This window comes from Haemaphysalis longicornis, unplaced genomic scaffold (genome assembly GCF_048455015.1).
Source record: "Haemaphysalis longicornis isolate Haplotype H1 unplaced genomic scaffold, Haemaphysalis longicornis Haplotype H1 scaffold_5, whole genome shotgun sequence".
Taxonomy (NCBI): Eukaryota; Metazoa; Arthropoda; class Arachnida; order Ixodida; family Ixodidae; genus Haemaphysalis; species Haemaphysalis longicornis.
The window spans coordinates 182,278,141-182,404,354 of record NW_027526385.1 but is presented as its reverse complement, the minus strand read 5'-3'; the positions used below and the strand labels follow the sequence as shown (position 1 = coordinate 182,404,354).

Below are 126,214 nucleotides of genomic sequence, written 5' to 3'. Positions count from 1 at the left end.
CCTGGCATCCCATTATGCCAGTCACTTCATCTTTGCTCGTAATAAGTCTACTACTACAAGCCTGCTTGACTGCACATCCTTCAAGCAGAGCACCAACCAGCTCAGTTACAAATCGTTATCACAGACTGTGACCTGGCTGCACCAAACATCTGGTGAACAAAACCAAATCCTGTCGCCAGAACTAAACCTACAACCCACTGTAGTGGTGGACACGTTACAAGGCTATCAAAAGAAGCACTGAAGTCCTTGTTAAGGTGTTGCGCTATCATGCACGACTTTGCAGGTTCAACCCCTGCCTATAGATGCACCATTCCCAAAGCCTTTCACTTTGCCCCCCCCCCCCCCAATCATTATCATTAGCAGTGTCCTCTGCATCACAAGTAGGCCATTGCCTCAAGGATGTGATGCATAGGTATATCCTGATGGATGTAGCCTCACTGACATGGGGAACATCGAAATAGCAACCATTGGAAAGACATTCATGTACAGCCTGAAGTCAGAAAGCTATTCCTCTTTCTTTCTTGATGAAGAATAAAATAAACATTCGACTCGTTGATTGGCTGATAACTGGGGTTTCATGAAGACAGTGAACACACATCCGCAATAGTGCAAGTGTGCCGAGTAACATGAGGACCTGTGCTTCTGTTCTAAAGAAAAGTGTGGGGAGAGCGTAGATAATGTGCACCTGCAGATATTTACGTGCATTTGCATGTGTGTGTGTAAGTGCGTGCCCATTGCAAGCCCCATTCTCAAGTCCAACGTCATCCTGATTAATTGATTGTAGGGTTTAACGCGCCAACGCAACGCAGGCGATGAGGCGCGCCGTAGTGGAGGGCTCCGGATTAATTTTGACCACCTGGGGATTTTTAACGCGTGCCGAAATCTCATACGCATGGGTGGTTTTGCTTTTCGCCTCCATCAGAAAAGCGGCCACCGTGGCTGGGAATCGAACCCGCGTCGTTGCGCTCAGCAGCACAACGCCTTAGCCACTGAGCCACTGCGGCGGGTTCCAACGTCATCCTGTTGCGGCGTTTTTTTTCAGACCACATTTCTACCAATGTGCCTCACTTGGTGACAAGAGGGAGAAAATGACACAAGCCCAAGATGGATGTTGCCCTTCCTAAACAATTTTAGTGCTGCAATTTTGAATGTCTAAAAAATCACAAAAATTGCCACGCCTTGTTAGAAGACCCCTGAAATAAGAACAATGAGACACAGGCAAGAAGTGTATCTAGAAGGATTCTACACAACAGCTTCTCTAACATATGGCATTGCTGCCTTTCTCATTTGCTAGATTTACTCCGCAAAACAAACAAACAAAAAATTATGAAGTTTATTGATTGTGGGGTTCAATGCTCCGAAGCTACTCTTGGGCTATGGGGTGTGCTGTAGTGGAGGGCTCCAGATTTATTTTGACAACCTGGGGATCTTTAACGTGCACCAGAAATCTCAACACACTGGCATTCCCATTTCCATCAGAAGGGCAGCCACCGCAACTGGCATCGAACCTGCATCCTTGCGCTCAGCAGCACAACACCGTAGCCACTGAGCCGCCGTGACGGGTAAATTTTGAAGTCACCTAAGCACTCTTTATGATGCAGTGAATGTGAAGCATTAGTTTTCAACTGACAAACGGTCTCTTAACGGTCTCTTCACTATCATCAACACCCTCTCCCATCCACCTCTTTCTTTCCTCGCACCTAGACACCATTTTATCCCACCTTCCTTCCTTTCACTTTTGTCATGGGTCATTTTCTTTTTCTGTAAGAAGTCAACCCAATTCAATTTTTCCATGCTTACACTGCTTGCATGTTATCTGGAGTGCCACAGCTCTTTTAGTGCTTCATTTTTGCTTGGAGCTGCTCGAGCAGACATCTGTTGTTTTTTGATGCGAAAGCATTAGTCAACTATGCAGGTCAAAAATTAGCACGCAAACTGGCCTCCAGCTCAAAAGAATAAAACATGTCTTAGTGGATGCTCAGAAAGATGCCAATTTTCCAGCGAAGGGACAATCTGAAAACTGGGTAAATTTGGATTCCAAACAGGCACCTCCAGAAATCCGAGACAATCACAGAACCCCTTGATTGCCACAGTTCGATGATTCTAACCGACCAATGCCTATGCTTCACGGCAGCTTTCGAGTGACAGTTGAACACTCGCTTGCAGGTTTGCCTTATGTATTTTTACAATGGGCCACTCGATAGACAATTGATTCTGGTGGCGAATCAATTCGCTGCCAGATGGCCCTTGAAACAGCTGTGTAGCAGAAGCATAAAATGGACATTGTGAATGAGCTATGGCTTTAAACTTAACCCTTTCGGCCCTGGCGTCGTCATTTGACGACACAACACATAATATCCTCTAGCGCCTAACCAACGATACCAAAAGTGCTGGTTTTCAGGCTGAGGGTTGTTCATGTATGCCTCTTGCGATCGACACCACCATTGTTGAGATTTCGCGAGGCTGGACGGTATGAAAAAGACGAAGCTTCAGTGGACACAGGATATGACGACCGTGCGGGTAAGGAAACGGAAATTCCGGTTCGTCAAAATGTTTATAAATCCGCAACTACTTGGATTACCAGCTTGATATTTTTTCTGTAAGATCAGGGTGTCATGGGGTTTCCGTCAAAAAGAAAAAAAACTTTTTTTACAAAAAAGAAAATTTTTAATTGCCTAATGACCTAATTAATTAACGTGCCTGCAAATTAATAAATACTTGCACTATTGGCGTAATTTTTCATTTCTGTGCTTCTGATGTCCAAAGCTGTAAGAAAAAATGCGTAAAAACAATTTGCGCTTGAAATAAAAAATCCAGGGCTGAAAGGGTTAAAAAGGTGTGCTTGGGACACATCTTGGCGTGGTAATTATGACAGTAGGAATGAGGCGACGGTGAAGGCCTGTATTCGCTAATAGTGATAACAAGGGTGACGGGACAAGCCTCTCAGCTGGAGGAACAGAGTGAGGGAGACAAACATTCCGCAGGAAAAGATGGACGAGTGTAATAAGGGGAGGAGTCGCACCACTGCGCATGTGCAATCCAAGCCGCCTAGAAGAAGGCAGTGCAACTTCAGGCACCCCTGTACATAAAATGACCGCGGCATCTTTTATGAGACAGTAGTTCCGATTTCGCTGCAGTACAGTAAAAGCTGGTTAATTAGAACTCGGTTAATTCGAACTTCCCGTTAATTCAAACTTACGCCCTTGTCCCGGCACAGCCCTGTAAATTTCAATGGGGGGAAAACTCCCGATAATTCGAACGCGTCGGTATCGAGAACGGTTAATTCGAACTATGATCCCCTGGTTTCCATCGCTCCTCACAGAAGTCGGCCCAGAGTGATTACAATGTGTTGCAAATCCAAACCAAACCAAGTTTACTAGAGATGCAAAACAACGAAACAAAAAAACATCATCGTGGCACGCACACTACGCTCCTGCAACACCTTATTTCGCTTCTACAGAGGGCGTTCTTGGGCGCATGCCATTGTTATTTACGAAACATTATTTACGAAATCACCTGCTACAAACGTGCAGTAGTGCCTAATTCGCGATAAGGATTTCAGAGGTGGTTTCTTTGTGTTCTGCCCGCGCAGTGGGGCGCATTTCCATTCATTCTAGCACCCGTCTGCTAATTTGAACTCCGCTTAATTCGAACAATTTTATGGCCCTCTTCGAGTTCGAATTAACGAGCTTCTACTGTAATACGGCGACGGACTCGCATCAACTACAGCTACGAAACGTGCCATCCACGGCAATGCGGTTCTGAAGTGAGAGTTGTGAAACGCACATAAAAAGGCCAACCGAGGGGTCAACCCAGGGACAAGGGACAAGAAACCGCCCACTGCAAAAAAAATTTGCAGCGCAGCGAAGAGAAGGAAGAAGGAGGAGGTGCGACAGCAAAGACGCTGAAGTTACTGGGATGAACCACAAGCCGTCTACCTCGACAGTAGCCACGAACTACTGTGATCCTACAGTGGTGCCCCAACAAATGTCACTCAAGCAGTACCGTGTACAAGGCGAATGGAACATGCCTTCATGTCACCACCAATACAACAGACCCGCACACACAATACCAGCACATCCGTTTGACAATTCAACACTAATGCTTTTGCACTCACTACATTACCTGGGCATGCATGGTCATGCCAGCAAGTTTTAGTAATTTGGAACGGTCTCGTCTATAAATATGCTTTGTGTTTAAACATTCTTTCAGCTGCTTTCTATTCTTTGAGCCATTGGCCATTTGTGTGCCAGAGATGCATGATTTTCTGCCTACTAAGATAACCCTGGTGGTGTCAGTTGATGCCATCACGTAAAAGTTCCTCTAGGGCATACAGAACGAAACCAAAACTGCTAGTTTTCTGGGAAATTGTCCTTCGATGATGACTATTGCGACAGATATCACTGTTGCTTCATTCTAGTGGAGAAGGACGCTATCAAGAAGCAGCAGCTCCAATGAAGACAAAATTGCGAAATTGAGGTTGAAAAAAATGGCAATCCCAGTTCTATTTCCAAGCTTGAAAATCTATACATTTGTGGACTACAAAGCTCATTTTGTGTTCGTAGGTTCATGTAGTCATAAGGTTTAGAAAAATATGCAGAATTGATGTCTCCACTCAACATAACATATTTAATTGCTAGGTGTCCTAATTAATTTCCTCATTAATAAATCTGTTAATATTTGCACTTCCAGCTCTTAATTTTCGTTTGTGGGCTTATGGGACCCTAAAATTTAGGAAAACAAACACAAAACATTCTTTTGCTTGAAATATAGAAAAATCAGAGTTGAAAGGGGTTTACGAAAAATTTCCGCATTGAAAAAAAAATTCTGAATGCCGACGGCGATTTGGCCGCCTTCTGTAGTGAGGCAAATGTTGGTGCAGATGTACAAGGTGTTTCTGCACCATAATAAAAGACCAACTTCCTTTTAGTGTTCTCCTAAGAATGCTGTGGTCCAAACTCCACACGCAAGTGGCACGAGGCCAGTACACGCTGCCCAATTACTTGGCGACCTCTACAAAAACATCATTTTAAACGCTGTGCACATACAAAGCAATACATTTCCATTATACCCGGGCTACACGAGTGTTTCGAAGTCATTTGAGTAGAATGTCATTTGACTCAAACGATACCTTAGCGCTGCTACACGATGTTTTCAAAGGCCTTCGGTTGAAATGCCATTTCAGTTAAAGGAGCACCACCTTTGAGGTTCTCAAAGGCCTTTGATACACGAACAGTCGTACCTGATTATAGGGTTTAATGCACAGAAGTGTCTAGCATTCCGTCCAGACGGAACGCTAAAAACTGCTTAAGTTCCATCCAGACTGAACGCCAAATCAAAACCAGCCGATTAGCCGCCATTTCTCGTCCTGGGATTTGGTGTAGCGGTTCCGCCGCTCTCTACGGACGCTGTAGTCCCTGGTTCGATTCTTGGAACTTTTTTTTTTTTGCCGTCGTGGTTAGCGTTTTGTAATAGATATACTTCACGCCCGCTTTGCAATTCACGCGATGAGAGCAGTCGGTCTTGGTTTTTTACTCAAGCGGCCGAACCGTTCCCGCTTACTGGAGCCAAGGCTGACGTAGCTATCGCCAGTTACGCCCGATCTCCTGTAATTATTACCAGTGATTAATAATTAACAGTGACTCTGGCTAGTCAGTGAGCGGAAGCGGTTTGGCCGGTTGGGTAAAAATCAAGACCGACTGCTCTCACTTAATTATTGTGAAGCGGGCGTCTGGTGGCGGCTTTGAGATCCGTCCGGATCTGTATCATCTGTACTTATTAAAAATTATCAGTGATTCTGGCTAGTCAGTGAGCGGTAGCGGTTTGGCCGGTTAGGTAAAAATCAAGAAAGACTGCTCTCAACGCGAGTTGTGTTTCCTCTGGACGGAACTTTAGTCACAGTTGCTGTTCCGTCTGGACGGAACGCTAGACACAGGCTTAATGCACCGACGCAACGCAAGCGATGAGGCACGCCGTAGTGGAAGGCTCCGGATTGATTTTGACCACTTGGGAATCTTTAACGTGCGTTGAAATATTGAATACACGAGCGTTTTCGCTTTTCGCCTCCATCAGAAAAGCGGCCGCCGCAGCCGGGAATCGAACCCGCGTTCTCGTGCTCAGCAGCCCACAACACTGTAGCCACCGCGGCAGGTGCAAACAGTCGTACTCTCTAGCGCAGTTTTTTGCATGCCGTAATTCTAAAACAATTATTTGAGTAAATCTTACCAATTAAGAGGCACAAGCTTCATTATTTTTCACTTGTTATTGTTCTTTACCCCCCTCTACAATTACAAGCTAACTTGGCACTCTCAACACTGGCAGTGCGAAAAAAAAAAAAAAAAACTGGCTGTCTTGTGCACACTTATATATTGTTATCAATTTAATCACTCTCGAACATTTTAACTCTAAAGTTAGATTTCGTCAAGAACGAAACGGGGCAGTCGTGGCGAACGCGGAAACATGGCGGGCGAACATGGCAGGCGAACGCGGAAACTTTCAACTGCCTTTGACAATCATCGTGCAGATCGGAGGAATTCCTTCCAGTTCGAATGGCTTTGAAATTTTGAAGACCATTTGACTGAAATGGCCTTTGAAATGCTCGTGTAAAGTTCCCTTTCGGAGCATACTTTTCAGCGTAAATTATATAGGAGCGCTACCATAAAATCGACGTGGGTTGCTTAGAGAATGGGTGCTTGGTAGTGCAAACCAGTGAACGATTAGAGCCACTCAACTGCGATCTCTGTGAAACCTGCAACCATTGTGCAACACTGTGGCCCCTGTGCAAAACTGAAGAGCCCTTGTCAGCTCAACAATTACGCGGTTTTGCTTAATTACTCAACCCCCCTAGCTCCTAACACAGGCGTGCGGATGTTCCCCATTAAGCAATGCTTGACATCTTCGCGTAGTTAGCGGTATTGCATTGGTTAATGACGACTGAGATCACCCGGCACAAGTACATAGTTCCAAGGCTCTATGACCACTGGGTCAGCTAGTTAAATCTTGTAGCAACCGTAATGTGGTGGCAAGAACCTGTACATAGCCATCACGCGTAGTCTTCAAAGATGTACTTAGACAAGTCTGTGCAGTTCAAGTGGCCTCGACAGCCATTGTTACTGCCTTTTATGAGAAATCTCAACAAATGAACACATCTTAGATGGAGCGACACCAACGTGTGACAAAGGGCGCCGTTGCTGTTTTGAACTTGCCAATAAAACATGAAGTTGACGTAGACTGTTTGAAGCGCTGCAACGTGTCCCTGTGACATCCAGGATACGTCGCCACAGGCTCTATCATTTACACGACGATATCGGACGCCCCCACACACGGATAGCACCAAGTTGACGCTCCAACGCGAGCGAAGCGGCCCCGATGACGACACACTGACCTCGAGAAGTCTAGCCGACCCATTACTGCGACGCAAAACATCTGCACGCGCAAATGGTCTTAAACAGTGTTTTAAGTCGTGACGCTGCTACCGTTCACCGCACGTAGGAGACAAAAAAGTACAGCAAAACTTTGAAGTCAGAACCGGGCACAATTCTCCATCGACGCACCGCTCGCTAAACTTAGGCGCCGACCTGTTCAGTCTGCCTTGTCTCTCTTTCGCTTGTGCTTTTTCTTCGATTTCTTTTTCTTTTTGGACTTCCCCGACGAGTGGTCCTTGTCGCTGAAGTCCCGGGCGCTCGAAGACGGCTCGTCGGACGGCTTTTCGCGGGTCCTGCTCCGGTGCTTGCGCCGCTTCTTGCGCTTAGAGTGCTCCGAGTCCCGACCCCTCTCGGACGACGTCGACGATGACGAACCACTGCTGCTGCTCGACGACGAGGATGAAGACGAGGACGACGAAGAAGAAGACCTGCGACGCCGCTTCTTCGGTTTGCTTACCGCGTCGCCAGAGGAGGACGCGGCCCGCTCGGCCATAACGCGCTCGCGGTTTTTGCGCAGTTGTTCCTGAAACTTGCGGTTCATGTGCTCTTCCCAGGCGGCCAGCGTGCTCGATCCCTCCTTCTTTTTTTCGATGATGCGCTTGACTTCCTCCCAGGTCGGCCTGTCCCGGTTGAGGTAGTCCTTGATCGTGGGCCCGCTGGAACCCACGGGTCCCCGCTGCCGCGCCATCGCGATGGGGTTCATGAAAGCATACCGCGTGTCTCGCTTGCCCATCGTGCAGTCGACCCAGAGCCTGACCCTTCGCGAAGCAACGGCGCAGCTCGGCGCCGAGTCTCCCCAAGTTCACCGGGAGCACAGGCGGGTTAAAAAGTGCAGAAAGAAACAGTGTCAATAGTTACCCGGAACGGACGCCCTCGCAGGCAGCGAGGATAGAATGCGCCGCAGTGCCGCCGCCATCTTGAAGGTCACAGGTACTCAAACGTGAGACAGAAAAACTGATCCGAATAAAACAAGTTGCGAGTTGATGTAAAATATGTAAATAACTATAATTAAAGTAAAAATTGCTTTAAAACTATGTTTTTTATTTTTATATTTTTTGTACTTTTTTAAAAGTTATCGTTTCTCCTTTTCGCCTTCCGTATGGCTGTCCTCGATGGCGGGCTGCTTAGATCGGTAAACATGAATAATTTCTGCCGATGATTGTGAGAAATCGTTGCTGATTGCTTGTAAAATGGCCAGCGCGTGCATTATTCTGGATTCGGACGATGAAGACGAAGTTTCCCGGGCCTCCTCGAAGGTGGCGATGGCTTCTCCACGAAACAGATCGCGATCAAACGACGGCGTGCAGTTCGTGGACCTATGCAGCGACGCCGAAGAGAACGGCGTGTACGATGACCACCTGTTGACCGAGGGTGTACCGCTGCCGGCCACGTCGCTACAGAAATCCTGGGAAGCGTCCGCACCGCTAGCGGCCGACAGTCAGCTGTTAACGTCGACGCCAGACTGTCGGCGACAAACAAGGTGCTTCTACGATCCTTTCGTTTCAGAGCCGCAGGACACGTCCGTAATGGTTATCGTGCAGCGATGCTTGCATGTCGTGGTTTCTGTTTGGTCACGTGTCTCATCTCTGAGCTTTTGCACCGCCGTCTGACGCTAAAATCATTGCAACTTCTATACTTTTTGTTTTCCAGAATTGCATATGTGTGGCATTGCTTGCGACCAATGGGTGTCGGTGTAAAATTATTCGATCCTGAAAATCTACCTTTTTTGCGTCTGTTTGGAAATCATTTTATTTTCATTCGTATGAAACTAAAGAAAACTGGTGTTTCTCCCCCGCTTCATGCATTGCATGTGAAGTATTTGCGTTGTGAATAGGTGAGCAATATACCATCGATTTCCCGGAGGTCATACCAATTTCTTGCTACGATAATTTATCATCGCAGTACCTGCGGAAGTTTCGATGCAAGATGCTTTAAATTTCATCTCCGACATATCAGTACCTCGTAGGACAGGGAATAATGAAACCTGGAACAGAAAACAAGTAAGTCATGCCCTGTGCTGCCAGAAAGAGCGCGTGAATGTGAACTTTTTCTTCAGTAATGAGGCTACCAAGTTTTGCAGCAGCGAAAGTGCAGTATTAAGCCTTGAAAAGTGTTTTTCGGTAGTCGCTTTGGTGAGTTAAGTCCTGATGTATGGTTTTTGTTTTTGTAGGGGTCTCAGGTCCCAAGATAGGCAGCTGCAGACAAACCACTAAGAAATTGCGGGTTTTGCGTATCCAAATTCGTTTGTGAGCCAGGTCCTGCTGCTGAAGTTCCTAAACTTGCAAAAGGCAGGCTTTGTTCTCAAGCAAACTCTGCCTTGCGGAACTGGGAGACAAGGAGCATATTTCTCTTGCTTACCTTTTTCCAGGTAAATAGAAGTTTTCATCGTATTCGTCAGAAAATCGGTCTCATTTTTTGACAGACTGATGTTGTTAAGTGTAGATGTATGGGGAATAGTTTACTTTCGGTGTGTAAGATGTTTGTTAATTTTAGCGAGATTTAAGTTTGTGCAGCATAACGCTACATTGTCCGGAATAGAAGAGGGTAGTTCGTCTTGTGAAATGCAGCACAACTTGTTGAAAAGAGCTGCGGAGGTGCAGAGTTGGGGTTGCTGTTCTTGAGTAGGTTGGGTGTCAAAAAAAAGAGACAGAATAAAGCAAGCATCTTTTTCATTGGCTTGCAAGGCACTGCACTTGGTGGGATGACAAACACACACATGTAGGCGCTAAAAGAATGTTTCTGTTTAGGAACTGGCTCAGCAAAAGGGAAGTGGTTGGAAGTTGCTAAACGGTCGTTGCAGTCAAGCCACAGCCTCAATGGTTCAAATTTTGTGGAACTGGAGTAGACCCAGGCTCTCACTTTTTTATCTTTGGGCTAGTTTTTGTAAGCTTCTTGTCGTAGGTGCAACTGTTTTTAATACGCGCTGTGGTAATTTGATGATAATTGTTTTTTTTTATGGGACAAGACCAACTTCGAGTAAAGAGTGCCGAGAAAAATTATGTAATGACAGTGTGTAAAGGTAAATACTAAAATCTGTCGGTCAGAACAAAAGTGGAATGAATTAAAAGGCAATGAAGACAACTGATGTAAAGTGCTAAATTGTGACTGAGCGTGATAAGAAATAAGGTGCACTATTATGGTCTCAGTTAAAAGCTTAAAAATGTGCTTTAGAGGAGTCGTGGGGTCAGCGGATAAAAAGAATGATGGGTGGAGTGGAATATGTTGTCTGCAGAGTTCTGGGAAGCCTTGTGCCGACACAGGACACAAAACTGAATGCAAAGCACTCAACACAACATGATCATGTTGTGTTGAGTGCTTTGCATTCAGTTAGGATGTGGGTTTTTGGTCTAGGCCTTCCGCACCTGCTACATGGGGATCTTGGAGATTCAGTGAGGATGTGTGAGTGTATACGAGAGCTGTTAGCTTTTCATATTATTATGACTCTTAATGCAACCAGGCTTGCCACCGTTGTCTATGTTGCATAGATGTGGGGGGGAATGTGTGAACGGATGGCGGGCCCACTATGTCAGGAAGGGTGACTGGTGGGGCGGCAAAGGTTGCAGCGATTAAATATGGGCAGCGAAGTACCCAGGGCCAAAGCAGCAGTAAAAGCATTAAAGGGCTGACGCAATCTTTGTTTAGAGGGAACCTGGTTCCACGTTTCGACTTTAAAAAAAAAATAAAGGTGCAAAAAACACAAAGGAATAGAGAAACAAGAATGACAGAGTGTTCCACTTCCTATTGAATTTTATTTTATGAAATGCCTGCATTTATAGCCTAAGGCAGGCTGCTGCTACAATGACAGAAGGCATGAACAGCAAGAGCAATGCTTAGAGGTACACGTTCAAACAAATGCTGTACAATGTTGGAGCAAACCATGTTCTTCACACGGCCAGCAGTAAGTTAAAGAAGGGAAATTCGAGAAGCGGGTTTTATTCCAAAGGCAGGTGACGAGTACATCAGCAAAGTTCCTGTTGCCCTATTAGGCAAAGAAGCTGACGTTCTCGAAAGGAGTCAGAGCCTGACGGTTGGTATAATGTGTTTCTAGGCTATACATAAACACGTTTTTTAAAAGTAAAGGTCAATTGGATCTGTCTGTTCGGTTCGTGTCTCGTTTTGTCTGTGCTTTTTTGTTTTGCACATTTTTCTTTCCATGTACGTCGAACCAACCTGCCCCCCACTAATCTTTTGCCAGTGATGTGACCCTTTGTGGTTCTGTTCGACAGTGGCAGTTGCAACGGCGGCAGCAACAACACCTCTTCCGAGCCCGGTGTTCGTGTCAGTGGCAGCAGCCTGTGGGACAGCGATGAGGAGGAGCTGCCCCCTCTGTCGGCCAGGCTGCAGCTGGCAGTGGGGGGAAGCACCACCAACAGGTGGGTGTAGTAGTGCACAGCATGGGCCTGGGCAGCGTCACTAAGCTACGCTTAAGAGTACCGCCACTTCGTGCAGCTGGAAGCCTCTGGGAGGCCATTTTGTTTCTGGCTTGCAGTGTTGCCATCTCTCCCAACAAAACCGCCGCCGGTTGTGACAGGCACAGTGCGACCGGCCGCTGTGGCGTCCGCGCAACTGAGAGAGAGAGAGAGAGAGAGAGAGAGAGAGAGAGAGAGAGAGAGAGAGAGAGAGAGAGGCACCCAGAAACAAAATGGCTGCGCCCATATGTAAACAACTATCCGGTGGTGCCGACCGACCAATGAAAATCCTGGCGGCACGTAACAATGAGAGAAAAGGGTGCCGATACTCAAAAGGCCTTGATTTAGTGGCGCTAGGCCTATCTGAAAGCCCGGCCCGTTGGGGGGGTTCGAGCCGAGTAGCACGCATTTTCTCAGCGATTGTTTGGGCCGTGCTGGCTCGGGCAGTGCCGGAGGCCCGGAAGTCATGTGCCCTGCAAATTCTAAATTGTTTACAAGAAAAAAGTTTGCTCATTGATCTTTTAACTTTTAAAAAAGCAGCCTGGCTTTCGGGCTTGTTTTATTAAATTCTGTCAGGCTCAGGCCAGGCTCGGGCTCATATTTTAAAAATGTGTCGGGCTCGGGCGTTTGTCTAAATATTTTGTGGTTCTCAGGCTGTCTCTCCTCCACGCTGGGTCAAGCTAGGCCTAGGAATTGCAGCCCGTTCGGGGCTCTAGTGTGTAGGACTGACGAGCATCACCGAAAGGTTCCGCAGACTAGCTGTGTTGGGTAGATTGCGCGTCATAAAAAGTATGGCACTTCAGAGGAAGTGGGAAGGAGCACAGAACGGCTGGTTTGCTGCTTAATAACGCTGGCAGAGTTACTGAGGTACCTGTTGAAGGATTTCAGGCATGTGCATGCAAGTTTGCGGAATGTCTCTCATGTTGATGGAGGAGTCCCTTCCGTCTTTTAGCAGCAGTAAGGGGTTGGTCATGTCAGTCTTCTGGGGGGAATTTCCACTGGGAAATGCCAGATCCTCCAAAAGGTGGTGGAGTTAGGCTAATCTGGGTCACCCAAGGCTGTGAGACACGTTGGCCGGCAGAAGTAAAGGTGGCAACCAGAAGGAATGTGGTTACATCTAGGAGGATGTGCCACACTCCTTTTGTTAGAGATGTTGGTTTAGCGACAATACCTAAGCTGCACCCTGTTGTACGTGCGCAGGGCAAAAAAAATTGTAAAAAATTCAGTGCCCTTCTACTCTGTGAAGAAGGATGACCAGCAAAGCTGTGTTGTTAATTTTAGTGTCATCTTAGCGGATAATTTTCATATACTATGTTTCTGTAACCATACTCTCTTTGTGCATGGCCATGTATGGACAGCAGACAGTGCCGTATTTTCGCACATAGGACCTGCACCAAAACACGAAAATTTCAGTGGCAAAGTAGGGGTGCAGGTAGTACTCGTGGTTTTTTCTTTGGTGCAGCTTCACGGCAATGTGCGTTGTGCCGTGAAGCTCCTACGCAGTAACACTAACTAATACCCCTGTCACATGGCAAATCTAATGTCATTCAAACTGAATGACATTAAGCTGTTAATGACATATGGTCCGGCTGCGCGGGTCTACACGGCGAAACAAATGTCATTTGATTGTGATAGCGGTGACGATTAGCGGGCTCGCAAAACCTCAAAATTTTATTTTAAGCGCATCTAGAATGTTTTCACGCATAATATTGCATAAAAAAATGTAACAAAAGAATATATTTTTAATAAAAATAAGAAAACCACCGGCTTTGGTGACATCAGTAGACATCCCAAGCCGAGACAAGTTGCGCGCACTGGGGACGAGAGTTTCTTTTTTATTAGTACTTGCTTGTCTTTCTTTATTTGAACAACACAAAGAAGAAGATGGTTTATTACTGAATTTTCGTGCCAAGTGACACGCCACTGCTGTCAAGGCTACTCATTTGGCCACTAACTGAGGTCCGGGACTTCAGTTAGCCGCTTAATGTCATTAGCCTCAAATGTTATTCGGTATTCTCATGTAGCGCTGAATTAATGACATTTAGAGCGAATGACATTTGCTCTAAATGTCATTAGATCTGCCGTGTGACAGGGGTATAAGCCTTCCATGGTAGTGATTGTGCAAACACACAAGGACGAGGAAAAAAAAAAAACAAGGATGAGCGCACTCTAACAACTGGATTTTATTAGTGAATTGTGGCTTTCACCTTGCAGTCGGTGTATTCTACTTGCTAAATGTACGCTTTTTCTGTCCGCATAGTATGTGATGTGTTGCTTGAGCAGTAGCCTTGGTGCAGCCTTTCCTGTATCAAACGTGCGGGCAATATGCAAGGATTTTTTTTTCTGTTCCAGCGGTCTGAAAGTGGGGGTGTGGATTATTGCAGAGGTGGGTTATATGCGTGAAAATACGGTAGTCTGGTGACATTTACAACTTCACCATGAACTAACTTATGAAAAGTGAATGAAACTCAGCATAATGGTAAGTGCTTTATACCCCTGTCACACGGGCACTTTCAATCGCGATTGAGTCGATCCGGATTGAGCTCAGTCCGGATCGGGCGCATTTTATACGGCAGTTTCAGTCGCGATCGAGCTCGATCCCGCTCAAACTCAATCCTGGTTTCTCAAGCGCGATCGAGGCTTCCAAGCGCGATCGAACGAAAGCGGCGATACTTTCGTCCCCGCTCAGTAATGACACAGAAGGTGAAAACTTCAACTAATGCCACAAATTGTGTCGAATACCTTGACCCAAACAAGCGTGCGGTAACATTTCCATAGTTACGTATACCTACGACCGCGCGAAGTTACCAGACGCCGGCTGCAAGCACATTGTTAGCGCCATCTGGCGTACACAAGTGCAACCGGTGCAACTTCTCGATCGCGATTGAAACGGGCCGTGTAGCAACGTCAGTACGTCGAGCGCGCTCGAAAACTCGATCGCGATTCACTTCAATCACGATTGAAAGTGCCCGTGTGACAGGGGTATTAGTGGCTAATTGCAGTATAATTGGTTTCAGGATACTTTTGGTAACACAGGAGTTAGAGCCATTTTCGGTAGGAGTGTTCGAATACTCAAATACGAATCGAATAGTGCCCACGTGAATAGTGCAATCTGCGAATTGAATATCCACTATTCGATTTTTCGAATAAACGAGTGGTGTTTCCGATCATTCCCTGGTTTCGCGAGAGCGAGAGATGTCGGCGCACGCTAACGCACTGTTGCTACATCGTCTGCTCGGCGAGTTTTATTCAAATCGCGCTTTCGATGAGCGTGCCTTGCAGGGGCTGTGAATTTTATCTCGCTGCGCGGAGTAATCTGCGATTGCGTCGATAAGATCTTTTTTTCGAGCCGTCGCCATCGACTCTGGCGCCCATTTTTAATTCTGCGACCGGATGTTTACATGTTAAGGCAGCTTCCTGTAAAGACTGCCGCCGTATAGTGCCTACAATAGGCACTATAGCCACCGTTTTGACAGCGCTTCCATTAATTTAACATCAAAAGTGGTTCTGGCTGCTTTTAATGCAGTTGGTGTATGGTTACTTCCGTGTTTACTTTTTTTAAAGGAGCCATGAAGACAAAATACAAGTTGGGTTTATTAGAAAGACTGCTTAGTCCCGATAACAATGATACCAATATCATCACCATCTTCGAACAAATAACGGAGATATGAAAGAAAACATGTGAAGCAGTTGCGACCCCCTAGCCAATTTCCCGCAACTTTTGTATGACGTCACGGAACCTTGTTTGTGCGATTGGCGGCCACCTAACTGACCTGTCACAACGACACATGACTGGACGTCTGTAATGGGGCCTCTGGTGCCATTTTACTGCATCACTTGAATGCTAACGTGCAGTTAACGCACTGAAAATGATGTTTTATTGTTGGCCCGTATGACGTCATTCTTGCTCATAACACGTCACTGTGGCGCAAAATTTGAAAATTTTTAAATACTTCTTGCTTTTTTTTTCGTTAAAAAACATCTTTTGTGGCTGTAATGGAGCTGAGTGAGATACTGAATCCTAGTTCTTTCAAATTAAACGAAGTTGTATTTTCTCTTCATGGCTCCTTTAACCACAGTGCGCAGGCGCACTACAGGCGCAGGCTTGTCCACGGTGCCTGTAGTGCGAGCTTTCCTTCTGCTACGTATTATTCACGCTGCCCATGTGCTTTCAAAGAAGTGCCTCGTCGTGGTCCATGATTGTGTCTGTGCCATGTGTTTGCGTCCTATTGTTCATGCCTGCAAAGTGCTCGCTTCTGAGTTATAGTCATTGCCCGTGATTGCAGTACAGCAACCCCACTGCAAGATTTTGTTTTTTTTATTTCTCTCAAATGCCTATCGTGCCCGCTTCGGATTCCTAAAGTACCACTGATGCAAGTTGAAAAGTTTGTTCATCGGGTTGAAAAAGAACGTCATGTCTCCCGAACTTGTGAAGTAGCTTCCGCTTTTGCACAAGAGCCTATGAAGAATTGAGGCCGGTTAAAAAAATGATATTCGGTATTCGATTCAATATTCAGCTTTTTTTCCGAATTCGATTCGAAAGCTACTATTCGGCATTCGCACACCCCTAATTTTTGGTAATGATTCTCCCTCTGTAAACGGCCATGCTTCACTGCAGAACTGGCATAGTGGGAAAGCCGGCTTACAAAGCCCAAGCTTACACCGACCTCCCTAAGCTCAGCTTAACCTCTGAACAGAAATGCATTGCTGGGAATACATCTTGCCAAGGGCAGTTGAAGCCGTCTTATATCAAAATATGAAAGGCCTGGGACTTTTTTTATTTTTTTATGATTTTATTTGATACTGGGAACCGGATGGTGCATGTGTACGAACCTGCTCTGGAGGCAGCGTGACGCAATACATGCAGTTATCTTTTTTTCTTTTTTTTGTTTCTCTTTGTGAGTTCCTTTTCCTTGTGAGTGAAAATGGTATCAGCTTATTTTTTTCTACCAGTCATGTAAAAGTACCTCTTTGCTAAGAATAAGCGGTACCATACGGATTAGGTCTTATTTCAGCTCATCCCTATTGTTCTGGCTGAAAAACTACCACTTCATTTGTAAACCTTTTTGTCGCGTGAGCTGCACTGGCCAAGGTTGAGCAGTTTCGCGTGGCTCCTGGAGAGCCGTACTGCGCATGCGCGAGGAACAGTGACTTCTCACAGCGCACAGCTGGCGTGCCAGAGCAGCCGCCGCCATGCACTCCGCCGCTGCCGCCGCGCGCACCTCGCCAGTCTGCATGTTCCAGAGGAGTGACAACGTAGTCGCAGCAGACGCACTGGCGCCGGTGCATGCCCATCTGTGCGCCTCCATTGCGCAGTAGCCAAGTCTGACTCTGCGTCGGAGCTGCTCGATAGCGCCTCTCATTTTGTGCGAATGCACAGAAGTATCAGGGGGGTATACATATAGTGGGGCATTTCCTAGACAACCACGGTAGCTGAGAATAACCAGCTAAACCTCAGCTCACGCTACACATATCCTGGCATAGCCGAGGTAAGCCCCTGCTCATTTTTGTGTGAGTGAGCTTACTTTCACTGTTAAAAAAAAACAGTAGAGGAAATACAAGGAAAAACTGCCCTACCAAAGCCAAATTCTTGACCTTTGAAAGAATTCCTTATCTTATCTTAAAGTGGTGTTCGTGATGAGCCTTGATGTCCCTTACCAGCCAGTCAGAGAATTTCTCTTTTTCCCCCTCCTTTTTGTACATAGAGAATTTTTTCGAATTGTCGAAGAGCCCTCTGAGTTGATAGTGGACTGCCAGCTATTCCTCACTAGTTATGTAACTGTCAGCATATTTTTCGCTGGACAGAAGAGCTCAAGATTAGACTCTTCATTGCATAGCCTTGTGACACATCATTTGTAGTGCATACAAGTTAAAAGCACCCCCAAGAAGCTGCTTTTCTCATTGAAGGAAATATGTATCTCAACTCTTTCTACATTTCTGAGATGTGGTGTTTTTAAAAACTCGACATATCTCGGCGTTTTTGTTTCAGAAATGCGCAAGAGCAGCTTGACTACTGTTCCGAGTTATGATGGCTTTGGGTTCAAGCTGCAGAATTGTCCAACATAGAAAAAAAAAAGCAAGAAGAAATGCAGTAACCGCTTCTTAGGCATGCTCTATGAAACGTTACCCAGCACTGCTGATGTTCTTAAAAACGCATGTGTTTCGGGCCGCAAATGTGCTCTGCACCAAATTTTCAAGATACTGAAATGAAGATGAGAAATGATACTATGTAGAGAAGAACCATACTATGGGAAACCAAAGGAGCGAAGCAACCATTGAGATCTGTACGAAGAGTATTATCCCTATGTCACATAACCTTGGGCATCATTTCCGCTTAGATTAGGGATAAAACGGTGATGTCGGTGATGAAAACGAGGAAATTATGGATGGCAGTTGTTTGGAAATTGTGGCGGCGTAGGCGGAGGACCGGACAGCAGAAGTTCTTTCGTTTTTTTTTTAATTCGTGTCGCTTTCTTTGAAATCACACTTGAGTGGATACTGAGCGTTGTCTTTCAACATCTTAGTTTGGGACTTGTCATAAGTATTAGGCATACCGCTATGTCTTGTTACTCCCTTTTGCGTACCATCACATGGTTGTCTTTTTAAACAATAGCAAATCATGCAAGAATCGACTGCCCAGTGACTCCTAAGAGTATAAAAATATCTTGGCCTAAAAACTCTTCCTTTGGTCCGAAGCCTGTGACCTTTAAAAGAGCCACACAGGCAAAATAGAAGTTAAGTTCATTAAAAGACTGCCTCGTCCCAATAACAGTGATAGCAATCTTATCATGAAATTCAATCAAATAATGTAGATATTAAGAAAAACATATGAAGCAGTGGCAACTCCCCAAGCACTTTCTGGCAAGGTCTTTGATATCACAGAATCCTGTTTATGCCATTGGGCACCGCCATTTTAGAAAACACGACTGAATGATTGTACTAGGGCCTCTAGGTTTGTTTGGTCATATCTCTTAAACACTAGCCTGCAGCTAACACATTGTGCTTTTCAGTGCTGGCCCATTATACGTCACTTGTGCCCATACGACTGTAGCATGAAATCTAAATGTTTTTCAATGTTTCTTGCAAATCTTGGTTAAAAAAACATCTTTCGGGACTGCATCAGAGATGAGTGAGTTTCTCTCAAATTGAACTACGTCGTATTTTGTCTTCAAGGCCCCTTTAATGCTTGCATGAAGATGTTGGGGTGGCAGCTTGCTGCTGAGTGCATGTTTTGCAGTTGAAACACATTGAGCCAGCCTTGTGGGAATTATGCAGCAAATTGGCAATGAGCTAGTACGGTACAATAAAAAGAATCCTGATTGCTGAAATTTGCACATGGGTAGCCAGGGACAAGAGTTAAGGAAAGCATAACACCGCAAATGTACAGGTGCCATCAAAAGTAATTGGAACACGGTCTTGTAAATTTACAGGAATTTCTTCTTCCGGAAACTCCCTGGCTGAATTGGTGTGCGTTTAAAGGAGACCTCCCTAATAGAAAAAACTTCCCGTAAACCGATAATGGCTGTCATAAAGCCAGTAAAACAAATATTTTGTGATATTCACCAATCCTTGTTCCAATTACTTATGATGGCACTTGTACCTTACCCCTGCAATGTTACCAGTACTATTAGCAATAGGTGAACTCAGGGGTCACACTTGGTTGGTCTGCGTACCGAAAAAAAAAGAGTTCTGTTGTGTACCAGGAGGGCATAAACCGTATCCACTGTGTGAATTAGGCACCACTTGTTAATAAAGTACCTAATTACCATTTCCAAAGATGGTGACATTCCAGGCTGACATTCATTTTCGATCCACGTGAAAAGTTTGTGCAAAGAAGTGAGCACTTCGAGCAAAATATTTGCACTTTTTTTTTTTAAACAACGACATTCAAGCAGACCTTCCGTGTTCCTGCCAGTTACCAGGCAAAGCTGCATGTCTTGGGCTCATTGGATGAAAGTGCAGTGTTGCATGAGAGTCTACGTTAACATTTTCCTGAGCAGTGACATTTTTTCCTCTCTAGCCTGGAAAAAGGGACAAAGAGGGTCAAGGAAGACGTGCATAAGATCTCGGAGAGCGAAGAAGACAATGACGACGACGACGGCCTTCCAGATGTCATGGGCCTTTCCCAGGTTCTACGCAGGCTCTCCCCTCCACCGCCAAGCTCCAGCATCCAGCCTGTTACGGCATCCCGCACATGCTCTTCGGTAAGTAACTTCTGTACTTACCATTCTGTGTGGTGCGGTGAAAAGCAAACTGTATGGGAACCGGATTCAAAGGGATCATAAAGGTGAACTACTACTGCAGTTGAGAGAGGACACTGGTGTTGAGGACATTCTTGTTATTTGTTAACCTATGTGCTTGAGATTTACACATTTAACCTATGTGCTTGAGATTTACAAATTGAGTTTATTTTAACATCCTGAGCACAAATGTGCAGTCAGTTTCCGTCTATGCGGTGTAATTTCAGAGTTGTGCAAAATGTTATGTCATTCAGTTTTGGGCAATTTTTTCATTGTCTACCTATGAAATACTGGAATACTTTTTATCCTTTTGTGCTCTAGAAGGACCAGGGAGTGCAACTATACCACAGCAGCAATTTTATCAGTGTTTCTACAATTGCTGTAAGCTTATTAAATGCCAAGTCATCAATTACCAAAGTTTTCATAAAACAAACTATAAAAATTGTCCTAGCAAAAAAGATATTCTATATTTTTGTGGTTTCATTGCACTGCTCAGTTCATAAGCTTTTGGCTTTTGAATGCAGCAAAAATGATGCAAATCTGACCAGTACAGCCCAAGATACTGTACCCGACAGTCGACCTCGTGGGAAAAAGGTTGGTCCTGAAAAAACAAGGCACGAAGTGTGCAAACATGGGCAAAAAAATGGTCATTTCGGCGACTTCAAAGGGCGACAGCTTTGTGAATACTTATGGTACAGCTATGATATTTTGCAGGTTCATTTTTTTGGACCTGTAGACTGCGAATAAAATTGATGCAGAAAATGGATTTTTTGGCAAATTTTCGGTCGTCAAGGCTAGATGCCCCCTTTAACAGAAAAGCTGAGGACTGAGGGACACTGGGAGCTTCTGAAAGAGCTCCCATGCCTCCGTTTAGGATCTGTGGTTCAAGTGGTGGGAAGCAAGTCATTGGTTGGCAACTTGCTATTTGATGAGTGGTGTCTCCTCCTAAATGCAGGGAGCAGAGGAGCACGAAGAGGTCTTTCCAGTGGCAATGGAAGAGGAGGCAGCGGAGGAGGCCCCGTTCACCCATGTGAAGCCAAAGCGGGCACGCCTCACCCCCGAGGAGCGGGAGGCTCGGCGACTGGCCAAGGAGCAGGAAAAGCAGCGCAAGGCAGCCGCCACAGAGCTGGGCCGGGCCACCAAGCCGGCTCACTGCCTCAAGGTGAGCCTGGGAGGCAGGGGAGGCTACTGGTGCAGTGTGTATAGGTTAGATATGCAGCAAAGCTTTGGTACAACAAAAAGCCCACCGGATAAGACACTGACTTCATTAATAAGTAGTGATGATTGGCGCTCACTGCACTGAAGTTGACACCGTAAAATACTCTAAACAAAGCGAGGCTTCCTGTGAAGTAAAGTTATTATTCTAACGAGCTTTACTGTGTGTGTGTGTGCGTGTGTGTGTGCACATGTTCAGTTCAGGCCACTTGTAAGGAACACGGTATTTACATGCACAGTTGTTTGTCCACAGGCTTAGCTGGGCCAACGTTTCACCTACTTCCCATCTCCTCCTGCTCTGGTGTAAGGCGATTAAGTTACAACTGCTGCATTTCTTTCATATTTAAGGGATCTTCTAAGTTTTCTGCATTCATTTGAACAGTTTTTCGTGGGAACTTTTGAGATATTTCACACTAAAGTCAAATGTGATGTTCCAGCTAAGCCTGTGGACAACTGTACATGTTCATTGATTGTAGGGTTTAACGCACCGACGCAACGCAGGCGATGAGGCGTGCCGTAGTGGAGGGCTGCGGATTAATTTTTACCACCTGGGGATCTTTAACATGTGCCGAAATCTCGTACACACGGGCGTTTGCTTTTTGCCTCCTTCAGAAAAGCGACCGTCGCGGCCGGGAATCGAACCCACGTCCTCGTGCTCAGCAGCGCAACGCCTTAGCCACTGAGCCACCGCGGCGGGTGACAACTGTACATGTGTCTCCTGGTTAATGCATGTACCTATGTTTGTACGTGCGTACCTTATTTACTCGAATCTAAGCTAGCCTTGGTTCTAAGCTGAACCCTTACATTTGGAAGGCCAGAAAATAAAAATTGTCTTCAATGCAAGATGGCTGAAATAGGCAGGGACAAGAGCAGCCACAAAACTGGAAGAGCATTTTTAAGGTCATGGAACAACACACGCAATGACTCTGAACAAAACACATAGGGCATGGGGCATGCACGTGCTGTGCCAAATACCCCAGATTGAAACGCTGTTCCAAGGCGGTCCAAGATGGCTGCTAGCTCTCCCACAGGCTAAAATTGTTCTTGTTCTTTTTTATAAATGAATAGGCAAATGCTGTCTCTGTTGTTGGTGTTCAACAAAATAGCCGTCAAAACATCAAAATGTGGTTTTCATGCAAAGTTTGGCCACAGACAGAAAAGTGATTTACTGAAGAGGAAATTTTAAAGATGCCTATTTATCGTCGTAACACCATGTATACTCTAACCTGTTGGGATGAAAACTTGGATGCTCCAAGTTATTGCTCATATTGAACATTCTGAGCATCCACTCGAAATGTTTCTTTTTGTGTACATTTTGTATTTTGTACGTTTACTTATCAATTACAGGGGACTATATTTTTGAGCACCTTGCAGTTCGATGCGCCTTGGTCTAACTCTCATCTGGGCATGGGGTTCATCTCTTGCAAAGTGTAAATATGACGAGGTGTGACAACTTCTTCCTCTCTGGTGCAAACGCTGCAGTACGTGACAGTGGTGCTGGACTTCCGGTTGCTGGAGGACGCGTCATCCATGGAGGTGGTGTCGGACACTCTGCGCCAGGCCGAAATACGCTCGGAGGTGCGGACACTTCCTGTGGAGCGCGCCGTCTCCTGGAACCGCACAGCTCTTTCCCTAGACCAGGTGGGCAAGACCTGGAACTTGTCTTTTCGAGCAGCCTAGTGCTATACTGTGTGAGCCCTGGTTTGGAAAGCAGTGCGGTGCTTCATCTCCTTTTCCATTGCCTCCTAATTTTAAAAGCAACTGATGATTTTTGGCAGTGAGTGGGATTTCAGGTTGTGACTGCAAACCGCGTGCCCCCCCCCCGTCTTACTGAATATTGTGCGTAATGAGGGCTTTGGGGAAACACCTCTTCCTCCTTCCTGGCTTCTATTGAACAGGAACTTTGTACCACATGAAGACGTGAATGAATAAAAAGCAGTTGTGGCTGGCCCATTTGGGTAACTACATAAAATAAGGTTTGAAATCTTGAGCTTTAACGCGTCGAAGTTTCACCTGGGCTTTGAGGCGGGCCCTAGAGGAGGGCTTAGATTAACTTAGAACCCCTGGGGGTCTTTAAGGTGCAGTCCAATCTCAACACATGGGTGCTTTCGCTTTTCCCCTCTATCTAAAGAGCACCCACTGTGGCCAGGATTGAACCCATGTCCTTCGACTCAGCAGCACAACGCCTTAGCCACTGAGCCTCCGCAGCATGCAAATAATTCCTGCTTATAAAGCTTTTGCAAGAGTATTACAAGCACTAGCCCAGAGGACCTATTTTCTCCGCTCTTACAGGTAGCTAGTGATCAGTACAGGGGGGCATAAAAGAAGCTGCATTGCCCCAATTGAAAAGAATCGGAGTCAGCGTGCCTCCTTTGCCTTCGTGCCCCCTGGCAGGAAGACTGCACTCTGGCCAGGGAACAGGTGGAAGAGAGCGACGTGCTGGTGGTGCTGCCCTGGGACCAGTTCCTGTGCCTGGTAGCCTCCCAGAAGCAGGCAGGTCCATTATTAATTGCTGTTTTCTTTATATTTAGGACATTGGCGTTCATAAAGTGCACGATGGGGGCTCTGTGAACGCATTGTGAAGTCGCCTGTGGCCAAGGACAGTACCCAGTCTGCTTCACAGATGGCGCACCTCTTTGACAATGCCATAGGCGCTACATTATTTTTGTGCACACATGGAAGCAAGCACCATCACTTGCTGGAGCTGTGTTCTGGAAGCTTACCACAAAACTGGAGCCAATGTGGACTTTGTGCTGCTTGCTTCAAAGGGAGCATACAGGCAAAATATAAGTTTCTCTGCCAAGGAGGCTGACTTGGACTTTTGATTTTTCACCAATGATATGAGAAACATCTTTAGATGCTCGAGCGGCCAGTCTGCCTGCATACTCCGGCGTCCCAGGCCTTATCGAGCCGGCTGCAAGCATGTAGGGCTGCGGCGAAGCCGCTTTTGAGGCAAGAAGCGCCGTTTCGAATATCAAGTGCAGCGTCCTGGGCTTCCGGCTGGTGCCTTTACATCACCTCTTCTGGCAATGACAGCCATCTCATATCATCTTCTCTTGTGCAGCGCGAACCTAGCGTAAAATAAATCCTCTTCACGGCACCCGTGTCCAGCAGTTGTTGCGAGCGCAGAGCGACGCACTCTTTATGGATTATCAGCGGCAGCTTGAGGGGAATGAGCGAATCGGTCAGCCAACCACTCGCAGTAAGTTCATTTCACTGGCGATTTTCTTCAAACCGGGTGCAGTTTACCAATAGCAACATTTTAAATAAAGTGTTCCTTCTCCACCCACTACTACACCTCCACATGGAGAAAACGATAGATTGGAGGCTGGGGTGGCTCACATAATCACCTGCAGTGCATCCTGTTCCTTTTTTACGATTCTAATCAAGGGACTTTAGCTGCTTTCTACCGGGCATATTGCTTGCAGAAGCTTGAGCGATCACCGTCATAGGTTATTGCCTTCGCTAATTGTGCAACCCCTGCTTTTCGAAAACGAAACTGAATGCATGATGGCTGACCATACATGAATAGCGAGGGAAGCAGCCTGCCTCGCAGTGTATAAAAGCTGGAGTCTGTGTTTTTCAGATACGATGAGCTCACGGAAAGCTTTGATTTACGTTTATTTCCCATGCTCAATCACTTCGGAACTCGCGATTTCAGGAAAACATCTATACAGGCTTGTTCAGTGAGCTTTCGCCAGGAGGCGGACTCTTAGCCTTCAACCCAGCGTCCGGGCTAATTGCGACTCATGCGGCATATTCTCCCCTGGTGAGCCTGGGGAAACATTACTGCGTTGTTGTTGCCCCAGCAACGCCACCGCCATGTTGGCCTTGAAGGCGTTGTAATTGCCATGGCAACAATGCGAGAGCGCGCAGCTTGCGTGGGGGAGAGGTAACGCTCTCCCCTCTCATGCCGGTTGGATTCCTTCCCCCCTCCTCGTGTCCCCCCCATTCCCACCCGGCAACCGCCGCCGCCACCCCGCTGCCTCCAACGGGCAAGCCTCGCTCCGACGGCACGAAGCCACGCTGCTTGAGCAGTAACGACGCCAGCTCGAATATCACTTGAACACTTTATTCGCGTTACGTGCGCGAACGCGACGTGCGGCGAGAAACACTGATGACCAATACAACACAAACAAGGTTGTCTGTCTTCAAGCACAGCACACGCACGACACAAGTCCTATCCTTCAGCTCAGCTTCACGTACGGCATACGAACGACGTTCTCACCTTTTGCTAACAGCACTCAAAGAGTCTTCGCGTTACGATTCATCCTGGTGTTCTTGGCGTCCCTTTTGCAGCACCGTAATGTCCGAGGGAGCACATACGAGAAGTCGCCCACTACATGAGACGCGCGTCGGCCTCGCTGCTCGCCGTGCGGAAGCAGCAACTGCGGTGACCGTTATGCCGTTATCGCGCATGCGCGCCCCCAGTCGCGCCGGAGAGAAGCGGAAAGAAAAATAAATGAGAGGAGGAGTGTTTCCCCAGCGCCACTGCCTCTAGGCGCGCAATAATAGAACCGAAACTAGAAAAAGTAGCATTGGCCTGCTTTCGCCGTTCACCACTTTTGTGACATCACAAATCGTAGTACCCAAAAGTGTACAGGGCGTCGTCGCCTGTTTTCATGTTTCTGGCATTTTCTGTCTTATTAAACAACAGCTAGTTGTGAGAATGGTGTATTTGGATCCTCGGCACTGTAATCCGTCGACACAGGCCAACTTGTTTTCACTGTTTAGTGTTCCTTCAAGTGCTGCCACTGCCACTCACCTGACTTTCACGTTTCTCTTTTTTTTTAAATGTAACCGCCTTCATTCCAACGAGTTCACTTCTTATCAAAAACAACTGCTTGTTTCCGCAAGGTGCCACAGCGAATGGCAAGCCAAAGCTTTCCTCTAACGATTCACCTAACAAGGAGGGCATGACAACCCTTTTGCAGGACCCTGGAGTGCGAACGCAGCCCTCCCTTGGTGAACACCTGCTGAGCATACAGGGCGTCTACCCCGGGAAGCAGCTCTCGTACGTCGTGTACGGCCTGGAGAAGTACTTCAAGTGAGCACGTTGGAATTCCCTCACACGTGGGGTGCCCAATGCCTCCCAGGTGCACTGCGTCATGGTCGCATGCACACTGAGTATTTCGTGCCTTGCAAAAGGCAATTTTTACATTCGCCTGAAATGCATCCGTACAGCTACAAAAAGAAGCTGTAGAGATTTTGCTGTCCCTACTTTTCCCTCACTTCAAGCTGTTGATAGCTCCCTCTTGCACTACAAGTGGCTGGCCTCATGGTTTTAGTAGAGCAACTGCCCTACAGTTGGTAGAGCAACAGTTGGTAGAGCAACTGTTGGTAAAGCAAGTGGTAGAGCAACTGCCCTGGGTAGGTGGTGGTGCAAGTTCAAATCATAAAACCGGAATAAATTTTTCTGAACTTCGAAGTTTCTGAGAGAGCTGTTAGGTTTGCTCTGTAGTCGTAGGTCTGCATTCCAGGTGGATTTCAAATTTTTCCTTCACAGAAACTTACTCCGCCTTGGGGATTTCCCCTAAATTGTTTCTAAAGCCCGTACTACATGGAGCGATTTCGCCTGCGAATTCGCTGATGCGGCGCCGCTCGTGCGGCAAAACCACCTTTTTTTGTTGCTGCGGCAAAGTGCCAAACATTTGAAGCGGTCGAGCAAACGCCGCTCGTGCGGCGTGTGCGGCGTAGAGGGGCCGGACCTGCGGCCAATAGGAGCACAGCTCGGCACCACTTGCACGCTTGGAAACCAGATGGCGTTGCTTGTATGAGCGCGACAAAAGCGCGGGCACACCAAAACGTTTGTCTTCTCTGCTGTGTGTGCGTATATTGATAAAGAATTGGCGATTCTTATATAAAACTGCAAATAAACTTATATTTACCGCAAACCAGGCAGAAACAACTTGCCAAGAAAGTAAAATAAACCACCCTTGATAAAATCACAACAACCTTTGCTGGTGGCAAACTTAATTCAGTCTGCAAACAAGGCGCATCTGAAATGCGAAAATCGCGGCGTTCGCAGGCCCCATGTAGACGACAATTCCAGGCATTGCGAACTTCGCAAGTGCGAATGTTCGTTCCAGCGGATTCGCAGGCGAAATTCGCTCCATGTAGAACGGGCTTAATTGTTGAGCTGTTCAAATTTCTTGTCTCTGTGAGAAACAACCTGCTGTGCACTGAAAGCCTCCCTCCAAGGCAAAAAAAGTTCCATTGCACATTTCTGTTTCCCAGCCTTTTTTGCATGACCTTGCTGCTCTGTAAAGCTGCTTTCATTTTTACGCCATGTGTTGGTTACGTGGCGTTACGTGGCATAAAGGCAGTGTGTAACATTTGCTGCGTTACTTCAGCCCTAGTGTTTTTGTAATTCATAAGCTCAGACCTGGAGCTGATTGAGTTTGGAAGAAAAAAGTGGCTGGGTTTTCCATCAGTCACAAAATTGACTGCCTGACTGCCTGCCTGCAGGTCTTGATAATGAAAGCATCCTAGTTTATAACTAATTTGCTCTTTCTTGACCAGGCGCGGTAAAAATGACAATATAATCAAGGAGCCCTAAAATATTCAGTCCAAAAAAAAGAGGGACACCCATATATGTCTGATAGTCTTAGCAAAAACCTCTGAACTGCTGGGCGATCTGAAATATTGAGGCGTGAAAAATAGGCCTGTGACCGTAACGGTAGAATGCTTTTGCTGCAACAAAATTTTTCTGCTTTTTAGGAGGGATGGTTTTGTATCCTGGAACTAACTGTACACTGGCAGTGTGGGTGGGGGTTCTTTTGCAGCTAGCCAAGCAAGACAGAGCAGAACATTGCCGGAGGCATGGTCAAATAAAATCAGTTTTTTGCTGCGAAGCACTACACCTCTAGCCAGCCAAGGAAATTTTCACATCCGCATCAGCAGAAAACTGCCAGGTACTACTGGCTACACAAGCGAACATTCTGGGCTACTACTGGCTACTGGCTACACTCAGGCTGCACAAACAAACTAGTGGCACCACTAGGGGTTGAACCTGGGCCTGCGTAGAGAAATGCAGCGAGAGCCTGTCGTCTTGCTGACTAAGCTACGCCCACACGTGGAGACGGGGAGACAGACGGTGGTTTGGATTCAGCATCTGCAGATGAGGAGGGCACTTTTTAGAGGTGGCACGTGAAACAAGAGCGAGGGGGAGGCAGTGAGAGAGATGACGCCATAGCCACGAGTGCCACCCTGCTCCTCACCCTTCGTAAGACACTCCTCTCCGTTTTGTTTCTGCCACCGCTGCTGCATTCGGGACACCTCGCCCGCGAATCCCATGTAACGGCTGGCAGAGTCTCTGGTTTCATTCTTTGTAGAGCCACGTGTGTAAATTCAAGTGACGCCGCATGGGCAATTGTTGTGGGTGTTGTTTACAGTTTCGCAGTCCAACCACCTTCCCAGCGTGGATTAGAGCCAGTTCTTTTGGCACAGCAGCAATGAATGACCTGAGGCCATATTTTACTGCAATACAGTAGTTCAGGTCACACCGCCTCTTTGTAGTGATTTGCCTTGTGCGGGAAAAAACTTTCTACAGTGGAACCCCGCTGAAACGTCCCCCGGACTTACGACGACCTGCTTCTTACGACGGATCGGCGCGGTCCCGGCAAATTCCCCATAGAAACAATGCATTAAAAACCCCAAATATACAACACTCGAGCGCATGCTGTCTGCTTCATACGACAGACACTGACGGGGACAAGCCGGTGTTTCTCCCATCTTTTACACTGCTTTGCCCGCCTCGCCTCGACCTTTCTTTATTCTTAACCCCCGTTTGGCACGGCTTCACGTGCAAAGGTCCGAAGGCAGGCCTGACCATTTGCTGAACCGATGCAAGCAAGCAGACAGGCACTGGTGGGCGGGAGTTAACCTTTGATGTCCCCACACGGCAGCAGAATGCCAATGCGCCAACTGCGCAAAGTCAAAGTCCAGGTGTCCGACGGACTGTAAATTTAAAGCTGTAAATTTAAAACACATACGACGCAACCTTACGGCGATGGCGGAACACCCACTTTTTCTCACCCGCTTGATCCAAGTTTCTTCCTTTCACAATGTTCTCCCTCCTCCCATCTCTCTCCTTATCGGTGTCTTTCAAAGCCGCATTGTAGATCCGCCTTTCTTTGCCAATATTTTTCTATCGCCGCCTTGTACTGTCGTTCGTTTCACTTGGCATTGGCAGTTTCACACTCTCACCTTTTCCCCCTTTCAATCTGCTTAACCGCGTTGGCCTTATCTTGCGCGTGCGAGGCACAAGGCTGGCGGGCTAGTGCAGACGTCGTGGAGGGGAGGAGGGGGGCACCAAATAGGCGTTCTAATTTTGGTAACGTTACATTTTAGTGAGGGGTTCGCAAATCGTAATCCTTCGCAAACTGTAATCCTCGCATATTGCCCACACATTTGATACAGGAAAGGCTGCACCAAAGCTACGGCGCAAGCAACACACCACATACTATGTAGACAGAAAAAGAGCATATTGACCAAGTACAGTACACGGACTGCAAGGCGAAAGTCACAATTCACTAATAAGATTCAGTTGCTAGAGTGCGCTCGTCCTTGTTTTTTCTTCCTTGTCCTTGTATGTTTTTCACAATCACTGCCATGGAAGGCTTAGTCAGTGTTACTGTGTAGGAGCTTCACAGCACAACGTGCATTGCCGTGAAGCTGCACTAAAGGGAAAACCATGCGTATTATCCGCACCCCTACTTTGACACTGAAATTTTCGCATTTTTGGTGCGGGTTATACGTGCAAAAATATGGTAGTTCACGGGGCAGTTGTAGATGTTGTTTAATTTTTGCCTTCTATAAATATATGGCCTTTTATGGGCAGCAAACGGACAGCCCCATGTTTTTCCACTAGAATAAAACTCCGTTCCTTCGAAGTTTCACTAAGCTAATTAGTAGCTAGGAAGTTTGCTCAATTGCACTTGACAAACAAACACGTTTTGCTTTATGCACTCCTTGGACTGCACAGTTTTCCTGGTCATCCTTTTCCTCAGAGTGGAAGGGAACTGAATTTTTGTATTGAAAGTCAACCTTTTGTTTTTATGCATAAGTAACGGTTAACCACAGTAAAAATATGCCTAATTTAGCTCCGCAGGTTTCCCAGCGCTAGTCGGCATTACGAGATGAGAACAGAGGATGGCGCAAGGAAAACAGCGCTTTTTAAAAACACTTTTCTTATTAAAAATTATCTGCAAATCTGCAAAAAAAAAGTCATACATGCCTTGCACATTCCAGACTTTAATCTGGTGAGGTAATTAGACAATATTTACGACTCAGTTCATTGTTGCTTTAAAAATATGCATGGAAAAAGGGTATATAAGTGGTCTCCATACTGAGAGTTTGTGTAATTTGTGCGATTTTAGGGATGTGGGAATTTAAAAGGCTGTTTATGTGTTTCGAGGGATACAAGTTCACGCCCAATTGCATTCTTTGCATGCACTTGCATTACCTATATATCTTGAACAGAAAGCGTGCTGCATGCAGGCTCATGTACTGTAAGTGTGTGGCACCTAATCAACTAGCGGTCTGCCTTAAGTGTAACTCCTTCGGCTCATGACTCGAGGATACAATGAAAAAGCTCACCTTTTCAGTCATCAGTACAACTTGGAGAGCATTCCCTGTGATGCCGTGCTGCTTCTTGAAGCCGAGTAGTTGGTGTATGCTGTAGAGAATCGCATCAACATTACTGGCATTCCAGTGGCTTTTCGTTGGAGCATTCGTGCGAAGATTGAAGCCCTTATCACTTAAAACGAACGTAGTTTCTTGGACCCTTTTAGTCTGTTTGATTTAGTCCATTGCCTTTTTTTCGGCAATGCCCCCTTCCATTTCCTCCCACCCTGTTGTGCTGTGCCGTGTGGAAGAAGAAATGTCCATGCAGTTTGTTGGACTTGAGCTTCCTGGCCAATGCCTGTGCTGGGCGTGCAGGAAGGAGAAGTCCAGGGTGAACGCCCAGTACCGTGCCCTCGTGCTGGGCTCGCAGCAGGCCACCGCCCGCAAGACCAAGAAGCCCGGGGGCGCCTACGACGGACCCTCGCTCACCCGCAAGGACATCCAAGAGGTGCGGATGCACTTGGGGTAAATGAGTGAGCAGGAAAGTGAGAGGGAACATGATTGAGGGTGGGGGGTGACTGAGCCCATGGTTGAGTGGGCTGGGTAATGCTTAGCGGCAGGCCTTGTGAACTGATGTTCCAAATGCTCTCGTTACATAGGGAAAAATGCTCTCGTTACATAGGGAAATGAAGGGACTTAATACACCAGCATCCAAATGTCTCTTGTACTGAATGTCATTTGACTCAAATGCGAAGTTGTGCTGCGCCACTGGGTTTTGAACTGCCATTCAGCTCAAATGTCATTTCAGACAAACGAGATGAGCACCCAGAGAGACATTTGGGGCTCTCAAATGCCATTTCTTGCATTCCCGCACGCAGCGTTCCAAGTCAGCATGAACAAATACATTACTGGCATACTTTTAAAACAAACAAAATATTCTTAATGTCGGACTTTGTTTACTTCTGATTTATTTAAATGATGGTATCGGAATGTAATAATTCTATACTTTCAGCACAAGTGTGAGCAAGCGACAAACCAGTGTGGCCAGACAGGACAAAAAAAAAACTTGTTTGTGTTTCAGAAATACACAAAAACCGTGTCAATGCTTACGTTATTTATAATTTGATATGATTTTACTGCCAAAGGCCGGTGCTAAATTTGATTGTTGCATTATTCTGTAAAAATTGACAGCGGCAGCACCACGCAGCACGGCGAGCGATTGTTAAAGCTTTGAAGTGCATCGAAATTGTAGTGGAGCACGGCGGATTCGGAATGGCATTCGAAGCCCCTCATTTGAGCCAAATGACATTTGGTTCGAGTGACATTCAGACGCTAGTGTGGCAGGGGTATTACAGTAACTGCTCATGCAGTTGGAGTTGTAGACACCAGTGGCTCTTGGAAGACAAAACTGAGGTGACAGCCATTGTAAGTTGTTGAAGTGCAAATGAAGATTATTAAAATATCTTGCAAGGCAAAGGTTTGCTCAGTTAAAGAAAGATTTAAGCGCCGATTTCAGGAAATCTCATTCCCCTTTTTCAGTTCAGCAGGTGTGACGGAACACACACCCAAGCAATGCATTTGTCAGGCTTTCATGGGGAGGATAAATATGTTCAAGTAACCGTGCTTTCAATCTCTAAGAATTTCCTATTTGCTGTGCGTTCATGCACACTGATTCATATGTCAATGCCCTACATTAGCGAAAATGTGGGGCAACGAGAAAGAAGAAAATTGTGCGAAATTACCTGGTAAGTTATTATTGAAAATGCAGCGCAGCATTGCATTTTTTTGTAGCTGAGACCTTGCTCGTTCCACTGTACCGATGACAGTGGACCGCTAAAGCGCCCTCATCCACAGTGCTGGGGGTGAAGCAATGGCTGCAGTTCTTGCATTGCGGCAGTGTGTATGTTTCTGAGGGTACTCGAAGGCTGTTGAGAATAATAATGGGGGACTTAAAATAACCACTGTGGTAGCAACTACAGTGGCTTTGAGGGAACCATTGTAGTCTGCATCTAAGAGAGCGAGAGGGACATAATTCTAGTGAAACAAGTAGGGGCTGGGGCTGCATATTAATAAACCCACTGATAGGAAAACACGGGATGGTGCAGGCATTCACGGAGCAACTGTACCAAAGCTGGTGATAGTGCAAGTACATTGTGGTGGGATGCCAATATTCGAGGAAAGGATGGCAGTGTTCAGCTGTTATGTTCACATTGTTGTTGTCTCGTTGCCACTGGCATGTTTTCCCAGCTCGCATAAGCATCCACTCTTTTGAAATTATCGGCTGTGGTGAGCCATCTTGTGGTGTTGGACGATCTGCTTGTAGCTCAATACAGTCTAGCCTACTTATAACCGCCATAGTTGTAACAGATGCAGCACTACCGTCACAGTATGCACTAAGGCAATGGCATCATGTTTAAGATTTAATGAACACACGCAAGGCTGCAACTTGGGCGCAGTGAATGACCAAACATGGCCTGACTGTGCCAGACAGTCTCAGTTGCCAGTGCAATTGGCTTTCGGTGCACATGAAGCATCAGATATGCAGGGGTTCTCCTGTCTTCCCAGCAGAAGTGATAGCAGCGAGCAAAGCAACAACGAAAAAACGACAGGGGAGTTGGGCGGTGCAGGATAGGGGAGTTGAGAGGCGAGGTGCGCCAGAATTGGTGTTCACACTGGGCCAACAAATGCCGAGTGCGCAACTCTCCCCTCCAGACCAAAAGTGTGCGTTGGAAGCCGTAGAATGATTTCAGGAGGGCCATTAAATTACTTACACTTGAGTTTGTGTATTGGAGAAGGGAAAACAAAAGCTGAAACTTGCAGCAGGAAGCTGAGTCTTCATGTCAGAGAGAGAAAAAAAAAAGTATCCGTTTCTCGTTAGCCGTGCGTTCCCGTCGGTTGTCACTAGCTATGCTTTTCAGACATCAGTGTGCCATTTTAACCCTTTGAGGGTCACGGCCGTACATGTACGGCATTGGCAAACACTTTCAAAATGGTCAATGACGTACATGTACGTCATCGCTTGTATGTTTAAAAAGCGCGCCTTTTTCGCCAACTTCTCTTGCTTGGCATGTGCTGCCACACTTTGGAAATACGCCAAATTTTTTTCTTGCACCCATGGCTCTTCTTTTTATTTTTTGATGCTTTACTTCAGCATCGCGCTGGCTGCCGCTTGCGCATCCGCTAACGAGGGGGTGCACTCGGTATCGCCCACCGGGCACCCGGGCGCCTCTCGCTTCTTGAACCTGCCACAGACCAAGGTCGCCTGCGAAACTGATGAGGCTCTTTTCTCCTTTTTTTGTATTTTATAGGCGGTGCGCTGTCTATTGCTCCCGCATCCGGCTGTGTGCGCCCGCGCGCATGCAGCGGCTGGTTTTGGCATCGTCCTTCGGGCGTTTCCCGCTTTTTGCGCCCGGGAAACTGATGTCCATCTGATTTCGATTCACTGAAAAAATGTCGGCTTCTTACTCTCTCGTTTTTATTTGGAATTTATCTTGTCTTACTCATGAATACCCCACATGTATGTAACAACACAAACGATTTTTTTGCCACTTTATGGTCACCCTAAAAAACTTATGATAATTTTTTCTCGAAGTAGATTCATCCGAAGAATTTAAAACAGCAATAAAAAAAATCGACCCTGGGGCGTCACATTTGGCGAAACAATTCGACCCTCAAAGGGTTAAAATTTAGATTTTTCTTCAAACCATCAACCTTTTAGTCACATAAAATTTGAAGTAAGAGAGCTAGAAATACAAGACAACCCTCATAGTCATTACTCTTCATAACAGCTGCATAAAAATTGCACACACCTTGCACACAAAAATTGCACACAAAAAAAAATCGACCCGGGGGGGTTGCATTTGGCGATAAAATTCGACCGTCAAAGGGTTAACAACAGAACTGTTTACGCTTTCCGTTCCGCCGTATAGCATTACCAGAAAACCCAGCTCGGCCGAGCACACATGAGCATGCTGCTCGTGAGGAGGACCCGGCGTTGGCCAGCTCAACCTTCGAGAACACTCAGCCCGTCCTTCCTGGTGTGATCTCTCGCGTGCTGTTCTCCTTGCCAGTTCACATGCATTCGCGCCTCAAGTGCGGAACACAGACAACGCCAAGTTTGCGCTGCAGACGCCAAGTTCGTGAGGCCGGTTGCCGTGGGCTTTAGTGCAGGCTAACGCGGTCCGCTTTGGGAGAGATGTGAAAGGCAGTGGACAGTTTGGTCCGGGCATGCCAGTCATGAAGAACTCTGAGTGGCAAGTTAGGAAATCAATGTGAGGGGCACCAACTGGCTCCCTAACACACATTAATTTCTGAACCTGCCGCTCAGAATTCTTCATGACTGACGCATAATCAAATCTGGCCCTATACACCAGCCATCACCATTATATTTAATTGATTTTACTATGTTTGGTTTACACGTTTTTATACCTACCCTTGTGTGGTAATCACTTCTCCTCATTAAATAACCTCTTCTCTGGCGCTCTTTGCCCTCGTTGGCCTTGCACCATTAAAGGCCAACTGAACTCAAATTTTCGACAACGTAAAAATAATGTCACCTAATAGTACACATAAAAAGGGTGCGAAATTCAAAATACTGCGTTTCAAAGATCAACGCGCGCGACGCAAACGGCTCGCGAAATTGGCATTTTCGGAACCGAAACTGAACAGAAAAGGCGGCCATTACCGGCGCCCGGATGTGACGTACGTGAGGGAACGGAAGCAGCCGCACTAGCACCGGCGGCCGCTCAGAGCCGCCTTCAAATGTGTGTGGTAGCGTCCGGTTGGCACTGTTATCTCCACAGAAGAATTTCTACCAACGTTTGCCCATTATAATGGAGTTATGCTCAATTCCGGCATCGCATCGAGATGAAGTAGACCGTCCGAGAGTAATTTTTTTCCATCAGAATAACTGCGGGAATTGCGATTCTTGGCATTGCGAGTAAAAAAGTGGACCCTGATTTACAAAGCTACTTGCTCCTACAATATCGAAAAGTAGCTTTCGTTAGCCGGCGCCTCGGAAATCACATCGATCATTTTGAAGGGAACAAACTGCAAGCGGGCGGAGATCAATCACTATTTCTACAATACATTAGGTACAAACAGCTTCGTGAATATCGGCCCAGTATTTTTCACCTTGCTGCACATCGAGAATCGAATTAAAAAAGTGGTCTGAAACTATAAGCCAGCTTCCACAGCTAAATGATGCACTAAAACACGAAAAAGTTTCCTATATGTAACGCTGTTTTCTACTTTTACCAGAGGCATGTGCTGTTGAAAACACTTTACTTTCAAGTGAACTAAATCTAACGCTCTTCCACTAGTAAATACTTCACTTGAGAATTGAACAAAAAATCTAGTTTATTGTTGAGGAGAGGAGCAGTTTTGTTACCTTTCGCACTTCGCGAAGACGACGGCCGATATCTGTGCGGATGTAATTGTTACTACGAGAAAGGCTGATTTTGGTTCACTTAGCGAGTGAGGCAAAAGACGCACAAATGTTTATACCTGCGTGTACAGCACCTCTAGTTAGGTCGTGAAACTTTTGGAAAGGTCTAAAAGATGGAGGTGGCGTTGGGCCAGCCCAAATATGGCCAATATTTGACGCGGAAGTGCAAGTGGTCAAGAATTTATAAAATGGGGTTCTTCGATTTACAGTCTCGGACTCACCGCGGACTCCCCGAAAAGCAGTCCGGCATTCGATTTTCCCATGTATCCCTATGGCTTCGGGGAATCCTCAGACTACCCGCGGACTATCCGCGGTGAGTCCGAGACTGTAAATCGAAGAGCCCCAATATCTTTCTGTGGTAGGTGCAATAGAAGTGACAAATGTAGGGTAAGTGCTCGTATCACGCTATTTTTTTCCTTGAGTAAAAATATTTTCAAGTAAAAAAACTTTTGCTAACTCCGAAACGTTCGCAAGCGCGTGAATAGTTTGTAGGCTTCTAATCTCTTTTATTGCATTGAAAAAAAAATCGCGGATATTGCTACCTATGCGGTTAGTTTTAAACATGTGATGATGACGGCGGTACAGCGCGCTGGTGTAGCAGAGAAATCCCGGCCGAACGCATCCCTGCAACCGGCGCAGCGCCATGCAAGTCACCGGAGAAACTCGAGCTTCATGGGACAGGTTCCCCAACCTCCGTCACAGGCCGCTCGGAACTGGTTTCGGCGACTCTCCGCCAGGTGCATACGTCGTCTGCTCGGGGGTGCTTTGAACGAAGGTACCTGGCGTGCTCTGTGATACCGAAGCTAAGGATTTCGCGATGGTGATTTTAAGAGCATAGACTACTTATTTGGATCAAATCTGGACAAGCAAAAATTTGAGTGCAGTTGGCCTTTAAACACTAACCATCATCATCATCATCATCTTCATGACTGGCAGGCCCGGACCGCTTTGTCCACTGCCTTTCAAATCTCTCCCAAAGCGGACCGCGTTAGCCAGCTCTGCTGTTTCTCCAGCTTCGCACCACTAGTGCAAGCTGTGGCAATTTTTCTAGACTTGGGATGGAAAGTGTGCTATTACACGTTTCTGCCAAAGTGAGGCATCAATGCTCTTTTGAAGCTTTGACCTTGTTTAGCTGCTCGCCAAATTCTTCTGTTTTGATGAGCAAAGCAGTCTGTGTGGCAACAAGAATGGTCATTGTCAACGAGCTCAGCCAGGGAGCGAAAAGCTGCGACTTGGTTCCGGTGGCAGTTTGCGTCTCGAGTAGATTATGGTGCACAACAAGCACACTTTGTGAGTGGTTCCTGATTCTGCATGTCGTGTGGGTTCATGGATGGGACCCCGACTGCTTGCTACAGTGGTGGTTTAGAAGCATATGGAGCAGCCAACTCACCAGTGCAGCTGATATTCGATTTTTGCTTTTAGCAGCAGCGTGGATGACAATGACTAACAGATTTTTCACCCACATTATGAGCCATTTTTCTGCACGTGCAACTAGGTATTTTTGGACCAGGAATTTCATTCGGCAGCCAGAGGTAGACTTGCCTGTGCGGCTTAGCTCCTTAGTTTAAGTAGACGATGTGGGAAAGAAGAGGGGAAAAGAATGCCAAACCCTCTCACTCCTTACCTCTTACCTACCGTATTTTTGCGCGTATAACCCGCAACAAAAATGCGAAGATTTCAGTGGCAAAGTAGACGTGCGGATGGATAGTACTAGGTGTTTTTCCTTTATTGCAGCTCCACGGCAATGTGAGTTGTGCCATGAAGCACCTACGCAGTAACACTGACAAAGCCTTCCATGGCAGCGATTGCGAAATGCATACAAGGACAAGGAAGAAAAAACAAGGACGAGCGCACCCTAACAACCGAACTTTATTAGTGGATTGCGACTTTTGCATTGCATTCAGTGTATTCTATTCCCTAAATATACGCTTGTTTTTTCTACGTAGTGTGTGATGTGTTGCTTGGATAGTAGCTTTGGTGCAACCTTTCCCATATCAAATGTGCGGGTAATACGCGAGGATTTTTTCTTCCTTTTCCGGCAGGCTGGAAAGGGGGGTGCGGATTATATGCAGGGGTGGGTTAAACGTGCGAAAGTATGGTACCTGTAGTACGCTTTGTCTCGCCTCGTCCTCCACAAAGCGTCCACCGTACCACAATGTCTGCAGGTGCTCTGTTGTACTGGTGCTTCTATTATTGGGATGGAGGGTGCGGTCACTTTTTGCTGTGCCGACATGTAGTGAAAGAAGTTGTGTGCGCCCTGCTGTCTGTGCAGGCAGTGGTGCCGTTACAGTTGGACCATGGGGTGACCATCGCCACTAAGGAGACACCCCAAGAGCTGGCCGAGTACTTGGTCAAGTTCACCCGCGCTCTGGCTGAACGACCGCACAGGTTTGTTTTTTTCTCTCCTCCTGGAATGGGCTTTTTGGAGGGAACAGCAGCGTGATGCCGTCAACATATCGATACCATAGTTCTTTTTCCACAGCGACGCTGTGCTGCACTAGGTCCTTATCGAAATTGAGCGCATGTATTGGGCCATGTCTCAAAGAATTGCCAGCGCTCTCTGCAGAGCTAGTGTGAAATGCTCTGTGGCTGTCAACCGGATGTAGGCACATTGTAAACAATCACACTAAAATTGACCGCTGAGATGACTCTATCAGAACAACGAGTTTCATTTTCAATTGGTTGTTCCACAGTGAAGTCAAAAGCGTTACAAAATTCCCGTCCGCCGTCTAAGGAGGTAGTATGGCTACAGGAAATGTCTGCAACTCTTGTTTTATTGAAACAAGTGATCCGAAAAGCAAATGAAATGAGAATTGATTTTCAAATAATTCTAAGGGAGTTATGTGTCTTTGTTCGGCCAATACATTGTAAGTCAACTTACACAAGTGATATAGTTATCCATGAATACAGTTTCTCTCGTCTTCCATTGTCAAAGTAGTGAAAGAGTGCTAAATTTTGGGGGGGATTCCAGCAAAAAGAAATTTATCGTCAATTTCTCTCTCGAATGAATCAGTTTCGTTTCAGATTGTGTTTGTATTTGGTGTTCATTTGTGCAGGTGTGTTAGAATGTGTGCTCGTAAGAAACTTGTGTGGCTCGCTGCAGATAAACCGTTGCTCAGCTTTTTTTTAAAGGGGTTCGGGTTATCTTTGTCAGGTTGGATCTCTCAAGGTAATCTCCTATCGCCACATATTTTCAGACGGTTTTTCAGGGTGAGGGCAGTGCTGTGTGCTTGAGAGGCCTTGTTAAAAATATTAGAGGAAGAAGAGGTAGATTGGCAACTGCCTCCTACTATCACCCTCATTGTAAAGTCCCATCCGCCATTAAAACGAATCACCCACGTCCCGCGGTCCTCGCCTCGGTTCTTCAACAGGCCTCATGGGTCTTTGGCAAAATTGTTTTTGCAATAGGGGAACTTTTGTCACGAGAAGTTATATACGTGTGTTGTAGTGTGGTGATTAGGGGAGGGCGAATATTTGGTGTTGTTAGATATTCGATTGAATTGCTGTCTATTCGTTATTCACCTCGATTCGATGGCAGGTATTTGATATTTTCGAATTATTCAGCACTCTTGAATAGGCAGTCGAAAGTCAAGGTTTTCGGCCAAGTCTTCCTAAATGTCATCCTAGGCTTGTCACAAGAGCCCTCCGATGTGGACAATTCTATCAGTGCCAAGTTTTGTACAAAATAAAACGGCGCGTTTAAATAAAAAGCAGACACGGAGTCGAGGAGGTTTGTGGAGCAGGTTTGCCATTTGCCGCCAACTACAGCAGGACGCGGACTTTTTTAAAAACTACTTTTAAAAGTTTCGGCACTGGTGGTTTCTAATAGGAAGAGAAAATTTTTTGTGCTCATAAAAAAAAAGAAACCGATTACCCATGGAGAAGTTATTCCTGCCTGAAGCTGCGTTCCCATCAGCCGCTGGTACTGCTGGTCTACGCCCTAGGAGCCGGCGTTTGCATGGAAGGTGTGGCTGTTCCAAGCAATTCGCAACCGTCGCCAGCTTCGACAATACATTGCTCTGCCGAATGAGCAGCGCCGCAACTCCTAATTCGCAGACAACTTCGCCGCACAGAGCGCCGTCATTTGTGTTTTTGTGCTCGCTGTGCCGGCAATGAATTGATAACCCACCCAATTCGCAACTCTGGTTATAAAACATTCCACTCAGGGCGGCGTCAGTGCGCGCGTGGCATGCAGTTCAAGGAGAAATGTATTTTTGATAGCTTCTTCCAACATAGGCAAATGCGTTCATGTAAATCCAAAGCGAAAATGAAACTGCCTGCAATCCATAGTAACTTCCACAAGCCATCGAGTGCCAATCCAAATCCAGAACTACCCATCACGCCCATTGAGGCCTACGATCGCAGCGCCAAATTCCTCTCTAGTTGTTATTGCACGAAACTCTATGCGCTGCCTAAGGTGGCACAAAAATGTTTTTCAATACTTGCCACGTAGGTGAGGAGTGAGAGGACGTTCTCGACAGCAGAAAATGTCAGCAGTCGGTGGGAGCTGCTTCTCCCAGAGGGAGTGGAACAACTAGTATTTCTTCACTAAAACATGTGAATGCAGTAAAGCATGGTTTCTCAAAGTGGGTTCCACGGAACCTGGGGGTTCTGCAGGCCCCTCCTTGGGGTTCCACAAGCCACTGATAAATTTTCCCTGGTTTCGCATTCGCCAAGTCACTTAAATGGTGGTAATGCGATCGATCTAAGGAACCTCCATTACTCACGTCCGAGTGTCAGTAAGCACATATCAGTGCATAACAGAAACGCGCGAGCTTCACAATAAAACGCGGCAGTAGCTTGTAGCCAGCCAGCCTCCGAAAACGGGCCGCCTGATTAAGCTATTACACTTTAATCTCAGTCTTATATTACCCCCATGCACATTTCTCCTGTTTGAAGATAGGGGCTGCTAGCGTATGCGCTCACATACAGTTGACGGGAAAGAAACGATACCCTTGCTTGCTTATGAGTTTATTGCACAGGAATGTAGTGTGAACCGAATGAAAAATGCGTGAATGAAAGCGCACGGGAGGGTTCCTTGGCACTTAATGGAACTTAGCAGGGTTCCCTCAGACCAGCATGCTTGAGAAACCCTGCAGTAAAGGAAAGCTGTGCATGTAATTTCTGAATAAATATTCAACTGGTAATAGTTTCACAAAATTATGTGCCTACAAAATTATGTGCCTAACTCTTAGTTGGGTCACAATTTCGTCATTTTACTTTGTAATTTGTGATGTGCATTACTCGAACTATCTGATTCGAAATTATTCGACCACCCGCCGTGGTGGCTCACTAGATAAGGCGTTGTGCTGCTGAGCACGAGGACCGTCGCACGTTAAAGATCCCCAGGTGGTCAAGATTAATCGGAGCCCTCCACTATGGTGTGTCTCATCTCCTGCGTTGCGTCGGTTCGTTAAACCCTACAATGAATCAAATTATTCGATCAAAGCACTACTCGCTTCAAAACTGAAATTCACTATTCACCCATCCCTTGTGGTGATCACACATATGAAATAAATTTTGACTTAAGGGGACGTGCTCCTCCAAACAACTTTTTTTTTAATAATGAAGTTAGGAGGCTGAAATTTTCACAGCTTATAGAGATTGAGCTCCTCTGGTCATATATGTAATCAGATTTTGAATAGCTGCTCCGGATAAAATGTTATGCAGCATGACTTTCAGAAAAATGGCTTTTTTGTGCACACTTTTTTTTATAGTAAAAATGTTTTCTGAAACTTTTAAAATGGTAGCCTAGGTGGTTCCTTATGAACTGCAGAGTGCACAAATCTACCTAAAAAAGCCTCATCATCATTTTCCTCACCACGAAAAAAAAATGACTGGTAGTGTGCCTTTTTTTGTTCTGTATATTTTTGTTTTATGACCGCCAGAAATATCTAAGGACACAAATTGCATAATGAACAAGATTTGTGCACTCTACGTGTTATAATGAACATTTGTGCAAAATTTCATCCTGATACGACAACTTTAACTGGGAAAATAAGTGTGCACAAACTCAGAAAACGGACAAAAACAACAAGCTGAGAAAAACGCAATTGAAAGTTTATTTCTTTGGCAGATTCAGAAATCCTTGCTCGAACAACATGAAATTTGGTGGGGATACAGTCTGAAATGTCCACATTGAGGTACTAAAACTAGAATGCTCCTGCTGCATAAGTTGCACCCTCACGGTTTTTGCTGGGGTAGTCCTTGGTGTGGGACCGTTTCACCAGGCTGCGGCAATGGGGCTAGCCTTAGCAGTCAGCTTTGCACACATCTGCCTGACCCTCCGCTGGTCACTTGCATTGCTTAGTCTGACCAGTTCTTCTGAAGGGAAGATTCCCAGTTCTTGGAGAACTTGCTCAAAGCTAGTGTGGCCTCTGTTGAACCACAACCCTGTGAGGGCAGTGGCAGTCTCCACTACAGTGAACTGCAGGTTGTACGATAGCGTCCTGTGCCAGATGCGCAGTGCTGCTTCCGTCTCCATGGCATGGGATGAGCAGTCAACATTTTTTTCACACACAAGAGGCATGAAAGGCTTGCCACACTTCCTCCTCTTGCTCTTCAAGCTTTTGGTGGCGGCTACAAGTACAAGTAGTTTGACAGCACCTCAAAATCCAGGCAGAGACCAGTGTCAAGAGAAATGGCAGTGCTGTTGTGTCTCGTGTCTTTGCTTCTGCCAAGTACCATCAAAAATCACACTGAGGTCAGTCTGACCAGCTTGCAACGCAGTTACTTGCCTTGCTTCAGCAAGGTTGTCAGAGACGCCTTTTGTGGCCGCAACATGAACTTTCTTGGCAGTGTTGTAGAACGTCTTTTGATGCTGTGGTTTTGGTAGACCAAGAATGGCACAAAACCTGCATAGCTGATCGTGTCCGATGCCAACCGCGCGTGCAGCGAGTACCGCTTTCACATTGACGGCGAAACTATCACGGGGAGGCCGCAAACCGGAACTCTGTTCCGGTTTGCGGCCTCCGCGACCGACGGCGACAGCGCGCTGCGACGAGTAAACAGAAGAAATCACTCCCGAAGCCACTCCCGCAGGGCACTTCTCGTTTTTGCAATTCAGTTCCAGTACCGATGCGAGGCCCTTCCGCTTGTTCGCAACCTCGACTACGACGAGTTCGCACTTCCCGCACGTCGCGCACACGGCGGCACTCAAGGTCAGTCAGAGCGCCGACTCCACAGATAACTGCACCGCTCCCGTGGCTGGCTGTCTCCTCACCTTGGAAGGCTGCCGACTTCTCCGATGCGCTTATAAAGTCGATATCTTCGCTGATAAAATCAGCCCCGCCTGGTAGAGCCGCGCTTGCAACGCTTGAAGGCCCGGCGCCGTTAGGCCTCACGGTGCCGGTCTTGCCGGCATTGGCCGTGGTCGTCACAATGCTGCGCCGCTTGCGCTTTCCTTTGTACCGGCATGAAGTACGCTGCTTCCGGCGACAAAAGTCACGCTTCTCCTCACCGTTCACGATTAAAAACACACGATAAGGAAATAGAAAAGATAGCGCGAAGTAGCGAACGGAACGATGCGGGCGATGGCGGCTCACAAGCGACAAGAGCCAATGGCGGTCCCGCTTTCGCGTCACGTGATTTAAAGGCCCAGTGGGAGCTCGCAAAACAAGCGGGAAGAAACATTTTTTTTATTTTTTTTACGCGGAGATACGAAGCTGGCGAGCGGCTCAATCGAGAGAAGAAGGCTTGATCTACCTCTCTCAAGTGACCAAAATGGCGGCGAGCCACGCTGCCGTGCGGAATAAATTCTCAAACCTGGCCGAAATTTGGCTTGATTGCGCGATTTCTTGGGTCACCGCGAGTCATTCAGACACATTTTTCACTAAGTTCTCGTTCGTATTTCGTTTTCATTTTTTTACCCATGAAAGAAGGATAGTCAAAGATGCTAATGCAAGGGAAAACAAAAAATCGGTATATTTCGAAAAAATCGCGTTTTTTCGACCCGCGTGTCCCCTTAAAAGAGACAGTTTAGGATATGTGAAATTTTTTATCATCGTTTCGTCAATAAGAAAATAAAGCTGCACAATTGGTCAGGGGGGGAGGTGTGTGCAATTTTTATGCAGCTGTTATGAAGAGTAATGACTATGAGGGTTGTCTTGTATTTCTAGCTCTCTTACTTCAAATTTTATGTGACTAAAAGGTTGATGGTTTGAAGAAAAATCTAAATTTTAACCCTTTGAGGGTCGAATTGTTTCGCCAAATGTGACGCCCCAGGGTCGATTTTTTTTATTGCTGATTCAAATTCTTCGGATGAATCTACTTCGAGAAAAAATTATCGTAACTTTTTTAGGGTGACCATAAAGTGACAAGAAAATCCTTTGTGCTGTTACATGTGGTTTATTATGGCGTTACACAAGAAAAATTCTAAATAAAAACGAGAGAGTAACAAGCCGGCACCTTTTGAGTGAATCAAAATCAGATAGACATCAGTTTCGCGGGCGCAAAAAGCGGGAAGCGCCCGGAGGACGATACCGAAACCAGCCGCTGCGCGCGCGGCCGGATGCGGGAGCGATAGACGGTACACTGCTCATAAAATACAAAAAAAGGAGAAAAGAGCCTTATCAGTTTCGTAGGCAATCTTGGTCCATGGCAGGCACAAGAAGCGACAGGCGCCCTGGCACCAGGTGGGCGATACCCAGCGTGCCCCCTCGTTAGCGGATGCGCAAACGATAGCCGGCACGCCGCTGAAGTAAATCATAAAAAAATAAAAAGAAGAGCCATGGGAGCAAGAAAAAAATTTGACGTATTTCCGAAGTGTGGCAGCACATGCCAAGCAAGAGAAGTTGGCGAAAAAGGCGCGCTTTTTAGAGATACAAGCAATGCCGTACATGCACGTTATTGACCATTTTGAAAGTGTTTGCCAATGCCGTACATGTACGGCCGTAACCCTCAAAGGGTTAATACCGGTTTTTCAGCAACAAACATGGCTTTGTGTAACCTCTGCAGCAGTGGAGCTAGAAATGGGAAGCTCTTCAGACCGTCGTGATGGAAGTAGACCTCGAAGCAGCTTAAGCTTTCTGGATAGTGCACAACAGAAAAATATTCACCAGAATTTTTTATTTAATGAAAGGCAAAGTCAATGGCCTTGCCTAATCCTCCCTTCCTCTCTTCTCATTATCATTCCCATAAACCAGAATTTTTCTCGGGGGGGGGGGGGGGGAGAGAGAGAGAGAGAGAGAGAGAGAGAGAGAGAGAGAGAGAGAGAGAGAGAGAGAGAGAGAGATGGGGGGGGGTAAGGGGGGAGGGTGGGTGCATGTTATTGCCACAATGTACCAGTTAAACCAAGAGATCATGGTAGATTTTGTTTACCCCCTGTGCTTCTACGGAACAGGTCGCTGATTTTATCCTCTGTAGTGAGCGGTAATGTAATATGTACAATTAGTTGGAAATTGCAGGCGAAAGGGAAGAGAGGTATTTCATTACGTCTTGTTGGAATTGCATAACACTTTTTCAGGGAACTTACCAGTAGCGCAAATTGACCTGTTTGGGGGGAATTCAGCTGCCATTAGAGACTCAGAAGAGCAGAGAATGATTGTAAATGCGCTCCCATGGGGATTGACTAACGAGGCACAGCACCTGGGCTGGGTTTGGGGCTCTCTGTCTCACTGAACCCCTACAGTCTCACTAATTGCAAAACACAAGGGGTGGGGGGTAATGCCACATTCTATTTTGCTGGCTGCAAAAAATTTTTCTAAATTTTGCAACAGCCAGCAGAGTGCTGTCACACATTTTGGCGTTAAACAAATTAGCCCGTGAAAAGCAATGCTTGTGTGATATTCGAGCTTAATTGAAAAGTGAGGCGTTTGCGCAGAAAACATTTTTTTAGTTTCTGCAATACTGTCGCAATACCCTTCATCTAAAACGCATATTCCCTGTGTTGTGTAGGCTCCAATCCTGGGCTTTTACACTCAGTAGCAGTGCTCTGGTTGTGATGCATCCTTGCTGGTGCCTCGCAGGGAAGCCAAGCAAAGCCGCCCCTTTCACCGGCTGGCTCCTGGATCGCTGTCCAAGCACGACAGTCTCCGCCGGACGTGGCAGGCCCAGCTGGAACAGTTTGCCAGTGTCAGCCGAGACATAGCCGAAGCCATCGTGAGCCGCTACCCGGCACCCAGGCTCCTACTGCAGGTGCCTGCTCTTTTCAGTCTTCACAGGGAAAGAGGGGTGGGGGGCAGACTCAGAAGCTAAAGTGTGAAAAGGAAAACTGCACATAAAAAAAAAACTGTTTTCCTTTTCGTAATGTACTACCTAACTAGCCCAAGTTTGTATTCTACTTAAGGGGGGACAGTGGTCTTGAGGACATTTTTATTTTTTAGCCTAGGTGCTTGAGATTTGCACATTGGGTGTATTTCAACATCCCGAGCACAAATATGCAGTCAGTTTTCGTCTATGGGGTATACTAAGTTCAGAGTTGTGCAACACGTTATGTCGTTCCATTTTGGGCAATTTTTTCATTATCTACCTCTGAAATACTGGAATACTTTTTATCCCTTTGTGCTGTAGAAGGACCACGGAGTGCAACTACACCCCTGCAGTAATTTTAGCATGGTTTCTGCAAACGCTGTAAAATTCGTAAATGTCAGGTCATCAATTTACAATGTTTTTGTAAAACTAACTGCATAAAATCTTGTGCCAGGAAAAAGAAATTCTGTACTTCTGTGGTTTTATTGCACTGTTCAGTTCGTAAGCTTTCGAATGCAGCAAGAATGATACAAATCGAACCAGTACATCCCATTGTACCCAACAGCTGACCTCGTGGGAAAAAAATTGGTTCTGAGAAAACAGGGCACGAAGTTTCCAAACATGGGCAAAAATGGTCATTTAGGTGACTTCAAAGGGCAACAGCTTTGGGAATACTTATGATACAGCTATGATATTTTGCAGGTACATTCTTTGGGACCTGTAGACTGCAAATAAAATTAATACAGAAAATTGAGTTTTTGGCAAATTTTCGGTGACCAGTGTCCCCCCTTAAAGCTAATTTGTCAGTGTGTTTATAGTTATGATCCAGTTCCCTCTTCTGTAGAGACTGACTATTGCTGCCAAAGATGCATAGGAGTCAAGACTGTCAATCAAGCTTGGTAGAAGGTCTTTACAGTTCATCCCTACTAGGATATGAAAATGCGGAGGAATGTACAGATGGCAGGAGAATGGAGCTTAAAAACTTTGGAAAGTAGTAGTAGTAGTAGTAGAAAACTTTATAATAAAGTACTCTCAGCCGTTCTAGTTGGCAGTTAGAGGCTGTCTTCTTCCTAAGCTCGTTCCATGCTTTGCCCCTGACATTTCTTACTCTTTCCTTCCACCTAGTTCTTAGCCTTTCCTTACCTTTCTTGTCATGTGCCTGTCACCAGTATACTTTTTTCCTGCCTCACATTGTCAGTGACCCTGTTATTGATTGCATTGTTGGTGTTACATTTTGTCAGTCATCTAAAATGAAGTGGTGCCGGTCACTACTCTATGAGTAGTCTGTGTTTGGAGGCCTTGGTGTGAGCTCTAGTGACACACTTGCTTTGGCTGAAAAGTTGCAAAAAAGTATATTACATGTATATTCATCTTGGTGTAGAACGGGGCAGAATGACGACGGACAAAGGAAAAGTGCACAGGAGAGGTGCTGACCCGCAACTGGTATTTTATTCAAAGGAGCAGAATATATAACACACACGTGCCCTTGGCTGAAATGCATTTCTGCTCTGTCCATTGTCATTCTGCACTGTTCTACACCAAGATGAACGTTAACCAACTCGCCCAACCTTCCGCTTTGTTACACATGTCTCCTACCCAAATTATTTGCTTCAGTCGCACAAATGAGCCTGCTAGCTGAGCAACTTGGCTTGGTTAGCCGGGTATTTTGAAGGGGAAGGTAAGATTCCTGACGATAAAACTTCACCATCCACCCAGACGAATCCCCATAAAAATGAAATTTTCCACTGTGCAAGAGTTTGTCCTTGCCCTGGGTGTGTACTCCGACCACTAGCTGTCTAGGACTTCACTTTACCACCCCATAACATTGATAGAGGAAGGCTGGTGCTAGATTACCTTGGTATTTGCCATGTTAGGCTTAGCTGCCATTGGTTGTGGTATCATTGAACATTTCAGCTGTAGGATTTTCTGTGCCATGTACAGTAATTCTGCGATGTAGATTAACACTGCGGGCACGTTATAAGTGCCTCTGAAAGAAAACATATTTTGCATATACAGATTGTAGTGCAATGTTTGACCCTAGACAAAGTTGTTGAGTCGGAATTGTGGCAGTCACTGGAGCACTGATTGATGTGCACTGACGTAATCGCACTTACCTGAACGCAGTGTGCACTGATTGCAGAGTAGCCAGCTCAGTGGTGTGTGTGACTTCTGGCCTAGCGTGCCCTGTAGAACACTGATGATGATGATGATGATTGTCTTGACACAAATTAGGAATCAGACAGAGATCAGTTGAGGCTCAATGGGGGGAAAATGTATTCGTGCAGAAACAGCCACCTTAATCCGTCGCCCAATGTGATAGCGCACCTGTGTTATCTGGGCAGCCAATGAATGTTTCCGGTTGTTTCTGTGACAGATCGATTGTGCACCGATTTTAGGAGAATAAGAATACAGATGTCAGGCCTGCTGGGTGCTGACAGCTGGCAATTGCACAACAATGTCTTTGAAACATCGCGCTTGTGAACATTACTAAAAATTATTTTTGTTCCTTTGGTGTGTTCGTGAATTAGGATCATTCCCTTGAAGCCTAATAGAAGTGGCTAAATTCATTAACTTCTTCAGCAACAAACACTTCCTTTTAAGGGGTTGTTTTTTTTTTGTTGTTGTTTTCCAAGTTCAAAGAAAAAAAGATTATATTCTCTCTCATGCACTAGAAACAGAAGTGACATGCCATGGCAAACCCCATCGGAGGTTTCAAACATTGTGCCACAGATTTGACTAATGTATACTGTAGATGTGGACTTTGTTTAAATGTGCAGCAATGCGATTTTAACTTTGACCATTTACCCAGCCCTGGGCAAAAAAATTCAAATTTTACTAAATTGCTTACACGTTTCTTTGCAAAATTTTAAATAAAGTGCATAGGTTTAGTTTAACTAATTAACTAATTTTTTTTATATCTCTTGCCTCTCTTCTTTGACATCAGGCTTAAATTTAATTATTTTTTGTGTAACTAATATGCTGACTCACGCTGTAAAACTATAATTTGGCAAGCATGGCATCTAAAAGTACCTATTTTAAAGGAGCCATGATGACAAAACAGAAGTTCGGTTCATTCGAAAGATTGCCTCGATAGAATCATACTCACACCACTGTTAACGCACACTTCGCTCAAATAAGCTACATACTAATTAGGAAAAAACCGAATGGCCATGTGACCCACTAGATCATTTCCCGCAACAGAACCTATGATGTCCTACCAGCCAGCTCTGCGATTGGCTGAGGACGGAAAAAGCAAACGTAAGCTAGGCAGGGCTTACCAGTTTGCATAGTGAGCTATATGTCCGTGAAACGTACTGTACATTCCTTTTATGGCATTAAAGGGGCACTGACACAAAATTTTGAAGGCGAGATAACTTCGGAGATAGATTGGTGGGAACACATATACATCATCTGCAAAATATCAGCGGCGAATACAGCCTAGAACATATTTAAAATCAATTTTAAAGTGTGCAAAACGCAACCGAGCAGCCAGCAGAGGACCACGCGCAATCGACATCCCGAGGTTATTGTGCAAATAAACAACATCCAACACGTCACGAGTTCGTGTTTGCCGCTTCCGCACTGCCGGCGTTTTTCGCCGGCTCGCCCCGGCTCGCCGCTCCAATCGGAGGGCCGGAGGGCGGAGCTTCTGCTCTCGAGAACGAACGACCCGATCGTTGGCTGCGGAGACGCTGTGATTTTGTCAGCTAATCGGGCAGCTGGCCGCGACTAAAGTTCTACAGCGATTCCAGGCGCTCTGTTTCTATTACTGTTTATTACCATTGGATGCGAAAACGCGCCGGAGGCACGAACAGCCCCCACTGAGCTAGCCGCACGGCCGCGAAGTGGCCCAGGCCGGCGCAGGTAGCTCGAGTGATAGCTTGTTACCGCTGCACGAAATTGTCCCCAAGTCCCGACCATGGTGGCTTACATGAGAAAGGAGTTAATGATGCGATGGCGGGTTGCATTAAAAATTGTCATCTGCGCTGCTTACGAGAGCGGCACTCGAATATCCGCCGCAGTGCTAAGCCGAAAACATCTGTAGGCGGACCTGTAGGCAGACCGGCCGGCTGCTCCCAGCGCGCGTCTTGCCACCCACCATCTCGAGCGTCGCGCGTCATTCTTTAGCCGCGGTAGCATTTGCACTCGCAACGCCTGCGTCACATCCACGGTCGCTTTTTAATTAAGCGCCTCACGAGATCAGTACGTGGGGGCATTCGCAGAAACTGCCGTCGGTGCGGATTCGACAATGCTTGGCGGCTCTGCTCTGTGATATCCCTCCGACGGTCACGTGGTCAGCTTTGTTCACACAAAATCCACAAAATCCATCCTTTCGCAGCACTCGCTGAAACCGAAACTGCGACTGGCCGCATTGAAAATGCCTCTAGTTAAACAACCGTCGCACGCTGAAGCAAATGAGGTTTCTACAGGTTATAAGTAGGTCACTAGCTACTTATCGCAACAAAAAAAACTATGCAAAATTTTTGTGTCAGTGCCCCTTTAAAAACGGTGGAATGGTGCGGTAAACAATGGAAGTTACGAGAACGCACGTAAGCATAGAAGTACCGATGCGCACTGCTGTTGGTACTGGGCGCACTACGCTTGTTTTAGCTGCACAGCACTCCGCCGCTTTGAAGTTGTTTTACAGGACACTGGCCAATTGGCGTAAGCGGCGTTGTCGTACGTAACCCTGTTTGTTGAGGATACCCCTAGGTTTCACGAGATGATCACTTTTTACAGTAACAAAAACAAGCTAGGTGCAAATACACTAAAAAACAAAGCAACGGCAGACAACGGTTCGTGGATGACTACAGCAGCACCATCTGGAAGGGCTGACGGACAGCAAGGCCGCAAGCCTGAATGACGCAGTGGAAGTTCACTTGAATACACGCGCTGATGACGTCGTTGCTGACATTACGAAAACCGACGATTTGGCACGAGAATCAAAAGTTTAACCTCAATTTATGAATTTCTCAGTGAATACGGCATCATTTGCGGCCGGGCAAGCGCTGGGGGCACTATAAAAGGCGAAATCTTTTGAATAAAACCAACTTGTATTCTGTCTTCATGGCTCCTTTAAGCACCATTATGGTACAGAATCTTGTATTGCACAGAAAGAATGAATAAATGACCACAGCAGTTTAATGAGGACACGACAAAGTCCCTAAAATAAATGGTCATGTAGTAAACTTTAAAGTTTAACAGCTACTATACTAGTTTGATTTAAATGGGTACCTAACATTTTACAAGGTGGTTTCTCTGTATCTTGCAGAATGCAAAACAAAATGCTCTCCCAAATTAGATTTTATGGTGACTTCCCCATTTTGGTAGCTTTTCTCACTTGGTGGTTGGCCTGACGCGTGCAACTGTGTTCGTCTCAGCAACTCGACTCTGTTGCCAACTTGCGTACTCACGTGACTTGTGTTCTGCTCAGGCTGCAGACATGTCCTAGGCTTGGGTTCGCTTCGACCTTGACTCAAATGTCGTTATGGCTTGTTTCGCAGGTGTTAACTGACGCTCCCGTTTCTCTTTCTCTCTACCAGGCCTATCAGGCGTGCGAGCATAAAGCCGCTGGCGAGGCGTTGCTTGCAGATATCCAGGTAAGCACATGCAAACGAGCCTTTCCAAAATGATTGCAACGTTACCTTTGATGAGTTTTTTTTTCAAGGGTACCACACTGCAGTTTGTGCTAGAATTTTACTTGAGGGCCACATTTCATGATGAGCCTTTTATAAACCCACGTAACAGCTGCACTTTTTTATTTTAATTTGAAGGTTAATTTTCTAGACACGGACCATGCACAAATCAGAAATAAATTATATTTGCAACAAAAAGAAAATGCTGTGTGAAAGTAATGTGGCTGCTTTTCACGGATATTGCAAGTCAGATTCTTCTCATATTAAATGCGGATCTAAGCAACTTTCTGCTCATCTTCTATTGGCCACATGTGACCTTTTTAAACTTCCGTGCCCCTCATTGCTTTTGCTCACTTCAAGCAACACCCACAGCTGCCAAGTCTTGACACGGAAATTATCAAAAAAAAAAAAATGCATGTGAGACGGTTTTTTTTTTTTTTTTTTTTCTTCATGACACACCACTCCCTTAGCTGCTCTTTTGTTTCTGGATTATTGGTGTCCAGTTCAGACGGTGCTGATGCGCTAGAGGGTACTATATGGGAGTATTTTTAAGGTGGAAACTTGAAGTGCTGCATTCTACGGAAAAAAGCTGTTTGTTCGTCCTGTTGAAAAAATGTATGCCACTGTAAAGAGTTAAATAAGAAATACGTGTGGTCTGATGGGATTTGAGTCCAGGTCTCCACAGTAATAAGGGTAGTGTCCTGGGCATGTTGGTATTCCATAACTAAATGAAATAAGTGGGACACTACCAAAGTGAAGACACACTAACAACCCTATGCTGTACCAACTGTGCTACACTCGAGTACAACTTAAAAGAACGACTGCAGAAGTTGCCGCTGCACTGCATCACCGCAACTGGCTGTTCCTCCTCGGTACACAAAGCACGCCTTACTGCGAGTATTTTGAACATGACGCAGGTCGTTTCGGTGATTTTTCAGGCTTATTCTGCTTATAAATCACTGCAGCGACATCAAATGAACCACATGACAAAACGCAGGCAATACAGTAAAGCCTCGTTACAAGAGACACTCGGTTATCAGAGACATTTGAAAATGGTTGGATTGGTCTCGCACCCTGTTAGCAACATCGCATACAAGAGACACGGTTACAAGAGACACTCAATTACTAAAGACAACTTTTTTAGATCCCTAGAGCAAATTATTCACTTTTAAGTGCGAATGCACTTTATAAGCGACCCTGAATTCCGGCGACCGCCGTCCGTCCACATAGCAACAGCTGCGGGTGCGCGCGCTCCTCGTCTTCCTTGGCAACGGGGGGAGATGGGCGCGCGCTGCCTGGCCGCTGACATGGCACATACCCCCGTGGGGGATTGGCCAAGAATCGGGCGTGAGAAGGGCTAATGCACCCGCTTAAAGGAGTACTGACACGAAATTTCAAAGCTGAGATCCGCTCTAGCAATCAAGTACAATGACAACACAAATAGGTGTCTGTGAATAAATGCATCTTTCTTTCTTTGTAGTTGTGTGTGTGTGTGTGTGATCTCTCTTTCGCGAACATTACCGAACCGCGCAAATTCAACTCGTGCATTCGCACTTTCACATTCTTCCCCTCGGGGAAATGCGGGGAAATTTTTTAGGAGAGACACAACGGATAACACTCACGCAACACAGCTGATGTCGTAGTACAAACCATTTGCACTGCAATTTTCATTCCCTGGGCTTGATTCTATTGCGTGCCACAGCCACTGGCGTCGCCTTATTTGGTGATGTAAACCGCAGCACGTCAGGGAAGACTCAGTCCCTCAGAGCTTGGTCTCAGGTTGCCCTTTTAGATGCGACTGCATCTCACTCACTCGCCTTGTCCCTCCATATGGCGTTGTTGTTGTCCGTCCACACCCCTCCCCCATTCTCCTCGCCACGCGAGCTGTGCTCTCCGCCGCTCGCCCCCTCTCCTCTCCAATAGCGAACACTCTCTCGCGAGGGGCATTGGATTGCATTCGATTGGCTTGGCTTGGATTGGATTGGGATTAGATTGTGTTGCGTCATAGCCGCGGCAGGGGGTTCACGGCACGTTTCACGCGATGGGAAAATCAACCTAACGGAAACTAAAACGGAACCCCCTATGCGTCGCATCTACACAGGGGTTCCCACGAGGGGAGGTGGGAGAAATTTTTTGGACACATTCCTGTCTGCGCATGTGTCGTGTCGTCTCATCATCGGCAGGATGACGCAACCTCGGCGACTGTGACAGAGTTCATTGAAAAAACCTGTCTTTTTGCATTTCTGACCTTCAAAATGCCACAAAAGTATTTGAGAGTTCTCAAGTAGTGCCAACCGATTTCAAGCCGATTCAAGCGGTACATTATTCACTTCAGTATTTGAAAGTTTCTAGTATTCGTACACACCTATGGCTTAGTCATAATGGAAATGGAATCATCATGTATGGGCTTTGTTGTAGAGCTAGTTTTGCAAAGTGAGATAATATGGTAGCTTTGACTCGAATGATGAGAGTGCTTCGGTAAAAACATGGCATTACTTGGCAGTTCCACCCTTGTTTTAGAGATGGCCATACTGCAGCAGCACGCTAGATGGGGTGTGCTTCATATTAGTGCGTTTAACTTTGCAACACTATAACAAAGAGCAACACTCAAGGTATGGTGTTTGACAGAACTGCGTCGGATTCAAAATGTGACCTACAACATTGTGTTTGATGTTTTGGGGTTCAAAATATGGTGAAAAAGTTAATTAGTGCATCAACCCACTGTGTATGGTACATTTTGCAGTTTGCAGTGCAACAAAAGAACTCTGCAAGACGTAGCTGCCAGAGAGAGCACTGTATCAGATGTTTGTCACTTGTGGTCTACAATCTTGTAATTTGTTCATTGGGTTTAAAGTGATAACTAAGACATCGGTTAATGAGACTACAGCAGGAGGTGTAATGTTCAAGTCAGCAGTATTGGATGTGCTAAATTGTAGTCGAACAACATGGTTGCTGACATGGTAGTGTTTCAATTGGTTATCGAAATATTTGTCATTGCAGTTACCTTATTAGAATGAAAGAAAAAATACTGTTCGTTACTATGCTGAATGACTGACAGCATCAACATGGCTCTCTTTGAGGAGATTTGCTTACATTTGTTAGCCTAAGCACGCAGAATAACTGCATGATTGTTTGAAGTGCTGTGTCCACAATTGTGTACAAGTTTGTGTATCACATTTTGAACATTCTTGGGCTGTTCTGCGGAGTCCGCAATGTGGGAATGGGTACTACAGTCTGAAAACCCATGTAAACAGGATACCCCCATATTTTCAATTCCTTTTCCCGGGGCTGTTGTGGTTAAGTGTGAGGCGTGAAATTTTGGAAGCCCATGTTCTTTGCTGGGCTTAATGAAATGCTTACTTGTATCTGGTAGAACTTACAAACTTACAATAGAACTTACAAACAAAACGAAGTTAGAAATGTTAGATCATGAAATTAAAGAAAAGAGAAATTTCCCACACACTAAGGGTGCTAAGGGTGTCTTCTTTTATTTCTTAAAGTGTCAGATAATTAAGGGGTCTTAGTTCAAAAAAATACGAAACTAAGGCAGCTGAAACTTCTGCACTATTGGGGCTATATCAGGGGTGGCAGTGCTGTCCCATATGCTAGGCTTGTGCGAACAGTAATATTTTAGGTCAAAGCGAATTCGAAGCGAATAGTCCTTAGGGTCGAATACTTTCGAAGCGAATTCGAATAGCTGTCAGGTGTCACTGAGCTTCCTGTCACCGAGACATTGAGCTTTCGGTCCAGGCGGGACCTTCATAAAAAAGTTCTTCAGTAAAATCTCGATGATACGAATCTCACGTAACCGCGAAAAATATTCATATCATCCGAAATTCGTATGAACCAGCACAGACCAAAAAATTGAGCAGTAGATAAAGTTTTCGTTTATTTTTTTTTTCCTACTTTCACGTGGAGAAATCGGTGACATTTTTCTGCTTCTTTTTAACCTCCACGTCGCCGAGCGGTATTTCTGGACTTTCGTCTCCTCACTCGCGGTGTCCAAGCTCACTACAGGAGCGTTTTTGCACGCGATTCGTGCGCGTTCGCGCTGCGCGCGCGATATTTTCACACCCGCGTCTGTGATTCCGCGCTCGCGGTCGCCTGTGCCTCGCTCAGAAAATGACACGCGACGCGTGTGGTAGTGGGAGGAGCCTGACGATTTGCACCAATGGGAAGGCGTGCGCCTCAGGGCGGCAGTTTTAAAGCGCTCGAGACAGCTGGCTGGATCCGCCGGAAATGTGTAGGCGTAGGACCCCAGCAGATAGTTCATGAGCGCTTTCACTAGCGGCGCGGATGATGTTTTATAGCACCGTTTTCGCCCACATCATTAGCTCATTTATCGCACAAGAAACTTCGTGTGTGCTTTGTGCGGCATTTTAAATAGCGGTTAGAAGCGGTGGCTCGAGCGCCCTGCACCACTTCACGACCGAAGCTGCCGCCTGGTTGCCGCGGCCGGCCGCGCCCCGCGCAGCGTGCGGGTCGTTTCGCGGCAGCGTCAGCGCGCCTGTGGAGTGCGCGGCGCGTTTTCGCGAGCAGAAAACAACAGCCCAGCCGTTCCTGGAGGAAGAGCGACGGCTGGGCAAAGATGGGAGAAGGAGCCCGTACGTCGTCGTGGCTTGCTCGTTCGGCAGTCGGGCGCCTCGCCAGCTCGTTCGTATCATCCGCCATGAGAGCCGAAATTTTCCCATTGCGAACAATGCAATTTCACTGGGACTTATCAGAAATTCGTATCACCCAGAATCGTATAATCGAGATTCCACTATATGTATTGGGTTCGCACCCGTGGACGCATTTGCCATGTCACTTAACTGATTTGAAGCAACTGATGGCCACTGAAGTTCAAGAGCGGAGTGAAATCAGCACCTGCACGCGTGTCACACGGTAACCAAACACATTGTTTCGTTACCGTTTACAGGAGCCTCGACTACCCTGACGTACATTCGCGCGCGTAAGAAGGCTGCGACAACGCTCTGAATGTGGCTTAGCTTGTCTTGGCTCCACATGTAGTCACGATGTAGGACTGATGTCAATGGCACTGCGGCTTGCCTAACGAAACCGAAACTTGAACGAAGTTTTGATATTCGTTCACCCCGAATACTTCGAAATATCGGAAATTTTAAATTCGAGTCGAAGTGAAATCGAATACTGTAATATTCGTTCGAATATTCGCACAAGCCTCCCATTTGCGCTTCGCTGCACCAATCCACTTGTCTTGCTCCATCCTGTTCCAGAAGGCAGTATTGCGCCGAAACTGCTCCAAAGCTCCAAAGCAGCGCCACAAGTCGAGAGGCAACTATAAGGTGATGCTCAATGCCAATAGCATTGAGCATGGAGCAGTAGGGACTCATACGTTCAGCGGTCATTCACAACGTTGCGCACTCCAGCAAAATCTCTAAAAGGCTAACACTTGGAATCACTCATCACAATTTCCTGGTCTCTAAGTAACGGCATGGTTTCACGAGACTTGGGAGTGACCTTGGGGTGTGGGTGATGTGCGAACTTTGCCCCGAACTGCAGGCGCTGCACCATGATGCATGCGTCGTCACTGGCCGTCGTTTCAAATTCTTTCTGCTTAGTGTAAAGTAGCTTTTATTGTTCAGTCGGACCCTCGCCATTTTATCTTGTCGCGAGTGTGCTTGCCGTTCCTATGGGTAGATGCCAGCGTGCCGTGTCAAACAGGATGAGATAACAGGCCATGCCCTGGCTCAAGCGAGAGGAGAGATTCTGTTAAGCTAGCAGCTATCTGGAAGGGATCAGCTCCATAGGTTTGTCTTGCCCAACACCACCTGTTTCTTGCGGGGTTGTGGGGGGGTCGCGCCCCTCTCTTATTCTCCCTCTGGTAAGCCCGCTGCTTACACCCGAAAAAAGTTGATAGACACTGGTACGTTCATTAGTTGGATAAACATGACGCAGTTCAGAGTATTTTTGCTTATATAGAAGAATGTGTAATACATACTTGGTCAATAGTCCTAATAATACGTTAGGATTTTGTGTGTGTGGGGGTGTCTAGTGTAAACGTGAACATTTGATTGTTTATTTTCTTCCCTCTCGATTTCTTCCTCTCGTTTTCTTTTTTTTTCTCTCTCTCTCTTATAGTCCCCTTAGCTGTAGAATGAAAGGAAACCTATCTTAGGTGCAAGACAGACCATTCCGCCTAGCTCTGGTCTTGTCTTGGTTGTTTCTCACGACTGCATTTCACCTGTCTGGAGTAAGCATGGCTAATCTCTAGTTTTTTTTTGGTTATCAGCCATGGTGCATTCTGGGAATGTACAGTCCAACCAACTTATAACGATACCAGTTATAACAATGTATTGGATATAACATTGAACCATCAACTTCGCTATTGTTATATGGTAAAATAAACCACTTATTACAGTGGCCATTCTCCGTATTATTGGTTATAACAATTGAGCCTGACAGTATGAGCCTACGTAAAGTATAGCATTTGAGGGTCTGTGAGAGATCATGTTGCATTGTGTGTGACCGGGTATGACTTTAAGCACAAAAGAAGCTGCGGCATCTTCTACCTTTACAACACTCAGCAAAAGTTGGTGCCTTTTATATACCATGCTATCGCTGAAGGAAGAGACCTCCTGACTGCCCCTCTTATCTTCTGCTGCCATCTGGCCCAGGAAATGAGAGAGGCAATGGGCATCTCTGCAATGCTGTTTAGGTCAAAATAAAGCTACAGAAGGGTAAGGGGTATTGTTGATTGCTAATGCAGGGGTGAGACAGCTGCGCATATTGTGCAGATTTGATACCAATTTGTTTTCCTGCGCTAGGCTGCTCCAAAAGCTTGAAAATTGCAAAAATTGCGCCAAACTGCTCCAAAACAGTCTGAGAGCCAAGGATTTTAACGCTCCCGTCAGTTCCAGTGCGGAAAAATGCTTACTGACGGCATAATTTTCCAGCACCCCCAAGGTGATGCTGGTTGTAAAGGTTTAATTGATTGATCATTCCACAAAAAACCTGCATAAAATTGTCCCCGAGGTAGTTTTTTCGAAAGTCACAATGTCGGGTTGCACATGTTATATTCTGTGCGTTTTGAAAATTCTATCATCAAAAGCCATTGCGAAGTCCTGTAGAAAAAAATGCTTATGTGTGCTGAGGCGTCAAACCGCTTGTGCAAGTTGATGAAAAAACGGCAATTTTTCGAGCGCCGTATCAACGGAACGACACTACTAGGCGCCGCCATTTTGGTGTGGTGAAGATTTGAAAACATGGCCGCCGGGCGAAGCAGTTTCTTGTGGTTCAGGCAGAGCGCTCTTCGCCGATTTCTACCTTGGTTTTAGTTATGGGGGTGGCTGGGTCTACATTTAGTCGTTTGATCGGTTGCGGGAAGGGGCGCGACTCAAAAGACGGGAGCTCCTCAAAAACAACTTGGCACCCGCGAATTCGCCGTGTTTCGGCCTTGAGTGTGAGGCCGGTATGGGCTTGAAGTGAAATTTCGGACTCATTGCGGTGTTATAAAACGCTAAGTTATTGCTGCCTTTCCCAGCGGACTTGCGAGCGACGGGAATGGGACCATCGACGCTGCAGAAGTGGCGGCGCAGGCTACATCGCCGCAAAATGTTCAAGCAGTGTCCGATAGCGGGACGGGCTATTATTGCACGCTGGTAATAATGGTTCATCTATCTGAAGTCAAATTTAATGCCAAAAGGGAGGTGGCTAAACATACCAACGTTACTCAGATTACAATCGTAGTGAACACGCACCTTGGGGATTGAAATGGGAAGGCTGGCGGGGTGCGACGACTGTCACCTCGCTTTGCGCAGCTTTGGCCGCGGCACTACACTTGTGCGTAAAGACGAGTCTGGGATTACAAAAATAATAATTTCAGCATTCATATGATAATAAAAATGCCTTACGATTGCTTAGTTTTTCAATTCGATATTATCAGTGATAGAGCCTAAGAATTTAAAAATGGCTAGTAAAAAGGTAGTGCAGTTCGTACGTACCTTGTGATACTCTGGTAGAAAAACTATTGAAAGGCTGTTTCAGTGTTATGTACGTTCAAAACCGATTAAAAAGTGCACTTTCCCCCCGTGAGTTGCCAAAAATTTGATTTTTTAGGCTCCTAAGGTGACATAATAAATGTCGCTCTTCTGCACCAAATCAAGGTTCTTCTGCTCCAAAATAGATATTTCGCTGCTCCAAAAACTGCTCCCAAATCTGATTCAGCTGTCTCACCCCTGCTAATGTTAAAAAACGCAGAAAACAACTCCGCTTTGGTAACATGCAATCTGCCAATCATTAAAAAAGAAAGAAAAAGTCAAAGATTTGACTTCCTCCTATGTGAAAGACGGTGGTCTTTTTTTAGGGACCCTGTGGGATTGGTTTGCAAATGCATGGCTAAGTCTCGGTGGTCAGCCATGCAGTTACATTTCCGCTTTGTGAATATTGTGTGAAAAACGACTGAATGCTAACAAAAGTAGCTTTTTCTGCCCAAACCTGTTATAACAATTACTGGTTATAACAATGAGTGTTTTGTGGCTCTTCAATATTGTTGCAAGTGGGTTAGACTGTTTTTTTTTTTTGTTGAAAAAGTGGCCTCCCTGCTATTAACGGAATGTTGAGTAAAAGCCATTTTGATTTTTGTTGTGTTTACCAGAAATGAAAAATGGCAAGTGACTTATGCATGACGGTAGAAATCTTTTCCCAAACAGACTTGCACTGCTCCAAAATTCACCTTTTGGGGCTCCAAGGCTGCTCCTAAACTGCTCCAAAACAGCATTATTCCTGCTCCCTGAGCTGCTCCAAAAGGCTCAAGCCTGCTTCCACGCCTGCTACATACGACAAGGCTCCAGAGATATTGAGTTTCCCAACCAAGCAGAAAAGAGTGCCACTTTAAAAAGTCCCGACGTACCCCTTCAATGAATGGGAAAGCGTGGATCACGGTTTGGTGGCCAAAAGTTTGAAGCCGTTTTATTTTCACTCCATTCAGTCAATTGTCATGACTTCTCTACACAGTGTAATCCAACGATGCATGCGCAGGTTCGGCGAGGTGCGGGAGTGCTGGAGTCGACGCGGCGTGTGGGGCCAGCCATATCGGGCCGCATCTACCGCTTCTTCGTCGCCTCTGACCAAGAAGCGTACTTCGATTGACTCATATTCGACATTTCTCTTGTACATTCCGCTTTGAGGCTTGTGTGTTACCGAAAAAACCAGTACCTCGCTCTAGAACCTCAAGCCATCATCCACGATCATTGCAGGCTGGCCTCACGTGAACGCATGCTGTATATTTTTTTCTACTAAGCACCACGTAGTAAGGGAAGGCTTAACTTTTATAGAAATTTTTCTTTGTGGACTGTCTTGGAATGGGCTTTTATCGGGGACATATGACAAAAGTGCGGCTCTGTACGTGCGATTTGATGAACTGTTTTGAAAATTTTATTGCTTGATATTGTTTCGGTGAGTGGCCTTTTACTTTTGAATGTTTCTTTTTTTTTATATTTTTTAGTGCTTTATACAGATGAGTTTGGGTTTTTTAGTGTGCACAAATAAAATTAATTGTTGCAAGAAAGGCAGTTTTGGTTGCTACGTTTTATGTACGGCGATTGATTCTTTTTACTGTTTTATGATTGTTCTATCTTTGTACAGTGCCTTACTGATTTTTATTTCTATTTTTATTGTGAAGAAATAAAAGGTGGAGATTTGCCCTATTTCAACAGAGAATTTTTGAATACAAAACTCATTGTTTAGTATATATGTCAAGTAAATCGAAAGGAAACTAGGGACCACATTTTCTGGGATAGTCACGACAGTTTTATTTAGCTGAGGTGTTAAATTTAATGGCATTTGGATTAAAGATTCTTTACCATAGTTAGCATATTTGATATCCCCAAGTGCTTTTTGCTTTCCCACTGATGTGACTTATGTCTTCCAATGTAAATAAACGGTTTATGACACTTCTGTGGCCGAGTACTTTGTCATCAACAGGCTTTGTTTAGTACATGAAAAAATATAACAAAGTCCTGATATTATACAATCAAATGCTGCCTTACAATTATACGTATATGCAAAGTTGTGGTGCGGTAAGAGGCCCTTTTCTTGTCTTTCTTTTAACAGTTCAACATAACATTGTCACGATGTAACTGCTGATTGAGAGAACAGGACACTGGTTTTATTCAGAAAAACTTATGCCTGGCACCTAAGTGCAGTCCAGAAAAAGGTTTACCCAAAGAACATGCTGTAATGAAGATTGCCGATTATTGCCTTCACAGCTAGATACTATTGATAATACTTGTCATCTTGATGACAATGATGTACTTCCACACGAATGATGCATACCTACTCAGAGTGGTTGCTGCCAAACAGACTATTTGGCATTGGCATTGTTGTCTTTGGGCTCATACACTGATTATATGCGTGACAATGTAATTGTGTATTTGTTGCATTCATTTTGTGTCTTGCATGCCTGGTGTTTCAGAAGAACAAAAAGCGTAATATAACAAACTACTAGTACAATAGAACAATGTTACAGGAGACACTGATACAAGAGATATTCGGGAATAAGAGACATTTCAAAATGGTTTGGTTGGTTTTCCTATGTTCGCCTCATTGGCAACATTGCATACGAAAGGCATGGTTACCAGAAGCACTCTGTTACAAAGGACAACTTTTTCGAGTTCCCTTGAGTAAATTGGTCATGATTTAGAAGAGGCACGATGGAAGAGGGGCCTTATGTGGAAGATCCTGAGAAAAACTGCCCTGAAGATGAAGCTTGGGCTTGCAACCAAAAGACTGCAGACGATAGCTTTTTGACGAGCTTGTGTCTGCAGATGTGGACACAAACTTCTTGATCTCATCTGCCCACCTAACCTTCTGCCACCGCCTGCCACGCTTGCCTTCTCTAGGGATCCACTCTGTTACCCTTAATGACCAACGGTTATCTTGCCTTCGCATTGCGTGCCCTGCCCATGTCCGTTTCTTCTTCTTAATTTCTACTAATATGTCCTTAACGCGCGTTTGTTCCCAGACCCACTCTGCTCTCCTCTTATCCTTTAATGTTACACGTATCATTTTCCGCTCCATTGCCCGCTGAGTCGTCCTCAATTTAAGTTCAACCCTCTTAGTGAGCCTCCAAGTTTATGCCCCGTAGGTGAGTAACGGTAAGATGCAGCTGTCATACACTTTCTTCTTCAGGGACAGTGATCTTCTTTGTAAACGAAGCCAAAACACCCATAAGGCAACCGTTTGGAGTGCTGCTACATATTCAATGCCAACATTTTGACTCTTGGAGAGAAATTCATCACAAATGACGATGCGGATTCCGAGAACCACTATGAGGCGAATGGCAGGTGAAATGATTTTTTTTTAATTTTATTTTTCCGCCTGCCGGGAGAGGAGATCGACACTGCCTGTCTAGTTCGCTCCCTAACACGTTTATGTGAAAAATTCAATGCGAAACCTTGAGTTGTATTAGCAGAAAAGGACATATATAGCATGGTAGCTCACTGCGTCGTTGGAGCCAACAGCAATTTCTTGATCCGTCTTCTTTCCCGAGGGAGTAGGCATAATTTTCGCGCCTGGGCGTAGGAGGTGCACATCCAGAGATGGACGCTCTTGCACCCGGAGAGGCGCTCCAGGACGTGCCTCTGCCAACGCCATCGTAGCATGATTGATGAGCGGTAATGCGATAGAGTTCGCCTCAGAGACGGCCACCAGAGAGCCGAGAGCAACAAAGCGTAACTGATTTACTGCATGGCGAGAAACGACGATACAGGTACAGCAGCCCGTAGGCGTGCTTACAGCATACAGAGTGACAGCATGATTTGATGTGTAAGAAGACCGAATGAGCGGCGCTTGAAGCGAGCAAGCGTTTATAACCGCAGCCTCAACGGTAAGTCATCTTTCACAGCGCTTTGCACGCGGCACAACACAATATACACTCTCTTCCGGTCCCGTGGAAGCAAGCGCGCCGAATCTGAGAGAAAGAGGAAGGGGAGATACGAATCCCTGCAAACCAGATTTAGCCGCTTCAAGAGCGTCAGGGTCTAGGGCCTATGTCCTATGTGCGGAAAGGACATAGGCCAATGACCAGTCCTATGTGCGGAAAGAGTTGGCTTCACCGCACAACAGAGCTGTTCGACGGTGCAGCCATCTTGCGGTCACGCGCGCACAGGGTACACAGTGACGCGCTGAATCGTAACACCGCGGAGACACGGGCACGGCAGTCGTCGCGAGCGTGACCAGGATTCTTCAACTGAAGTACCCTGGTGTGACGTACTAAGCTGGATCACGTGATTCCACCTTGCTCCACGGAGCCTCGCTCTGACGCGTAGAGTTATTACTAGTGACTCTATAGTTCATATCACAAGCTAGCTGCAGCACTGTGGAGGCTACATTGTTGTCCCCCTCAAGGCGCCTAACTCACCGCGAAGGAAGCGACAAAAGGCGCCGGGGCTGTGCGGTGCCACTTGCCGAGAGGGGAGAAGGGAGTGTCCTTTCAGGACCCGATTAGGCGCCCTCAGTGGACGCGCTATTGATAACAATGTAGCCTCCACAGTGCTGCAGCTAGCTTGTGATATGAACTATAGAGGAAAAGCGGGGCGACCAGCCCGCGCATAGGCACCGGGCAGCGCCCAGAGAGCGACACGGAGCGCGCGACACCGAGTGCCACTTCCGGCAGATATATGTGCAACACTCCTCCTTGGTCTCCGCACGCCAGCGCAGAAAGCAGCTGTCTGGGGCGCGCTCCTTTCTAGCAGCACCGGGGGATGCATAGAAGTAAATTGTGCGATTTTACAGTGATTCTGGCACACAGTGCAGGTGAACAACGGCAGGTTTACTCGGTTGAAGTCGGAGTAGGAAGGCGCATCGAGATAACTTCGCATGACGCCCGTGGAAGAGGATATATCTTCCACGGATGTCGCTGGAAGGCCAAGGGGGGCGAGAGCCGCCATTTTTTATACAGGCGATTCCTTCTTTTTTTTCCCCGTTCTTCGGGCGCCGGCACTGTTTCCACCTCGCGTCATCAATCAAAACATTGCCACTGTACGACTGTCGAATGGCACCCACAACCACCGACAGCAATAGGTGAAGAGTTAACGTTCGGTGCGGCATATTTGAAGTAGCGGGCGATCGGCAGTGCGATGTACGTGTATCATTTTCGGTGTGAGCGCAGGTTTCGTCTCATTTTAGCCCCATGTATCTCTCCTGTCTCAGTTTTTTCCTCTGGGGACTGCCGCGCCACTGCCCGCACCGTTCCGGAGCCCGGGCCCTGATGCTATCTCACAAGCAAGTAATGTGTTCGCGACGGCGGTAATCTGCCGCGCAAGGTTTAGTTGCAGACTCCTGCGTGCTGTTTAACGTTGTTATATTGCGTATATTTACTGAATTTTGTTATTTCCGAGAGCTTCGCGCCTGACCATCCACTTAGATCTCTAGGACAATTGGGTACATTTTTTTTTAGGAATGCCAGCGCAGGCGCGCGCGCGCGCCCGGACTAGAGGAAATGCACCGGCGGGTACCCAGACATCGGCACCCAGGGAGCAGTTTACTCCACCTCCTCCTCCTCCCCCCTTTTAGAAATCTTGGGAAAAAAGTTGAGAAAACGCGCGCGCTGGTTGCGGTTCAAATTCCTCTCAACCTTCCCAGTATGCGTGCTATGCTCTACTAATTCATACATGAACGCGTCTCATTTCCTCCTGGAAGGATTTCTCGGCACTCTTGCAAGCGCTTTCTCAGTTATCCGCCACACCTGTGCGGTACCCCTTGCGACGTTGTTGCAGGTATTCCCATGCAGCTTCAACCATTAAAGGTCAGAATTGTCGCCTCAGGCGGAGGGAGACATGGAGACATCCTTTGCAGGGCCCCTCGTCGCCTCGACCGGTTTTCGGAGCCACCGACCGCCGTTCCGATCCCCGCTCCTGCGGCGGAACGGCCGACGTGCTGTAGCTGTCTGGCCGCGATTAGCGGCTCAAAATGCCTGGTTGCTGCGTGCCTCTGTGCACAAACCACTGCAGGAATGGTTGGCGAATGTTTAAGTTTCCAACAGAGCCGAAAAGGAGACTGCAGTGGACCGTAAACGTAAGACGCGACAAGTGGACGCCTACGAAGGCGTCGTGCGTGTGCAGTGTGAGTATTGCGAGCCTCATTTCGCTCTCTTTTACTTCGTTCGCATGCATGTAGTGACAACTATTGCATTGTAGTAACACGTGTTACACGTTTGCGTTGTACAACAATGGACGAGGCTGGGATGTCTCTGTTTGCCCCGGAGTAGTAAACGCATTATACTCGGTTACAACATAAGAACGGTACCACTTCATGTAGTGTATCACTCCGCCAAAGCGCCGGACCCGTGATGTCAATGCGCGCGCGTTTTGAAAGGGGTTTGCTATGAATGCGTAATATCGTCTGCCTTGTCTCACGCAGTTTGTTTGCCGTCACTGGAGTCGTTTATAAGCATATTAAGTCCAAAAAATCATGGGAACGGCTCACACCATTTTCAAAATATTCCCAGTAACGCCCTACTTGCGCCGCTTGGAAGAACATCCGGCTACGGAGATAAGGCACAGCGGCAACTTCTGGTGCCGTTCTTAAGTATGTGATGTGAGCGAGAGAGCCATGGAGGAAAGAAAAGCTTAGGAGAGGCCCTGACGTCACACCCAGCGCAGCCGGAAACGCCATTTCTGTAAGTCGAATGGCGGACCATTGGCCCTCCATGCCATTGGCGGACTCTTTTTGCCTCTCTCTCTCTCGGTGCACCTTCTCCGCCTCCTCCGTCCTGTATCGCCTCTCTTGTCGTCTGCATCTGCCAGCGCCGAGCCGGCGGAAATCAGCTGATAGGCAGGTAGAAGGCCGTTTTGCAGCGTGTGACCGTGAACCTAAACGCGCGGTTACACTGTTACACGTCTTCAGTGTGGCCGCAGCAGGTTTGCGAAGCGGCTCGCTCTAACAATGCCGCAATGCTCGGTGCCAGGCTGCAAGTCGCGATCGGTACCCAAGGAATTGGGCGTCACTTTCCACCGGTTAGTGCATCATTCCGCTGACAAGTATTGCTGTACATTGGTGTGCATTCATCCTTTGTTTGCAATCGCCGCCGTTTATAGGTGCCCAAGCGATGGAGAACGCCGCAAACAGTGGGCGAACGCCATGCGGCTACCGGACTGGAAAGTGCCCAAGTTTGCGTTGCAGTTTCACTGGCAATCCCAGAGATGACTAGTCAATTAAACGGCCGTTCTATATATATAGGTAAGCAGTACTTCATGCAGATTTCACGCTAAAAAATTGTGGAATGTTTTTACCGTTGTTCGCGTGCCTTCGATAGATTTTTTTGCGAAGGAGGAGGAGGAGGAGCAGGAGGAGGAGGCAAAACATTTTATTGAGTAAAAAAAAATGAGAGGGTGGGTGGCGTCAATAAACTTTTTTTCGCCAAGTTTCAACTTGTCTCTGTGACAATAAATTCAAGGTGATATCAGTTGAAAACGTTCATACACTAACCTCGCAGTATGAAGCGTTGAAAATCGAAATCCAGAGCGAGACCACAAAAAGATCCAGATTCCAGATCCAGCACTCTTCCAGTCAACAGACGGACACCTACTAAGGTAATAGGACGATGGAATTATATCAACTGGGAATCTACCTTGTAACAGTTGCAAAAGCACTGCCGCGCATTGCCGGCCTAGCAAACTATATATTGCGGCGGCGATAACCAAAAAATTGAGTTGCGAATCGTTCGGTTGCAAGTCGCCTACGTACTGCTCACGTGTATCACTTCCCGAAAATCTACCAGACGGGTGTCCGCGCGTACGACGGGACGGCGCGTTCACGATATCTGCACTTCAATAGGCGCGTCGTGATCGCGACCGGAGCAATAGCTTGACGCGGTACAAGGTGCACTTGCAAGTAGAAATTAAATGACATATTCCCATCGGCGCAGCTGTCGCAACTCGCAGCATCCTTTTCGAGTTCCGCAAGACCACAGCGCAGCAAAGCGAAGCAGCAATCTTCGCAATCGGACGACAAGGCAGGCGCTGCCTTTCCTCCATGACTGGCGAACGGCGGGCGGGCTGTTGCTAGGACGCCGTTGCTAACGCTACTTACAATGGCCGCCGAAAACACGTGACTTCCTCCACACTTTTGCCAATGCGCGGGGATAGCTGGGGGCCTCTCCTAAGCTTTTTTTTCCTCCATGGAGAGAGCCATGTGCTTGCATTATGGGGCTGTAGAAAGCCATCATTGTGCTTGGGCCATAGCTGAATATTTTAGAATTGAGCTAGGCATGAAAGGAATCATACGTTGAGGTTCGCTTTACGTCTATAGGCTTCACGCATTTTTTTTTTTGTTCTAACATTTCCCACAGGCTCATTTTGAGGAGAATTGTTTCGAACAAAATCGTGCAGACGGCTGGAAGAAGTTAAAGCCAAATGCTGTGCCGACAGTGTTTCCGTTCTGAGGTAAGTCGTTGTAATATTTGACATTATAATTACGCAGCTAAACTTGCTGTCCTCAATTCTTATATTTTGTTTTATTTCATTGACACTAAGGCGTAGGCACTTTCGGTCACCATTCTGTAAAGTATTTCGTACTGCGCACTCACTAAAATCGGTACAAATATAAAAAGTTCCAAAGAGTAAAAACTGTCTGGTAGACCTCGTTAATAACGCAATGAATGACAAAAATTTAGCAAGCACAAGTGGTTTTTTGAACATTAAACAGTGATTACACCATCACAAACATTTAACAATAGCTATCAAAGAAAATTCATTAAATGCATACGAAAAAATATTCAGCAGCAGTGATACAAAGGAAAACGGGATTAAGGGGTTAGTGCAATATTTCGTGTTAAATTCGGGCATATTTTAAATATTTCATGAAGTGAATGAATCGTAGAATTTGACTTCGTTTCACCGGGCATAGAGCTCCACGCTGGCACACCAAGTTATTTTGCAGACAGTTTGCCATTGCTAAAGCTTGCCTTATCCAGAATTACAAAAGTGAAGCAAACAGAGAATTAGGTGTGATTGATTGTTAAGATGCTCCCGTGAAGACTCCTTATAGATAGGTTGTTCTGAACAAATCAACACATGAATACACAGATCTTTACACTGAATAGTTTGTTTTCGTAGAGCACACTTAAATTAAAGTACAGGGGCATAAAATTAGATAGAAAGGAGAAAATGTTATGAGCCAGAGTGCCTCATTTTAAAAAAAAAAGCAGGTTCTCGATGTGTAGCGTATGTATTTACCCATGATGAAACGCAGTAGGCAAGGCGACTCTGAATAGTTGCATAGTAGAATAATAGAATAATGCATAGTTGTTAATAAAGACATGCTTTGAATAGGACTTAAATTCATGAACTTTCAGACAATCGAGAACCTTGAAAACCTTGTTGCTGATTCGTCAGGAATTAGCGATAGTTCCTTACATACGAAGCTTTTTTTACTCGAATGACATAGTCTAGATTCGGTTGTTTTAGTGTATGTGATTGCATGATAATAGTAATTAATAATGCAGAACAATATCACTGCCATATGTTATTTTCTCTATCCTCGGTATCTTTATCTTATTTATTTTGGTTTACATTGTTTTAGCTTCTCCAAAGCCGAGGAAGCCACCTAAGGGAAGAACAAGACCTGTGCAATCTGTCGCCTGTGAAGGAGCCTTGCCGACTCATGACGGAACATCTACAACTGGTGTCTCATCTCTTACGTGCGGGGAAACGTCAGGATCGCTGACAAGAAGCACCGGAATGCCCCCATAACAAGTTTGCAGTCCATCAGCATCGAGCCTAAGCAACACGCTGGGGGACAATTTAAGCCATGCGGAAAGTTCGTCCCCTGCCCCGCTGTGCATTGATGTACGCGACGTACAATCGGCTCACAGCTCATGCGCAGAGCTTTATAAGCAGCTCGCAGACGTGACGAGAAAATACTGCCAGCTTCAGGACGCTCACAGCAAGGCAAATGCAACCAATCAGGGCCTTAAAAAGAAAGTTCAGAAGCTTGAAAGTAACGTAGGGAACATGGGAAAGCGAATGAAGTTTCTGAACGAGGACCAAGTAGAATCACTTTCTCGAAAAGGCAACCAGGGGAACACTTGGTCGCCGCAAAGGATCCAGCAAGCGCTTAAGATTAAGCTGTCGTGTGGAACGACTGGGTATGAAACCCTAAGGAAGCTTGGATACCCCCTTCCATCCAATAGGGCCCTCACAAGGCCGGCGCCTCCCCGGACTGGAGTTTATGCCAGGAATCCTAACTGAACCTGCTGAAGTTAAAAGCTGAAACCATGGAAGATGTGGAGAAGGACTGCGCTTTGTTTTTGGATGAGATGGAGATTACTGAGGGGTACGAGTTAGATCGATCTGCAGACGTTGTGTTTGGCGGGACGACTTCGCCCTTAAGACCAGACGAACCCGCACAACATGCACTGGTGTTGATGGTGGGCGGCCTCACGCAGAGGTGGAAGCAGGTAATTGCGTACCATTTCACTGGGAGCCACGTCGATGGCAACACCCTCAAGAAGTACGTTCTCCAAATTGTTCCTCCTTGTCACGACATTTCACTAAGAATTCGGGTTGTGACCTGTGATATGGGAGCGTCCAACCGCGCGATGTGGCGAGAGTTGGGCTTTTCGAGTCACAGAGACTCTCGCACTGTCTGTTCTATTGCACACCCTTGCCTTGAAGATAAGAAATTTTATTTTAGTGCGGACACTGCACATGTGCTTAAGAACATTAGGGGCCAGCTTCTGAATTCGGAAGTCTTCACTCTGAGTAAATCGGCTGTAAAGGAGCGTAGTTTGCCCCCCAATAAAGTAAAAATTAAGCACGTACGCTCTGTCATAGAACATGACAGCGACAAAAAACTGAAAGTGGCAACGAAGCTGTCAGAAGTTCATGTTAGTAAGGGCCACTTCTCAAAAATGAAAGTGGGAGTAGCTGTACATTTTGTCCGAGACACTCCTGCTGCGATCATATACCTGATAAAGCAGAAAGTTTTGAAACAAAAAGCGGAGACTACGGCATGGTTCTTGGAGCTGGTGTCGAAATGGTACACCATTATGTCCTCACGACATCCGTCTACAGCTCTAAGTCTCCAAAATATGGACAAGTACTACTCGGCTATCGACACTCTGAAACTGTCGATTGAAACCATGCAAGGGATGAAGGCAGGAGGTTCAGCTCAGTGGAAGCCGTCTCAAGCAGGCTTATTGATAGCCACTACAGTCTTCCTTCAGCCTCAGGACATTATTTTGAAGAGTAAAGGCTACGAGTACTTTTTAACGAGTAGAATACTCAAGTACTGCCTCGAAAACCTGTTCTCGGTCATACGCCTAAGGAAACCAGTGCCGAATGCTTATGACATGAAGTGTGCCGTGAAGCTTGTTTGCGTTAGCCAGTTTCTGTACACGCCAACGGCAACAAGCTACGATTTCGACGATGGCCAATTTCTGGTTGACTTGCTCTCAAAGGGTCTGCAAGAGCACGCCGAAGCTGAAGCAGAAGCCATTGACGACAATGAAATCCCTTTCATCGAGGAGCTGTCGTCAGTGGACTGTGGCATCCTGTTTCACATCGGCGGGTTTCTTCTGAAAGACATCATAGAGGCGGTTGCAGCATGCGAACATTGCAAGACTGCAGTGTTGGGGACTTGCATCAGCGAGCATTCCTATCTGACCGCGCTGAAGGAGTACGTTCGCGATGACAACAACCTCCACTATCCAAGCGATGCTGTTATGCGCACGCTGAAGTATTGTGAGGAGCTTTTCAGGGGCATCATCACGTGGACGGACAGCGTGCTCACAGTGAAGTCACCACTGCAGGCCGTGACCACATATCTCAGCAAAATGTCGCGATGCAATCTGCAAACATGTGAACAACACAGAGAAACCGTAGAGAAGATGCTTATAGCAAGCTTTGCAAGGCTCTGGCTGCGCATACACATTCGTCAATTTGCCAAAAGAGTAGTGGATGGCAACGCAAGCAAGACGTGCGCAGGAGTGAACTTGCCCTGAACTTTCTAGGCTTCTAGCTTGATATTGTAAATAGCAAACTGTAAACTGTGTTGTACAGTTGTAAATAGCAAACTGTGTTGTACAGTTTTGCGTATATATATGTTCCCTTTAAGTATTTCACGGTCTCTTTGATTTCTTTTTAATTATTGTGTTGGTGTCTTATTTGCTGCATTGACTGCATTCAACAATTCATGCTACAAACAATGGTTCTGCTATCAGGCTGCGACACAGAGCCCACGCGCTGGTAATAAACGTGTTCACAAGCTCGTTTTGCTTCGTCGGAATGGTTGTTTTGGTTTTGTATCACATGCTGCACTGCCCACAACTGGGCACTGTATACTTGCCGCTGAATTCATTGTTTAACAAACCCCATGTTTCTGTGGTGGTATCTTGTGCAATACTTTTAATTTATCAAGTGAAGGTGCTGAACCACACACCTTTTGGGATTTCATTGCACCATTTTGAGTATTATAGCGAGATGTGGCTGTGTGTAGCAAACTGGGAGACTTAGGGCTGTATTCTGAGTACCTCCTCCGCTCCAGCTGCGCCCTCCACTCGGCTGAGAGGAGAATTCTGCATTGCTTACGCATGGTGAAATCAATTTCAAGGATCTCCTCCACCGGAGGCTCGTGTGGAGGAAGGATTCAGAATACCAGGGTTACTGTCGTAATCAGTTCCCCTTGAATTATATTTCATGACTTCTCGCTTTGTTTGGTTGTGTTTGTTTTGAACTTTTTACCAAATGATCCCCAATTCGTTTACTTTTAATTATGAATCGATTGTGAATCGATTTTCCTTTTTTATGATAGTTTTCTTTCAATTCCCCCTCCATTTTTGGAGGTAGGTCCACCCCCTCACCCAAAATGAACTTCTGCATGCTGCGCATCTATTTACTGTACCTATTAAATGCCTTCGCCGATTAGGCATTTTTGTTCAGTTACAAGGCGTTGCACGTTAATGAGGCTTCTTGGCAGGTTTTTCTTTTTTCTTCTTTATGTGTTAACCGCGGTGCTTTAGATAAGCCTCTGCTATTTCGCTCATTCACTTTTAGCTTTTGTTTTCCCCTTGGAGAGACAACTACATACACTATTACAACAGCTGAGTGTCCTCGCTTCGCCATTTGCGCATTATCTTTAATATAGAAAGTATTACGCTTTTTCAGTCTGTGATTTTCGGCAAAGAACGCTCATGAATAATATCAGTTAACTGCGAAATCAGACAGACTTAGTGGGAAAACAGAGTGATTCATGTAACATGCCTCTCCCGCGAAGTCTTTGCCTGTCGAACGCACTTATAAGACGCAACTTTTTCGCAGATGAGATTTAACACCAAAACTAACGATCAAGAAGCGAGCCTCATTGATGCATTAATATGCGTGTTACATTTAAAAGTGTAGAGACATTTCGCTTACTTAAGTTTACAAAACAAAAAAGTGGGAGACGCACGTACGCGGTAGCGCACGAATGCGCCTCTGTGTGCCGTGTTTCTCCCGCTATTTCGTCTTGTCGACTTAGCTAGCGCAGTGTTTTCGCTGTTAAGACGTACAAGCAAGCCCACTAATAAGTTCTCCTTCACTCTGGAAGGGGTTTGTGGCCACGGAATGCGTGTGCATATAAGAATCCGATAGCACATCCCCGTGCTCGCAGCGCGCTGCCCCAGCGGCGGGACTCAACATGGCGGCTTCCGTAGCAGACGACGCAGTTGTCTCCACCCGTCACCCTACCCGCATTAACTTCCATGCCGCCTGACGGCCGCCGTGAATCCAGCCTAAGTTGCTTTGTGTCACCATTCGGCGCTAAACCAGTGCCACTGCCATCTAAACAATACAAATTCCACGCAGTATCCCCTTCTACAACCACCTGCTGGGCACGACGAACTCGGCTGCATGCCATCCGCCCACTGCACAGCATATTCACTCCTGCATATGGGACGGCTTCTGCACAGACGCAGCTTTCATGCTGGCGGATCCGAATGCCTGCTTGTCATTCCGCGGCACCTGCGCTTGTGATAAGGGGTCATTTCCACAGCGAGGCTCGCTAAGCTTACGCCGGCGTGCTTATAACATGTACAGACGTGTCCGTTACTACTCGTGTGGTATGTACAGCTTCGTTCGTTCGCTATTGTCTTCATTGCACGATATATTATACTGTAAAGAGGCAGGAGAGTCCGCACAAGTAGGCAGCTTGACGGGTCGCTCCGTTTATTCAGGCAGGTGGTGACTCAACAGAACCCCGGGGCTCACGATGATGATGATGATGTTCAGATGATGATTATGATAGATGTGTGCTGGTGAGGAACTTGTCCCACCAATGGATGGTGATTAGCCCACTTCACGAGTACCTTGTGTTGAGCAATCAACCGCGCGTTGCACAAATAGGCGCCCACAATATATTGTATTGGGTGGAAGCAGAAAAGACAGAAGAAGCTTTAGTCCTTATTGTAGCTAACGGAAAATTTTACACATGTACTTAGATATTTTAGAATTGTACCTATAAAGCTGTTTTACGAGCTTAGAAGTCATAGTTCTTAGCGATAGTTAACGCGTTACTCAAGTTACAAAGCTGTATCGAATGCACGGCGTCCAGAAGTTTTCGTTGTCCCCGGATAACAGATGCGGAAGACGTGTGTCAGTGGACGGGAAAAATTTTGGGCTGGGTGACGTGAAGGAACTGTCCTTCGCAGATGCCAAAACAATGGTGATCAGTGTTCACGATAAGGAGCTTGCTTTTGTAATTTTAGTAGTCAATACGTATCCCGCAAAGACTCGTGTCAAACGAAGAAAAACAGCGCCAAAGACTGGACAAAGTAAGGAACCACAAAACACAGGCGTGGTTCCTTTCTTTGTATTGTCTTTTGCGTTGTTTTTCTTCATAGTACAATGCACCAACTGGCCCTTCAACAAACCCATCTGCAACTCATGTCAAAGTTTTTACTAATGAACTTGATATTTGGCGCACTGAAACTTGACAGACATGGTAACGCAATTTCAGTGGGAACCCTAAGTTGATGCAGTTTAACCGGACAAATTTTGCATCCGCCGTCATCTGGGTACGGCTTTGACCACAAAATGTCAAGGGTCTCTCAAGACGAATCTTATGAAACCGGATGTTCGCGTCCTTTTTTATAGCGTTAATGTAGGTATTACAGACACAACTGCGATTTCTTCCATTCACAAGAATGAGAGTCATGGTTGTTGCGGCTCCCTCGAGGTGGCTTACAAGTTCAAAAATGGTAAATTTGGCTATTGCAGCCCACCTTTGGCAATGGACCTTTGCCACGAACTTTATCTGCGCATACGCTTGCAGGCTACTCGTTGTTTTCGTCTTATCGGGCTCAATCCTCTTGCTGCATCATCCCTGCTTGTTCTAACGACTCTACCGTCCTCCTGGCACCGATACGACACGGCAGCAAGCTCAAGGATGACCCCACGGGGTTGTCTCCAAGCTCGGAGCCCTACCCTCGGCCGCTAGGCCTAGCACAGCTGCCACTGAGCTGCCTGCGAGCAAGACAAGGCCCTGCCATGTCTGACGCCCTGCAACAGGAACGACTGACACAAAACATGCAGCTGCCAGGTGCATCTGCTGCCGCTGACGCTACTGCTGGTGCAAGTGACGACTTTCCACCACTGATGGAGGTGACGTCTTCGCTCCCGTTACCATCCACCGTCACGTCACCGAAGCGAACGGCAGACAAGACTACTGGTGTGCCAGAGGCAGCTACCCTACCGCCTGCTGCGAAGCGGGCTTGTGCACCGGGCAACACTCAGCAGCCTGCATCCTTAGTGGAGATAGGTTTTGTCACCACCTCCCGCAAAAACATGTGCGACGACTTCTACCCCACGGAACTCTTTGCCCCAAGCCCAGCACTCATCCAGATACAAAGTTGCCATCAAGCCACGACAGCATTTCAATATTCTGAATCTTTCCACCAAGACCTTGCAGACGTTGCTAGATAGCTGTCTCGGCACCAGTGGATTCACCGGATATGCTTATCATCGGCCAACAAACACGGTATCCGTGTGGGTGCCGACTCTGGACGCCGTGGCAAAGCTTTGCTCACTGCAGCACATAGCTCTCACTGCCGACACGATTCTACAAGTGCAAGCGTACCTGGTTTCAGGCACCGACATCCGCCGCTATGTCGTCGCGGGTGTAGACCCCGGCGAGAATCCGGACTACATTCGTGACAACATCAAATGTGACACACATCAAGTGCTTCTTGTACGGTATATGGGATCCGGACGCACTTGCCTCGTTACGCTACGGGGCCCGCTTGATCCCCCCAACCGCCTTTTCTACAATGGCTGTGTACTTCGACCTCGTCCATATAAAGCAGGGGTAGTGCACTGCTACCGTTGTTTTAGACAAGGTCACATGAGCAAGTCTTTCCCGTTCCCAGCTCCGGATGCCCGTGAGGACGCAACGGCATCGTCTCAAGAGCCAAAATTCAAGTGCGGTCTCTGCCGCTCTGATGATCAAGAGATCACCGATAAAGGCTGTCCCACCAAGTGTAAGGCAACACGTGCTAAGCGTCGTGCATGGCGTGCTCGTTCTCAGCCAAACCAAACCTCGACATTCAACCGATTCGATTGCTTGGTGGAGGGGGATGAGGATGCAATGGAGGAGGAAGCCGCAGAACCTCCCTCGCAGCCAACATATCGAGACGTTGTTCGCCGTTCGCGCCATCGTCGGCAACCTGTTTCTGAGGTTCCTTCGTCCCCTATGGAAGACGAGCTTGTTGCCCTGGACCAAAAGCTGGCTATGCTGCATGGTGAAATTACCAAACTCACCAAGCGCAAGTCTCAATTAACTCGCCGCCAGCAACGCTTACCTCAATCGTCCCAAGACTCTACAAGTCCGCCTCGTCTTTTCTCCAAGCATCAGCAAAGCGCCCCGCTCACGAACTCCATTCCCTCACCGCCAGCCTCCTCTGCATTAACCCACCAAGAACTTCTCCAGTTTGTGGTGCACCAGCTACAGTCATTGGTATCTGTACTTGCTGCGCAACTTCGCTAAACACTCCGTCAATATGCCCGACTCGCAACAGTACATTGTACAGTGGAACTGTCGGGGCCTCTCTACGAAAATTGGAGAGCTCCGTGAAAGGCTCCGTCTGGGCAAGCTCCATGCTTGGGCCTTCTTACTTCAGGAGACGAACTCTCTCCCACGCCTGCTGCAATTTACGGTGTACGCGGAGCCATCAATTCCTGATCGCCGGTGCAGCTCGAGTTCTACTACTCTGGGCAAGGCGGCCATTTATGTCCAATCTCGGTTTTCTCAGAACCCCATCCCTCTGGACACATGGTGTACAGCCTGGCAGGAGGTGGTAGCGGTAAAGGTGCAACTTCCTCGTTGTGCGGTAATCCTGGTTTCCTGTTATGTGCGCCCTTACAGTGGTCGTGCGCCCCGCCTACGATTGGGCTGGCTTACCGCACTTCGGCAAAACAACCCTGGGTGCCCCACACTTGTGGCAGGAGATTTCAATGCTCCGCACTGTGATTGGGGATATCCGTCCTCGAGTGAGCGTGGTCGTGTGGTACTGGAACACTTCAGCGATGCCCGCTTCACGCTTCTGAACGACATCTCTTGCCCGACACGCCGGTGTACGCACGCACGGATGCCACCGTACTCACCTGACTTGTCGTGGTGGCTGGGTGCACAACCCGTATCATGGCAACGTGAAGCTGACTGCTGGGGCAGCGACCATCACCCCATTCGCCTGGGCCTCATGCCAGAGTCGACGGGTCGCCTTCGTCGCCGTTGCACAGTGGTGAACTGGGACACCTTCCGTTCCACACTGAATGCATCCTTCTCGGCGCCCATCCCGGACCCCACCGCTCTTTTTCGGCGTGTCCTCATGGACGCCTCTCAACATACGTGGGTGGAGGAGTCCCGCCCAAAGCCCGATCTTCGGCTCCTGCAGCTTTGGGCGCAGCGCAAGCAAGCTGAAGTAATTTCCGCCCGGGATCCTTCGTCCATACCGGCCAGGCTTCAGTATCAGCGCCTTACCGCTGCTGCCAGACGGCACGAAAAAAGACTGTCGAGGCAGCGCTGGCTTGACTGGTGCGCCTCTCTAGGCCCATCTTCCTCAACGGCGTCTGTCTGGCGCACGTTTCGCGCCATGGAATCGGGCAGTCGCCCTCCGGATGCAGCTGCCAGCGCTTGTATTGCGTCAAACAAGGATCCGGCACAATTCGCCCCCGACGTTGCTCGGGCCTTGTTTCCTGCATTTGATGTTGTCCCAGTGGCCATGCCGTCTCCGTTCCCCCTGCCGAACGATGTTGGATTACGGCCTACTCATGAAGCCGTTTTGGGAATTCAGGCACCGTTCACAGTGGCTGAATTTCTGGCAGCGATCGATCACGCTAAACAGCGGACTGCTCCGGGTCCCGACGGCATAACTTACGAGGTGTACAAGAAGATCGACGACCCAGCCCTCGTGCCGCTTTTGGACTCGGTTAATCAGGTGTGGCTCTCCGGTCAACTACCTGACTCTTGGCTTCAGGCGGATATTGTTCCCATTCCAAAGCCCGGGAAACCACCACATGTACTTCAGAACTTGCGCCCCATCGCCCTGACATCGACGCTGTGCAAGTTGTTAGAGCGAATGCTTGCAACACAGCTTCAGTGGTGGCTTGATACCTTCCAATGGTATCACCCGGCGCAAATTGGATTCAGGCCCTATCTCGGTACTGAGGATGGGTTGGAATACCTCTCATCTATGGTTTTAGTTGGAGGGCGATGCCGCCATGTGAGATCTGTGCTCGCCATGGACATATGCAAGGCGTATGACAACGTTAGTCACGCTGCCATCCTACAAGTTCTCAATGGCCTCCACCTTCCAGACAAAGTCTGCGATTTCGTCCGATACTTCCTTCAACACCGTTATTTTTCCATCCGCATCAACGGTTTCGGTCACTTTACACCAGTCCGAGGCGTACCACAAGGGTCTGTTCTGTCTCCGCTTCTTTTCAACATCGTCATGTTGCCGCTAGCTTGGCACCTTGCTTCAATCCGAGATCTATATTTCCTCATGTATGCGGATGACATTACGGTGTGGTCAGTGCATCCAGACCTGTCACGACAAGCCGAGTGCCTCCAGCAAGCACTAACAGACTGCCAGAGGTGGTGCGAGTATGCGGGCCTCACTCTCTCGCAAGAGAAGACTGCTTTACTTCCCGTGGCCAAAGCTTGGGGCCGCCGCCTCCTTGCTATGTCTCCCATTTCACTGCAACTGAATGGGAACGACATCCCCACGGTTGACCGTCTTCGGGTCCTAGGACTAGAAATATCGTCATCAGGGCCAGCAGCTCAGTGGCTACGATCTGCTAGACAGAAAGCCGGACAGATGCTCCACCTCGTTCGCCGCATCTCGCAGAAGTCTGGCGGGGCCTGCAGAACGATTGCCCGTCTCCTAGTGCGCGCCGTACTACAGCCACGGCTTGTGTATCAGGCACAGTTTCAGCACATGACGCAAGCGGACTGGGCTCGGCTTGAGGCCATCAACAGGGCCGCCATGCGCACCATTACTGGCCTCCCTCGCATAACACCAATTCCACCGCTACAAGCCGAAGCCCAGCTAAACACGCTTGATGAACTCATTCACCAGCGTCGTTCTGCACGCCTGCTGAAACGTGGGCTGGTTCCAGAGGCGGCAGCTCTGGCCGCGTACATGGGCCAGCCGCCGAATACGATGCCAGCCTTTTCCGTCGCAAGGCCGCCCTGGCTCTACCATCAGGTGACGGACAACAAGCCTCTGGCAAGGCTACATGTCCGAACCTCTGGCCTTCATCAACCTCCGGATGCAGCCCTACTTCATGTCGCTCACTGGGCGCCTGCGACGCGGCCACGAGTCATGCAGGCTTTTGTGGACGCCGGGGCACATGACTCCCTCGTAACCACAGCCTTGGCTTGTCCTTCTCACCCAATCTTAAACCAGACCTGCGCCTACGAGACCCTCCGACCTCTACCAAGCCTGTTGGCAGAACTTACTGCTATTCGGGATGGTCTTCAAGCACTTGCATCGACAGTAACTACCGGCATGAAACTGGAAATTTACACGGACTCAACGACAGCGATACGTGATTTACGTCGCGTTGCGCGTAGCACCAGCATGTCGGCACGTATTCACGCGATCCTGGACACATACCCATGCCCTGTGCGTGTTTTGTGGGTTCGCCGGGACATGCTTCCTGCCCACATAGCGGCGGATCGCGCCTGTCGCCGTATAGACCTTTCACGGCCGCTACCACTTCTTCCAGTGTCCACTCTAGAAGAACTGCTGGTGGAGAAGGAGAGCCTCCGCCGCTCCACGCGTGCTTTACTTCCACCGCGTGGAACTAACCTCCCCAGTGGGCTCGCTCGCTCGCTGGGAGGAGGTGCTGCTGCGGAGGCTTCGAGTTGGGGTGGCATTATCCCCAGCAGTGACCCACGCTTGGCCTGCCCGCTATCATTCACCGTTTGCGGACACCTGTCCCTTTTGTATGGTCCCTGCGTCCGAAGCCGACACGAGCTACCTTCTATGGACCTGCCCTGCCCTGCAAACCTCTCGCCTGCAACACCTCCGAGGCACAGGGCTCCATCCTGGGAGACCCCCTGATCTACAGCGGTGGATCTGGGGCCCGCAGTACCGGTCTCTGCTTGCGTTTCTGCGTGACACAAATGTGATGTTGTACATATAACTGTTATGCCGTAAGGCAAACTCTCGCAAAAAAAAAAAAGGCGCCGCCATTACTTTTGGTGGCTCGCTCTTAGCGCTGTTGCCGCATTTTACGGATGCCGTGGGGGCGCCGGGGCGAACTTCAAACACATTCTCGGTGGCATGCGGTGGCCACTGCGAAAGCGCTAAGTCATTGCACGGCCAATCATGGGCATTGCCAAACGTGCTAAACTTCGTCGAGAGCGCGCCCAAAAAGCGACCGACATCTGCGCATGAAGCGCTATGTTCGTGCAAAGAGAGCCTCTTAGCGCCCCGCGATTAGCAATATAGGACAAGAGCGTCACCGGCATTCGTGGCCGAAAGCCACACCACTTGTGATTTCTATATTCGTCGCTACCAGCGCTGTTCTTGGGGTGGAAATGGTCCATTCCTGCAATGAGAGCCGTATTTATCTTCGGCATATCCTCTTGAGCATACTGCCCGCGTACCGAGGCGACGGAAAATTTGTGAAAGAACATTCCGTTTTCGCACGGCTACTAGCAGCTGTATTGATGCCCGACCGAGCAATCCGGTTTCCGAGGCGGCGCGGCAAAATATCTAGCAGGTTGGATGCGCGCGGGAGCGTTGGACGCGGCTGGTCATCCGGCTGCCAAACCGGTGCTTACGTCAAACCGGTGCCAAACCGGTGCTCACGTCAAACCGGTGCCGAACCGGTGCTCACGTGTGCTCACCGGCTGCCAAACCGGTGCTCACGTGTTCGACCCTGGGTCGAAAACGTGAGCGGAAAGGGGCGCGAGGGATCGAGGTCTGATTCCGGCCACGGGAAGCGTTTTTTAGGGTCGAAGCACCAATTATGACCTCGCTTTGTCCAGGGCTTGGCGTCCGTGTTGCGGTTGCGCATGCGCGAGGAGCATTTGATTGGATTTGGATTGGATTGGATAGAACATATGTAAGGACATATTAGTAGAAATTAAGAAGAAGAAATGGACGTGGGCAGGGCACGTAATACGAAGGCAGGATAAGCGCTTGTCATTAAGGGTAACAGAGTGGATCCCTAAAAAAGGCAAGCGTTGCAGGGGACGGCTGAAAGTTAGATGGGCAGATGAGATCAAGATGTTGGCGGGGATAAATTGGTCACAGTTAGCACAGGACCGGGGTAATTGGAGAATAATGCGAGAGGTCTTTGCCCTGCAGTGGGCGTAGATAGGCTGGTGATGATGATGATGATGATGATGGATATGATTGGATTGGATTGTGTTAAATTGAATTGTATAGGATGTGATTGGATTGGAATTGTATATACTGTACACACGCGTTGTCACTCATTTACATGCGGGAGTGGGCAATGCTACGGTTGAATTACTCTAAGAGCGATCCCCAGTGCTTCGCCCACTCGTCATGATTCACTTCGTGGAGATGCGTGAATTTTTTCCTTCACTTCACCCACTATCATCAATCATCATCGTTAGAGAAAGTTGGCTTTCCTGCAGGGCGTATTGGCGTACAACGGCACCAGTAAGGGCACTAAGGCTTCGCCTTAAAAAGTACGAAAAAAAAGCATTTAAGCGCTTCGTGCCCTGTGACGTCGGGGTATTATGTAAAATACGGCTTTCATGCGGGGAAGCCTATATATGCCAAACGAGCAGATGAGTGAATGATAGGGCACGCGAGCACAGTTCGTCACTAAACAATAATACGCGCGCGTATTCACCCGCGCGTTGTACAGTGCAGACCTTTGAGTCCTTCGTTTGCAGACCAAATGCAAACCTTTCTTGGCGAAGATTGAAATTCTCCGAAGAAGCGATAATACAGTGACCGGGAAGGAGCTCTTAGAAGGCTTTTGTATCAAGAAAAAAAGGGAACCAGTGCGTCAGCGACGTATCTGTGCTTGTGCGTGCCAGCGAATTCGACTTTTTGATTGATTGATTGTAGGGTTTAACGCGCCGACGCAACGCAGGCGATGAGGCGCGCCGTAGTGGAGGGCTCTGGATTAATTTCGACCACCTGGGGATCTTTAACGTGCGCCGAAATCTCGTACACACGGGCGTTTTTGCTTTTCGCCTCCATCAGAAAAGCGGCCGCGAATCGAACCCGCGACCTCGTGCTCAATTCGAGTTTCTGGAAGCTTCACCTTGGTTGTAGCTATCGTACAGTTTTTTCTGTATTATTCCTTTTTTCGCGCGCTCCCAGTAATAAGTAATTAGATATGTACTCAGACGAGGCCTCGTTGTCTAAGTCGAGCTTTAATTTTATCACATATTTTACTCCATCGCAAGCCGAGCAACGTCTGCAGGATGGTCTGACGCAGCCTGCCGCTTTAGCCACAGGGACCGCGCAGACAACACAACTTCGGCGCATATGGACCAGCGTCCTCGCTCCCTTCTTCACACCGCGGCTGCACTCGCCCTTTTCCCTTTATTCACGCCGCGGCGACCTGAAGGAGGAACTTGCATAGGCGTAGAGTTTTCAATTTCCCGGGGGGGGGGGGGGGGCAAATACAGATGTGTATATATATATATATATAGATATCAAAGTTGCAGTCCTTATTGTCAGTGCTGTTTGGCGTTTTTAACAGTGTTTTATAGTGCCGAATGAGGTATGATTGCCTTTTTTTTTATGCAGGAATAGATAATTGAAAATTCAAGTCGAGAAAAAATGCGCCGTTTTTTCCGGAAGCGGGAATCGAACCCACAACCTCCGCATAACGCGTGCGGTGCTCTACCATTGAGGTAGTTCCGCGGCGAGTCCTCTCTCGACTATACCGCGGGGTTTTGTATTTACGACTGCTCAGAGCCCGGTCAACTAGCGCCGCCCCTCGACCACCGCGGGAAAGACGTCTTTTCCCAGCGGCCGCACGCAAGACGTGGTCGGAAGTCGGGGATAGCCAAAGGCATTTCAGACTGCTGAAGCCAGAACCCTCGTAATGCATTTTGTAGAACAAAGACGTATATATATATATATATATATATATATATATATATATATATATATATATATATATATATATATATATATATATATATATATATATATATATATATATATATATATATATATATATATATATATATTTTTTTATTTTAGTTATTTTAGTTTCATTTTTAACCTTCTAGCTGTCTACATCCCCTTTTCCCGCGGGCTTTGCTGATCGCGGCTACTGCTGAATTGGCGTAGCACACACTGCATAGGCGTACAATTTTCCATTCTGTCGTGAGAGTGTGACGGGGGTGGAAGGCATCGGTGCCCCGCGTGAGCTCAGAAAGTTTTACATGTTCGCTGAAACGGTAGGACAAAAAATTGAGAAAACTGGTACACGGTGTCATCATTTATTTTTTTGTAAACAAGACATTAGGGGCTATAGTGCAATAAACAAAAAATTGGATATCTACAAAAGCATGAAAAATGAAATATCTACAAAAACCACACCTAAAGCATACATACCCTCCCCCCCAACACACACACACAAAGTATATGGAGACATGCATAAGTGCAAGCACAACAAATAAAATCACGAATCAGAGTTTTTATACACGTATACATCAACACACAAAAAAACTAAAGGACATACACATACATGATATTTTACAAATGCTTCCATGGAATGGTGTCCTGTACGCAGGTTACTCATTCAAAGGCAGAAATGTATTTTTGCGTACAGCCGATCTGCCGATAAATTCGTCAGCAATGAGATCTAAGTTAATCTTTCGGCTAAGCTCTTTGTGCCCATGGAGAAGAGCAACATGATTCAGCCTTGTCTGTCCCATCGTCGACCCCAAATATGTTTTGACTCGGCGGAGGCATGAGAATGATCGCTCTGATGTGCACGACGTGACTGGCACAGTCAGTGAAATTTTGACTAGCATGGCTATTTCAGGAAGCAACCCTCTCAGGTGCTCTCCTTTCTCCCCCCTGAACATCTGAACAACGTCTTCAAGTGTTCTGACCGGCGGTTCATTGCACTGCCTTGCAATGTCAAGCAGCATGCCTCGGTGCAGCTATAGGCGCTCAGTTTGAAAATCTGAGCCGTAAAACTAGGAAACGTATGTGGCGTCGGTCCTTCCAGCGAGGAACTGCTCAATATTGATGATGTGCTGCCACGTATCGGCGGGATAACGGTCGTCTAACGAAGAAAGCACCGTGTCCACTACGTTGTAGTACAACTGGCGGTACAGGTCTTCAGTAGAGTGGAACACATGACCCCCAGATCCATCGTCGTAGCGGCGTGGAGTTTTTTTGAAGCTGGGATCGATCGCTCTTCAATCTCGAGTATAGCTTCGGCCAGGCTCTCAGCCCAAAAGCGGGGAAAGCTGTGACGGAGTTCACTAATGCTCTCCCTAGCAGCCTTAATCATCATTTTAGCTTCGTCAAGCATTAAAGACCGTTTCTGTAGAGCGGAGCTCACCGTTTCTAAGCGTGAGAATACTATAGTTCATATCACAAGCTAGCTGCAGCACTGTGGAGGCTACATTGTTATCAATAGTGCGCCCACTGAAGACGCCTAATCCTGAAAGGACATTCTATTCTCCCCTCTCGGCAAGTGGCACCACAATGCCACGGCGCCTTTTGTCGCTTCCTTCACGGCGAGTTAGGCGCCCTGAGAGGGACAACAATGTAGCCTCCACAGTGCTGCAGCTATAGTTCCATTAACTTGAGCATGAAGTAAGTCTGAAACTTTGAAAGCGCCTTCGCGAGCCCAGAAGCCTTTGCGCTGCTCTCACTGCGTTCCGAGGCTACTTCTTACAAAAATAAGATCAGCGGCCTGTAGTTCTTGAAAACAGAACGTAGGGAAGATGCTTTAAGAGTCCACCTGGTGGGGCAAAACTTAACCAAACTGACGCTTTCTTCCTCTTCCTGAAATGTTTTGAACCAATGAAGGCGCTTTGGGGAGCCCAAGCTGTGACAAAACTTATCAGATCCGTTATCACACTCAGAATGTCACGGCATCTGTCAACTGTTTGCATCACGTCGTTCAAAACAAGGTTTAAAACATGGGCGAGACAGTGCACATATATAGCTCTAGGCTCCTCCGCTCGTATGAGAGCTTGCAGCCCACTGTGCTGCCCTCTCATGTTTGCCGCGCCGTCATAGCCCTGTCCGCGACACTTTTCAATGGGTATGTTAAACCTATGGAGAATGTAAAGGTAAAAGAATGAATTTAAACACGCCTCTGCTTAGAACACAAACGACTACACTAAATAAATTTGTTAAGTGTCCCGACTTGACAAACAATTCTCCACCAACTGCCGGTAGCGAGTAATTCTACGGTTTGAACGAACAGCTGAATATGTATATAGAACTGATGCCACACATACCTTTGCCTTGTTTCTTTGCATGGGTGCCCAGTCCACTCGATCGCGCAGCCCAGTACAACCACTTTCACACGGCACGCTTCCCGCCAAACAAAACGGTTAGACGGATGGTTATATACTCTTGCCAATCACGTGTAGCGACTGCTTCTATCCGGCCCACTACGTTGTTCAGTCGACCGGCCCTCGTCTCCAACTTCAAATTTTTACTTTCCTTGCTCCCAAAACACCAAACACTTCAGTTTTATGGCACAGAAACCACGCCTCCAAATGCGTGTCACAACAGTATACGAAGGCCAACTAACACACACCGGGCCGCTGACTGGCCGGATTGCTTGCAGTGTTTTTTTTTTTCTATTTTCGTAAGGGCTCGGACTGAGTGTCCCGGCCTAGAGGGGCCAAGGGGCGCGACGCGCCACAGATGGAAGTACTTTCTTCGAGTGCATTTTGTTGTGTTTCTCCAGGGGCGGCGGACACCGCTTAGCGCTTAGGCGGCAACTGGGAATCGGTTGGCCCTAATTCTCGGAAGCATGCGAGGGGGCGGGGGCCATGTGGTTTCGAACCGGGCGCGTTGAGTGTTCAGGCTTCGGCGCGGGATTAATAGCGGTAGCGCAGCGGCCGGGTCATAAATCGCTGGGTGGACACGTCCCGAACACGCGAAATGTCAAGGCGGCGGCCGCGGCGTCGACGGCTTTCTTTGAGACTGTAACACGCTCTGGTTTGTTTTGAAGTGAGTAATTCGGGGATGACCGGAAACGGAGCGACAACTGGACATAAATTCTCAGAACCGTTGCCCCCCTCTCCAAAGAGCTCCTCAGCTTCTTATTTCTTGTTTTTTTAAGCTTCCCACTTATGCGAGGACGAAAACGTGTTGCGACCGTCAGAAATACGGGCAGGAGTCAGCCATTGCACCGCCTAAGGGCCGCTAAAAACCACTGTGTCGCCAAGTGATTTGTGGGCAAGCGGGTTACACCGCATACGCGCACACGCCGGCATGGTTATCGCCTCCTCCGCAGAAGTAGCGCAAGGAGGGGAGCGGTTCTTTATCGAGGCTGCAAACCACGTGCACCACATGCACTTGTTTCGAAGAAGTCGCTTCCTTTACTAGTTGCCGACGACTGGGGCGTCCGCAGAACAGCCGGCCGGCCCCATTTTCCGCCTTTGCCGATGCCTACACTGCGTGGAGGCTGGAGCGTTGGGTTACTGCGGCTTCCCTGTGTCCCACTGGATTGAAGGCCGCACGCTTCCCCACCGGCCGCCTCCTTTCCAGCTTCCTCACCGTTTTTACGAACCGTGCGTGTGCGTGCGCGCACGGCTCAGGGCGCATTCCGAGAACAGTGCGCCGGCAGCTTCCGAGGCATCACGAGTGCGTGTTCTTTTGCCATTTGGGTATCGGAGGGTCCTGTCAGCATGCGGCCTTTCGGGACGCATGCGGCATTTCGGGACGTTCCGCGTGCGTCACGACGAATGGTTTTAGGCCATCGACTGATTTGTAGTGGGGGTGCAACCTTTGGCGTGACGTTTATGCGCAGAGCGCAGACTTGGGAACAAGTCAAAGATCCTCAGAGGTGCAATAAAGCCTCTTCGCCCCTAACTGATTTCGGAAAAGGGGACCGCTACACCTGCATGCTGCGGAGCATCGAATAATAACGACGAGTGCCCTGTTATTTCTTTTTTACTGCTTTTTTACTGTTTTACTGTCTTTTTTTTACTGTTTTTCGGTATCGAAATTCGCACCCCCCCCCCCCCAAAAAAAAAAGAGAAAAAAAAAAAACAGTCCCTGGGACCGCTACTGCACCCAGCCAGGGAAGACGTTCAAGCTTTCATTGTTTTTCTGGGAAAACCAAGATGTAGCGAATTTAATTAAGCGCACAACGGGCGGAGAGCCGCACATTCGGTCTTGCCAGCAATGGCCGATAATTTGTATAGGAGTATTGAAAGACGCGTTTTTCTGTGCGACTGCGTAGAAGGGGCCTGAGAGGCGTCGATGTTTCTCTTGTAACGCCGGCGAAATGTCAGTTGTCACGGGTAGTTACCGCTTTAGAGCGTGCAAAGAGCGGGTGCGTACTGGTCGGTATAGTTACACTAGCTGCGAGGTCATTACAGGTTTCACCAACTATCAATAGGATGGCCCCGGCTGGCCGGACGGAGAAAGTTCTACACGAACTTCCCCGGTGGGGGCGTCGCCCCCACCGGGGAAGCTCGGTGGGGGCACGCGCCCCGTTGCCCCCACGTAGTTGACGCCTATGGGAGGAAGGATGGGCTGCACTCACGGCGGCGGCGAGTCACGTGGTATAACTTCAAGGTCAAACTCTCACACACGGCGAAACTCGCTGAACAAGGCCAACTGGGAAATGAGGGTCCAACGAAAACTAATTTTTCGTGAGGTATTTCCGAGCAAGGACAGGTCGATAACGGCGGTCGCGGTTGAATATGACAAGTGAAATAAACAGACACAGACAAAAACAGCGCATGGACGCGGCGCACACGCAGCGCAAAACCAAAACAACTGTTCAACCGATCCCCCACAGCGCCCGACAGTGCGTCCTTTTGGAATGGAATCTCTCCATTTGGAAGCGCTAGACTGACAGGGGCAGGCGCGGCCGGGTTTCGCAATCTCCGCCGTTACGATGAGTCCTCGCGTGGTCCTTTTGGAACTTATTCACAAAACCATGCACTGGCCAAGCAGATAAGAAACGCTGAACCAAATAAAAAGTAAACGACGGGAAAAACAATAAGTAACAACATCAACCCAAGAAAAATAAATAGATGAACGCCACAGTGCGACAGAGTGGATTTCGTGGCACACTTGCTCTGTCTCTGACCTAGAGAGATTTGTCCAGTTCAGACTCTCGTAGGAACTAGAGCAGAACTTTTGTACCTAAGGTATTGCCAGCACTATTGGCCCAGGGCCCAAGAAAATGAAAAAAGTTCGAGACTGCCCCCATGGCGTACACGAGAGAGGGAGCTCGCTGCAGTTTTTCGCGCAGCAGCGAATGGAGCGCAGACGCACAGCAAGTGATTTACAGTCTCGCGCACACCGCAAGTCCGGCACAGGGGGGAATCTTCCCAACCTATCTTAAACTTAAAACTCTGAGTAAACGCCACATTCAGGCGCAGTCGGTGCAGAACTCCTTCACACCGCTTGTTGAGGCCGCGTGGAAAACGGAAGTCACAGTGCGGGTCAATAGCGTGCAGTGGTGAGGGTCCTGCGGTGGTGAGTTTCCTGCCACTCCGACCTTAGTGCAGCCCACCCACTTGCGAGGATAAGGGCGTTGCTGTCCTCTCGGGAGAAAGGAAGCTGGGTCCATTCAAGGAGAGCGATGTGACAGCCAAGGCGCCGGCTAACCAAATCTGCTTTTCAATATCGTAAAAACAACTAGCTTTGTAAATGAGGGCCCACTTTTTTACTCGCAATGCCAATGGTAGCTACAACGGCAGTTATTCTGACGGAAAAATAACTCGTACGGTCTACTTCATCTCGATTGATAGCAACGCGATGTCGGAATTGCGCCTAACTCCATTATCCTGGGAAAACGTTAGTGGGAGTTCTTCTGTGGAAATAACAGTGCGAAACACGACGCTGCCACGCCCATTTGAAAGCGGCTCTGAGCGGCAGCCGCTGGTTCTAGCGCGGCCGCTTCCGTTCCGTCACGTACGTCACGTTCGGCCGCCGGTGATGACCGCCTTTTGTATTCAGTTTCGGTTTCAGAAACGCCACTGTCGTGAGCCGTTTGCGTCGCTCGCGTTCATGTTTGAAGCGTAGTATTTTGCATTTCGCACTCTTTTCATGTGTACTATTTATTAGGTGAGATTATTTTTACGTTGTCGAAAATTTGAGTGCAGCTGGCTTTTAAGTTTTCGCTGCAGAAGAAAACATTCCTTCGCACTGTCGACGTTTACCGGAGTTGAGAGCCCATTTTGCGAAGGTTAAATATCCATACCCAGCTTTTTCGCTCAAAATTACAACCTCTCGGGAACCTAGAAAAACCACTTTAGGAAAATGATATTTGGCGTAAAGCTAGAAGTCAACGTGAAGATTAAAACGCTAAAAGAACACTTTAGGTTTCGGAATATCTTTTTGTGTAATTCCCTGTCAAATCTAACTCCCCATGCATTTCTATGGGATAGTTCCCATGGCTCAGGAACCCAGTCACGCAACGTGCGCGACTTGAAACTGTGCACAAAGCAAGTATTCACCCCAAATATTATACTGTGCAAAAGAACATTTCAGTTCCCTAAAAAATTGCAGAGTAATCACTGTTGAAAGGACTGCCATGAGCGGGAAAGCTGCACATGCGCCACATTTGTCGAAGGGTGTAATCATATGCGACAGCAATCAAGCATTTCAGTGGGTCACGATACCACTGAAGAAGTAACCCCAGTTACACCCAGTGTGAAATCTGCTGAAACATTGGAGCTGTGGTTCTCCTGTGTCAGCTGCAACGACAACGGGTGCTAGCCCAAGAACGGCAGCGCCGCCGCCGCACAAATCGTACGGTTCGCGTCTGGAATCTGCAGCTAAAAGTCAGCGCGGGAGGCGCCTTCCCTACCGCCTCCCCTAGCGGGGACACTGCGCCCTGTATAGGAGAGTCCGGGAACCTGCTCCTACTCCGGCTTGACGCACGACCTTCTGCAGACGAACGAAAAGGGTGGACCTACAACGGCTTCGCTGTTGAGACATTGTACATGGAGCTGCTGCGGGGCATCTTGACATCTCAAAACCTGAAACCTAAACGTGAGGCCTAAGCTACAGCGCATACCCGGCAGTCACTGCTGTCATTCGGGCAAAGAGAATAGTTTGTCTTAGTAGTACATTTCACGCACTTGCGTAATAGACAATGCTTCGTTAGCTGCGGTGAGCATTGTTACAGGCGCTAGCTGTCACCAACGGTGCATGACGGGGAATATGCCATAAGCAATAATTGATTATAAAAGTTTACAAGAAATCTGTACCCTGTCCTGAATCCGTGTTGCATGCCCACAGAGTGGCATTTTGAAAGCAAGATTGAATCTGCTTTCGGAATGCATTCCGTGGTTGTCGCAGCCAAACGATCTGCCATTTCTTTCCGCCTGCTCAGGCTTGAATTTTACCTAAAAATATGCTAGTGTCTGTAATAACAGTTATTAAAACAGACTTTCACAGTTCATTGGCTTTTTTTACTGACTTTAATTTATAGTATACCAGTTTTGTGTTACCTATTAACTTTTGCAACGAAATCACCGGTATCGCCACAATCCGTGGCCAGATAGGGACAAGCTCGGCACGTGACTGACTGAGTGAAGAAACTTTATTGAGAAAAAGGAAGAGTGAAGAAGGGCACATGAGATAGAAAGGAGTGGAATTCATAGTTGGAACACCAGGTCCAGGGCCTCAGTGGCGAGTGCTGCGGTCTTCGCTGTCTCCAGCAGGTTGAGTTGGTCCTGCAGAGGGGCGCTTGCCAGGGCCGCCTCCCACGTATCCGGTATTATAGGATTGTCCGAGGTTGTCCGAGGTCGGCACCTCCTGCAGGAACCCAGCGCCATCTACTGGTTCGCTTGAAACACTCCTTTTATTCTTTTGAGCAACTCTTAACTGCTTTCCCGCCTCAATAGCACAGGGCGAACGGCCCGGATTCGCACTTCGGTAACAAATTTTTGCCCCTAAAGCAACGAGATTTTAACATGAAAGTGCTTTATTCCCGGATACACGAAGATTTCGCTGACGTCATATCCGTCAAGGAAGTGACACCAGTACAGCAAAGCCAGCGGCCTGCAAAGGGTGCACCGCTGCACACAGGGTCTTCTTGCGGAAAAGCAACCTTTAGTACTAAAGAGTACTAAAACAGAGGGTTGCTTGCGAACTAAGAGCTTCGTGGGGAAGTATTCACAAAATGATGCGGTATGCGTGGTCTGCGGAAAAGAAACAGAAACTATGCGTTATATAGTGTTCGAATGCGAGGGTATCCATTCAAATCTACATGAGGGAAATATTGGGCTTCCAGAAGCCCTATGATTTAGGGGTAGCACAGAGGAAGTTAACTTCAAGGCTGTCGAGGCGACGAAAAGAAGATTAGAATGCTGGTGGACGAAAAGCAGAGAGGGGAATACTGCCTAGGACAGTTACCACCTGTAACGAAAAATAAAGTATTTCGTGCCTAATAAGCTTTTTGTGCCTGCCCTAAGAAGCGCTCGTATTAAACCAAGAGTTAAAACATAGGTATATTAGTTCTGTTTAGTAAGATGACACGTCATCACCCGCTACAAAGGCGAAACCAATAGCAGTCATCATCATCATCGTCGTCACTAGTACGTTATACTTAGGGTTGTTCGTTTTCGAGTTTTATATTTTAACACAAAAGTGTTTTATGCCAAGATACCCCAAGATTTCACTGACGTCATATTCGTCACGGAAATGACGCCAGTACTCCTTTGCCGAGGCGACCCGCCGTGTGGACGCCGCTCGCCAAGCACACCCAGAAGACAGCCACCGACCCGCAAGTCATGCTCAGCTGCAGATTTCGCTGCCCATTTCACTTTCGTGTTTTACTGATTCCTGTGATAGAGGACTCAACCACAGTTTTTTTATTGTAATTGTTCTCATCGCTCAATTATGCGCCTTTTTTGTCAGCAAGGCTGGTTTGGTACCGTTTACGTAGGTTTATGGGCGGGCGCTGCTCGTCAACACTTTTATTTAACGTTCTGCGTCGCAGCGAAAGTGCTGAACTTGTAACTATAGTTACTACCGCTCACATCTCTATAGAAATGTGAGTGGTTGAAAAACATACTAACAACATTGGAGAAAGACAGGATTTTGTTTTATTTTCAGCGAGGGTAACATTGAAAAAAAATTTGGCCGCGTATCTTCTCCTTTCGTTGCAAATGTCGACAAAAGACGATAGTCTTTATCGACTTTTGCCAAGTAAATGCCTCCCTTCGCTTCCCCGCTCACCTCTCATGTTGTTCCTCTTGCGTCGCGCTCCTCGCAAGGTAAAGACGCCAAAGTTTTGCTTAAATCATTTTAAATTTACCGCGTTCCACTGCTCCAGGCCGGGTGTCGCGATGCCAACGCTGCCGTACGGCGGAGACGCGATGAATCGATGCGCCCAACTTCAACATTGATAGAACCACGTTGTCCTAGTATACGTGCGTTCCAAGCAGAACGTGGAACCTATCTAGTGGAACCTTTCGTAACTGTTGTCGGTTGATTTCTTAAAATGGCGCCAGAAGCTATAGTGGCGCGGGCGACAGCAGGCGACGGCGGAGTGATTTTTTTCTGCAGTTGATGAAGTATTTAATTTCGCAAAAATCAAACATCTATGATTTTTTTATAAAGGAACACTGCAAATATCACTTCCGTAATAATTTGTTGTTTTATATTTGCGCAATTTCTTGTTGTTCAACAATGTTGACAAGTATGAACGTTACACCGGACTTAGACGGGTAGATTTAGCTGTATATAAGACAATTGCGCAGGCCTTGTTTCACTTTGAATGGGGATTGGCTGAATCGAGTCACAGACAGAGAGACAGACAGACATACAGACAGACCAAAATTTCCGGGTTTAAGTAGCCCAAGAAAGACTATCGTCTTTAACAGAGCTTCTCTTGGGAAATTTGTTGTGATGCGACTAATCTGCAATGAGGGACGGGCTTTATGAAATCAATGCCTCGATGTGAAGTCATGCGCAGCTTTGAGAGGGGAAGCTCTGCTACGACTTTTGTGATGCAATTTTGTAACAATTACAATATTTTCATTGTTACCTGAAGAAAAATTACACCATCTTCCCGGAGGGGAACCATGAGTAGTATGCAAAGCAGCCATGGGGTCGATTCAAGTGCCCATTAGTTTTCAGTTCGTCGTTTCCGTTAGGTTGAGGTACGTAGCTACCGTTATATTTACAGTTTGGTTTCCATGGTAACTACCACGCTTTTCACTTACCGGAACTACGAAATGGGAAATTGCGTTGAGCCCACCGCTGTTTCGCATACTACTCACGGTTCCCCTACGGGAAAATGTTGTAATTTTATTAGATGCGACGGGGCTATGCCCCTCCCTTGTCGTTGTTGCGCCGTCCACACCCCCACTGCGCATGCTCGGCTTGCTGAACGCCCGGTGGTGTCTTACCCTTTAATGGCTCCTGGTGCGACAGTGTTACCGGTGTCTTCCTGGGCCGGCCCAAGATGAGCCGAGCATGCGCAGTGGGGGTGTGGACGACGTCACAACAAGGGAGGGACATAGCCCCGATCATGAGATGCTGGAGCGGCAGTGTTGCCGGTGTCTTCCTGGGCCGGCACGAGACGAGCACGCTTCCCCTTAAAGGGCTCCTGGTGCGGCAGTGTTGCCGGTGTCTTCCTGGGCCGGCGGATGGATGGACGATGGACGACACAGCCGAGAGCAAGATATGCTTTGCATCTAAAATCCATCTGGCGAAAGTCAACGACTGTCGAATACTTCTTCACCGCTGCATCGTGTTTGTGGCTCCGTCACGTTCACCTGTGATGCGGCACGCATCCGGACAATGGACCTTTTAAAGACGATAGTCTTTCTTGGGCTACTTAAACCCAGAAATTTTGGTCTGTCTGTATGTCTGTCTGTGTCTATCCGTCTGTCTCTCTGTGACCCGATTAAGCCACCCGGCCAAAGTAAAATGCTTACTGCGCAGTAGTCTTATATACTCACAGCCAAATGTAAACGTCTAAGCCCGGTTTATATGTTCATACTTGTCAACTTTGTTGAACAAGAACAAGACATTACGCAAATATAAGACAGGAAATTAGTACACAAGCGATATTTACAGTGTTCTTGTATTAAAACATTCCTGGATTCTTGGTTTTCCGATAGCAAATGATATTCTACATCTACTGCAGAACAACGCGTACCGCCTGCTGTTGCCCGCGCCACCTCCTGGCAGCATATGAAAAATCACGCGGCAACAGCAAAGAGAGAGCGAGAGAGAGAAGTAAACTTTATTGAGAATGTCCGGCGGAGGTAGCGGGGAGGACCACGCAGGGTCGCCCGCCACCCGACGTATTTAAGGCGTCTTCGGGGTGTTGCCTCCCCGACTCCCGCTAGGCCGGCCCGCTGTCGACCTGTGGGGTTTATACCCCCGGTCTCCAGCCGGCTCAGCCCCACGCGTTTGTCGGGCAAGAGCCACCTCGAGCCGCTGGACGGCCTGCAATTGTTCTGTCAAGTTCTGCGATAACACTGCACGAGCTATGTCTTCCGGCAGTCGCCCGGGAGAGGCGACCGCTTCTTCCGGATGTAGGTCACAGTCCCAGAGGATGTGGGTCAAAGTTGCTTTAGCCCTTTTGCACACACTGCACAGTTCACTTTCGAACACCTCCGGGCACACGTAACGCGCAAGCGCCGGCGTGAGCACGGATCTAGTTTGAAGTTGTCTGTATAACACCGCCTGTTCGCGTGTCAGTCCCGGGTGGGCCGGGGGCATGGTTCGGCGACCGTACCGGTACCAGCCCAGCACCTCCGCATACCCGAGTAGTGGGTCCGTTTCGTCGTCGTCATCAGTGCACATATCACAGTCTTCACAGTCCGCAGCAGCAAAGAAAGGTTCCAATAGCTAGGTTTCACGTTCTGCTTGGAACGCACTTGGAGAACGGCAACGCGGTTCTGTGAACCTTGAAGTCGGCCGCCTCGATTCATGCGCGTCTCCACCATACTGCAGCGCTGGCATCGAGGTACCCCGCATGTAGCAGTGGAACGCGGCAAATTCAAATCGCCTTGAGCAAACCTTTAGTGTGTTTACCTTGGGATGAGCGCGGCGGAACAGGAACAGCATGAGAGGTGAGCGGGAAAGCGAAGGGGGGCATTTCCTTGGCAAATGTCTACAAAGACTATTGTCTTTTGACGACATTTGCAACGAAAGGAGCAGATACGCGGCCAATTTTTTTCGGGTAGCGCTCTACGCATGCTCTACTATCGCTCCCGGCGACTGATCCGGCATTATTGGGGGGGGGGAGGAGATGATTGATTGATTGAGTCTTTTATTGGAGCAAGGAGGGCGTTTGCCGTACAGTGGGGAAAGGAATGAGAGGAAGGGGATTACTAATCAAGGTTCGTATTCAAAGAGGGGATTCGTGTTATGGGGGCAAGAAAGTCTTCACCGGGGTCGGCTCCAGACTATTCGGGCCAGACCACTCTTGACTGCAGAAGCGGCAACTGTTCTCAATAAAGATGCGTCTAATCCAGTATGTGCTTCATGTTGTATGGTGTCGGAATTAATGTTTGTTAGTCTCTCTGGGCGATGTTTGGCAGTGCGGGCACGTCCACACTAGGTGGTGGAGATGTGATTTGACGTCAGCGTTGCAGTAGGGCCATCGTGGGTGTGTGTTGGGGCATCTTGTCCATTTCCGGGTATTGTGAGGAGTGTAGGCGGCATCTGCGCATAGCTTGTTGATGAAGTCTTCCTCGGATCTGCTGCAGGAGACAATGTTGGCAAGATACCCAGGGGGTGTAACCTGTTGGTAACGTTGTCTTTTACTTTTCTTTAGTCAGAGAAGTAGCAGGTCTGGAGGAGTGTGTGTGGAGGCTGAAAGAAGAGCCAGTGAAGGCGTAAAGTTCAAACACTCCTGTGCCGCCTTGTGGGCGGACTGGTTCCCGGGGCCGGTCTCCTCGTGGCCTAGAATCTAGTCAATTCTGATGTGCACGTTGTGGCTTTTGAGGAGTTCTTTGTGTAAGATTATAGAGTGGCCAAGCGGGTTCAGGGAGAGTGGCTTGCGAAGTTCTTTAATTGCTTCTAACGAGTCCGTTAGAATCCGTATTTTGGCTGGTGTTAGGGTATTGAGGTCGTAGCAAATATGAATAAGGGCACCATTAATGGCATGCAGTCAGGCTTCCAGTGCAGTTGCACCATCGTGTCTGAGGGAGAGTTGACCTCCAAGGGATGGGTTTTCAGGGGAGGTCCATGCTACGCCAATATGCGAAGTTGCCACACTGGCGTCGGTATAGATGTCGATCTCATAGGGAAGTTTGGACTTCTCCAAGTGAAGGCGACGTTTAGATCTTGTTGCCGTTCTAGAGCGGGAGATAAGTTTGGTGAGATTGCTGGTGATGTTTTCTGATATTGTCCAAGGTGCTAAAGGGATGGGAAGGTCGATGACCAGGATAGGCTTCTGCTCGTCCCATGCTGTGAGAAGGAGCCCTTATCGGGTGAGCCCGCGTTTGGTGTCTGCCTGTTCACGAGTTTCTTTCATAATTATGTCTATAGGAGGGAGCGCAACTTCTCGCTCAAGAGCAAGCCATATTGGATTAGCCAGATTGCCAGCGCCGAGCCATCTAAGTGATGCTCCGTTTTCTGAGCTCTGCTATCTTTGTCTTTTTCACCTATATTCATCGATTTTTGCTTAGCGTTTTTACTTTAATGTTGTTCGCTTTTGTCATGGTTCGAGTAGTTTATCGTGTGCTGTTTTTATCTCTGTGTAGCTGTCTAGAGGCAACGCACGCGCGTAGTGTTAAGGGGCGCGCTGCGAGATGTCCCACTTAAAGGGACCCTGCAACACTTACCACCGGCTACTCGGAATGTATTTTGGGGTAAAGTGTATTGTCCCAGCAATCTCCTCCCGCAAGAATTATGAAACTTCACTGTCACCGAAACTACGCGCGATGAGAAATCGCGCATAATTGTTCCCTCTCAACTCGACCGCGGACAACGCGACGAAAGCTGCGCGCTCTCTCCCGGAGAGGGGGGCGGCTCGTGGCATCCTCTTCGGTGGCCTCCGATATATCCAAATGCCGGGTTTTCTCCTTCTCTCCGCGACGTGGAGGGGTCTATTTCCGGGGTGGTGCCACAAAGAAGCAGGCATGGCTTCCTGCTCGCAAGCGCGAGCTCAGGCTGGTAGGGCGTTTTTGAAGCAATAAACGTTTGTTGTCGAGTGGTCTCGTTGAAATGGGAGTATTAAATTCGTCACTCAAACTCCGCGCGCACTCAAAACACAAAACAAACACCAAAATTATGCGTACGGGTTCAGGCATAGAAGAGGTTGGTACACAGCGCCGACAGCGGCGGATCGTCACAGGAAATGAGAGAAATTGGCAGCGAAGTTGACCAGCGACATCCAATAGGACAGCCATGGCCCAAATGACGTCGTTTAGGCCATGCCAGGGGCGCATAATGAGGAGAATTGGAGCGAGCGCGGTTGGTTTTTCTGCGTCTTTCATAGCGATTCGTGAGCTTACCGCTTCACGTGTACGTGTGATATTTGGCTCAGGTATTCTTGGCATTGTAATCTAAACGTCGCGCTGGTTTACTTGCACTGCACAAAGAGTGTTGCAGGGTCCCTTTAAGTGTTGCGGTAGACTGCGCGGACCGCTCGAACGGCGGCTGTGGTTTGAGGTTTTTGAGAGTTTTACCAACGCCGCATCTTTCGTTCGCATGACGAACTAACTTGCGTGGGGTCGTAATGCCCCTCCAACTTAATTGATTGATTGTAGGGTTTAACGCGCCGACGCAGCGCAGGCGATGAGGCGCGCCGTAGTGGAGGGCTCCGGGTTAACTTTGACCACCTGGGGATCTTTAAAGGGGCACTGACACAAAAAAATTTGCATCTTGTTTTTTTTTTGTGTTGCGATAAGCAGCTATACTCGGTTACAACTCAAGAACGGCACCACCTCAAGTAGTGTATCACTCCGCCAAAGCGCCGGACCCGTGAAGTCAGTGCGCGCGGGTTTTGAAAGGGGTTTGCTATGAATGCGTGATATCGTCTGCCTTGTCTCACTCAGTTTGTTTGTCGTTACTGGAGTCGTTTATAAGAATATTAAGTCCAAAAAATCACGGGAACGGCTCACGCCATGTTCAAAATATTCCCAGTAACGCCCTACTTGCGCCGCGCGGAGACGCATCCGGCTACGGTGATAAGGCACAGCGGCAACTTTCGGTGCCGTTCTTAATTATCACCGAGTATAGTGACCTACTTATCACGTGTGGAAACCTCATTTGCTTCAGCGTTCGACGGTTGTTTAATTAGAGGAATTTTCAATACGGCCAGTCGCAGTTTCGGTTTCAGCGGGTGCCGTGAAACGCGTATTTTGTGCAAACAAACCTCGTGACCGTCGGACGATATCACAGAGCAGAGCTGCCGTAGCACTGTGGAATCCGCATCGCCGGCAGTTTCTGCGAATGTCCCCAAGTACTAATCTCGTGAGCCGCTTAATTAAAAAAACTCCGTAGCATGCCCCCGCGCGAGGGACACGAGTAAATGCAGAGCATTGGGGGTTGACGGTCGCGTGGCGTAGGTTGTGGTAGTTGGCGGTGGTAGTTGTAGTTGTTGTTGTCGTAGGGGTTGGGTAGTTGGGTTGCGAGACGAGAGAGAGAGAGAGAGACGAGAGACGTAAGTACGTAACGTGTTATTTATTGCCATCGTTTGCACCCCACCCTCTCTGCGGGGCAATCGGTTGGATCTTTATTATTTTTCTTTTCTTTCTTTTCTTTAAGCAGAACAGAGCGCAGGAGTAGAATGGAGTGACCCGCGCCGATACCCGCTTTATATTCGTAGCGCGCGCAGCAGAGGGAGAGGAGGTAGCACCTGCTGCTGCAACGCCTCTTTCAGCGCCGGAGCACGCGCATGCGCGCCCGCACCTGTTGTTGAGAGCGAGGAGGAGCGGGGGAGGGGCGCACGTGCTGGCTGGCTGCGGACACCGATCGCCAACGGACGGGTGACATTGTGAGTTAAAGGAGCCATGAAGAGAAAACACAAGTTTGGTTCATTCAAAAGATTGTCTCGTTAGAATCATACTGACACCACTTTTAACGTAAACTTCGTTCAAATAAGCTACATAATTAGGAAAAACGGGAATGGTCATGCGACCCACCAGCTCATTTCCCGCAACAGAACCTGTGATGTCACATGGGCTAAGCTCTGCCGGAGGCTGGCAGAAGCAGACGCAAATTAGGTAGAGCTTACAAACTAGACGAACGAGCGATTTGCGCTTAAATTTAGGGCACATTCTTTACAAAGAAATAGGAATGATGGGACAAACAGTGGAAGTTACGAAAGCACATGTAAACATAGAAGTACTGATGCGTTCTGCTGTTCGTACTGCGCACAGCATGCTTTGATTTAGCTGCACAGCACTATGGGGCTTGGGGTTGTCTCAGACGACACTGGCCGCTTGACGCAAGCAACGGTGTCTTACGTGACCCCATTTGTTGAGCGAGCACTGTTTCAGGGAACGAATATTTTCTCCCAGAACAAAAACAAGCCAGGTTTAAATGCGGGCAAAAACAAACCAAACGCTTGCCACGGTATGGTGGCGCCATCTAGGATACGGAACGTAAAGAAACGCGGGAACAAACCAACACCGCTACAGGGTGGAGACAACCTTTGAACGGTCCCGTGCCGCCGCAATTGGGCCAACGGGCTCAACGCGTTATTCTTTTCGTTTCCCACGAGACCTAGCAACGCGAAACAGACAATATGATTCAAACTTCTTCAGTAAACCGCGTTGCGGCGATAATTTTAGCGCCGTTTTGACACAATGACTTGCTTCGGCGGCGAGCGAGCAACCGAACATGGCGGCGCCAGCGTTACGTGTCTCTACCCTGTACGGCGGATGCGTGAATGAAGGTACTCTAGGCTGCAGAGCGGCAGAGCGGTCGGTTCCCGTGATGTCACTTGGGACCACGAAAACGCACGATTGAGCGGGAAAATCAAAATTTTAACCTAAATTGTTTAATTTCGCAGTGAATAAAGCACTGTTTGTATCCGGACAAGCGCTGGGGGCACTATAAAACACGAAATCTTTCGAATAAAACCAACTTGCATTTTCTCTTCATGGCTCCTTTAAAGAAATGCTCTGCATTTAAAAGCGATCGTGGACGTGACACAGGTGCTGCGAGTGCAAATTGCTGCCGCGGCTAGAGAACGACGCGCGACGCTCGAGACAGTGGGTGGGAAGACGCGCGCTAGGAGCAGCCGCCCTGTCTGCCTACAGGTCCGCCTACAGATGTGTTCGGCTCAGCACTGCGGCGGATATTCGATTGCCGCTCTCGTAAGCGGTGCAGATGACTATTTGTAATGCATCATTAACTAATTTCTCATATAAGCTGTTATGTTTCGGACTTGGGTCCAATTTCGTGCAGCGGTGACAAGCTATCGCTCAAGCTACCTGCGCCGGCCTGCTCCACTTCGCGGCCGTGGCCGCCGCCTGCACAGCGACCGTGCGGCTGGCTCGCTCAGTGCGCTTTTCGTGTCCCCGGCGCGCTTTAGCGCCCAGTGGAATAAAAAGCAATAAAAATAGAGTGCCTGGAATCGCTGTAGAACTTAGGTCGCGGCCAGCTGCCCGATGAGCCTACGAAATCACGGCGCCTCCGCCGCCAGCGATCGGGTCGTTCGTTGCTCGAAAGCAGAAGCTCCGACCTCCGATTGGGCGGTGAGCCGGCGGAAAACACCGGCATGCGGAAGCGGCCAACACAGACTCGTGACGTGTTTGGATGTTGTTCATTTACAAATTCAAGGGATGTCGATTGCGCGAGGTTATCGGCTGGCTGCTCGGTTGCGTTTCGCACACTTTAACGTCGATTTTAAATATGTTCTTTTTTTTAATTCGCATTTTTGCCATGAGACATACAAAGCAAAAATAAGACATTAGGTAGAATAAAGAGAACGGGTACAAAAGCCCAGGTAGTCAAGAAATTGATGCCCCTTTACAAGTCTAAAGGTAAGCATGGAGTCCGGTCTCGTGTAAAAAGTTCAGCAGTGACCTACAGTAGCGGTCTTCGTGCACCCACCGGTTGTAGTCCCCCGGTTTATCCCACCGAAGACCAACCACTCTTAGCGCACTGTCCCTAGCTGTTCTGGTTCCTGTGCACGTCCAAAAGAGATGATTGACATCAGCTTCAGCCGCCGAAGCCGGACACTTGGGACATGTTCCTGGGTCTTCTGGTGCGGGTCTCCAAGTCCAGGTGACTGAAGGTGCGAGAGCCACCCCAGCCCGAAGCCTCCTCAGAGAAACTTCCTCCACCCGGGAAAGATTAGGGGGGAGGGAGCAGACACACGGGGGAATTAGGGCACGTGTGTCCCTTCTCAGAAGAGATTTCATGGCTAAAAGGCGGGAGCGTGGATCACTAGGAAGAGGGCTAGGGGCGGATTCAGATTCAGGTGGGGCTGGAGAGTGCGAAAGATTGTCCGCTAATTGGTTAAAAAAATTGTTACCGTGCCCCTGTACCCAATGTACGCGTACCATTAGCTGTGCTGTCATGTGGAGGCTGTGAATGTGCTGGCAAATCAGGGGAGTCTTTTCCACTTGCTTTAGGGGCTTCACAGCACTGAGTGAGTCTGTGTATATATGCGCCTCTTTAGGCTGTATTTGTCGCTGATATTTTGCAGATGATGTATGTGTGTTCACACCAATCTATCTCCGAAGTTATCTCGCCTTCAAAATTATCTGTCAGTACCCCTTTAACGTGCGCCGAAATCTCGTACACACGGGCGTTTTTGTTTTTCGCCTCCATCAGAAAAGTGGCCGCCGCGGCCGGGAATCGAACCCGTGTCCTCGTGCTCAGCTGCACAACGCCTTAGCCACTGAGCCACCGCAGCCGGTAAGCCACTACAACTTCCCAGTGGCAATGACAGGCAGACGTTTTTTTTCGGTTTGCCACTCCACTTCAAGGGACATGCAGACAAAACACAAGTTTCTTTCGTTCGAAACATTTCGCGTTTTATAGTGCCCCCAGCGCTTGTTCGGCAGCAAACGATGCCGTATTCACTGATAAACTAATCAATTTTGGTTAAAATTGTGATTCTGCAACAACAACAACAGCAACAAAAGCAACACACTCCTGAAACCACTATCATACTGCATATGCAGGAAACCGGCCGGTGTAAATAATGACGGCTATCATTGGCGGATCCAGAGGGGGGCTCCGGATGTCCTGACCCCCCCCTTAATTTTTAAATTTATGCTCCCAAGAAGATGTCTAGTTATGAAGGTGTCTAGAAGATCTCTATAAAACGTCTAGTTGATGTTTCTTTCCATTTTTTGTTTTGGCTTTACGAAATTGCGGTGAATAGAAAAGGTTACTATCGTCGTCCCCCTTATCATCATCATCACTGATAGGAGCTGCCCCCCTCCTCAGAAAAAACCTGGATCCGTCCCTGACGGCTATCCGCTATCGCACAAAATATAACGGTTGTTTTTATTCCACTCAGCTGTGGCGTCTGAAACAGGCTAGGTCGGGGCGTACATGCCCGGCATTTTCACGAGTAGCAAGCCTAGTTTTACAAGCCTGGCATTCCGGGATCGCTGCCAATTTTGTATTTTTGTCCAACCTCATCGAGCGCGGGAAATGGCCTCGCTGCAACTTGTGGAATTCTCGTATTTTTTTGCGTGCGATTTTTACGGGACGGCAGCGTTTCGAAACAGGAAAGCATGGTTCATATTACTGTTTATTTTAAACGCATTTTATCTCCGACGCGCCATGAACGCTCACAACCTTTATGTTCCTGGGTCACAGGTGCACCGGAGTAGTTCGCTGGCGTATCTGCCGTGCGGAATATTCAGCAATGAGTGCGGTCCCCTGAGTCCTGCTGGCATCGTTTCGAGACACCTGCGACCATGTCGAGTCCTAACATCTCTACTGGTATGGGTGGTATTCTATATTCTCTAAGTTGGCCATGTGAAATTTTTTCTGCTGCTATTTGGAGAAGATACTTGACGTACTGTATTTTCGCGCGTATCATCATCATCATCATCATCATCATCATCATCATCAGCCTATCTACGCCCACTGCAGGGCAAAGGCCTCTCCCATTATTCTCCAATTACCTCGGTCCTGTGCCAACTGTGACCAATTTATCCCCGCAAACTTCTTGATCTCATCTGCCCATCTAACTTTCTGCCGCCCCCTGCAACGCTTGCCTTCTCTAGGGATCCACTCTGTTACCCTTAATGACCAGCGGTTATCTTGCCTTCGCATTACATGCCCTGCCCACGTCCATTTCTTCTTCTTAATTTCTACTAATATGTCTTTAACACCAGTTTGCTCCCTGACCCACTCCGCTCTCTTCTTGTCCCTTAATGTTACACCTATCATTTTCCGCTCCATTGCCCGCTGAGTCGTCCTCAATTTAAGTTGAACCCTCTTAGTCAGCCTCCAAGTTTCTGCCCCGTAGGTGAGTACCGGTAAGATGCAGCTGTCATACACTTTCTTCTTCAGCGACAGTGGTAGGCTGCTATTAATTATCTGAGAATGTCTGCCATATGCACCCCACCCCATTCTGATCCTTCTAATTATCTCTGCCTCATGGTTGGGATCTGGGGTCACAACTTGGCCTAAGTAGATATATTCGCTTACCACTTCCACTGCCTCGCCACCTATCTCAAACTGCTGTGCTGTCCCGAGGTTATTGATCATTACTTTAGTTTTCTGCATATTAATTTTCAGGCCCACGGTTCTACTCTGTTCGCCCAGTGCTGAAAGCATGCTTTGCAATTCGTCCCCCGAGTTACTTAGCAAGGCAACGTCATCAGCAAATCTGAGGTTACTGAGGTATTCTCCATTAACCCTTACTCCCACCTGTTCCCAATCCAACGTTCTGAATACTTCTTGTAAGCCTGCTGTGAATAACATTGGAGAGATTGTGTCTCCTTGTCTGACACCCTTTCTTATAGGTATTTTACTGCTCTCCCTATGGAGGATGATGGTAGCTGTAGACCCATTGTAGATATCCTCTAGTATTCTTACATAATGCTCTTCTACCCCCTGGTTCCGTAATGCCTGAATGACTGCTAGGGTTTCGACCGAGTCAAATGCTTTCTCATAATCTATGAAGGCTATATATAGGGGTTCAGTATACTCAGCGCACTTCTCTATCAACTGATTGATCGTGTGAATATGGTCCATTGTTGAATAACCTTTACGGAACCCTGCTTGTTCTTTAGGTTTACTGAAATCTAAGGTTGCAGAGATTCGGTTAGCGATAACCTTGGTAAATACCTTGTAGACGACTGACAGTAAGCTGATCGGCCTATAATTTTTCGAGTCCTTCATGTCGCCTTTCTTATGGATTAGGATGATGTTCGCGTTCTTCCAAGATTCCGGTACCATTGCGGTCATTAGGCATTGCGTATACAGGTTTGCCAGTTTTTCAAGTATAGTTTCTCCGCCATCCTTCAAGAGGTCTGCTGTTATCTGATCCTCACTAGGTGCTTTGCCCCCTTTCATTTCTTTCGAGGCCTTCCTTACTTCTTCGGTCGTTACTGGTGGGATGTCTATCTCCTCTGAACTACTGTCTCGTTCGGCATTATCCTGTATGTCCAGGCTACTGTACAGATCCCTATAGAACTCCTCGGCCACTGTGACTATTTTATCCCTATTTGTGATGACATTGCCTTGCTTATCCTTAAGTGCATACATCTGATTTTTCCCCACGCCAAGACGTCTCTTCACTGCTTTCAGGCTACCTCCGTTCTTTACAGCGTATTCGATCCTCTCCATATTATACTTCCGTATGTCAGCTGTCTTACGCTTATTGATTAACTTCGAGAGCTCGGCTAGTTCTATTCTGTCAGCTGCGGTGGAGATTCTCATGGTTTGCCGTTTCCTGATTAGATCTTTCGTCTCCCGTGAAAGTTCACCAGTATCCTGTCTAGCCATAGTGCCCCCGACTTCTATTGCACACTCCGTGATAATGCGTGTAAGGTTGTCGCTGGCTTCCTGTGTCGTAAGCTCGGCTTCCTCGTTAAGGGCGGAATATCGGTTCTGCAGCGCGATCCTGAATTCTTCTACTTTACGTCTTACTGTTAGCTCATTTATCGGCTTCTTTCGTACTAGCTTGTTGCGGTCCCTCCTCAAATCTAGCCTAATTCGAGATCTCACCATACGGTGGTCACTACACCTTACCCTTCCGAGCACTTCCACATCCTGCACGACGCCAGGGTTATCGCATAATATGAAGTCTATTTCATTTTTGTGCTCCCAATTCGGGCTTCTCCAGGTCCACTTCCGACTCTCCCGTTTACAGAAGAAGGTATTCATTATGCGTAGGTTATTACGTTCTGCAAACTCAACTAGTAGGTCCCCCCTGCTATTTCTACAGCCCGGACCATAGTTCCCAACTGCCTTGTCTCCAGCCTGATTCTTGCCTACTTTAGCATTGAAGTCCCCCATAACTACGGTATACTGTGTTTTTATTTTAGCCATTGCCGATTCCACATCTTCATAGAAGCGTTCTACTACTTGGTCGTCGTGGCTGGATGTGGGCGCGTAGCCCTGCACCACCTTGAGCTTGTACCTCTTATTGAGCCTAATTACAAGACCTGCTGCCCTTTCGTTAATGCCAGCTATGCTTTTATTGACTAGAAATCCCACTCCCAGTTCTCTTCTGTCCTCTAGACCACGGTAACATAGGACGTGTCCATTTTTCAGCACCGTAAAGGCTTCGCCTGCCCTCCTAACCTCGCTAAGCCCTATTACATCCCATTGAATGCCCTCTAATTCCTCAAACAACACCTCGAGACTTGCTTCGCTAGATAAGGTTCGCGCGTTAAACGTTGCCAGGTTCAGATTCCATTGGCGGCCTGTCCGCGCGTATAACCCCCACCAAAAAGGAGAAAATTTCAGGGGTGAAGTAGAGGTGTGGATAGTACGCTGGTTTTTTTTTTAGTGCAGCTTCACGGCAATGCGCGTTGTGCCATGAAGCTCCTACATAGTAACACTGACTAAGCCTTCCATGGCAGCGATTGCGCAAAACATACAAAGACAAGGAAGAAAAAACAAGGGCGAGCGCACTCTTACAACTAAATTTTATTAGTGAATTGTGGCTTTCGCCTTGCAGTCGGTCTATTCTGCTTGCTAAATGCACTCTTTTTCTGTCTACATAGTATGTGATGTGTTGCTTGGGCAGTAGCCTTGGTGCAGCCTTTCCTGTACCAAATGTGTGGGCAATACGCGAGGATTTTTTTTTTAATTTTCCTACAGGCTGAAAGGGGGGGGGGTGAAGATTATACGCGCGAAAAAGCGGTATACGTTGTTCCCTGCTTTCTCTGTTCTTTTTCTCTGCCACAGAAAGGCAATTTGTGGGACTTTTAAAGGGTAGAAGTTTATTCTTACGAAACACCGGCTTATTTGGCTGTACGAACGGTGATTATTTTCGCTTTGTATATCGCGGTACTGTCGGAAAAGTGGTAACGGTTTTAAGGACCTACAGCGAAAGTTCTAAAACCGCTAGCGGGACACTTTATAGTCGCAACCTGGCCGTACAGTCTGAATTTTTCTACGCTTAACATGCATGAGTTTCGACGATTTTCTGCACGCTTCTTCCAAGCGTGATGTGCTTTTACGCTTAAAAATCATTCTTTCTAAGCAAGGCTCCCGGGATGCGTAACGCTTTTGAAGCGTGAGTACAAGAATTTTTTTGCACGCCTGTTTTAGGTGTGATGAATGATCACGCTAAGCGTTCACGCTTGCCATCCGTGACTGGCGACCTACTTAACGCTTAGTGAAGGTGAAAAAAAGGACTCTCCTTACCTGCTGCGGCATTCTCCAGCTGTATATAAGACGCCTCTCTGACCGTCAGAAATATATCAGCAAGAATGCTGAAAGAATACAATAGTTGCTGCGCCGTAATTACGGTCTGGGTAGATTGCAACACCCACCAAGCACGTAAATACGACAAAGCAAAGATTATCTTATTTCAGCTCTCCTTTTAAATGATTTCTGATGGTCAGAGAGGCGTCTTATACACAGCTGGAGAATGCCGCAGCAGGTAAGGACAAATCCACTTTTTCACCTTCACTAAGCCTTAAAGGGGCACTGACACAAAATTTTGAAGGCGAGATAACTTCGGAGATAGATTGGTGGGAACACATATACATCATCTGAAAAATATCAGCGGCGAATACAGCATAGAACATATTTAAAATCAATTTTAAAGTGCGAAACGCAACCGAGCAGCCAGCAGAGGACCACGCGCAATCGACATCCCGTGGATATTGTGACCATAGAGAAATAAAAAATTGTTCCCAGCCTGCACATGGAGGAAGAAAAAGTTAGGAGACGGCGCTACCGGAGAAACGTGAAGCCTATACATAAAAAGTAGAATCCAAGTCGGCCCAGGCGTCACTGCACCACGTGACCCCCATCGCGCCGCTGCCGCGAGCTCTTCAATTTCGTCTGCTCGAAACTACTCTGCTGTCCGTTGTCGCGAAGCCTGCAATATGTTGGTTTTTTTCCCACGGCTTTTGTCTTTCGCACATACGCGGCACTCCTGCCCGCACGCGGGCATGAGATCACCGAGCAGACAAATGCAGGAAGGACGGGGAAAAGCTACCGCCAACCAAACACGAGAGATGCGCCGGAATCTGAGACCGCCGCCGCCGCCGGCCCACCCGACCATGGAGGTCACGTGCTGGGCCGACTTCGGCGGCTTGAGAACGAGAAACGACGGAGGGAGCGGCTTCAACGGAGCTGGGCTTGCGACATGGAGAAAAGAAACCATGGCTTGCGAAGGCTAGCTGCGTGACGTCATGCCGTCTCCTAACTTTTTCTTCCTCCATGAGTCTGCACCACATATGTAAATAAACATCCAAACACGTCACGAGTTTGTGTTTGCCGCTTCCGCACTGCCGGCGTTTTTCGCCGGTTCGCCCGGCTCGCCGCTCCAATCGGAGGGCAGGAGGGCGGAGCTTCTGCTCTCGAGAACGAACGACCCGATCGTTGGCGGCGGAGGCGCTGTGATTTCGTCAGCTCATCGGGCAGCTGTCCGCGACCAAAGTTCTACAGCGATTCCGGGCACTCTGTTTCTATTACTTTTAGATGCAGAGCATCTGATTCACTCGCCTTGTCCCTCCGGCGTCGTCGTCGTTGTTGTCGTCGGCGTTGTCCACCCCTCCCCCATTCTCCTCGCCGCGCCAGCTGCGCTCTCTGCCGCTCGACCCCTCTCCTCTCCGATAGCGAACACTCTCTCGCGAGGGGCATTGGATTGGGTTCGATTGGATTGGATTGGATTGGCTTGGATTGAATTGAATTGGATTGTATTTGGATTGGATTGGATTAAAGTGGATTGTGTTGGATTGTGTTGCGTCAAAGCCGCGGCCCGTTGCGACAGAGCCGCGGCAGACGCGCTGGGGCCGGCGCATGTGCAGTACTCTCTCTTCCGCGGTTTCCTCTCCTTCGGGCGCGCTGAGCATATAACCGGTGTGCCGTTCTCCGGCGAAGCAACATCCACGCTTGGCTCAAACACTTAGAGTCCACCCCGCTTTACAAGTACGCCAACGTCGTCATCGACTGGGACCGGCTTACGCCGTCATCGTCATCGACTGGGACCGGCTTACGCCGGATTACGCCGTCATCGTCATCGACTGGGAACGTCGTCATCGACTGGGACCGGCATCGACTGGGACCGGCTTAACGTTATGCGCGCTATAAAACGCGGTCCCTTCGCCGCTCCGCCTATGCGTCGCATCTACACAGGGGTTCCCGCGAGGGGAGGTGGGAGTTTTTTTTATTTACGTTGGATTTGGAAACGCGCCGGAGACACGAAAGGCCCACTGAGCGAGCCGCGCCGTCGCTGTGCAGGCGGCGGCCACGGCCGCGAAGTGGCCCACCGGCGCAGGTAGCTCGTGTGATAGCTTGTTACCGCTGCACGAAATTGTCCCCAAGTCCCATCTATGGCAGCTTATATGAGAAAGGAGTTAATGATGCGATGGCGGGTTGCGTTAAAAATGGTCATCTGCACCGCTTACGAGAGCGGAAATCGAATATCCACCGCAGAGCTAAGTCGAACACATCTGTAGGCGGACCTGTAGGCAGACCGGCCGGCTGCTCCTAGCGCGCGTCTTCCCACCCACTGTCTCGAGCGTCGCGCGTCGTTCTTTAGCCGCGGTAGCATTTGCACTCGCAGCGCCTGCGTCACGTCCACGGTCGCATTTTAATTAAGCGGCTCACGAGATCAGTACGGGGGCGTATTCGCAGAAACTGCCGGCGATGTGGATTCGACAGTGCTACGGCAGCTCTGCTCTGTGATTTCCCTCCGACGGTCACCTGGTCAGCTTTGTTCACACAAAATCCATCGTTTCGCGGCACCCGCTGAAACCGAAACTGCGACTGGCCGCATTGAAAATTCCTCTAATTAAACAACCGTCGCACGCTGAAGCAAATGAGGTTTCTGCAGGTTATGAGTAGGTCACTAGCTACTTATCGCAGCAACAACAACAAAAAATAAAAAAAACAAGAAGCAAAATTTTTGTGTCAGTGCCCCTTTAAGAAGGTCGCCAGTCCCGGATCGACAAGCCTCACGTTGCGATTACGGCGTTAATTCTTCGTTCTACACGGCCCCAAACTTAGTAGTGTTTGTAGGATGAGGGGGTCTAGGATTGCCGCTAAATTTCGGTTGTGATAAACCCAAGCGCCGTTGAAGGCCGTGCAAAACAAACGTTCATGAAGCATCTTGAACAAGTGCACCTTGCGAATCCCATACAATTAGGCCTGTGATGTGCATTCTTTCGGCACCTATACCCATACGTTTGCGAAGAAAATTAAGCGAGGAAGTCTGGTGAGGATTGCTGCGAAGGTTGAGATTTTGAGCCAAAGTTGAGGAACAACACAGAACAGGAAATTTGAACAAACTTCAGATTTGAGTAAAACTTTTATTCACAATATCTTACAAAAATGCTTCCAAATAGAGAGACCCGAGAAAGAAAGACATAAATATAATATAGGCTCCAGATGAACTCTTGATGCCGCTTTAAAGCAGAACGTGAACATTGGTATTACCTTATACTCAGACGAAGTGCAGTTTCATCAATAAATCGCGAAGCGTTTTTAGCGCCCATAAAATTTCGTCGATGCCACCTCGTGTAACCACTACCCGAACGAGCTCTAGCAACTGCCTGAAAGCAGTATGATACGTAACGTCCTTTATGTAACACACACACACAAACACAGCACCAAGGCTTTTAGCAGTGGCGTGTCCAGTTGCAACTTCACGATTTCTCTAGGTTCTGCCGCACACCAGCTGCTTCACGTCGCCTCATACATTGCACCGGCAAACGATGTCCACGGGTGAAACCTGGCGAAGATAAAATTAGCAGCTTATTTCTATGACGTCACCGAACCTTACCTGTGTGAATAGCGGCCACCGATATGAGCCTCCGCCCAGAAGTATGACTGGGCTATTCTAGTGGGGCCTCTAGCGCCGATTGATAGTATCACTTGAATGCTAACGTGGAGTCAGCACAGCGATAACTATGTTTTAATACTTGCACAAAATACGTCACTCCTGTCCACATCACGTCACCGTAGGGCAATATTTGAAGCTGTTTTCTATTGATTACGTCTTTTTTTCGGGTTAAAGAACTCCTTTTGTGACTGGGATGGAGTTGAGTGCGATAGAAGGGGCTACTTATTTCAAACTGACGACGATGGTGGTTGGATATTTATGGCGCAAGGCCAGCTGGGGCAAAGAGCGCCAAACAGAACTTCTTTCAAAAGTTCTGTTTGGAGATTTTCTGCAGCTGTAGAAAGTTGTAGTTTGTTTTATGGCCCGTATAAAGAAAGAGCCTTTCTGTATTCAGTGCGGCCCTTATGATTTGCGGAAGGGCAATGGGGCAGGAAAGGAAGTAAGTTCGGAACCAGATAAGGCTAGCCAAAGCACGCGAGCCGACCTACCCCATGGGGTAGGCGGCTCCCTGCGACATCACTTCTGCAGAAGTGATGCCGCAGGTTTCCTATCATTATAAACCAATTCATTCGCTCGTTTCTTTTTTCTTTTTTTTTTCCAGAAGAACCGCCCTCGACTGCGCTACCCCTCGACTGCGCCGGTCTTCAGGTTCCTACGAAGGGCAGTATTCACCGCTGCAAGACTGAACGCGCTGTCCCGCCAGCACCCTTCGATGTGGACAAAGAGTGGGTTCTTGCCGTGGCCATGAGTGGCGCTGTGGTGTTCACGCAGAGCATGTTAGTGACGGCCGGCCTCCTTTACGTCTACTTCATGGAGGACTTCGGCGCCAGCCGCGAAACTGCGGCTTGGCCAACGAATCTCAAGGCTGCCGTGATGGCTATTGCAGGTATCAGCAGTGCGACTTTTGATGAAGCCTCCTGGCTGGTGACGTCAGATTGGGAACTCATTCTCTTGTTGTCTGCTACACTCCGGCAGAGTAGGGCTGCAGTTGATGCTCGACTGCTTCGAAAAGCGGTTTTGCAGGAGCTTTACCGCAGTAACCTTCGGAAGACTGGAAATATAACTCGGGCTGTATCTCTTGGACCAGGGGTCGGCAACCTCTTGAGGTGGAGGGCGTAGTTGCATGAAGCCGATACGGAGGGGGCCGGACTGCGAATAAGGGGGGGGGGGGGTTGGCTTTGCAGGCAAAGGGAAGACGTTTGGCGAATTAGCAATACTATTCGCAATAAATGACAATGACCTGGCTAATTGTGCTGATATGGGACGATTTCAACAGGGAGCGATCCTTCTTTATTACTGTCTAAAGCCATTTGAGCTCAAAACTGTCATGTCGGCTTTCTGATTGGAACGGACAAGGTGGGGGAAGGGGGTTCTGACGTCTGCCGGGGGCCGCATGTTGCCAACCGAGGTGCGTGTTGCATGTTGCCAGCCTTAGACTGTTTAATTTTGAACACGGGAGGTAGAGTTCTCTTTGCTAAAAAAACGTTTAAGTCTACAAATCAGTGATAATACCTGAATGTACAATTAACCTGTTAAAGGAGCACTGACGCGAAATTTTAGTGTCAAGTTTTTTTCACTGTGATGGATACCTACCAGCCGACTAATCATAGAATGACACATTATATGGTTGACAGCAGCGTAAATAATAATTTACAGCCTCAATAACGCGTGTCATTTTTGGTTTCGAATAAGCAAACACCGAGGCGGCCGCTATGACAGGAGGGTGCTCGTGACGTCACCGTTCTCGTCGTACCACTGCCGGTGTGGACGCGCGCGAGCGTCCGGACCGCCGTGGTATCCCCACCTCCCCGCGCCGGGCACCATGACGTCAGTACCAAAACCGTGACGTGGAACACACGGAGGAGCATCGCGCGCCAATCACAGGAAGGGCGTTGGCCACGTCACGGAAGCCCTCGTCGGCAGTTTAGGGCCAAGAGGAGCAGATGGCGTCATGCTGATGCAGATTGCGAAAGGGTATCCGTTGGGTGCTTTATTGTGCGCGAAAATAATAAACAGATATTAAAATGTATTTGAAACATGTTATACTGGACGGTTACTGTTGAAGCTGGCTGGGAGATATCGCCATATACAAAGGAAGCCTTTTACATAGTTATCCCAGGTTTGAAATTTTGTGTCCGCACTCCTTTAAAGAGAAAGCCTTAAGCGGACTTTTCAGAATGAAAGCAGGCGTCCGTGGTACGCGACAGAAATTTCTTTTTATTTATTATTTATTTCAACATACTGCAGGCCCTTCAGGGCCCATGCAGGAGTGGTTACAATGAATTCAAGTTTTCATCGTAAGGATAATATAGGTATTCAAAAGGCAAGAAACAAGAACAATATAGAATACACATGGACAGAAGCATGCTATACAGTGTAAACGTTTAGTTCACAAAAAGAAGTTATATAAACACTAAATATGCAATTTTTCCTTTTATCACGAGTTTAAATTCTAGATAATTTAGGGCTCTTAGAAAACACTGTAGATGTGCTGTTGACGGCGTCCGCCGGTAATCTGTTCCACAGTTCGATGTCTGATGGAAATAAAGAGTACTTATGTGTGTTTATGTTGCTATGAGGTTGCCTGATAGTCTTATTATGATTTGTGCGTGAAGAATGCCTGAAGGGAGCTTGGAGGTAGTTAGTTCGGGGTATTTTATAATGATAGTGGAACAAAAGATAAAGGAAGGTGCTCGTGACGTCACCGTTCTCATCGCACCGCTGCTGGTGTGGACGCGCGCGAGCGATCGAATAGACAAGCGGATGAATTCAGTACCGTCGTCAGCTATCCCATTTCACGGCGGCGGGAACCGGAAGCTGTGCAAATTCATCCTTCGGAAGTGCTCCAAACCTCGAGGTACGAGGTATTTCATACTCTCCAGTAGCAAAGATTAGCCCCTTCGGAAACGTTGATAGTCCGAGACCTTCCACACTGCGACCTTTGCCTCAGCAGTACAGAAAAGGTTTTGACCAAACCAGTAATTGCCCTTTCCACTTTGTGGCCATTCATTAATAAAAGTATTCCACTCCGCTTCGCGCCAGTACACTACAGAGGAAGGAGAGGAAGAACGCAGCCGAACGATCGAACAGAAAAGCGGATGAATTCAGTACCGTCGTCAGCTATCCCATTACGTTGCGGCGGAAACCGGAAGCTCTGCACCACACGAGAAACATATCGAAGCCATTGGGAAGCGTTAGGAAGGATCTCAAAGCATAGTGTCTCCAACCGTAACACTAGAACTCCCTTGCACAAAGGCAGGCGAAGCAAGACATGCCAAGCGCTCAACGGGAAATTTATGTTTTCGCATTCACAACAAGTGCTTTGGTGTCCTCGGGCTTTTTTACTGGCAGCCATCTTTGCTTCATTTCCAAGTGCGTCTACTGACCAATGCCGAAAATGAATGGCGTTGGAAGCAATACCTGACATAATAGCTTCGAGATACGTAAAAGTAAGCAATTATATTGGGCGGAAATACATACCAAAAGCGCAAGGTGCGAACAGAAGGGTGCGGTTCAAGGACACGGCGATTCCCCCATCTGCCATTCCCTTCTACACGCTCCCCGTCTTTCCTGCTGTTACTAAGGACAGTTGTGAATTTTAACCAAGTCACCCAACTTTTCATAGTTTTGAAAGCAACACAAATGTCATTCGAATAAAGTGCTTTCATATCACTTGCGGATACAAATTTACTTATAATTTTTTATGCAGACTCAACACAGTCGCTTTCGCTTGTGCCTCCCATTCTAACTGTTTCTTAGTTGCCTACTAGCACTGCTGTCCTTAGTTGAACTCCGCACGTTTTTGGCGTCAGGATGAGAGACAAACAGGAGGTTATTCTTCTTTTTCCGGATGCTTTTATCCTTGTTAGGGAAGGCTTCTCCGGACAGTTTTATGATGTACACAAGTTTTTTTTATTTCGCCTGATTTATTATCATACCATAGCGCTTTCCACTGTACAGTGGTGCGCGGCATGTATTTTTAAAAGCTGTTACCGGGACACTGCTCCACCCACCAGCTGTTGCACGGCATCGCAATGACCTTACCTGTTGTCTGACCTGCAGTGAGAATGCATGGCAACAAATTTTTACGGCTAGAGACGGAGGTTAACGTTGTGTCTCGTGCAAGAGCGGCTGCCACGACTCGCGTCTATCCGGACTGGGAAGGCCACCCACACGAGCATTTTCCGCTCCAGTGAACGCTTCTTTCCTCATCCTCTAATCCACGAAATCCTCGGTGAAAAAGTCCAGATTTTTCGGTATTGTAAGCACAAAATGACGAATACGACTCAGATGACGAATATGACCGAGACGCCTACCTTCTTGGGAAATTATTTGTTGTATAATCCATTTTTTATATTCTCTATCCTTTTCCACTCAGGTCGCGTGCAGTTCCCCGAAACGCTTTATAACACATATACATAAACGCGCAACTTCGGGAGCTTTTATGCGGCCTGTGATTAGACTTCGAAAGAAATTTCTTTACTTGAGCACCGCATATTCTAGCCCACGCCGACCCTTAAAAAGCCACCCGTTTGCACAATGAGACTTTGTCAAATTGAAAGGGTAATATTAAAGCCAGGCAACAATCACTCATCGTGAACAGCCGAGTCACTAATTTTGAGGCATTCGTCGCGCGCCTCGAAGTAAAATAATCGACAGAACTAGGGGAAGGAACATACAAGAAACAGGTATTATTTGCAAAATGCGAAGAATTACTACAAGTCGATGAATACAGAGTTTCGTTGCAGCGAAAAGAACGCTATATTTTGAGACATCGACGATCTTCTTTAAAGTGTTGCGAAGGCGGTTTTTCTGGTTGTTCACTCCTAATTCACACCACAGTACCTTTGTGTCACCATCGAGGAATTGTGCCTGTATACCGGACGTTTCTTTCCACAGCACATGCACATAAACACCTACGCTTGAGATACGACAGAGTATTGAAAGGTGTTCAACACATGCATGAAAACAAAGGTGTGCACCGGTCAAAGGACTTACAGTTGTCATCAGTTGATGTAGGTGGCCTTGAAAAATCGAACGCGAATTACAGCTTCAAAATTTACAGAGTGCAAAACCCTGTGCAGTGAATGTTTCCATTTGCTGTGACAAACTCGACAACAGCCCAGTTTGTTAAATTCCCGTTTTTTTAAATACCGAGAACATCGCGCAAGTTAAAATGATACCGTATTGCGTTGTAAGGGGCAGTGAAGAAGAACAAGACAGTACCGGATAGGCGGGGAGGTTAACCGGAGAAGAGTCCGGTTGGCTACCCTACACATGGGGGGGTGGGAGAATCGAAGCAGAAAGGAAGGATACATGAAAACGTGGGGAGTAGAGATTGAGGATATAGAAAAGAACGGAGGTAATAGACATACACACGGCAAAAATGTAATTTGAACATATAAACTAGTGCTTCAGCTTATCCAGTATCCAGCAGAATGCAAATATTTCCAACAACCAAGTACACTCAGACATATTATCCTAGAATGCAGAAAAAAACAAGCAACTACCACCCCTTTCCCGCATATCCCAAACCCTCATAACCAGTGGGAGACACTGCTGTTCAGTCCGTGCTTCTCGAACCAGCTCCTGCAAATCGAGAAAGCAGCCGGTGCTAAGGCAGTTCATGAATTCTCGTGAACGGGGAACCACTCTTGCAACACCATAAATTCTCTCGCAATGAGCGTTTCTTTCTTCGTCTCCCCCTCTCTGTCCAGACTCCAAACGCAGATCGCTTTAGTATTTACGATTACATGCTCATCACTAAAATTACAGCGCCGCCTCAAATTATTCCAAAAGATTGGGCAAGTTTAACAGGCGGCTCCAACAATATCAGTAAAAAAAAAACACGCGTGAGGTCAACATTAGCAACAGTGAGAGAAACGTTGATGCTATCATCTTTTTTGGAAGGACGTACGTACGTTGTTGTCATGTAACAATGTTTATTTCTGGTGAGCTTTTACAGTTTCGCAATGCGGGGATACCTGACCAGCTGGTAAGATGCACGGAAATAATCCAATCACCGATCCGAAACACTATATTTAAAACTGTGCGTCTAGAGAAGGTAGAATATTTAAAAACTTTCTGGCTTTGGCGGCTTCGGAACACAATGATTTGAGTAAACTCAACAAAGAAATAAATTCTACCACTGGTAAAAACGTTACTTTTGCTTGTACGGTTGGCTGTTCATATTATTGGGATAGACCTTAACCGCATTGTTGAAGAAAAATATACCGGGGGGATTTTATTCGTTACTTGTATACAGTGTTTCTTGTAGCCAGAAGTATTTCCTCTGGCGTACTAAAATGTGTTTAATTGTTCTAAAGGTGTAATTATTCTATGGTCCGCTTGAATGTTACTATACCCAAATGATGCTACTGCTAACCATGCGACATGCTGCCACTAACCATCAGTGAAGTTTTTCTGGCATCTCAGTTTTCGATTCAATGGTGGTTTATTTAACACAAAGAAACAACATACAATGGGTATATACAGGAGGAAGTCCCGAAGTCAATGACTGCAGGGGAACCTCCTATAAAACAAGCATCAACAAGTAAAAGTTTTAACAAACAGTGGTTACAGTATTATGTTGAAACCGACAAAACATATATTACAAAACTGAGATTGCACAATCAAAGTAAAAAGCAAACAAAACATGTGATAAACGCAAACAAAATGAACTCAAATTGACTGAAGATGAGCACGTAAGCTATTTTTGAAAGAAAAAATATTTGAAGCACTTTTTGTCAAGTGAGACAAACAGTTCTATTCGTAAGCAGCAGAAAAATGAACAGCTTGTTTACCATAATTAGTTTGAGCTTTAGGAAGTAAAACATTGTTATGAAGGGCAAAACGGGTGCAGCTCTGAAGTGGAAACTGGTTAGCAGGGATAATTTCGATGGGAAGCCTACCGCTGGAGTATTTAAAAGTTTTATGTAGACTAATTTCTTTCACTGCTTTCACGGCCACACAGACATTTTGTGATAATTGCAGCATTGTGGGACATTGAAATAATATAAATAATAATTGCCCTAATATTCATACTGCGGGACAATTGGATCTCACAACGTTAAGTGTAACAGCTTCTCGTGCTTCAGACACGATTCTGGTACTGCAGCAATTGAAGCCATCAGACGTACGTCAAGAAGCAGCAGTCTGACAAACTAGGCAAAACTAATTGGAAAGTTTTTTTTTACTAATTTACCCTTGAAAGTAAAAGCTTATGGTATCGAACAGAGTCGTTGAAAATTGGTCTACTAGGTTCTGGCTCGAAGCACCCAGCGTGAAAAGGGCTGAGAGGCAACACTACATGAAAAATGGTTCAATACTTTGGGTGCTAAGTGCGGTGTTTTCTTATCTCTTGCGGTTGAGAGCACCTCAGTTTATTTAAAGCTGAGCCACCCTCCAGGTGTAATGGTGGCATCGGCGGGAAGCGGGGAGAAGGGAAGAAAAAAGAACAGACGAGACGCCTCGTCTATGTTTTTTGTTTTCTTCGCTTGTCCCCGTGTCAATCCACGCTCCCCGCCGATGCAATGTATTACCAAGTCGGCGAAGCTTTCGCTGTAAGGGTTGGTCTTTGGCGATTACGTCCTGTTCTGCAGGCCTCCAGTGAGGCGACTGTGCGCTCTTATTATTATCGTCGTCGTTCTTTTCTTCTTGCGTCGTTTTGGTCTTGCTTTTATCCTTTACGGTATTGGCGCGTACCCACTAAGGGGGATTGTAATCTTCCGTTTTGTGTTCTTCTTCGCCTTTGTATGCCCTACACATTCGCCGTTAACGTTAAGGTGGTTTGTTGCTTCTGTAATTATAAATGCGCATATTACTCCTGTAGGCCTCCATACATGTCTCCGACACATATTTTCGCATCGTAATTTTCACTTTTTCTTACCGTCATCATGGTTTAGATTATGGGCCTTCTAAATTATATATTACCCCTTTTTATGCTCCTCACCTTCATCAAACCGTTATCTCGCTTATGCCAATTTCAAGTTTTGCGACGTTCGGCTTCGCAGAGACAGAAAGTATCGTGGATTTACCACGCAAGCAAAGGTCGGTTTGGAAGGGAGGCACAAATAACTGAATAAAAAAAAACCCACACATAGGTATTATGACGTGAAGTATGAGTGATATAGTTAGTCATGAAGATAGTAGAGTATGAACAGAGGAAGTAAATAACTGAAAAGCGGTAAAACCGAAAATTGGGTTATTATAGCGGGTGTGGGAAGGTGGGAAAATCGGTAAAAGGTCGAAAACGACCAGCCACAAAAAGTGACCGCCACCGCGCTGGTGATCCCCTTCTAAGTTCCTGAATTTTCGCAGCCGCCCCATAGGGCGATTTCCCATGCAAGCCGGGTGAACTTCCCAAGCGTTGTAGTCCCACACAAGGGCCGAGCGCCAGGCCGGCGAGCCGCTTGTACCTGTTTTACCGGTGGGTGCCCGGCGCCACCAAAGCACACGAATGCACATGGTGCCTTCCACAGCCACGGTGGACGCTGAACTCGCTACCGCCTGTGGCAGGACATGCCGCCAGACTCTTTCAGCCCCGGCAATGCGGCAAGGCGGCATGATGACCGGTGGCCCCGCCAGATGGACAAGGGTCAGGGGCAACTCGCAAGGGTAAAGGCAGCTTTCCAGGCGTGGACTCCCCTTTCAAGGGTCCGCACTCGGCCAGGGACGCCTGTAACCATTAAAGAAACCGGTGGGTGCCCGGCGGTACCATGATGAGGGCCCTATACACCCGAATGCGACAATCTTAAAAAAAAAAAACCATGAAAGAACCAGGTTTCAGTACCTCACCCAGTTTAATTTCAGCTACGAAAGGCATTTTTTAACCTAAAAAAGCAAGCATGGCAAAGTTTTCAAACTTCGCGTTACAGTGACGAAGTGATCTCATTGTAACGCGACGTCAGGAGTGACGTCATAAGGGCCGGAACTAAAGAAGTAATTATTAGTGTGTTAAGAGCACGTTAGCGTTCAAGTGGTGCGATCAAACGGAACTGCAGGCCCGACTACAGTCGCCCAGTCATGTGTTTTAGCAATGGGGCAGTTTGCGGGCCGGTAACCGCACGAAAAAGATTCTGTGACGTCATAGAAAAGTTGCCTGAAAGGGACTTGGGAGTCCCCACTGTTTCACATGATGTCTTTAATATACATATTCATTATGTTTTCGAAGTTTGTGACAAATTTTGTAATGTTGTTATTGGGACAAATTAGTCTTTACTTGTATTTTGTCTCGATGACACCTTTAAAGGGACACTGAAGTGATTTGTAAAGATTGCGGGATTACTAGCGCAAATTGTAGTCCGGAGTCCACACGCCATGTTTCGACCACTCTGAGTGCGTTTCCGCGAATTTATTTAGTCTAAAAATCAATTCGAAACTTCTGTCCTCCTCTCTGAATCCTCGCCCATTTTCTGTGGCGTTTTCGTGTGGCGTCAGGAGGAGATGACTTGGCTTGACTGCGCTACTGTACGGCTCGCCGACCTTCCGACACAGTCAGTCGGCGGCCGCCGGCGGGTCGTCGCAATTCGTTCGCTCAGTTGAAAGTAAGCCACGATACGTTTGCGAATGGACGAATGTGCCTTTCTTCAGTTTCTTAGTCTATACACTGTATAAAGCTCCAAGTCCGGGTCGCTCCACACAAGCGCCTCACAAGCGCACATACGACGCTTCGCTGACTGGTACGCTAGTAGGAAAATATTAGGCCACATGAAGGCGGGAGAAGTCAGCCAAGTCAATATAGGTATACTGAAGAAATAAAATTAACTGAAAGTTTTACCGTACAGCGTAAAACTAGGGAGCAGGAAGCACTTTTTTGCGCTGGGTGAACAAGCACAGCGGTCAGCAGCATGACTACGCATGTGTACGAACGCTTTTCCGTCTAAGAAATGCAATTGCTGGACGTGAGATATTGTGGAAATTTGGGGGACGCTTACTGCACGGGCGCTATACAACAAATAGTCACCTAAGCTGCTTGAAATGCTAAAAATAAATGAAAGTGTACACTGGTTATACATTATATACCTCATATTTCCAGGGCCGTCAGAGCCGTGGCCGAGTGGTCCGGAGCACTAAGCATGTTATTTTGCAAGTTGAAAGTTCGAATCCCCGAGGATACATTTTTTTTTGTAAGTTGATTTTTTCGTTTCGAACTTTCAACTTGCAAAATAACATGCTTAGTTCTCCGGACCACTCGGCCACGGCTCTGACAGCCCTGGAAATATGAGGTATATAATGTATAACCAGTGTACACTTTCATTTATTTTTAGCATTTCAAGCAGCTTAGGTGACTATTTGTTGTATAGCGCCCGTGCAGTAAGCGTCCCCCAAATTTCCACAATATCTCACGTCCAGCAAATGCATTTCTTAGACGGAAAAGCGTTCGTACACATGCGTAGTCATGCTGCTGACCGCTGTGCTTGTTCACCCAGCGCAGAAAAGTGCTTCCTGCTCCCTAGTTTTACGCTGTACGGTAAAACTTTCAGTTAATTTTATTTCTTCAGTGTACCTATATTGACTTGGCTGACTTCTCCCGCCTTCATGTGGCCTAAGATTTTCCTACGAGCGTACCAGTCAGCGAAGCGTCGTATGTGCGCTTGTGAGGCGCTTGTGTGGAGCGACCCGGACTTGGAGCTTTATACAGTGTATAGACTAAGAAACTGAAGAAAGGCACATTCTTTTGGGCCGTTACGGCCCAAAAATGGTGAACTCAGTTAAGAAAACATCGGCTGAAAACGAAAGTGTACACTGGTTATACATTATATACCTCATATTTCCAGGGCCGTCAGAGCCGTGGCCGAGTGGTCCGGAGCACTAAGCATGTTATTTTGCAAGTTGAAAGTTCGAATCCCCGAGGATACCTTTTTTTTTGTAAGTTGATTTTTTCGTTTTCAGCCGATGTTTTCTTAACTGAGTTCACCATTTTTGGGCCGTAATGTTCACTGCTCCACGAACGAGTTCGCAGAACGCGCGCAGACTGACACTGACGTGCTAGCGAGTTCTCGTTGGCGTGATGTTGCCATAAGCACGGACTGCTTGCGGGCAGAGGGCACAGGCTAGAATCAGCAGACCCTTGGCCTGGTGCGAACATGCTTTTTACGATACAGGCATGAGTGAGGCAAGCTCCAAATATGGGGGAAAAGCGCATGGACCTTGAGCGTCTGCGGTGACGCGGAGGGCGTTCATCCATTGCGTAGGCCTCGGCTAGTGAATGCTACGATTCCAAGCCGTCCTGGGAGGCATTTTACATCTTAGGCATTTTACAGCCGACAACATGGCAGAATCGCGGGTGGTATGACGATTACCGAGATATCGAGAATGCCCATCCAACGATAACATCGGATGTCAAGCATGTTGTTTGACAGAACCGAAACCGAAACTTGTTTGAATGGTAATCTTGGACATCGTCCAATCACGGTGCACTTCCTCCTGTCGTCACAGCGTTTAGTTGGTGCGGCCGCCGCAAATCGCGCATGGTAGTTTTTCTTCTTTCGCGCTTTGTAAAATAATTACCGACTTGTCAACCGGGTAAACGATTTAAAGTGTGTTAATTTTGTGCCAGTCTACGCAGTGCAAGCAAAAATGGGAGCTTGACAAATTCACTTCAGTGTCCCTTCAAGACGTGGTCCTCATATCCCAAGCGTCTTAATTGACTAATATCAACATGCAAAGACCACAAATTATTTGCTTTGGCGCTCTTCCACCTCAAATGCCATTGCACAAATAAAATACAGGTATTCCTACAACTAACACACGTTTCTTAGTCGAAAACAACAACACAATCACTAGGTCTAACTTTTGTTTCCTGGTGACAATGCTCCGTGATGGCGCAGGACATGCGTGTTGGACTTGGATTCAAATCTTGGACGGGCACAGAACTTTCTGTACGTTATGTTTACGCATTTGGACATTTTTCGGAGCACATTTAGAGACGCGGATGCCGAACGCCACGTTTGCGTTTATTTTCATTTAAAAATATAGCTAATTTCGGCTTTACGCGGCCACCACTATCAATTTGGGTGGATTTATTTTAAAATACATGCTTCATTTATAACCAAGCGACCACCTTGTCGGCTGATCTTCTAGAAAACTATTTTAAAGGACCTAATTGATACCCGGAGAGTAGGTTGATATAGATAAAACTTTGTTGGGAAACGGCTGGCAGAGAAGCCGATAAGGGTGGCGGGGAGGGGAGGGAGGTGGTCCAATTATGTCCGTCTCACAATATCCACTTCGAATGCAAAATCCCACAGAGAACGCAGGACACGAACGAAATTGGTGTGCTGTGGTGGCGTTATTCAGTACTCGTACGTGGACACTGGGCCACGGCGAGGCGCGCGAGCACCCTCAAGATCGGGACGGACGCTCAAGTCACATGCTCGGCAGGTGACGTCACGATGGGAGGTCTCAACGTCGTCAGATTGCTGGCGTCCACGTAGTAGGTTAAAAGACGCGTACCTGCCTGTACACCCAACTGGCTGGGGCACCCCCGCGGTCATCGGCCGGTGTCGTCCCCTAAGCGGCGAAAAGGGTACCGTTTTCGACATGTACAACGGTTGGGGCACCCATGCGGGCTGAAAACTTGTACTGGACTCAACAAATACAACCGTTTTAAAGACGATAGTCTTTCTTGGGCTACTTAAACGCAAAAATTTTGGTCTGTCTGTATGTCTGTCTCTCTGCATGAAAGGATAAATTTATTATCAAGAAATCCCGGTATCAATGATACAACGTAACAACCAGAAACAAATAAACAAGTACAGCGCCTTTTGCTACAAGACTAATAGAGCCCGAAGGCTGCCAGTCACAGACACTTACAGAAACGCATAAACAGCTTCAAGTTGATTGTAGACAAAATATTAACATACAAACAATTTAGAGTTGTTACAACCAAAAGATTAACATGCGAGGGAAACAAGGATACAAAAACATTCGCTTCAAAAAAGCAGCAATATACAGAACAGGGTTGGTGTTATGTTGCAACGGGTACTGTAGCGCACTAACACACAGTTCTAACACCAAAATTAATTGTTACAACAAAAATACCAAAGGACACAGGTCTGGAAAACTGCCATGCATAATAACCCTCTTGTTTGAAACCTTAATAAACCGGGTAGACCAATGTCGCAGAAACTCTTCCTCACCCAAAAGGGCTGACTAGCCTTCCAGAAAGGTCCTGAGGTGTTGTCTGAAAAATGAAAGCAAGGGCCACTGCATATGTAGCCTGCGATTCTGTGCAACGGCCCTGCAGCGATTACGACATAGTATATAATCGCCAATTACTATGAATAGTTTGCCTAGGGGAGTGCCAGGGCACTGTTCTCTCAGTTGATACCGTGCAAGCCCCAAACTTGGAGCGGCACGGTGTATGATGCGCCAAAAGCAACGCGCAACAGTGCAGCTTGAGAAAGTGTGTGCCGTGGATTCTGGTTGGCCGCAGTTGGGTCAGGAAGAGTTCTGTGTTACTCCCCAGCGAAATAATCTGTTTTTTTTTGGTAAGAATTCGCCACGCTTTTTGCCACTGTGTTTTTGGCGTCCTCTGGCAGCCTACCTGAAGTCAACCGTAACCAGGGGAAATCTGGCCCTACCTCGCTGTAACTATTTTTTCACACAGCCTAGCAGGTTGTTCATTCACAAAATCGAGATCACCATCCAGTGCACGAATTTTCTTAGCTAAAGTAATGACGGCCTTGAGGAGTCTCGACGGGATAGCTGCACTGGGGTGTAGGTTGGTGGCCATAGTTGGGCAAAGAACCCGTCTAGAAAGACCGAGAAAGTAGAGGATCAAAGGTCTGCCCGGAGCTTCTACGTCACTGAGAAGTGAAGAGACGACTCTAAGAGCCGACAACTGGCTCACGAGGTCGATGCAAGGGAGACCATAACCTCCAGAGCGGCGTGGGAGGCGCAGGGCATCTCTCGCTAAACGCTCCGTGCTTCCATCCCAAAAGAAAGAAAAAAATGTCGCGGGACACTTTGCGCGTAACAGAATTGGGAGGCAGCATAATCCTGGAGACCAAAAATAATTTAGAAAGAAAAACGCATTTAATCAGATATGATTTCTCCGAAGAAGAGAAGTTGAAAGACCTAGCCCGGGCAACATTCTTTTGAATATCATCAACTAACACGGGCCACATGTCTGGAGAAACACCTTCTTCGGTAAATTTGACGCCGAGAATCTTTAGGTCTCGAACTATTTTTAAATTATGAATGGGGGCAAGTGTAGCGTTTCCCGGAGGGAGGACAGCACTTTTTGTGACATTTAACTCGGCACCTGAAAGTCGAGCATAAGACTCGAAGTCCCCTAAAACAGCCGTGAGGCTATCAGTGTCCCGGATAAAAATAGTGACGTCATCTGCCTCCGCCGACACTTTAACCGAGCCTTGTCCGGGCAAGGGGAGACCCCTAAATTTGTGGTTGTCAACGAGTTTGCTGTGAAGGGGTCTAGACCTACGACAAAAACAAGCGGCGACAAGGGGCATCCTTGTCTGACACCTCTAAGAATTGCAATTTCACCCTGTACCACGCCATTAATGACCAGGTCACTGGATAAATTATCATGCAATTCTCGGAGAAGCTGAACAAATTCAGAGGGAAACCAATATGCCTGAAATATGGCAAGCAGGTATGAATGGTTGACCCTATCAAACGACTGTTTTTGGTCTAAAGACACACACAAGGTGGCACTACCAGTTTGGTGCATATGGGCTAGTATGTCTCGAGTTAGGCTAAGTGCCGAAAAAAATATTTCTGTATGTGACCGAGCCAATTTGTTGGAGTGATAGGAGGTCCAGCCAAAGAGCTTTAATTCTTGACACCAAAAGGGAAGTTAAAATCTTGTAGTCCGCATTTAAAACGGTTATTGGTCTGTAAGAACTCGGGAGAGAGGGGTCTTTTCCTTCTTTCAAGAGTAAGATTAGACGGCCTCTCTTAAACGAGTTTGGAAGCCGCTGATCTGCTAGGATTGAATTTATAAGTTGCACTAAGGAAGAGCCTAATTCTGACCAGCAGCGCTTGTAGAATTCGGTTGGCAAACCGTCCGTACCAGGCGC

General features: G+C 47.4%; 2 protein-coding genes across 2 annotated transcripts; one reads left to right on the top strand and one right to left on the bottom strand.

Moving 5' to 3' along the window:
- Positions 1-7,072: 7,072 nt before the first annotated feature.
- On the bottom strand, positions 7,073-8,359 carry LOC144138860 (uncharacterized). Its single transcript, XM_077671358.1, has one exon. The coding sequence runs from the start codon at positions 8,155-8,157 to the stop codon at positions 7,582-7,584; it is 576 nt and encodes a 191-aa protein (XP_077527484.1). The 5' UTR covers positions 8,158-8,359; the 3' UTR covers positions 7,073-7,581.
- A 143-nt stretch (positions 8,360-8,502) lies between these two features.
- On the top strand, positions 8,503-62,220 carry LOC144140034 (structure-specific endonuclease subunit EME2-like). Its single transcript, XM_077672246.1, has 12 exons — positions 8,503-8,904; positions 11,651-11,797; positions 19,854-20,037; positions 21,029-21,235; positions 22,771-22,929; positions 23,683-23,850; positions 26,223-26,335; positions 31,231-31,363; positions 38,574-38,689; positions 46,267-46,435; positions 52,033-52,089; positions 61,123-62,220. The coding sequence occupies exons 1-12, from the start codon at positions 8,615-8,617 to the stop codon at positions 61,231-61,233; spliced, it is 1,854 nt and encodes a 617-aa protein (XP_077528372.1). The 5' UTR covers positions 8,503-8,614; the 3' UTR covers positions 61,234-62,220.
- Positions 62,221-126,214: the final 63,994 nt, after the last annotated feature.

Bases quoted from the DNA above. Each gene is read 5' to 3' on its own strand.
- LOC144140034 (XM_077672246.1), top strand. From the start codon at position 8,615: ATGGCCAGCGCGTGCATTATTCTGGATTCGGACGATGAAGACGAAGTT. The intron at 11,798-19,853 runs GTGGGTGTAGTA...TTTCCTCTCTAG, and splicing joins GGGGGAAGCACCACCAACAG to CCTGGAAAAAGGGACAAAGA. The intron at 26,336-31,230 runs GTGAGCACGTTG...CTGGGCGTGCAG, and splicing joins GGCCTGGAGAAGTACTTCAA to GAAGGAGAAGTCCAGGGTGA.
- LOC144138860 (XM_077671358.1), bottom strand. From the start codon at position 8,157: ATGGGCAAGCGAGACACGCGGTATGCTTTCATGAACCCCATCGCGATG.